This window comes from Glycine soja, chromosome 18 (genome assembly GCF_004193775.1).
Source record: "Glycine soja cultivar W05 chromosome 18, ASM419377v2, whole genome shotgun sequence".
In the NCBI taxonomy this organism is placed as follows: domain Eukaryota; kingdom Viridiplantae; phylum Streptophyta; class Magnoliopsida; order Fabales; family Fabaceae; genus Glycine; species Glycine soja.
This window is the reverse complement of record NC_041019.1, coordinates 4,597,313-4,721,013: the sequence shown is the minus strand read 5'-3', so window position 1 is coordinate 4,721,013 and position 123,701 is coordinate 4,597,313. Positions and strand designations below refer to the sequence as shown.

General features: G+C 34.2%; 8 protein-coding genes and 2 pseudogenes across 12 annotated transcripts; 4 read left to right on the top strand and 6 right to left on the bottom strand.

The window, feature by feature from the left end:
• Nucleotides 1-32,911: 32,911 nt before the first annotated feature.
• LOC114394876 (agamous-like MADS-box protein AGL80) lies at nt 32,912-33,803 on the bottom strand. The gene has a single exon (XM_028356551.1). It carries the CDS (start codon nt 33,766-33,768, stop codon nt 33,079-33,081), a length of 690 nt encoding a protein of 229 aa, XP_028212352.1. The 5' UTR covers nt 33,769-33,803; the 3' UTR covers nt 32,912-33,078.
• A 7,636-nt stretch (nt 33,804-41,439) lies between these two features.
• On the bottom strand, nt 41,440-42,213 carry LOC114396265 (agamous-like MADS-box protein AGL80). Its single transcript, XM_028358165.1, has one exon. The coding sequence runs from the start codon at nt 42,211-42,213 to the stop codon at nt 41,440-41,442; it is 774 nt and encodes a 257-aa protein (XP_028213966.1).
• A 6,362-nt stretch (nt 42,214-48,575) lies between these two features.
• LOC114396264 (leucine-rich repeat receptor-like serine/threonine-protein kinase BAM1) lies at nt 48,576-52,742 on the top strand. Its single transcript, XM_028358164.1, has 3 exons — nt 48,576-48,642; nt 51,786-51,849; nt 52,355-52,742. Exons 1-3 carry the CDS (start codon nt 48,576-48,578, stop codon nt 52,740-52,742), a joined length of 519 nt encoding a protein of 172 aa, XP_028213965.1.
• A 2,350-nt stretch (nt 52,743-55,092) lies between these two features.
• Nucleotides 55,093-55,527, top strand: LOC114396263 (agamous-like MADS-box protein AGL80). Its single transcript, XM_028358163.1, has one exon. It carries the CDS (start codon nt 55,093-55,095, stop codon nt 55,525-55,527), a length of 435 nt encoding a protein of 144 aa, XP_028213964.1.
• On the bottom strand, nt 55,340-63,774 carry LOC114395757 (annotated as a pseudogene).
• A 4,877-nt stretch (nt 63,775-68,651) lies between these two features.
• Nucleotides 68,652-69,447, bottom strand: LOC114396262 (annotated as a pseudogene).
• Nucleotides 69,448-82,838: 13,391 nt separating this feature from the next.
• On the bottom strand, nt 82,839-83,980 carry LOC114394936 (agamous-like MADS-box protein AGL80). Its single transcript, XM_028356615.1, has one exon. The coding sequence runs from the start codon at nt 83,959-83,961 to the stop codon at nt 83,158-83,160; it is 804 nt and encodes a 267-aa protein (XP_028212416.1). The 5' UTR covers nt 83,962-83,980; the 3' UTR covers nt 82,839-83,157.
• A 5,425-nt stretch (nt 83,981-89,405) lies between these two features.
• LOC114396834 lies at nt 89,406-95,073 on the top strand. 5 transcript variants are annotated; one of them, XM_028359022.1, is made up of 8 exons: nt 89,411-90,249; nt 91,158-91,612; nt 92,077-92,180; nt 92,333-92,399; nt 92,512-92,587; nt 93,635-93,788; nt 94,455-94,506; nt 94,764-95,073. In XM_028359022.1, the coding sequence occupies exons 1-5, from the start codon at nt 89,508-89,510 to the stop codon at nt 92,548-92,550; spliced, it is 1,407 nt and encodes a 468-aa protein (XP_028214823.1). In that variant the 5' UTR covers nt 89,411-89,507; the 3' UTR covers nt 92,551-92,587; nt 93,635-93,788; nt 94,455-94,506; nt 94,764-95,073. The 5 variants fall into 5 exon arrangements, with proteins under 5 accessions (XP_028214824.1, XP_028214825.1, XP_028214823.1 ...); XM_028359021.1 differs by lacking the exon at nt 94,764-95,073 and having other exon boundaries at nt 92,512-92,582; nt 94,455-94,672; XM_028359020.1 differs by lacking the exon at nt 94,764-95,073 and having other exon boundaries at nt 94,455-94,672.
• Nucleotides 95,074-102,420: 7,347 nt separating this feature from the next.
• LOC114395507 (non-specific lipid-transfer protein 1-like) lies at nt 102,421-103,495 on the top strand. The gene is made up of 2 exons (XM_028357301.1): nt 102,421-102,833; nt 103,171-103,495. The coding sequence occupies exons 1-2, from the start codon at nt 102,490-102,492 to the stop codon at nt 103,178-103,180; spliced, it is 354 nt and encodes a 117-aa protein (XP_028213102.1). The 5' UTR covers nt 102,421-102,489; the 3' UTR covers nt 103,181-103,495.
• A 4,653-nt stretch (nt 103,496-108,148) lies between these two features.
• Nucleotides 108,149-111,479, bottom strand: LOC114394996 (transcription factor RF2b-like). The gene is made up of 4 exons (XM_028356678.1): nt 110,821-111,479; nt 109,630-109,762; nt 109,164-109,248; nt 108,149-109,031 (listed from the first exon to the last, which is right to left on the bottom strand). The coding sequence occupies exons 1-4, from the start codon at nt 111,375-111,377 to the stop codon at nt 108,664-108,666; spliced, it is 1,143 nt and encodes a 380-aa protein (XP_028212479.1). The 5' UTR covers nt 111,378-111,479; the 3' UTR covers nt 108,149-108,663.
• Between the last annotated feature and the right edge of the window lie 12,222 nt (nt 111,480-123,701).

Genomic DNA, 123,701 nt, shown 5'->3' with positions numbered 1-123,701 from the left:
TGGGGTGGAGAGGTATATGGACTTCCAATTAATCACTTACCTGTGGATGTGGATGATGTTATGGGGTATGGATCCATAGATGTCGTGGGAGTGTTTACACTGGAATTTGGTAAACAACCGCTAGTCTAAGTTAATTGCTTGCGAGATCAACTAGGGAATCTCAGGAGCATGTCATTTGTGTATTTTGCGTTTAAATGTAAAGCTTTTGAATGTTCATCATTGCAACAAACACTCACTGGTTTGAAATTTGCAGAAAAGAAAATTGTTTAACAGAAATCGAAATGCTGGAAGTAACTTGGCAAGGAAAGGAAAATTGCAGAATGTAAAGGAGCAGTGAGTTCATTCGATCGAATGAACCATTTAAAAGACAGAAATTATAAAATGAAACGTAAATTGCATTGCATTCGAAATGTAAAGTTTACAGAAAACTTAAAATGGTTCACAAACATACATTCTCCTTGAGTACTCGTTTCTCTCTGCGCTGGGTACTTTGAGTATATAAGGATTTGTATAAATGATTTGCGACCTTGAAATCTGACTAAAAAACTGCTATATATAGATATTCGAAAATAAACTGCCCTAACGGTCGAACACTATCCTAATGCCAAGTGTCCTGCCACGTACACCTTGCATGCACATAACTGCTCCTTAGAACGGTTATCCACATTGCTTGAAGTCGAATTGATTTTGTGAAGTTTTGTCAGAAATTGCGCTAAGTCCAGAAATCTGGCTGCCTCGACTTCGACTCGAGTATACACCAGTTCGAATCGCCCAATGATTCGAAGCCCTCTTTCTTGTCCTAGCCTTGTACTTCGCAAATACTTCCTTGAACCTGGGAATCCCTTTCAAATGACTCTTCTCTCTTTTCGATTCGAACAGGTCCTGACCAAACTCGAACTTAGAGCATATTTTTAGCTCATCAAAAATATGGGCTAACAAATTGCCCCCAAAAAATGTCTGCTTCGATTCGAGATCGAAGGAAGATGAGAAGTTGACATTTTTTCCTTCTTCTAACAGTTTCCCTGGAATGGCAACACGATGGCACGTTTTAATGGTAACCATCGCCTCGATCTCCCACTACCCATCATTGATTCCACCTTTCTAGGCAGAGTGGGACACGTGTCACGCTGGGGAGTTAAAAGGGAAATCTGATGTAATTGATTTCTGACCCTTGATTCTTATTATATTGTTTTTTCCCCTTTTTAAAAGCGTAACTCCATAAATAGCGCCAAAAAACCTCAGAGAAACCCCTTCAGCTTCTTTGCTTTCCGAAACCCCGAAACCTTTCTTCTTATTTGCTTCTGAAACCCTTCTTCTTCTTTGCTTCGTATCCATTATCTCCGGCGAAGCTTCCTTACTTTCAGATAACAACTTGATACTCCTTTCATCATCAAACTTCACCGAATCTCTGAGCTTTGCTATTGTTCTCCGTGAGTCCAAGCTTTTACTCACTGATTCCATTAGTTATCAAACCTTTCACGAGAAAATCGCCCCTTTTCAGATTTCTTATAATGTCGCAAGAATCAGTTCCGTTTGCTGGGAAATGGCACCGTTTTACAGTCAGGCCTGATGGAGAAAAGGTGGTCCCAGAACCACATGGTGACGCCGACCAAACAGAGACCTGGGAATCAGAGGTGATGATCCCTTTTGCAGTGGAAAGGATAGTTTACGCTTTCGGTGGACCTCTGCCAGACCAAGAGTCACTCTCGAGTTCAATGAACAAGGTATTTCCCTGCTACCCAACTTGCGAACCTAGGATTTTTGATAGTGAGCCTTACAACTTCAATTGTTTAAGCAAACCCCACAAACTCTTTCGATCCGCCCCGTCAATCGCCCATAGGGATTACATACCTTGGCTTGATCGAGTCGAACAAGCGTATGAGGATTTCTGGAAAACATATGGCATATTTGACTTGATACAATTCTCTCGATTTGGTCCTGAATACCGACCAGAAATGCTGATAGCAACTATGCACTTTTTCGAGTCTTCTACCAACACCTTTCAATTTAAATGTGGTATGATGACCCCCACTCTCTTAGACGTAGCCGCCCTCACAGGCCTTAGGCCTAGCGGAGAAACTTATGATCCCACTAAATCTAGTGATAATATCAAGCTAGTATATAAGGAGAACACCTTTTCCAAATATATAGCTGAACACAAAGGATCGGTCGAAGAGGAAGTTTCTGATGAAGAGCACGTAGCCTTCTTAACCCTGTGGCTATCTCACTATGTCTTTTGCACAAAATCCTTGCAAGTAGCCAAAAGGTTTATCCCAATGGCATTACAAATTCATGAAGGTCAAAACTTTGGATTTGGACGCCTCTTGTTAGCAGTACTATACGAATCGCTTGGTGAGGCATGCGATGACCTGAAGAAATCGAAGGATGGGTCTTCCTTCTTAGTATCTGGGCCTATGTGGCTTCTCCAGTTGTGGCTTAATGCCACTTTCGAACAAGAAATGGGATTAATAATCCCACAAGATTATGCTGAAGAAGTTGCAAATCGCTCGATCGAAGGCCAGAGAGCACTTCGATTAACACCCAAGACCTTCGATCAAAACCCACAAAAGCTGTTCCTAAAGTACATGAGGATTTTTCTGAGCTTTGACAAGTTTCTTCCCCAACATGCTCCATTCATTAGTCGAGAGGTCGGCCCGGCCTGGTTCACTGACTATTTTCCTGCTGTCGATCCGGACAATGAAGAAGAAGTGAACGAAATATGGTCATTTTACCTGAATCCACAGATCCTGTCTTGTCGTACAGGTGTTCAATCGAACTATTTAGGCTTGGTTGGATACCAGCCTAATTTGGTTTCAAGACAATTTGGCCTCTCGCAAATCCGTCCTAAAAGCTTGTTCGAAGATCCTCGAGATGTTATAAGAGGAGCCAATCTTTCAGAAAAAACTTTCAAGAAGTTTTTGAAGATTTCTCTAGATGAAAACTATAACCTGCATCCTTTTGAGTTCAACCATTCCCACTTCTGCACCATAGGGTTTGTTACCTGGTGGGAGAAATATTATTCGGGCCGTTCAGTTGGAGACCCTACTATCATGATCTCCAGACTTGAGAGTGGTTTTACACAACCAACGGTCGAGAATATCCGCTCAAACCTTCAAGCTCGAGGTACCAACTTACTTTTGATTTTTCTAAATTGATATGTATTTTTGCCTTTTCTAATATTCTTACTTTCAGGCAAAACAATCATGACAAAGAAAATTGCTGAAACGTCTCGAGCTGATGTGAGACCCAAGAAACCCACTGGGGTGAAGATCCAAGAATGGAAACAAGAAGAGAAGGTAACTCTTCTGAACTTATCTTTTACTCTTAACGTCTTTGCCTCATATTTCTTTATTTTTCAGAGTCAAAAGAAAGATGATAGCACTGAGACTACCACGACCTCAAAACGCTCGAAGCGTGTGGTCATCGAATTAGACGAAGAGAAAGATGCAAGTTTTATTTCTAATGTCAATATTATAACTCTCTTTCAAGTCTATATTCTGACATTTCTTTACCATCATAACACAGGAAGAAGAGGAAAGACCTCTTATAAGAAAAAGAAAATCACCTGCGACTTCGACCAAATCTGCTGATCAAACAAAGGCAGGCAATTCCCAGGCTCAAATGCCTAAGAAGAAAAAGAAAGTGAAGCAGGTCGAGCCTGAACCTTCTGTGACTGTCGAGGGTGGTGAGCCAGCCAGGAAGAAAAAGAAAAAGACCAAGTCTTCAAAAGAACAAGGTGACAATCAATCTGTTGACGTCCAACCACCTTCGACTGATGTTGACGGCACTGAAGCAGAGGCTACTCCCTCTATTGCTGAGAAGGGCAACCCTGTCGAGCAACCGGACTTACCACAAGAACAACCTACCGTCGAGGTATCATTCTTAATGTGATTTTAATCATAGCTTATACGAAATTATTTGTTAACCTTTTCCATGACAATTCGAATCAGGTACAACAAAATGTTTCTGTAGAAGAAATACCCTCATGTGCTCGAACATCTCCTGCTCCTGAGACGGATGCAGTGAATGCTGAGGAACAGGGTGAAGGTCAAGGTATTGAATCCAGCAGTCCTCATGGATCGAGTCAGAAAAGTTCATCTGAAGAACACTTTTCCGATGAAGAGGCCATACAAGAAGCTGAAGCTGGAGGTTCGCACATCTACCCAGCGTCTTCAACATCCAAGCTTTCCGCTAGCATAGGGATCGCAGAAGATACATTCATTAAAATGCAAGACGAAGACCCTGCTGCAGCCCTTCGACTCCTGCTGAACACCAGTCAAACCAACACCTCAAGTGAAAAGATTCCTGGTGCTTCGTCCTCCTCTGATGCTGACATAACCTCTTCAGTACGCCAAGATTGCCTGCTCTTAAAGTTATCAATGGAATACGCACGGGAAGACGTACTTAAATCCATTGAAGAGAACCCCTCTGCCGCTTTTGGACACCTGAATTTTTTGAAGAAATTGCATAACCCCCTTACCTCTGATGAGATTCTAGGCAAAGTTATCCAAATCGAGGCCATCATCGACCAGTTTGCAAGTACCGTGCAGAAAAAACGCGAAAATAGCGCCAGACTGGATGCCCAGAAACAGGCACATATTCTTCTGCTCGAGAAAGCCCAAGCTGCTCAACGTGAAGTCGAACGTCTTACCAAAGAGGCGAAAAAAGGATCTTCTGAGGTTAAAGCCTGTGATGATAACATCTCCTCCTGGGAAGCAACTATTACGAACTTGCTGTCTCAGGTCGATGATCTAAGGCAGAAAATTATAACAGAGCAGGCCAAACGCAAAGAACTCCAGGAGCAAGCCGCTAACTCGATTCAGAAACTCGTTGCTGAAAAAGGGAGGGAAGGCCTGAAGGCCTTTAGTGCATCTCAAGCGGTAGCAGATAAGGCGAGAGCTATGGAGAGTGCTGACCAGGTCTTGAGCAAAGAGATGGCCACCCTGAAGAAACTATATGAGGACTTAGTCATGCATTAGTAGAACTTATAATTTCTTTATTTCGAATTCTGTATTTCGATTCTACTCTTGATGTAATATTGACACATGCCCTTTCGTGGCAATTTTACTGTTATCGCCATTTTTATGTTTCAATTATTTCTGTCTATTCTATGCTTATTTTAACTTCGAGCAATGTTGGTTTATATTTTTTCAAATATTTACCATTTATACTCAAAGTACGTTTCTGAGGGGTTAATTCCTCTAATTCATAAGCACCATTCGAATAAATCTGAATTATTTTAAACGGTCCTTCCCAATTTGGGGACCATTTGCCCAAGGCTCGATCCTTACTATCTATGGGAAGGATAACCTTCCAAACTAAATCTCCAACATTAAAAGTTTTTGACTTCACTTTCTTATTATAAGCTTTAGCAATTCTTTCTTTTTGTTTAGTCAAAACCTCTAATGCTCTTAATCTCTCCTCATCTAAATCAACCAACTCATCTGACATCATTTTCCAATAATGGTCGATTGGAATGTCCATTTGTTTTTGTACCCTGGCTGATTGCAAATGTATTTCGACCGGAAGTACAGCATCATGCCCATAAGTCAGTCGAAATGGGGTAGTATTAGTTGATTCCTTAGGAGAATTTCTACATGCCCATAGAACTTGATCTAACGTTTTATTCCAATTTCTTGGTTTTTGGGCAATGTGTTTTTTAATCAAGTTAATTACAATCTTATTGGCTGCTTCGACCTGACCATTTGCTTGCGCATAATATGGTGTTGAGGTTAATAATCGAAAGCCAGTTTTTTGGGCAAATTCTTTCATTTTTCGTCCAGTAAAAACTGAACCTTGATCAGTGGTAATTGTTTCGGGAATACCAAACCTATAAATAATATAATTTTGAATGAAACTAATTACTGCTTATTGATCAACATTTGGCAAAGGGACTGCTTCGATCCATTTTGTAAAGTAATCGATACCAACTATAATATAACGCTGGTTCTTAGAAGAAGCAGGCTTGATTTCACCAATTAAATCCAAAGCCCATCCTCTGAAAGGCCAAGGTTTGATTATGGAGTGTAACTCACTAGCAGGTACATGCTGTATCCCTGCATGCTTTTGGCATTCCTGACAGCCTTTAGCGAATTCTATGCAGTCTTTTAACATCGAAGGCCAATACAAACCTTGTCGAAATAAAAGCCATTTCATTTTATGGCCTGCTTGATGTGATCCACAAGCCCCACTGTGAACATGGGAAACTGCCAAGTATGCTTCTGATTCACTTAGACATTTTAGCAACACTCCTTCTGCAGTCTTTTTAAACAAATCATTTCCCACAATCACGTAATTTAAAGCCCTATATTTAATCTTTCGAGCCACATTGCCTATTGGATTTTCCAAATATTCAATAATGGACTTTCTCCAATCATTATCTAACATATTGTCAATGGCCAAAATTTGAATTTTTTCCTGAAGATCATTCATACTTTCATCTTCATTATTTTGTGGTATACTTGCCCCCACAAGTTTTGGCATTGGCAATTTAGTGCTTAATGGCTCTGGTAACACCAGTTTATCTTTTATTTCGATCAACTGAGTTAACTTTTCCTTCGACATTTTGTACCCTGAAGCTATTTGGGCTAAATCATTTGCTTCTCGGTTTTCTTGTCGAGGTACATGCTCAATGTTAATATAATCGAAATGATTCAAAAGAGAACTTGCTATAACAAAATAGTTTGCTAAGTGTTCATTAACACATTTGTATTCTTGTGTTAATTGCCTCAACACTAATTCTGAATCACCTCTTATATTAACATTTCTTGCCCCCAGGCTAATTAAAATTTCAAGGCCTGTAATTAGAGCTTCATACTCAGCCTCATTATTAGAACAAAGCCCTTTGATTTTATATTTGAACTTAGTTGGAACTTTATTGGGGGATATTATTAAAACTCCAATTCCAGTTCCATGTTTGTGTTTCGATCCATCGAAATACAAAATCCAAGGCTCTGTATCGACATAATCTTGCGGCATCTCGATCAATGAATGATCTACAATAAAATCAGCCACAATCTGACCCTTAACAGATTTCAAAGGCTTGTACGTTAAAGAATATTCTGTTAATGCTAAAGCCCATTTTCCAATTCTACTGTGTAAAATCGGTTTTGACAACATGTGCTTAATAATATCATAATGAGAATACACATAAACATCAACAGGCTTTATATATTGCTTCAGTTTTGCACAAGAGAAATACAGACAAAGACAAAGTTTTTCTATGGCAGTATATCTAGTTTCTGCATCATTTAGTACACGACTAAGATAGTAAATTGCATGTTCTATGCCATCATCATCTTCCTGAGCCAACATGCTACCAATGGTCTTGTCAGACGCAGCAATATACAACTTCATAGACTTGTTTCGACTAGGAGGCATTAACACGGGAGGCTTGATCAGATATTCTTTAATTTCATCGAAAGCCTTTTGATGCTCTTCATTCCATTTGAATGGTTCATCTTTCTTGAGTCGAAGTAATGGCGAAAAAATCTGAGCTTTGCCACTTAGATTCGAAATGAATCGCCTCAAGAAGTTGATTTTTCCTAGCAAAGACTGAAGCTGTTTTTTGGTCGAAGGAGGCTTCGTCTCAAGAATAGCCTTTGTCTTATTTTGATTTATCTCAATGCCTTTTTTATGCACCACAAAACCAAGGAAATCTCCTGCACGCACACAAAAAGCACACTTTAATGGATTCATTTTTAATCCATGTTTCCTCATTCGTTCGAAAGATTGCCTAAGATAATCCAAATGGCTATCTTCTGAGGAGGATTTGATGATTATATCATCAATATAAATTTGCATAAATGTGTCAATAAAATCATGAAACATGGAATTCATGGCCTTTTGATAAGTGGCCCCAGCATTTTTCAACCCAAAGGGCATAACCACCCATTCATAAGTGCCTAAAGCACCAGGGCATCGAAATGCTGTTTTCGACATATCATTTTCAGCAATAAATATTTGGTTATAACCAGAATAACCATCTAACATGCTTAAAAATTCGAAACCAGCTGCCGAATCTACCAACATTTCCGCTACTGGCATAGCATATTCATCTTTAGGTGTAGCATTATTTAAATCCCTAAAATCTATGCATACTCTAAGAGTTCCATTCTTTTTAATGACAGGGACTATATTTGCTAACCATTCGACATACCTGGCAGCCCTGATGAATTTACACCTTAGCAGCCTTTCGATCTCTTCCTTAATCTTGGACATGATTTCTGGTGCGAATCTTCTTGGTAGTTGTTTTACTGGTCTTTTTCCCTCCTTAATAGGTAACTTCATTTCGACCATTTCTCTGCTTAACCCAGGCATTTCGTGGTAATCCCAAGCAAAACAGTCTTTAAACTCTCTAAGAAGAGGCACCAGCTTTTCTTTTAAACTTGAGGTGATATTGGCACTGATATAAGTTGGCCTTTTAATCGAGCCATCTCCAATATCGACCTCTTCCAAAGGATCTTGAGCCTGCATCTTTGGCGCCTCACTTATGGGATTTTTCTCAAAACCCAGCGGCTCATCATCATAAATACAATCCAGTCTTCGATCCTTTGTTTCTTTGTTTTTATGATCTTCGATCTTGGCTTCAACTGCCATATTTTGTTGAGATTCAGCCTCAAAGGCCGTATTTAGTCTATTTTCGGCCATATAAGCCGTAATTCTGGCCCATGCAGTGGCCTCAGTCATATTAATCTTCATATATATTCCACCCAGTTGGTGGAATGACTCCATCTTTAGAGGGAACAACATCAATTTCCTCCCTCTCCCATATAAACCCATAGGTAGGATGGAGTTTGACAGAGTGGACAACATTGTCACTCGATTCGACAACAGCCTCCTTGTCACCACAAGGTGCTATGTTAGCCAACTTTTTGTCAAAGGTTTGTGCAGTAACATTATCGACCTCTGACTTATAGAAGCTTTGATCCGCCTCTATATTTTCAACAATCCCATCCTCCCTCCAGATAATGAGCTTCTGGTGAAGGGTAGATGGCACAGCTCCAACTCCATGAATCCACTCCCTTCCTAATAGCAAGTTAAAATTAGCCTTAGACTGTATCACCAGGAAAAGAGTTGGTCGAACTATACTGCCTACAGCAACATCTACTTGAATGGCTCCCAAAGAATAGCCAGTTTTACCCTCATAATTCGAAAGCACAATGTTGTGGGCAGATAGATCAGTGTCATGTTTCCCGATCTTGTAGAGCATAGATCGAGGCATTAAGTTGACAGCCGCTCCTCCATCAATGAGCACTTTGTTAATTCCAACATTCTCAACTTTTGCTCTGATGAAAAGAGGTTTGAGATGACTTTTCATCTGAAAATCTGGCTTTTCGAAATAAGCTAATTGCTCTTCCACACAGCCATTATTCATAACATAGTAACATACTGGCTTTGGGTCAGCCATATCAAAATGATCGAACTCACTTTCGATCTCAGTAACTTCAGATTGGACATCATACTCAGATGGCAAGATAGATACCACACAGATGACATCGAAATCTGGCTCAGAATCCAGTAGATCCTCATCCTCCATCTTGTCTTCATCCACTGGAGGCAGGAGTCTCTCCTTTACCGGCCTCCTAGATACTTCTTGATACTGGCCCGTCTGTAGATTCTGTTGGGCCAATTTCTTCTGACGCTGGAACCTGCGCCATTGGGTCCTCGTCATAGGATTCTTTCCTTTGTAATTGTTCCTATAAGAGTACCTATTGGCCTCCTGTGGGCCAATTTGCTTCGTTCCACTCGAACCACCTACTTCCATAATCCCTTTGTTGAACCTTATAAGTCCCTGGTGCATCCATTTTTCGACCGGAACTGAACCAGGAGGAGCGAAAGTATTCCTTCGACCAGATTTTTGATTAGTATTCGACTGCACCATAACTCTTTTACCTTTATCAAAACGTTGGTTCTGCTTTGCCCCCTTGTTAACAACTTGGTATTTCTTGAGGCCCTCAGTAGCCTCCTTATCACATACTGCACTGCAGCGAGGGCAGAGCATCACAATTTTGTTTTCGAGTTTGCATCTGTTCAAGAAATCAATTAACTCCTCCTCAGCCTGAGGATACACAACCTTCATTTGTTCGTTGTAATTTTCTTCAGATATGTCCTGAACTTGCACATGAGATACCTCCATTGTTTCGACCATCATTATTTCTTGGGGCTCCGCATAGAGAGTTTCAGCAGCTTTGGACGTTTCAGCATTTGCCTGAACAACCTTTGGTTTCTCACCAAATTTGAGCCTCCCTTCGTCGAGAGCCTTTTGAACCAAATCCCTGAAAAGAACACAACGTGAGGTTTTATGGCCAAGGAAATTATGAAATTTACAATAACCCCTTTTCTTCTGTTGTTCGATTGGGGGTACTTTCAAGCCCTTAGGAACAACAATCTGGCCATCTGTGACTAATAAATCAAATATTTCATCACATTTAGTTATGTCAAATGTATAAGTTTTAGACACAAATTTATCATTTTTAGGTTAAACAGGGTTTTTCCCATTGGAAGGTCTAAGGAGTTTACAAACATAAGGAGGTCCAGGTTTTAATTCTGCTAAATCAACCTCATTGTCTTCGATATCTTCATAAATAATATCGAACTCCTGGTCACTGTCATTGGTTTCGACATATGCAACCTTTTCCTTCTTGTGGAATTTAGAATTTCTAGCCTTTTCAGCCTTCAATCGTTCGAGTTGCCGAACCCTATCAGCCAATTGAGCCATATCCCTTAAATACTGGGTATCTAATTTCTTTTTGATCGAATAGTCTAGGCCACCAGCAGCCATTTCGACTAATTCATGTTCAGGGACTTGGGTGAAACACCTTGCCTTTAAGAGTCTGAATCTGTTCAAATAATCATCAATTGATTCAGGTGCCTTGCGTCGAACGCTGGCTAACTCTTTAAGGCTGATCTTAGATTGTCCCATATAAAATTGCTCATGGAAAATCCTTTCCAATTGGTTCCAATTATGTATGGAATGAGGAGGAAGAGTTGTAAACCATGTAAAAGCATTTTTAGTCAAGGAATTAGGGAAAAATTTCATTCTTAAATTTTCATTATTAGCCAAATCCCCTGCCTCGACCAAATATCTAGCAATGTGTTCGACAGTGGACTCATTTGTCTCCCCTGCAAACTTAGTAAACTTAGGGATTTTCACACCCCTTGGTAATTCTGTCTGTAACACATACTCAGACAATGGAGACACAAAATTAGGCCTATGTAAGCCTAAGTTCAAACCATTCTGCACCAAAATCGTTTCGACCATTTGGGCCAGGTTATTCTGCCTATCGAAACGGTTTTGTTGAATATTCCCTATTACTTTATCAGCATTTTGGTTCCTATTTACCAATACTATACCAGGGTTTGGTTCGACCTGTTGGACTGGTGGCTCTATGCGTGCCGCTGGTTGTGGTGCTTGAGCCATTTGCATCCCTGGGTTATTAGGCATCTGTATCTCTTGGACAGGCGCCTGTATTTGGATCTGTCGAATTGGTAGTTGCTGTATGTGTGGTGCCCCAAAAAAATCAGCAATTCGACTTATTTGATTTGTTAACATTTGGTAACTGTCATTTGTATTTTGAATTAAGGGGTTAATAACATTTCCTATTTGTTGTGTTAACATGTTAACCATATCATGGTTACTTTCATCCATTTGTTGTCTAAGTGACAAAACGGATGTATTGGTTAAATGTTGAGGAATTACCCTACCTTGATTGCCCGCTACAGATCCTGATGGAGAGGACATATTAAGATTCTCTATATTTGGTTGAGAGTTTTGCAACCCTGCCATCAAAGATGTAGGCATGCCATATAGAGGGTTTTGAGGCGGTCGAAAGGGACTCCCACTGGGATTCCCTAAACTAGGGTTATTCCATGGGGCAAAAGCAGACGCTGACGTGGTCGAACTTGCCAACATCATGTTGGTCATAGGAGAAGTTACCCCCGTCTGATTCATAACCGTCGAAGCGGTCGAACTTATCGTGCCAACAGTTTGGTCAGGAATTGCTCCTATGCCAGAATTTATATTGGCATTACTGGCAGATGTCTGCGTTGGTTGTCCCTCCATATTTGGAAGGTCATTGTTTCGATTACTTGGGGGTGGTCTAGTCATCCTTGTACGAGTTTTGAATTCTGTTAAGTGTGGAACAGATTTCCCACTTCTTAAATGCATACAAGATCAAAACAATTAAGAATGCAATAAACCAACTGTTGTAAACAAAACTTTTTAAAAATAATTTTAAGCAAAACACAATTGACCGGTCCCACTGGGCGTGCCAATTTGTTTACACTGGAATTTGGTAAACAACCGCTAGTCTAAGTTAATTGCTTGCGAGATCAACTAGGGAATCTCAGGAGCATGTCATTTGTGTATTTTGCGTTTAAATGTAAAGCTTTTGAATGTTCATCATTGCAACAAACACTCACTGGTTCGAAATTTGCAGAAAAGAAAATTGTTTAACAGAAATCGAAATGTTGGAAGTAACTTGGCAAGGAAAGGAAAATTGCAGAATGTAAAGGAGCAGTGAGTTCATTCGATCGAATGAACCATTTAAAAGACAAAAATTATAAAATGAAACGTAAATTGCATTGCATTCGAAATGTAAAGTTTACAGAAAACTTAAAATGGTTCACAAACATACATTCTCCTTGAGTACTCGTTTCTCTCTGCGCTGGGTACTTTGAGTATATAAGGATTTGTATAAATGATTTGCGACCTTGAAATCTGACTAAAAAACTGCTATATATAGATATTCGAAAATAAATTGCCCTAACGGTCGAACACTATCCTAATGCCAAGTGTCCTGCCACGTACACCTTGCATGCACATAACTGCTCCTTAGAACGGTTATCCACATTGCTTGAAGTCGAACTGATTTTGTGAAGTTTTGTCAGAAATTGCGCTAAGTCCAGAAATCTGGCTGCCTCGACTTCGACTCGAGTATACACCAGTTCGAATCGCCCAATGATTCGAAGCCCTCTTTCTTGTCCTAGCCTTGTACTTCGCAAATACTTCCTTGAACCTGGGAATCCCTTTCAAATGACTCTTCTCTCTTTTCGATTCGAACAGGTCCTGACCAAACTCGAACTTAGAGCATATTTTTAGCTCATCAAAAATATGGGCTAACAGGGAGCAATTGGATAAACTTTGACAAAATATAGAACTTGACTTAAGTCGGCATATTTCATTTTTACTTATTCCTATTAATCTTTTGTGAATATGTAATTTGAGAATAAATCACCTCACTCCTCTTCTTTTATATATTGTATGTATGCGTATGTGATTTTATACGAGAAGATGGTGGAGATACGTACCAGTCCTGCTGCACATGTACGTGCAATTTAGCCAGTTTGGAGCTTCAAGTTAGGATATTGTGTCCCTGTTGCTTGACTTTTGATTAATATATGTATTGTTTAACTATGTGGTGCATGTATCTCGACAATTGTACTTTTGTCTTTGTGATGGATTATATGAGCCTTGGTGCTTGAGATGATATGCATGTATGGATATTCATTACTTTTCTAGTGTTATAACGTTGACGCTTAGTACCTATATATACAAAATTGAAAGTTTCTTATATGTTTATGTACTCAAATATCAAACCTGAAAAATCTACCTGCATTTTCCCACATGATGAATGATATATAATGATTAAATAAGCCCGTTAATATTTTATAAATAAACCAATGTGATTGCTGGACGCCAATGCATTATGTGTATAATTGTTTTTAATGTAAACTCCTGTTCATTTTGAAATTGAAATTGTTTCAAATTTTGAGTTGTAAGCGATTCATTCTTATTCTTGTTTTTTTTTTCTTGCAATGTGTTTCTTTCAATTTGCAGAATTGTAACAGAGCAGGTATGTATCAAGCCACATTGATTCTATTTTTCAATTTGCAAAAGTTCTTTTAATGCATGCATTGATGAAACGATGCATTCTTAACTAATAGAAAGAGGGCAGCTATTCTTTTTATCCCAGTGTTTTATCCTCGACTAATAGTTGGGTAAGGTAAGGATAATCTTTTTTTTTTTTTTTTGGCAAATAAATTTCATTAAAAAGGAACAAGAAGTATAACAGTACATAAAGGAAACCCCAGCTAAAGATCCATGAAAAACCCTCTCTAAATATGTATATCCCCACCAAAGAAAAGAAATAGAAAAAGTCATGGATCTTGATGTATATATATATATACACCTAATCAATGCATACATAAGGATACAAGACATACTGTAAATCTTCTACGCCATCATGAAAGTCTAAAAGCCTCAGGCAACCATTACAGTTATGCAATATATGCCCTTCCACCAAAAAATGTACAATTTAACCTGATAGCTAAAGGATTTGTCACCACGAAATGTACAAAATTGAAAAAGATGCTTCGCCCAACCCCAACATGGTGGTAGAAAAAATGTAGACTTCACATGCAGTTAATGTTGGAAGAAGAAAAAGATTTTATTTCATTTGTCACACAAAATATAAGAATATGATCCCCTATTTATATTAAAATAGAGTGACCACTCACATAATTTACTTATTCAAGAATACTAAATGCTCACATAATTGTTTATTCAAGGCTTTGTAACTTACAACTTTCATCTTCCACAATTTAAGGCTCATAAAACTTGTTATTATTATTTTTCTAATTAATATGTAACATCCTCCCTTAATTGGAAAATTCTTCTGTACACCAAGTCTTGCTCGCAATCTTCGAAAATCTTCAAATTTGAGAGGTTTGGTGAAAATATCCGCAACTTGATCTTGAGTTTTCACATGAGTCAATTCTATTTCTTTCTTTGTAATACACTCTAATGAAATGATACCTTGTATCTATATGCTTACTTCGTTCATGGAACACCGGATTCTTGGCAAGCTCTTGTGCAGATCTATTATCAACATAGATCTTTGTGCTTTCCTTTTGCAACAACTGAAGTTCCTCCAACAATCTTCTTAGCCAAATGGCATGACATGTGCAAGAAGTTGCAGCTACATACTCGGCTTCACAAGTAGAAAGTGTCACAATGCCTTGCTTCTTAGAACTCCATGTAAAAACACAATCACCCATAAAAAATACAAATCCGGTAGTACTTTTTCTATCATCAACATCTCCGGCAAAATCACTATCACAAAATCCCACAAGCTTATAGTTATTGGAGGGAGAATAAAACAATCCAAAATCAATTGTACCTTTCAAGTAACGAAGAATTCTTTTTGTGGCTTTTAGATGAGGAGAGGTAGGAGCCTCCGTAAAGCGACACACAACTCCTACCGCATATAGAATATCGGGCCTTGTATTGGTTAGATACCTTAAACTCCCCACAAGACTCTTGAAGACCGTGGAGTCTACCTTCTCTCCTTCATCAAACATTGATAACTTCAAGCCACCTTCCATAGGTGTGTTCACGGGATTGCAATCAAGCATATTAAATTTCTTCAACACTTCTTTTGTGTAGCTTTCTTGTGAGACAAAGATACCATTCTCTGTTTGCTTCACTTCCATTCCCAAGTAATATGACATGAGTCCCATATCTGTCATATCAAATTCACGAGACATGGACTCCTTGAAGTCTTCAAACAAATTTGGGTTATTGCCGGTAAAGATAAGGTCATCAACATAAAGACAAATAAATAAGACATCACCATTATTAAAAGTTTTAACATAAATAGCATACTCATTTTGACAACGAACAAATCCATTGTCTTGGAAGTACTTGTCAATGCGAGTATTCCATGTCCTCGGTGCTTGCTTTAGACCATACAACGCCTTGTTCAATTTCAAGACTTTTCCTTCTTGACCTTCGATGGCAAAACCCATTGGTTGTTCAACATAGACATCTTCTTCAAGATAGCCATTTAGAAATGCCGATTTTACATCAAGCTGAAAAATTCTCCACTTCATTTGAGCTGCCAAGGAAATAAGAAGACGAATGGTTTCCATGCGGGCAACTGGTGCAAACACTTCATCATAATCAACTCCATATTGTTGCTTGTAGCCTTTAGCTACAAGTCTTGCTTTGTGTCTCTCAACCTCTTCTTTTGCATTCTTCTTGATTTTGAACACCCATTTGACTCCAATTGCTTCATGACCTTTGGGAAGGCTTGATAACTCCCAAGTGTTGTTCTTCTCAATGGCTTTGATTTCTTCTTCCATGGCTTGTCTCCACCTTTTGTCTTTCATTGCTTCATCAAAGTTTAAGGGTTCACTGTCAACAAAAAGACAAAACAAATCATTTATAACTTCAGTTTCATCATATAATTCTTGAATATTTCTCATTCTTCTGGGCCTTTCACTTGAACTCCCTTCGGAAGATGATAAGGCTTCATTGGTTGAAGGAGTTGGTGAAAGTGCTGGAGTTGAATCATTTGGAGTCAAGGCTTCTTCATCTATTTCTTCAAAGTACGGGAAAAAATCACAAGTGTCTTCTTTCTCCTCCCAATTCCATGTGTCTTCTTCATAGAACTCGACATCTCGGCTCACAATTGTCTTTCCATTGTTTGGATTGTACAATTTGTAGCCTTTTGAGCTTGCATCATAGCCAATGAACACATGTTTCTCACTCCGATCATCAAGCTTGAATCTTCCTTGGTCGGGTACATGAGCATATGCAATGCTCCCAAATACTCTCAAGTGATCAACTCTTGGCTTCACTCCACTCCATGCTTCTTGTGGTGTTTGATCTTTGACATTCTTTGTTGGGGAGCGATTGGACAAATAAACGGCACATGCAACAGCTTCGGCCCAAAATTCCTTTGGCATATTTTTAGCCTTCAACATACATCTAGTCATATTAAGAATAGTTCTATTTTTTCTCTCCGCTACCCCATTTTGTTGTGGAGATCTAGGAACCGTTAGAGGGCGACGAATCCCATATTTTTCACAAAATTCATTAAATTCTTTTGATGTGAATTCGCCACCTCTATCGGATCTTAGAGCTTTGATTACATAACCACTCTCCTTTTCCACAAGAGCTTTAAAATTTTTAAAAGCTACAAATGCCTCAAATTTTTGCTTTAGAAAATAAACCCAAGTCTTTCTACTATAATCATCAATAAAAAGCAAGAAATATTTATTGTTACCACATGAAGGAGGATTGATTGGGCCACACACATCGGTGTAAACAAGTTGGAGAGGCTCCTTTGCTCTTGAATTAGCTTCTTTTGGAAAACTCCTTCTTGCGTGCTTTCCAAGGAGACATGCTTCACACAATTGATTAGGATGGTTGATGTGAGACATCCCTTTCATCATCTTCTCCTCTCCTAAGGATTTTAGTGCTCCAAAATTCAAGTGCCCAAATCTCATATGCCAACACCATGATTCATCTTTTATGCTAGCCTTCAAACATTTTGCTTCATTGGTTTTAATGTTCAAAGTTAACATTCTATTTCTTGACATAAACACCTTGGCAATCAAATTAGAATTTTGATCTCGAAGCCATAAACAACAATCTTTCATATGAATTTCATACCCCTTTTCAACAAGTTGTCCCAAACTCAAAATATTGCTTTTTAGTTTAGGAACATAGTAAACATCCGTGATTAATTTGTGAGCACCATCTTTTAAAGAAATTAAAATGGTACCTTTTCCTTGGATTTGCACCTTGGAAGAATCTTCAAAAGAAACATTTCCTTTCACCTTCTCATCAAGTTCCATAAATTTCTCTTTGCATCCACACATGTGATTGCTTGCTCCATTGTCAAGATACCATAAGCATTTGTCTTCCTTCTCACCATTATTAAGTGATAGTAGTAGTGTTGACTCTTCAACTTCTTTATCTTCTTTATCATCAACAAGATTGACCTTCTCTTCAACATTTGTTCTACACTCCCAAGAGTAATGGCCATATTTATGACAATTAAAACATTCAACATTAGATTTATCATACCTCCTTTCATATGCTTTTTCATCATTGTTTCTACCTCTTCCTCTTCCTCTTCCACGACTTCTAGTGGATTGATGGCTCCTCCATTCATTATTGTCAAAATTATCACGATCTCCTCTTCCTCCTCTTCCTTGGCCATGACCATGTCCACGACCACGTCCTCTTCCACGTCCACGTGCTTTTTGACTACTTTCTCCTCCATTTTCTTTCAAAGAAGCTTTGGCTTTGAGGACTTGCTCCAATGGCTCATCATGTCTTCTATTGAACCTTTCTTCATAGGCTTGAAGAGAACCCATCAATTGATCTATGTTCATTGAGTCTAAATCCTTAGACTCTTTAATAGCACAAACCACATAATTAAATTTAGCGATTAAGGAGCGAAGAATCTTTTCCACCACACGAACATCTTCCATATTTTCTCCATAACGCTTCATTTGGTTCACAATAGCCAACACCTTGTTGCCAAAATCTGAGATAGATTCGGATTCCTTCATATGCAATGATTCAAACTCTCTACGTAGAGTTTGTAGCCGCACCTTTTTTACCTTATCAACACCTTCAAGGGAGGTTTTCAAAATCTCCCATGCTTCTTTGGATGTGGTTGCATTTGACACCAACTCGAACATAGCTTCATCCAAACCTTGATGAATGAAAGTAAGTGCTTGTTGATCCTTCTTCTTCGACTTCAACAAAGTCTCCTTCTCATTTGGTGACAAAATAGCCTCATTTTGAGGTTGGGTATAACCTTTCTCTACAATCTCCCATGCATCTTGAGAACCTAACAAGGCTTTCATGCGACGACACCAATTATCATAATTCTCTTTGGTAAGACGAGGGAATTGAAACATACTCAAGCCATTGCTTGTCATCTCTCAACTCACAAAGTGTTTCTCTCTTAACTCACAAAGTGTTTCTCTCTCAACACTCTAGAACTCAAGCTCTGATGCCACTTTGTTAGAAGAAGAAAAAGATTTTATTTCATTTGGCACACAAAATACAAGAGTATGATCCCCTATTTATACTAAAATAGAGTGACCACTCACATAATTTGCTTATTCAAGAATACTAAATGCTCACATAATTGCTTATTCAAGACTTTGTAACTTACAACCTTACAACTTTCATCTTCCACAATTTAAGACTCATAAAACTTGTTATTATTATTTTTCTAATTAATATCTAATAGTTAAAACCAACCAGACATCAACCATGTAAGGTTAATCATTTGATGTGTGCGGCCAATGGATGGACATGTGCATAACATTCCAAATACCATAAGATTAACAATAAGACAATCTCAAAATTTCCTAATAGCAGTATTTAGATCTAGAGCAAGTGTAGCCCGCATGATGAGTATGGAATAGATATTTAAAACAATTTAAACAATAGACATAAAATAACTAGTACAATTCAAATTGTTTTGAACAAAAAATGCGTCTTAAACCACCTAATTTATGTAGGGAGAACTTTCTTACTGGAATAACTAATTAAATATATCAATGTCTTCTTTCCAAATATTTAGATACACATACGTTAATTCTTTCAAAGTATGATAATGTATACTACGTATTAAGATTTTGCGTAATTAGAATTGTGAGCAATCAAGGTTCTACATAATTGATCCATAGATAGTTGAATCCATGAAATATACCGACAAAGTTTCTATTTTATTTGGTATTATTCCTGTGTCTAAGCATGGACACAGTAATTTAAAGACAAAAAACATGACAGCAAAACATTGAACAGCTCAAACAAACGAGACCTTTGAAACCTTGCCAAGAAGAGCATCATTTTTTCAAGGGATGTATTTGTTCAGACAACTACTTTTAGCATTAACATCTTTCAATGTTACATCCCATCCCCACCACCATCGGTGTTGTCCATAGACCAATTCTAATTTGGCATGGCATCCCCATTGGTCTTAGGTCCTTGGACTTGATACTTCACAAGTGCTTGCTCTCCTTGACTCATGGTTTCTCCTCCATTCTCAGTAGCTGGTGTCATCTCTTGGGCTTGGCGCATCTCGAATTTCATTCTCATTTTCTCCAATTTTTTTATCAGTCAAGAATGTGTTATCATTTAGATCAATGGTGTTGGCATTCTCAAGGTTTTTCCCAACTACGAAGTATTGACACATGAGAAGGGACATCTCTTTTTTTCTATTTTCATTTTTCAGTTTCTTGGGCTGCTCCTGGGCTTTGCTTAAATTATTCCTCAACAATAAGTTCTCTTGGCACAACGTTTTCTTGCTTTGTTCCAGTTCAGAGACTTCCCTAAAGCTGAAAATCACACTTCGGACTCCCTGGTCAGATGGCCATACCTCAGGCTTTGCAGGTTCATCTGGAGAATAAATGATAGCATATGCTTCAATTGCACAAAGGGTGCAGATTTCAGAAACCTTTTTGAGCAAACCTGCAGAAAAACATAGCAGTCCATAAGGAGAAATGAGAAAGTGAGAAATGGTTAGAATTTGAAATTTTATGAAAAGATAAATATGTATGCTACAAGGCTAATAAAGCATAGTTAAAATGAATTAAAGAGAAAGAATCCTTGAACCATTTTTCCTTTTCTTAAACGTTGCCTTCCTCTTGGCGGGATTGCTTATGTATCTAATGTTGACCTTCTTTCTAGCCATGACAGTAAACAGAAAACAACAAGAAAGGAGCAAGAAAGAATCTCTGAGAATGATAGATTGATGTACCTTTTTCAATCTTGATGATGTGTTGTTTAAATATATAAAAAAATGTAACTAGATTGAATATGGGAAAGTGTTGCTAACTTGCTAAATACATTTGTCAGATAATCTCATTACCAAATTGGGTCCATTGTCTGAGTCATTGTACCTTAACAAATTGGTAATCAAATTCATAAACATTGAATAATTTGAGGGATTTTATAATAAAATATTTTTTAAATGATTTGTAATATGTGGAAGATAAAAGAAGTGTGGCATTTTTGAATCATCATAATATTTGTGTGGAGTATTTACTAGATGATTAATATCTTTCGTATAACTTGAGTGATCCTGAACCTCTCATCTTAATCATGTTTTTTTATTTACAAAAGTTAAATCTAATATCTTACTTAAAATATCCGAGTCTAGTTTCATTTGAATCAACTACATGTTAGTGAATATAAGATTTTCAACTTGATATTCAAATTAATATTATCATTATTTTCTTTTATCTATCCATTTAAGAGGATAAAATACAAATTAATTGTTATTTCTTTCTCATTAATGATAGGTAACAATTAATATTATATTGAATTAGTATAAGTACATAAGTGAATGTATAATAATTAATAATGGTATTAATATTAATTAAATAGTACCTATACTTTTTGAAATACACAATTTTTTATTCCTTCCAAAAAAAACTAATAGTTTTCAAAAGTACTTGGATATTTTCAAAAGTACTTATATAAAAACTAATAGTTTTAAAACTTAGAGACAAAAACTAAAATTTGAAAATCTTTCAGAAATAAAAACACCATTAACCCCTATTGAATATTATGTCACTAAATTGCTATAGTTGGTAAGGATCAAAATTGTATCTCACAAGCATTCAAATTTGAATTTTACAATGGGTGAGAATACCTGAGTTTACTCAACAACACACCATTTATAAATGCTTTTGTATCTTAAAAGCATGTTTATTTGACATAACTAAGATTTATTGAAGGGATTAACATTTCCCAACAAATAATATTTCATACATACATACATGGAGATCAAACTCTTAATCACATACATTTGGAAACATAATTATTTGTCAATTATACCACATTATATTGGTCAATTATTTTTTTAGCACATTCGATTACTGATATAATCTGTTATATTTTGCATATGATTTTTTAATTTGGTTTATTATAATGATTAAATGTTGAATCACTTACTTTTTAGGGGGTGTATTAAAACTTTGTAGTTGTTTATAAATTGTATTTAAACAATTAATAAATATATAATTGATAGATTACTATTTCAGTATAAATTGAATTTTCTCCAAAGATTTAATTAATTATTTAATATAAATTAATAATTATTCAATAATTAATTTAATACATAGAATTTGTGTTAATTACATGAATGTCATGAAGATGAGGTTTAGGACTCAGGAATATGCTCTGTAATACATTCTTTCTGACTCATTACTATTAATTAGTTTTTTTTATAACCAAAACTTTTCTTAACAAATAGCTAGAGTACATTCTAAGCTGAGTACAAAAGTCTTACAAAAACATATCAAAAGTATATAAAATAGACAAGCTATAGGATCAATACACCAATATAAAAAGAGAGAATTGAACTACCTATTTTGATCGTAAAACCATGTCCATGATTTGATCCTTACCAAGTCAAAAGAACTATTGAAGGAAGAAGAAGCATCTTGAAATGCAATTTCGTGCCACATAATCCAAGTAGATCATATTACAACATGCTAAACAAAGCGACAAAAATTTTTCAATAAAAATTTATTAAAAATTATGAAATTAAATAAGTGGAACTCACCAAGTTTTGTGATTATTTCTAATTAAGTTTAACAAATACTACCTCCATCTCCAAATATAAAATTCTTTTAACTGATTCACATATATTAAAATAGTTAGTTGATTTTGTTAGTTACGTTAAATTTGTTAATAATTAAAATAACCATACACAATTTAAATTGTTGATTGTAATTAATCTAAAATATATTTTATATGTTCATATATGTTTATTATTTATTATGAATTTTAATTATAATAAATTTTATAAATTAGAAATATGATTTAAATATATTTTTGGTCCCTGAAAAATTTATGAATTTTGTATTTAATCATTAATAGATTTTTTTTTTTTTTTACTTTTGCTACCTATTTTTGTATTCTTGGTCCACAATGCCATATTGGCTCGGTTAAAACATGTCTGGTTGTTGTGATAAAAAAATTTTAAGGACCAAAAGAAAAAATCATTAATATTTTAGGAACCACTTAATAGAGCCAATGTAATAACTTCGACAAAATACAAGATAAAAGAAATTCAAAAAGGACTAAATGCAAAATCCGTAAATATTTTAGGGACCAAAAGTATACTTAAGCCTAATAATATTTATTTATTTAAGAATTTTCATTATATTAATATAAGAATGTATGTTGTGTAATGATTCATGGTCGTTACATGAAACTAGTAATAATTTCAATAGAAAAATTTATTTTAATTCATTTAGAACTCTTTAATTAATTTAATTATGAAAATACTTGTAACTTTTCATGTTTCAAAGACCAAAGACTAAAACACGCACACACACCAACAAATATAACACCGTAGTAATCCAAATCTTCTCAAAACGTACATATAAACATAAATCATACTATAAGGATAAATTAAATAAACTCCGAGTCAGTCAACATTATACATAAACCTATCGAAGAACAACGCATGAAGGACTACATCTTCACGTCCAAGCATGCCCATCCATGGTGCCTCCAAAGAAAGGATCCACCTCCTAATCATCTGCTTCGATGAACATGAAATTTGAGATCATCACAGTCACAACCACGTATCTCATGCAAGGATAAACTTACCAAAAACAAACATACTTAAAAACTGGATAAACTTAAATCGTTTAAGCATGACCTACTATTATCACATATAAAACATAACATGAAGGAATCATACATAAAACATAAGGTTTAGAATCCACATAACAAAGAATATCATAACAATCATCAGTTCATCATATCAAGATTCAATCATCATACACCGTGACTTATCCATCAAACATCATCATCACCAGTCCATCAATCATCGACACCAAAGACAAACTTAACTCTATGGAGATTTCACTTTTTGAGCGATTAACCCAAATACACATCCCTTAACATAGTCACATGTTAATTGCTATTCATGAGTACTAAATGCATTAAAAATAGGATAAAAGGTAGCAATGTACCTCTAATTTATGGTTTCTTTTGTGAGATTTGTAAATAATTTATTCTTGTGTGAATTTATATAGTGGAAACTCCATTTGGATGACTAATATTGAACTTATTTGGATTTTTAGGCTAAAGAAGAAAAGATTTTGAAATGCTGCTGAAGGGCTCGCTCAACGAGCTAGATTGGCTAAGCGAGACTTATCTGCTTAGCGAGGGAGTCAGCTCGCTAAGCGAGTATGAAACCCTAGAGAATGTTAAGTCAGAGAGCAGCATGCTTAGCACACAACCAACCCGTCTAGCGAAGATTTTATCTCTTCTCGCGCTTAACACGTCTAAGCCCGCTTAGCGCCCAACCACTAACGCTCACTGAGCGCGCCTTCGTAAGCTGAAAAACCTAAAAGTCTTTAAAAACTGAGAGATGAGGGGAAATGAAGCGTGAAGCAGCATGGAAAGAAAGGGACAAGGCACCAAGGCTGAAAGGAGACATTTTTCTTTACATTTTTACTTCATCATTCCATTCCTACATCATTCTCATCCTTGTATTGAGCCCTCCTTGCTAATGGAGGGCTAAACACTGCATTGTTGGGGAGTTTTTTTTACTGAGCACTCTTGATGTAAAAACTCTAACTATCTATTTAATATTATTGCTAGTGTTCTCTGCTTCTATCTGTGTTTATTTTTCATATTTGTGGCTTGATCACTCATTTATATGTTTTGTTAGGCTTTGAGTATTGGAAAATCCTTTTAGTCCTTAGAACTTGGTAGAGTAGCTAGAGGCCTGCATTTCTAGGAATGGTGTGTAGTAATCTAGTAAATATTGCATCTTTTGCGCAATGCAGCTCGTTTAGAATGAGTTTGTTGAGGAATCAAGAACGAAACTAGGAGGACTAGACTCTTTCATGTGAGGAATTACGATTAGAGTAATTCAACGGTGTAAAAAACATTAGAGCAATATTAAATAGAGAAAAACTTATTTAGTTACATTAAGAGAAATTTAGTAGAATACTCCCCGACATTTTCATCTTGGTATTTGTTCAGTTGTACAATTCTGCATTTGTCTTGTCATATGTTTTTAATTTTAGAAAACTTAATTCAAGAATTTGAAACATGAATGAGTTCTTTCATTTTATTTCACTGCAACTAAAATTGTTTACAAACTGAATATGCATCATCTAAGTATAACAAATTTCTTGTGGACACGATACATGGACTTACCGTTTTAATTACTACTTGAGCAAATTGGTACACTTGTCAATCGTTACTAACATCATACTCTATGGTTTGACCATTTTAGGAGACTCGAATTAACCTTATGGAGGAAGTTTGATTTTATAAAAAATGGATGAGCGTGGGTAGTGGTTTACCTTGAAAAGTCTTGAAAAGACCTTAACCTATATAGGAGTTCACCCACCCATTCATTTTATAGGCCTTTTCATCGTTAACCACCACCGACAACCTCTAACACTAGGTTAAGGGCCTTCTTAGCCCCCCCAACTTACGTACCTACTCACAACAACAACAACTAAACATGGATTCCTTAAGGCTTAAGATATGCACCTCCGTACCCGTCATGTCACTCATGGTCTGTCTCAAGGATTTAAGTTTCACCATTAACAACAATTCATCCTATATGTACTAAAAGAGTCACTAATCCTCTTGAGAAGTAGTTCTCAATACCTCGACATGTCATTCGAAGTCAAAACATAAGGAGGGTAATTAGGAAGATACCCCACTAGGCGAGACCTCCAGGTCGCTTTAGTGAGGCAGAGTTCTAGCATGAAACTTACCTTTCCAAGTATACCATTTTCTAACAACAATAAAAGATCTTCCTAAAGGATATAATTAACTCCTTTTTCATACATATGAATGGTTCTCAAAACAAAATTATCATCTACAACAATCATATGTTATCACAAATTCATTTACCAATCTCAACACCATAAGAGGTTATAACATCATAGATTCATCATTCATATGCTCATCACAATCATGAACCTACCTATAGTTTAATAGACCAAGCAAGACATTCTAACACCTTGAATTCTTGCAACAACTCACCAAAAACTCATGAATGTGAATCTCATGATTTCAACGTAAAGTCAACTTTAATCATAAAACAACATCATCTCAACCACATCTCATATCATCGTAAATTTATTAAAATCTCAAAAAAAAAATTTACACAAGGAAAACAAACATAAATCATATCCACATCAAGAACTAATTTTTTGGACTAAAAAATGATCATTGAACTCAAAACTGGTCATTGGACACCTAACTAGTCATTGAACGCAAAACTAATCATTGAATGCCAAATTGGTCATTGGACAAGAGACTGATCATTGGTTGCGAGACTAATCAGTGGACTCCAAACTGGTATCGGCTGCAAATTCTGCTACATTTCAAAATTCTGTAGAAATGCCTCTCATGGCTTCCAAATCATCCCAAAACAAACCCAAACCATTTTGTATCAATTCTAATACATAAACTACAACAAAACTCTTCACAAATAGGAACTTTTCACCAATATTCATCAAGTAATAAAAAATCCAAATTTCAAAACTCAAAACCTCAAATGCTCAAACTTCCATTTTCAAGCAACATGATTCATTTTCCAGCAATATTGAAACCAATCCATAACAACCTAAGCATAAAAAATGGATGAAGCTTCCCTTACCTATTCAAACACAAAAGATGACTTTGTAAAGAAGAAGAAGGAAAGAAAGAAACTTTGAGTCCAAGATGGAAGCTTTCTCCTACTCTCACAACAGCTCCACACCATCCATACCACCTAAACTCAGAAAAACAACAGAAACCACATCAAAACCATGAAAATGAAATCTTTTTATGAACTTCCAAAAGTACTCATGGAGGAAAAATGAAAAACGAAAATGAAAGGGGAATAAGGAGAGTTCCTTACCATTGAACTAGCCTCAAAACTCGAAAAGAACATCATTACAAGGTTCATTGAGTCAAGGAAATTCAAGGTCTCACACTCTCTAATGGTGGGTTGTCTTGGAGAGGAAAAAGAGAGTGAAATGAGAGGATTTGTATTTTGGTTCAAAATTTACAAATGGTCTCTTAGTAGTTTATGGCTCTCTCACTTTCTTCTATGTACACCCCACACTTCACTAAATTCATCCACCCTTTTCTCATGACTAAAGGTCCATCCACTTAGGTCTAAAGATTTTTAAACTCATCAAAACATATATAGAACATGACATATACATAACATAGACATAAATATAACAACCCATCATATCATAATTAATTAATTAATTACAGACACTTAAATTAAATTTAATTACTCTTACAATCTAATTAAAACACTTAATCAAATATTATAGAAATTACAATGTTACTTATTGTGTAATGCATGAGTTAAAGTTCTAGGTATTGAATTATCTTGAATACACAACATATATAATTCAAAGTGTTTTGGAGTTGATCCATTTTTAACTTGGGAATCGAAATCTGATTTAATCCAATGAAAAAAAAAAGTTTTTTCAATTTCAATTTTTGATTTGTTTTTTGTTTTGTTCCTTATATATTTTCTGCATCAACTATTTCATTTTACATTATATTAGATCAATTGATGAGTATCCTTACTTCAACATATTAATGTAATTAATTAATAAAATGTCTTTTACATAAGGGAAAATTAAAAAAAAATCCATAAATTTCCATGTATTGTAAATGCAATTTTTTTTATATTCTCAATCAATTAGAAATAATCTCAAATATGATTTTAAAGTAGTTATTTTAAAATTTAATAAACTTATCAAACTCGACAATTTGTAATATTGGCTGGATGATAGTGTAAAATACCTTTATACCGTGAGTGCATTCAAATTAAATTCTTCTTTAATACAATTCATCATTTTTTTGTTATTTGTTTTTTTATTAATTAATTTTTACCCATTTAACAATAATTACACACCAATAAGCAAATAAAAGAATTGTTTTCCAAATTGAATCAAACATTGGATGAAAAGAAATCTAAATTCATGATTTAACTTGAATTCAGTTATTATTATAATGTAATGAAATCAATAATTATAGTATATATATATATATATATATATATATATACATTTAAATTTTGAAATCAATGATTATATATTTTAAATTTTAAATTCAATCAATCTGATTTCTTCTTTTTCAATAATATAGAGCATGCAAAGAGGATTTTTAAGAGTTATGGGATCAACCTAGTTTGGAACATAAAACTTATTTTGATGTGGATGCATGACTCATTTGCATAAAGAAATTGAATTGTAAGTCACATAATTAGGAGTGGAAAGCAAAAACTATCATATTGGAACTCTTTCTCTTCCTAAATTTTCCCACATCTTGTGCTCAGTTGGGATACAATTTACCAATAAAACTTGCTTATAAATAAATCATTATATTACATAACATAACATTATTGATAATATAGTTCCTAATTATAATAAATTAATGGTATGTAAGTTTTATTTGTTTTCTGGTAGGTGCACTGACCCAAGAGAATGTATAGTTCAATTATGGTAGATGTTATGTCCTTTTTTAAGGAGCTTGGTTTTATATGGGTTAGAGTACCCCATGTACTTTGTATAATATATTTGCATCTAAAAAAAATAAAAATTAATGGTATGTAAGTTGATGTAGAAAGTTAATTAAAAATTACATTTGTAAAAAACACATAATAGAATCTCTTTTTATTCCATTGATCACTATAACCTTTTAAAAGTAAATATTATTAAGATTAAGGACTAACTATTTGTTTTGCAAACTGATAATAAAACTTAACATATAGAAGATTAAAATGGGAAAGGCACTTGAAACATTACATAAAAAGATCATATATATATATTCAAGGGACATATGGGCTTGGCCAAAGGTCATTTTGGGCATTGACATCTCCGAATGGTAGCATCTCATCCCCGGCACTACCATAATAAATTCCATGGACCAATGTTTTTGCATGGCGTTCATGTTGCTCCCTTGCCCTGGAACATGATTTGTATATGCTTTCTCTCCTCCATTTTCAATCACTGGTGTCACTTCTTGGGTTAGGATCCTATTAATCTTCTTTTCTATTTCGTTTAAGTTTTGATCAATCAACCATGAGAGATAATTCAAATCAATCAAGTTAGGATTGTTAAAAATCTTCCCGATAGTCAGGTAGTGAAACATAAGATGTGTCATCTCATGCTTCCTGTTTTCATTCTTTTGTTTCTTCGGATGCTCTTGGGCTTTGATGATACTTTGCCTCAAAAAGCTTTCCTGATCAAACATCTTTTTGCTCTTTTGCAGTTCAGGGATTCTCCTAAACCTAGAAAGCAAACTTTGGATTCCAAGGTCAGATGGCCAAACCTCCGACTGAGGATCATTTGGAGTATAGATTATAGCACATGCTTCAATCCCACAAAGGGTGCTAATTTCATCAAGTTTCTTGATCAAACCTGTAAATAAATCATAAAGAAAATTGGAAGAAAGGAGAAATAGAAATTTTATTAAACGGTAAATATGCATGCTACAAGACTAACAATATGGTTTATATAAAATAAAAACATAATAATCTCTAACCATTTTTCCTTTTCTTTGATGTTGCCTTCCTCTTCGAGTCATTGGTTATATACACCAGTTTCACCTTCTTCATGGTAGTGATTAGAAAAGAAAAAAAAGGGCAAGGATGAAATTGTGAAAATTGGATGTGTCTTTCTCACTATCATAGTTATATATATATATATATATATATATATATATATATATATATATATATATATATATATATAAACAAATTCAAGACGTAACAGAATTAGTTTAGGAAAAGTTTGCTAGAAGCTTGGAGATTTTCCATTACCATATTTCATCATTGCGCATTGTCTTAGCACACAGATTCATAATAATTAAATCCATGTACAACGAATTATTAGTGGGATTTTACAACAAAATATTGTTTAAATGATATAAGATTTGCGGAGGATCACATTTTAATTTTGGAATAAAATCTTTAATATTAAAAAATTATATTCAATTATTATAATCGATTCGAGTTGAGTCATGTGAACCTATTTAAAAAATATAAAACTATTTTAATTCTTATTTTCTCTTAAACATGTGATTATAGATTTAATTTATGATTCGTGTATTTGAAATAATATCTGTTGGGAAGAATAAATCTCTTAATACTTGGAGGGACCAAAAATACTCACTCTAACCCTTTGTATAAAAAAAAACTAATTTATCAACACCAATAAAAACAGTAAAATTGATTAATTTTAATCAATAATGTCATAAATTTAATTTTTATTTTAGAAATATATCCACATAGTTAATGAATGTCTTGTTAATAAATTTTACGATAAATTAAAAGTATAAAATGAAATTAGCAATTAATTAACATATTTAAACGTAGATCTACATTTCTCATAATTAGATATAGAATTGCACTAATTGATTTCTTATATAAAAAGGACGAAAGACAGAATTCAATACTTGAAACTTTAAAAGAAAACTCAATTCCCTATCATTATTAAACGTTTATAATAGAGCACATGTTTTAGTTTTGTTTTAGTTTTTTTCTTTCTCTAGACAAATGCTAGCATGGGTAGGTAGAGAAAGTCTCCCACAGTGAGAAATCTATTTTTTTTTGTTAGATATCTTAAGTTTTTAATATAAGGTTGAGATTTTTTTCTGCTTTTCTTTTTCTCTTTCCCAATTTACCATTTTCTTTGCCCTCGATCTCCTTCTTCCTACACATTAGAATTGAATAAACATAAGCCTCATCATAAAGCCAAAGCTACTAGCCCCAAAATTCATATCTAGCCAAAATCAAACCCGCATTAATAGCACCAGCGAACCTGTTAGCAACATCATCCTAGCGAAACCCAGTTCACGATTCATGAATTAGAGTCACTGAACCCACCATAGGTCACATGCATCATTACCATAGGTCACATGCATGCGGGGTCATGTCCTTTGTAACCCACATCGACATCGATTTGACGGGGTGGATTTTTTTCCCTCTCTTCCAATCTCTCTATAATTTGGGGGGTTGGAGGAGATGAAGAAACCCTATCTCTGCAAAGCTATTTATCGAAGTGACGAGAAAAAGGTCTGAAAAATATAAGGCTTTGTGAGTGAGGAGTAGTTGGGTCGCAAGTAGAAAAGTTGGAGAGGATCATTTTGGTTTTGAATTTTGAAAAAAAAGATTTTTTTTTGTTTTCTTTTTAGAAGGATTTAGTTATAATGTGTGTGTTATGTTGTTGAAAGTGATTCTCCTTCTGTTCATGGCATGGCTTACGATGGTGATGTGCTTGCTTGTGTTGTGTCTGACTTCATTTGCAAAACAAAAATAGATAGATAAATAAATAGATAGAGAGAAAAAAAAAATTAAGACACTCTAAAATCTATTATAAATAAATATTCACTTTTCCTTTAAACTAAACTCATTATTAATATAATCGTTTTCATTGATCCACACTTGTTGAAATAGTTTACCTTAAAAAAATGTGAGTAATTTTCCTCCTCTTTTTGGTCCTTTATGCATACAACTAGTGACAAAAATATAAATGGTTCAGCACAAACAAAAGTGTTTTGATTGTAAACCATATATTTTTTTATGAAGTGAAAGAGAAGTGTTATAAACTTAAGTTGTTGAAATATATAATGAAGAGCAATTTATTACAATAAGTACTAAGTTTGAACCGATAATTCATCAGGGTATGCATATGTCCCAAAATACATATGATAAAAAACTTATGACCGCAAGTATACATACAAAATATTTAGAACCTAAGTTTATCCATACATATGCAAAAGAAAAAGAAAGAAACACACTCAAATCCCACAAGAGTCACTACTAATCTAATCTTAAGGGAGAAACTGTACACAAAAAAGATGAATCAAGAGTCAACAGCAGGACTCCTTAGAAGAAACATCCCACCTATTCTCATTAGGATCCTCCTACATAAGCCACCTTGCTCCTCCCTGAGAAGCTCCCCACTGCCCGCTAGACAATCCTCCATGATAATGAATCAAATCAATTCGAACATAGTTCAAGACTTGATTTGACGTAATTGATTAATTAAATTTGGTTCGTAAAATAAATGAGTAAAATTTGAGTTCAAAGTAAAATTCGCTGAATAAACGAGTTAAATTTAAATTACATATAATTTGATTCGATTGGTTTATATAAATCAGCTTGATATATAAGTATATTTATTTATATTTAGATCTATAACTATTTAACAATTTATGTATATATTAAATATTTTATATTATTGAATTCCTATAAAAAAATTGATATGCTTGAATTCCTACAATTATTTTTAGTTAATTTAATATTCTTTTGTATAAAATGAATAAATAAAAGCATGTACAATAATTATAAATTTAATATATACATGTATATATAGTAATATATTTTTATATTATTAAAATGATTAATTAAATTTTTGATTAATTTCATATTGATTTAATTTCTGGATAAAATAATTATAATTTTAAACCAAGTTGATCTGACAAGCTGAATCGAGTTGTTGCTATGTTTAAATAAAATCGAATTTTACCTAAAAAAAATTCACATCAAATTTTAACCGAGTGGAGTTAAAGGGAGTTCAGCTCATCTGGACTTATTTTCAATCCTACTGGCAGCAATTGTTTAAAGGATTTATTTCTCCCCTTTTCCAAGAGCATGGGGGTGCGGCGGTGAGAGTCTGGTTGGCTGTGGGAATGGGACTGGAGGCATAGATACGACAACAAATGACTTTAGTGTTGTCCGAGGTTTATTTGGACCAAGATATGCCAGACTCGTGAAAATAGGGGGTCTGGTGCACCCTTCTTTCTCATCTGCGTCTGTTTATAAGATGTTGATCTCTAGTATATGGATATTGGTAACGTGTCTGGTGAGTTGCATGTAATTTAAAATGTCCATCAAAGATTTTGGTACCAACTAAGGCATGCGTAGGAGAGTGAATATTCTGTATACAGGTTGTGTACGTATTCAGAATAGCCTAATACGCAATGAAACAAAGACGAACTTTCAATATTAATGGTATCACAACATGAGGTAAACAACAAACCGAAAGACATAGTTTATTAACAAACCAATATATTTTGAAAAGCGAAACTAATAAGCAGAATAATAAAATGAGAAGACTAGACAGTAAAATAAATTAACCCCAAACCATAAACTATTGAACTTAAACAAGCATTCATAAACCCCAGACCATAGATCCCCAAAGGACTTCTAACAAGGACATGCTTCAAGGTAACAGGTTAGGCCAAAAGCCAGTTTAGAGTGGGAGATTAACATCTCCAAATGGAGTCATTGGTGTCTCATCCCCATTACCATTAAGCAAGTCCATAAACCACTGGCTTTCCAAGGGGTCAGCATTCACATCCGACTCATCATGGCCATAATTCAGCGGTGTCGTCGTTGTCTCTTCAGGCGCTACGGGAAGCGCTGGTGTTTGCATCTCGGGTTGCTGTGGTGTTGTCTCGTTAACATTCAGCGTTTCCATCCTTCTACTAATGTCCCTCAGCTTCTGTTCAATCACAGATGAAAGAACATTCAAATCAGCTATGGCCATGTTGTTATCAGGCTGAACAGTACCTGTGTTGAAGCACTGATACATGAACATGGTCATCTCCTTTTCTTTGTTGTCCTTCCCTATTTTCTTCACCTTGTCTCTGCCCTTCTGGATGCTTTCTGCAATGAAACTCTCTTGGTTCGCCATTTTCTTTCCCTGCTCCCATTCTGGTATGGTAGAGAACTTTCCCAGCACATTTTTGACACCCGCTTCGGATGGCCAAGTCTCTGGCTGAGGATCATCGGGGCCATAAACTATGGCACATGCTTCAATGCCACAAAGAGTGCTAAGTTCCTCCGTCTTCTTCAGCAGTGACTTCTTCCTTTTCTTGTATGAAGTCTTCCTCTCAGTATCATTGGCTATGAATGTGAGTTTCGTCTTTCTCCGGGTCATGATTGTGACCAAAAGAAGGGAGAAACAAAAGGAGAAGTGAGAAAGAAGAGATGCTTGTGGTTTCTACTGCCACCAACAATCTCTTTATATAGAATAATTTGATACAATCCGTGATTCATTTTCACTATGCATTTGTTGCTGCTATTCTGTTTTGTGTTAAAGTATTAATTGAATATTATCACATTGAATTAATGTCATTCCATTATGAAGGATATAGAGAATCCGCACTTTAATTAATGATATTTTAATTAATTTGTAAAATTTACATTATGTAGAGTTAGTACAAGAATGGTGGTATTTTTTTTTATCATTACAAGAATGTTAGTATATGTCACTGAAATAATGGACTTCATGCATACATAGATAGATTATATTTTTTAATATCATTTTAACGGTTGTCATTTTAAATTGACAGCTGGTTTTACATATTTAAATGCCACTTTAAAATGTCATTCCATATATTGATTAATCTAATCTGGATCTATATAAATATATGTATACTCAGTTTGTGTGTGTATTGTATTCTCATCATTTAGTTTCCTTTATAAATATATAGATTCCAACTTTTAATTGCTTTTTAACAGTTGTCAGTAGGGCAATATTCTTTGTATCTTATATTAATAGTAGATATTTATATATAGTAGATTACTAAATGAAATATTAATTGGGTGACCTTTATAAGAAACATATCTTTAGAAGTTTTTTTTTCTTTCTAATATATATAATGAATGCATAAATGCCTGAACTTATCATCACTTACGCAAAAATAAAAAATAAATAAAAATACTTATCCTATGACGTTTATAAATTACAAAAGACCAAACAAACATTGATTGGGAATTTTTCTTTTACAATGATTCTTGTTCCGCCATCTCAATTTACCCTGCTAACCCTTCTTTTAATACAAAAGCATCCCAACCACTAACATTGATCCCCTCCACAAAATCACCAAATCCACTTTGTTGAAACCAATAATCCAAGACTTTAAGATTGTGTTTGATTTAGAAAAAAGAAATAGAATATATGAAAATAGAAAAGAGATGATTTGAAAAAAAATTAAATAAAAATAAAATAATATGTTGTGTTGTTTGTTTTGAATAAAATAGGTAAAAAAATAAAATAGAAATAATATTATAAAATTATTTGGTATGTATGAAATAAGGAAGAAACAATTAATTAAATTCAGACACAAAAGTACCATTATGACTCGCAAATGATAAAAGAGAATATAAGGGTATAGAGGTCATTTTTGTGAAAGGACAGACTTGGACTTCTTTCTTCGCCCAATTCTTTCCATTGCTCATAACAAACACAACCAAAAGGTCTCAATCAATGTTTGTGTCTTCCACAATGGAGTAATGATTGGATATATTTCTATCAAAAATATATTCTGTATTATCCGACCAAATTGCCAAATTAGAAAATTCAAGAGATAAAATTGAACAATAATTTATAAATAAAGTTTAAATATATTTTAGGTCGTTAATAAATTAGTAAATTTTATTTTTTAATTTTTTTAAATCTTTAATAAAATAATTTTTTTCTTGTTATTTTGTTTTAGTCCTTTTATTATGTCATTTTTTCTTTAAAATATATAGATAATTTTTTATTAATCTCTATTAAATATAGGACTAATAAAATTGAATGTTTTTATTTTTTGTTTCACATGGTCTAAAAGTTTTACTTGAATCACCGCCTGATACTTGGATAGAAATTTATAGAAATTCTAATTAATTAATTTTATATTTTAAATAATTTTTCACTTGTAAATTGTGTCTATAAAGTCAATGAGATATTAGTAGAAACATAGGTGTTACGGTCCTCCACAATAAGAAAATGTCTTCGAAAATTTTCTTACCTAGCTAAGATCGGAAAGATTTAGGTACTTCTCATTTTGCTTTGTTCTCTAGCTCCCACATTATATCTCTCAGAGCTTAGCTCCATATGACTTTGAGCTAATCAATAACCTTACCTTAAGTTTTTCTACTCTTCTTTCGTCACCTCCAATGGTGAAACTTCCTCAAACTTCTTATATGGTACAACACACAAACTCATAGTAGAGCTTCCAAAGTTTGAATAATTCTTTTTAATCGACCATCCACAATTGTGGGAAATTAATATACAAAACGCAAATGTAGTTTTATTCCCGAGGATTCATGTAGACTCTGTAAATACCTTGACATGCATTAAGTTTATTTCGAAGGCACTTCATGAGTTGATGAATTTATGTACATGATTTCATTGGTAACAGAAGATGTTGGAACAATAGTTTATGGCAAACCGAAAAAATTACTGGCTAAGTCGCAGACAATGTCGCTTTCTTTAAGACGTTTCGTGGCATTGCCAAAAATTGTGCAAGCAGACTATCAACCACGACGTCCTCAGGATACAACAGCTCAGATCACTGTATAAGATTCCTATTGCTCTGAGGGAACCTTTTCTAGAATTACACCCTCTTGTATGGCCTGAAAAGTCACTCTAAAGCCACCCGAAAATATGACTTGAAAAGTCACTCTAACAGCCAACCGAAAATATGACTTGAAAAATCACTCTAATAGCCAACCGAAAAATATGACTTGAAAAGTCACTATTATAGCCAACTGAAAATATGACTTAAAACGTCACTCTAATAGTCATCCGAAAAGTATGACTTGAAAAGTCAATATTATAGCCAACCGAAAATATGACTTGAAAAGTCACTCTTATAGCCAACCGAAATTATGACTTAAAAAGTCACTCTTATAACCAACCGAAATTTTTAGAGCGACAGAAAGAAAGAGGGAGAAGTTTGCCGGAAATGCATCGGCTAAAATATGAGAGGGAGAAAGAAAAGTTGAGGAAATGCTTCTCATCTGGGGCAAAGAAAAATGAAGAAAGGAGCTCTCTATATATAGGGAGTGAAACACTATTGAAGTGTTTATCCTGAGCGATGTGGGACTTGAAGCCTTTTTTTCTTCTTTTTTTTCCTTTCTTTTTTTTTTTCAAACTTTCATCCACATTCTCCTTGGTTCTAACAATCCCCCACTTGAAATTTGAAAAGAAGATTTTCGAGGATTTCATAAAATTGTGCATAAACAAAGGTGTCATACAACTTGAACCTTTGCATAGTGAGTAAGATTCAGATTTTACTAGAGTGACTCGAAGTCTTGAACTCTATCTCCGACATCAAACCACACACAACCTTTTCATAGGTGTATTCTATAAAGCCCGTGCGTTAAAGGTCATGCACGTCTATCCCGGTATAGTGAACGCTCTAGAAATTTTTGCCCAAAATTTCATATGAAGCGGCCCCCACTTCAACATTCACATAGGTGAGTCTATCAAGAGTACTCCTGTAGCCTAGGTACTCCACTCAACATAGAGTATAGATCTCATTAAGAATTACGAATTTTTTTTCCATAACTCATCCTCTTGTTACTTCAGGAATCATGCTGCTTTCACTTATAACAGCATGTTCATCTTATATCACTTCATAACTTGTTATTACCCATTGAACCTAGTTCTTGGGATCTCCAGTCATTTAGGTCGGGTTACCATTATGAATGATCATCGCAGTAAGGGCAATAGTCCCATTCTTTTAGAAGTGTAATGGACTTTCTCTATAGCTAATCCTTTCGTCAAAGGATCTGCTAAATTATCATCAGTGTGTACGTGATCCACTCTAACAGCTCCTGTTGAGAGTAATTCTCTAACAGTGTTGTGCTTACGACGTATCTGTCATTTCTTACCATTGTAATAACAGTTCTCAATTTTTTTTCAATAGCCGCGGTACTATCGCAATGGATCAACACAGCTGATATCGGTCTTTCCCATAACGGAATCTCTGCAAGTAAGCTTCTCAGCCAACTTGTTTCCTCACTAGCAGTTGCTAGTGCTATCATCTCAAATTCCATAGTGGACTGAGCTAAGATAGTCTGTTTCTTTGACTTCCAAGAAACAGCCCCACCAACTATGCTAAATATATAGCTGCTGGTTGCTTTGGAATCATCTGAAAGAGTGTTCCAATCTGCATCGTTGTATCCTTCAAGTACAGCGAGAAACCTTTTATAATGAAATCCAAGGTTTATGGTTCTTTTAAGGTACCTCATTACCCTTTCAATAGCATGCCAGTGCTCCATACTAGATCTACTGGTAAACCTGCATAATAATCCCACAACATAGGCTATGTTGGATCTAGTACAATCAGTTGCATACCTATGGCTGCCAATGATACTTGTGTACTCAGTTTGTCGTATACCTTCACCAGTGTTCTTAAACAATTTTACACTTGGATCATATGGTGTACTAGCAGGTTTACAGTCAAAGTAATCATATTTCTTTAAGATCTTCTCAATGTGGTGAGATTGATCCAGAGAAATTTCCTCTTTTGACCTAGTAATCTTAATACCAAGGATTACACTTGCTTCTCCGAGGTCTTTCATATCAAAGTTGTTACACAACAATGATTTCACATCTAATTGGTTTGCATCCAGGAGGCAAGTCTACTAAATGCCAGGTCTTGTTAGATTCTAAAGAATCGATCTCATTATTAATGGCTTCTTGCCACAAGTCAGCATCCAAAGAAGACAAAGCTTCTTGGAGGTTTGATGGATCCTCCTCTAATGTATAGGTCATATAATCGGGCCCATACTCTTTAGCAATTTTTGCTCTCTTACCTCTCCGAGGCTCTATATCTGATTCTGGTTGTGCAAGATTTTCACTACTAATAACAAGAAGATAACTGGATGAAGTACCCCCACTATTCCTTAATTTTAAAGAAAATCAGAAACCAGATTCTTTCTCATCTCTGGAGTATGCATCACATCTTTGAGAATCAAAGTCTTTCCAGAGGTAAACTTCAGTTCAACTTCTCCAGTTCTAGTAACCGTAGAGGTGTGGGAATCACCCAGCAACACTTTCTTATTCATGTATGTTTTAAACATAGCACGATCATAGCAGACATAGCGAGAGGCGCCAGTGTCTACCCACCATCCATCTGATCCTCCAATCATATTGATCTCAGTTATCACAGCTATGTATGATTCTTGAGCAATTTTCTGTATCTCATGGGATTGAGACTCTACTGATTTATCATCATTCATTTGATACTTGAGGTAGCGGCTAACAACATGCTTTTTAGTCCCAGTTTCCTCAGTATCATACTTCTCTTCCAGAGCCAGCCAAACTAATTTGGCAGACTTATATGGGCTATAATCATAGAGATCATCAGCTAACCCATTCAGAATGAAATTCTTGCATAGGTAATCATTTTCATTCCAAAGAGCTAAGTCCATAGTCATTTTATCCTTCACTTTCTTCTCAGCATTTTTAGGCATCACTGGAATATCAGTGTTCAAAACATAGGCAACTTTTCTCATAGTTAAAGAAAACATCATCTTTTGTTGCCAACGTTTGAAATGATACCCTTCAAACCTAAAAGGTTTGTTGAGGTCATTGTTGTTCGAGCAAGTAATATCTACGATAGCCATAGCAGAGCCGAAATCGTCTTAAAATTGTTGGAACAATAGTTTATGGCAAACCGAAAAAATTATTGGCTGAGTCACAGACAATGTTGATTTCTTTAAGACGTTTTGTGGCACTGCAAAAAATTGTACAAGCAGACTATCAACCACGACGTCCCTAGGATAAAACAGCCCAGATCATTGTATAAGATTCTCATTGTACTGAGGGAACCTTTTCTAGAAGTACACCCTCTTGTATGGCTTGAAAAGTCACTCTAAAGCCACCCGAAAATATGACTTGAAAAGTCACTCTAACAGCCAACCGAAAATATGACTTGAAAAATCACTCTAATAGACAACCGAAAAATATGACTTGAAAAGTCACTATTATAGCCAACTGAAAATATGACTTAAAACGTCACTCTAATAGCCAACCGAAAAGTATGACTTGAAAAGTCACTATTATAGCCAACCGAAAATATGACTTAAAAAGTCACTCTTATAGCCAACTGAAATTATGACTTAAAAAGTCACTCTTATAGCCAACCAAAATTTTTAGAGCGACAGAAAGAAAGAGGGAGAAGTTTGCCGGAAATGCATCAGCTAAAATATGAGAAGGAGAAAGAAAAGTTGAGGAAATGCTTCTCAATTGGGGAAAAGAAAAATGAAGAAAGGAGCTCTCTATATATAGTGAGTGAAATACTATTCAAGTGTTTATCCTGAGTGATGTGGGACTTGAAGCCTTTTTTTCTTCTTTTTTTTCCTTTTTTTTTTTTCAAACTTTCATCCACATTCTCCTTTGTTCTAACAATACAATATTTTATCTAAGTATAAAATTGAAAATATCAATATTAATAATATAATAAATGTGTCTGTTGAATAGAGGACATTAATTGATTAAATAGTTTAAACATTTTATAACACCACTGGGTCCGAACACCTAATTTTTGAGATTCTGAAAGGTGGTTCGTGGTTTGCTTTGGCCACTATCACGTTTAGAGCTCAAGTTATTTTGAAATCAAGCTTAAAAAAATTGTTTAAAGGAAATTGGGTCATTATTTTTAGATTTAGATTATTTTTTTTCTCTAAACTTATTTTGAAATTCACTTTTTAATCCTTAAAAAAATTGACTGACCTAAACAATGGTTATCATTTTCACACAGTAAAAGGACAAGAAAATAAATTAAGATGAGAACTTTTCATCAACTCATAAATATATGAATGTGTACACATAACACATCCATCCATGGCACTTTTAAGAGCAAAATTCACCAAGACAATATTTTTAAAATGGCCAACAGCCTTAATTACAACACTTTAAATTGTAGAATATTCGGTAGAAAATGTAAAAAAAAAAAAGGGTAAGCTTCCCTCACTCTTAAAGCTCCCGAAGAAAGTGATAAAAAAAACACTTGAAAAAGGATGAAGAATTTGAGCTCTAAAAGCATCCCTTTGGGCCATAATCACCCAAAAGAACTTGAAGCCAATATTTTGTGAAAGAAAAATAAGAAAACATGGTGAGAATAAGAGAGGGGCAGCGTAGATTTTGGAGGAGAGAAGAGAATGAATAAAGCAAAGTAAATTGAATGAAATAATTATTGGCACAAAGTATTGTGTGTCTTTAGGGTTTTCTATTCACAAAAACCAAAAGTGGCACCTCACACATATATTAAATTTCTAATGTATTAGTCAAGTTCCAAACTGTGGCCCCCAATTAAAATCTCATCACACTATCATAATATCATATTTGTAACTGCATTAGCTCCATTTCTTGTAAATTTAATTTTGATAACTGCAAACAGAACAGCGACTTTGATTTAACATAAAGCCTTATTGTCTTAATAAGTTTAAAAACGTATGAACTATTTAGAAATTGAATAATATACACAATATGTCGCAATGGAACAAAAAAGAACTTTTGATATGGGTACCAAACCATGAGGTAACCACACACCAGCAGACTTTATTTATTCAACTAACCAATACATTTTGAAAAGTGAAACACTCATAAACCATATTTGATCAATCAACATCTGGAAGTACGAAATAAACATGGGAAGCCAAGACAAGAATGACTTCACATTGACACAAGGACAGTAAAAAAGCAAAACAAAGCAAAAGACAATTGAACTAAAACATGATCCCAAAATGACTACTACCGAGCACATGATCCCCAAAGCCAGCTTAGAGATGGAGGTTAGCACTTCCAAATGCAGGCATTATTGTCTCATTAGTCATCCCCATTACCATTAAGCCAGTCCATAAATCCCTGGCTTTGCATGGGATTAGCATTCATATCGGACCCATAGCCATTATTCAGCAGTGTCATTTCTTCAGGTGTTAGTGTTGGCATCTGGGGTTGGTATGCTACCAATGCTGGTGCTTGCATCAGGGTTTGGAATGCTGGTGTTTGCATCTGGGGTTGGTATGATGGATTTTGCATCTGGGGTTCGAATGATGAGGTTGGTATATCGGGTTGGAACGCTGGGGTTTGCATCTGGGGTTGGTTTGGTATCACCTCATTAACATTCAGCATTTCCATCTTTTTAGCAATGTCCTTTAGATTTTGATCAATCATCGATGAAAGAACATTGAAATCAGCCATGGTCATGTTATGTTCAGGCTGAACTTTCCCTGTTTTAAGCCACTGAACCATGAACAAGGACATTTCCTTCTCCTTGTTCTCATCCGCAAGCTTCTTCAATTTCTCTTTACCCTTCACGATGCTATCTGCAATGAAACGCTCTTGGTTCGCCATCTTCTTGGTCTGCTCCCATTGAGGCATACTTTTGAACTTTCCCAGCACATTTATGACACCCGATTCAGATGGCCAAATCTCTGGCCGAGGATCATTGGGGCCATAAACTATAGCACATGCTTCAATGCCACAAAGGGTGCTGAGTTCCTCCGTTTTCTTCAGCAGTGACTGCTTCCTTTTGTTGTATGTTGTCTTCCTTTTAGAATTGTTGGCTATGAATGCTAGTTTCACCTTTTTCCGGGCCATGATGGAGACCAGAAGAAAGTGAGAAACAAGATGAGAAGTGAAAAGAGTTGCTTGTGGTTTCTACGACCACCAAGAATCTCTTTATATAGACTAATTTGATACATACATTGTTTGTTTTTCTGTCTGAATGTTCCAACTGATTTTGCACATTCAAATGTCACATTAAACGTCATTCCATACGTGAGGGATATAGAGAATCTGGCTTTCGGCACTTTAATGATATCCAAGTTTGTAAAATTTATACTAGGTATGACTTAGTAAATTACTTTATTGAGTTGGTACGAGAATGGTAGTTTATAAACAAAAATCGTATTTTCATCTTTGAATTTCATGCATACATGTATAGATTGTATTTTTTAATGGTAGCATTTTAATAGTTGCCATTTAAAAGTGACAACTGGTTTTAAACGTTGAAATATCACCTAAATGACATTCCATATATGAATAATATAGAGAATCCGACAATATATAATGATATTTAAGTTGTAAAATTTCATTATGAACTTCATTGTTGACTCTCATACATAAAAATAGATAGATTCTAATTTTTAATCTCATTTTAAGCATTGTTATTAGTGTAAGATTCTTCATATTATATATTTATAGTAGATTACTAAATGATATATTATTTGTGTGACAATTCCACCAAATATATTTTTAGAAGTTATTTTTCTTTCTTTTTATATATGTGTGAATTTATCATAACACTTAAAAATAAAATGTGATTTTTTGACGTTTTTATAAATTAGAAAGGCCCAATGAACATAATAAGTGTGTTTTTAGGCCAGTATGAAAAATATTGATTTTGATCCTGGTAAATTTTAAAGAGACCCATATTATTCAATGATGGCATAGCATGCATCTAGATATTCACTGGCGAAAAAGAAAAAAAAACATTTGTTGTTTTAATATTTTTATAATTGTTTTAGAAATGATCTAGAAAACCACTTCCTACATCTATTATAGCAATAATCTATATAGAAATTAAGTTTGACGCCCTAAGTTGTGAATAGAACTTAACTAATCTTTGGTTCAAAAGAAAAAAAAGTGAACTCATTATTATTAATTAATGAAAAATACAGGTAAATTTTAGCGATTTAAGTAAACCTGGTTTTTAGTTTAGAAAATATGGAACCAATTGATGGAAAATAGTGTAGATGCATGCCTTTACTTATCGGAAATCTTAAAAGATTGGTTATTTGTAGTTTAGGAAGTCTTTCTTCGTGACTCTCTCCATAGGTCCAGACAACCTCTATTGTTTTCTTCTAGAAAGTAATTTTCCAAAAAGCATTATAATACTTCTGGAAAATAGTTTTTAGAAGTGTTAAAATTTAAATACTTTATGGAATTCAATTTTCAGAAAAGCATAATTTTGAAGAGAGGAAAAAAAAATTACATAAGGGAGTTGCATTTAACAATTACCTAACTTGAGCTTCAAGTGACCACACGTTGGCCCAAAGCTAAAAAAAAAGAGGAAATAATGTTGGGCTAAGAAGCCCAATGAAGATTCTAAAAAGAAAATTAAAATAAAATAAGATACTAAAGTTAGAATAGAATTTATATTTATTAAAAAAATAAAGATAGAATAAAAAAAGAGAGAAAAGTAAATATAAATAGAGAACAAATTTGATTGTTCATGTTAATTTACCACAAAATTAGTTTATTCTTATCATTAAATTAATTTTAGATGTGAAATTATTATTTTGTCTATTCTCATATAATTGTGAATTTATTTTCGAAATCTATGCTAGATTAAGCTCTTAAGATGACAATCTTTTTTTAATTCTCTTAATCATTAATTAAATATTTTAGAAATTAAATCTAAGATAAAATGATGCATTGCATTTCATGGTATATTTTACATAGATTTCATTAGTGGTTTCCATGCATTTGCTAGTGAATTAGGTTTAGTTTCTGGCATATTTCTTAGGTTTTTCTTATCTAAGACTTTGTTACGCTTTCCACGTGCTTTTGGTTGTAGGAAAGTTTCAAAGATGTTGGTTTTGCCAACAAAATGAGGGGTTGAAGACAAGCTCAATCTTGAGATTTTATGGCCCAAGGGAAAAATATAATAAATACAATCCTCTTATATTTATATTTGAAAATATAGATATATATTGTATAACATAAATAAACACATAATTATATTAACAATTACACATTTTGTTATATTAAAAGAATAAAATAGTTTTAACAAATCTCAAAAAAATAAATAAATTTTTTTATCCAAATTAGTCTAGTGTTATATATTGTCTACGATTCAATTTATGCCTCCCAGCAAAAATACACATAAATATCTAGGTAAACATAACATCAAGACAAATTGAAGCAGGTTCAACTTTCTTTATCCCCATTCCAAAGAAGCTGAGAAGAGTTTGTGTACAGATTTAATAGAGGAAAGTTTATTTTTAAACACACCCCCCTCCGGTTTTATTGAATTAGAGTAAAGCTTGTGGGAGAGTGCACCACATAATCTTTTACAATTTATTTTACTTATATTTTCAAAATATTAATTTAATGTAATTATAAATTAATTTTATTTAGTTTTTTATATTTTTGGTTCAAAGAAAAGTTCTAACTTGATTTCTATCGTCTTTCTTTAACAAAATTTCATTTTATATTAAATCTTAAATATATTTTTATTCTTTATTGATATATTAAATTTTAGTTTTATGTCCATTATATATATATATATATATATATATATATTTCTTATCATGTCAAAAAACAAACACTTTAAATCTATTATCATAAATCAATTACAAGAGGATATGATATAGTGAGCTTAAAATTTAATAAATATGAATTTATGAATATAACACATCATGAAAAACTAACAACCAATAGAGTGATATGCCACACTTTAATTTGAATAAAAATACATATGAAATAAATAGTTTCAATCAATTCATAAAAATAATTATTCAAAAAAAATAAAATTGAGGCCCCTTTAAACCATGAGCCATTTGTTGTGGCAATTTCGAACAAGACCAAGACCGATTCTGCCTGAAGATTTAAAAGCTTATGGAAAGAGTTAATAATATAACCTTGGAAGTTCGAAAATCTACCTTGGAGGAAGCATAAGCCATAGAAGCTTAATCACTGTGGAAAAAGCTTGAAGAGGAGCTCACACCACCACAAGGTGGCACTCACTACCCGGTGGTGGCGCCTCTCGTCGGGCATCCATCATCACATGGTAGCACTCACCTCACTATGATTTGTTTTTCTTTTCCGGCAACTCCACTATATCACTTTTCTGCGAATCCACTACCAAATAATAAAAAAGACATTTTAAGGAAGAAAATATATAATTATTCTTAGGAGTTTAACATATTATTGATTAAATAATTACTAACTTTTTTATTTTTTTCAAAAATAGTATTAATAAATATAAAAGCCTAAATAAAACGATCAATTATTATGTCACTGGTAGGCCAAAATGCTATAATCTCTAATATATGCCCAATGCTCTATCATTATTTTATGTTTGTTTTTAAATTTCTATGTCCTACTATAATATTAGTAAAATCATGTGTGCGTGGTTGAAGTGTTAAATAAAAAGTTTACAATTTGATCAGAAATTCCCAACTAAAACCGTAAAAGTAGCCTTATTATTGAATGAAAAAAGACTACACGTGTTGGTTGTTTTTTACGAATGCCATTAATCCCTACCAAAAAAAAAAGTAACCAATAGTGGTTAAAATTGCAGTTTGTGGAAGCTAAAAAAACCCCATAAAATGTAATTTTTGCATGTTAAAATAATTGTCAAGACCATGTGAATACACATGTGATTCAAAATCTGACCGTGAACGTAATTGGTAAACCAATTCAATTTGATGCAATCGTAAAAGTTGAATGCAAAAAATGACAAACATAGAGAGAAGAAAGGTAAACTATGAACCCTAATTACTACAAAAACTGATTTCTACTATGTTGGATCGATCCACGCCGGTTTTTGAAAAACTTATTTTATATAAAAACAGTAATATTTTTGAAAATAATTGTAACTTTTCGACATCAATTTTTACATATTATTGCATAAAAAGCTCATGAAGGTTTGATCTTTAGATGTCATGCCCTAGGGTTTTGAGTAATAGCAAGTTCTTTTATTTTTAAACTTATTAATATATTGTTAATTATTAATTTGTTAATTTTTATTAGAGGGGGGATTCAAACCTACAATCTATAACTCCCTCCTTTTGTCCTTTATCATTAAGTCAATTTTATATCTCAAATGCATTTCTAAGGTGACACGACACATGAGTAGGTAAAAAAATAATAAAAATTATATAAAACTTGTGACAACTTCAAACAACAGATGGAAAATGGCAAATAATCAAGAATAACATCTGATAGTGATGACTAGACTGAAAATGAGTCAAGTTAAACCGAGTTCGGTTAAGCTCAACTTGACTCATTAATATTTAACTAAGCTCAAAGCTTAACTTGAACTTAACATAAACCTTTTTCAATTCGAACTCGATTTAGTTCAAGCTTACAAATAATTCAATTCAATTCGTTAGCTCAAACACATGAACCAAAAGTCATTTTTTTTAAATTCTATATATTTCAAAATTTTAATTTATTAGTAGATTTTAGATAAAATAATTTTTTTTAAAAAAAGGATAAACCTAAATTTATTCAATTAGTGTATAGGGTTACAAGATATGAAAAAAAAATGACATAATTATAACCTATACCAATTATTGGGGATGGTTAACATTCTGTCACCTCTTTATGTTAGCAATCTATATCAAAAAAGTTGGGGAAAAAACAGTATTATTTAGTTAGTTAATTTATGATAGAGTCATTGTAGTAAATTAGTGTTTAACTTCAATTTTTTTTATCTCTTCTGCCACTCATTCTCTCTCATTACCATCTCTCACGTAACAATGCAGCAATTTCCAGAATCTCCTTTCTTCTTGGGCATTCATCTTCAATCCATTGTCAAAAGTGTCCAACATCAACAAATATATCTAATTTCAACTCCTAATCTTTGTATCTCAAGAGAGGTTTTTTAATTACATATAAATTTACAAAATAAAAAGAGAAACTACAGTTTTCTGTATATGAAAAGTTAACTCAAGGAAAACCCAAAAAGTTAATCGAAAGGGTTAAAAAATAGGAAATAAATTTGAAACCTTGGTGTTTCCTTCACCAACGACAACTTGTTAGGAAGAAGATGCAATAGGAAGAAAATCCAGCAGTGGGACGCCATTGGAAGAAGATGCATGCACTACCATACACTGCCATAGAATCAGTTAGTTAGTTACAACCATATTAGGGTTGTTAGAAGCTGTTGTGAAGTTAGTTACTGATTTGTTAAAAGTTGTTATAAAGGTAGTGTATATATAGGATATTGAAGGCATGAATAAAAGCAAAGAAACATTTCTAGTAAAAGCTTAGTTTTGGTTCAGGAGGGACCTTGACCTCGAACCAAGATAATTATCTTTCTCTCGCTCATAACAATTGGTCCGACCTGTCATCCATGGCTGCCTCTACCTGCCGGAACCATTACCTTCCACCATACTCACTCACTACAGCCACCTACCGCCCATGGCTGCCTCCCATGGCTGCCTTTACCCTTACTCTGGCCATGCCATAACACACCACCCGTAATCACCCCTGCAGGAGTCATCCCTTCCGTCTCAGCACCCACCTTCTCCTTATATACATCTAGCTTAATCCCTTGGGATTGATTTTGAGAGTACCCATATCCACTTGCTAGCCTTGTGCGGTTCCCGGATCCCATGGTTTCCTTCTTCGGTGCAGCCACCATCGCCGTCGTCACTACCGCCAGTTATTGACTTTACGAGTACCCGACACCGTCTGTTAAGCTTGTTTAGTACCACAGCTCTGCAAACTGTGCCGCCTTCCATGGATCCTACAATGCCAACGGCAATGCTGGAACATCGAAACATAAGAACCTCCTCCTCCGCACAACCACCACCAACAACAAAACCCACGTCAGCTTTGTCCTCCTCCGCACAACCACCACCTACAACAACACCTAGGTCAGCTCCGTCCTCCTCCGCACAACCACCACCAACAGCAGAACCCACGTCAACTATGCCTCCCTTGGCTGTTTCCCAGCATCCCAAACTCAAAACAGTCACACCCATGGCTCCGCTGTCGCTTCCCCGCTTTCATACGACCAACCGCCACTTCCAATTCAGTCGTCTGTTCCCCCTATCACTCCACACTGCCCACTGTCATTACAGCCACAACCATTGCCGCAAAATCCCTTATGGCAATGACACCATCTTGCTCGGCAACGATGCCATCAAGCATCATATTCATCCATGCTTGGTTTGGATTCTTTTCACCGTCAAGACTTGGCTTTGCTCCATCTGTCATCGGCGATGATGTTCGACGCCACCACATCCACCACCACCATCGAAGCCACCGCCTTAACCACAACCATGGCTGGCACAGGCTGAGTTTCTGTTTTACTCATGTTTTGTTTTATGCACCCAACACCTTGAGGACAAGGTGTTTTTGATGGGTTAGGGAATGTTAGGAAGAAGATGCAGTAGGAAGAAGGTCCAACAGTGGGGCGCCATTGGAAGAAGATGCATGCACTACCATACACTGACTTAGAATTAGTTAGTTAGTTACAACCATATTAGAGTTGTTAGAAGCTGTTGTAAAGTTAGTTACTGATTTGTTAAAAGCTGTTATAAAGGTAGTGTATATATAGGATATTGAAGGCATGAATAAAAGCAGAGAAACATTTCGAGTAAAAGCTTAGTTTTAGTTCAGGATGGACCTTGACCTCGAACCAAGACAATTATCTTCCTCTCGCTCATAACAATTGGTCCGACCTGGAGGATATTGAAGCTGTTATAAAGTTAGAAGCTGTTGTAAAATTAGTTATTTATTTGTTAAAAGTTGTTATAAAGGTAGTGTATATATAGGATACTGAAGGCATGAATAAAAGCAGAGAAACATTTCGAGTAAAAGCTTAGTTTTAGTTCAAGAGGGACCTTGACTTTGAACCAAGGCAATTATCTTCCTCTCGCTCATAACACAACTTCTGGATTTTTGAGACTGAGGATGCTCCGAACCACATGTACCTCGATCCCGCGGAGTTGGTCTCTCTGATGGAGTTGCTCCAGGAACACAGATCGTCATCCACCTCCTGGGTTAATCGCGTGAAAATGTTAAGAGAGACAAAAGAGATGGGAGGAGAGAGAATAAGTGCCAAAAGAGAGAGAAAAATCTATTTTTTAATGTTAAACCCTAATTTATTACCATGATCCTATCATAAAATTAACTGATTAGACAGTATGATTATATATATATATATATATATAACGAGTTTAAATTCACAAATTAAGTTTAATAAACTGATTATCAAATTAAATTTTAAATTATTTTTGAGTTGATTTGATTAGTTCTCATAACTAATGATAACTAACTATTCTATCAAAAATTAAAAATATTTTGACGGTTTATAATAAAAAAAATACTAAAGTAAAGCTTCATTTTTTTTGGTAGTGAATCTGTTTTTAGTGTTCGGATATTGCACCTCTTGGAGAGACTAGAGAATGATTTTAACTTGACAAAGCCCTATTATTGTGAACTTAGCGTCCAGATTGGTTACATAAACATCTCACCTCACACATATATTAAATCTCTTATGTATCATGAAGATTCTTTTTTATTTTTTAAAGACAAATGGATATATTTATTATTATAAGAGATAGCTAGTAAGGATTTACAAAAAAACCTGTACAAGGTGTACAGTTTATCCAATAGTATAAATATGCTATCCAAAAAAGCCTAACAAGAAGAAACTCCAGCAAGAGACCAAAAAGTGAATATAACTCAGCTCCCAATGCACCCTAGTGATTGCTGCACCACGAGGAGAAAAACACACCAGGCCTATGTCTTGATTTATACAGTACCCACTGCCATGAAATAGCCTTAATTTGAGCAAGCAAATCGGAACCATCAGCTGCACCATTCCTAAAAATAATCTTGTTCCGTAGATTCCAAATACACCATATGAATTGGAGAAACAGTATTGCGTTTAGAAATCAACATTTTGATGAAGGGGGCATTCTGAATTTGATTAAGATCATCTCTTGGCAATGGTTTTTATACAAGAGGAAGCATAAATCTGTTACTTTCTTCTCGTCCTTGAACACTTTAATAGTTAACTCAGATGATATCACACTTTTTGTTCCCATCTACTTTTTTGTTAGTAGAGTATGGGAATCTTTTGGATGTAACTATCTTAACTGTAGGCCTTGTACAGGTTCTTATATATATATATATATATATATATTCACTTTGCCTTTCAAAAAAAAGAGTCTAGCATCATGAGGGAGAGTTGTAGAGACTCCAAGCCAGCGAAACACAGCATACCACAATTGAGAAGAAAAGTTGCAACTAAGGAAAAGATGGTGCGATCTTCACTGGACTCATTAGTCATTACAAAAGATAGTTAATGGTCGAGATACATTTTTGAAAGAGAAACACTAACCGATACCTAGAGTTTAGTTTGTAGACAAGGCCATAAAGTCGCTTGCTTCTTATATAAGGCGTCTAGATCTTTCATTTGTCCTCAATTAATTTGAAAATATACCAACCTGTATCAATTCTTATTATTACTGAAATGTGTTAAGCGCTTTACAGTAAGAGAAAGAGACTCAAACCATATCTATAAAACTTACACAATGGAAGATAGTTTTTACTATTGCAAGAGCAACATTTTTTGATTTACCCCTTTAATTTATTTTTTATTTAATTTTTTAAATACTTTTTACTATTGCAAACAACATACACGCATCGCATGACCATTCATTTGGCCGAATGGCATACACAACTTCCCATGTAAAATTAAATCTCTTGAAATCATGGAACCTTAATTGGAAATCCTACTTTAACTCTTATTTATTTAGTTTTTACATTACAATGCTTCCCTATCCATCTTTTTCAAATTCCCTTCCTTTTATAAGCCTTAAGATAGAATTAATTGAAATAATGAAACTTAATGGAAGTTTTTATAAAACAAAAATACTACACATACATATTTTGACAAAAAGACCCAAAACAAAGTTTTCTTTCTTAAAGCAAAATGTATTTTTAAAAATTTATTTTATGTCTCACTTTATTACTATTTGACTGAACTTGCCAACATGAATCCAAACTTGACATTTTGTATCTATGAGTATGTAATTTTAACTACCTGCAATTGAATACTTCAGAATATGCATCATTATATATATATATATATATATATATATATATATATATATATATATATAGCTAAGTTCATCTCCATCAGCATATATTTTACACGATTTTCATGAAAGGTGACCTCAAATTGGGAAAAGGAAGATAGCATAAAATTTATCTTAAGTTTAAGCAAAATTTTGTTTTCCTTAGATCCCCTTCCAAAGGTGCAATTTACTAAAAGTAAGTTGGTACGTAGCACCATTGAAAAGTCTTTTTAAGAAAGAAACATTTGATAGAGGAAATGAACTTATACTGAGCAAATTTTGTTTTGTCATGGACATGTTAACGAGAGAACCACGAGTATAGACATATAAATTCTCTATTAGGTACCTATGAGCGCGACCTCTGCGAGTGGTCAAACTTTTATGTTTTCCAATACTTTGAAGACATGTATGTAGACTATTTTCCTTCAATTGGTTCAATATTTTCTAAACTAAAATTAAGGTTTACGTAAATCACTAAAATTTACTTGTATTTTTCATCAATTAATAATAATAATAATAATAATAATAATAATATAGTTCACATTATTTTCTTTTGAACCAAAGACGAGTTAAGTTGTATTCCCAACTTAAGATGTTAAACTTATGTTATAATTGACAAAATATTTAGAGTGTGTTTGGATAGGATAATTTAACTAGATAATGTATTTTTTTTTATAGAGAATTAAATTCTTTTTTATTAAAAGTAATTGTTTGGATATTTTAGTAAAAGGAATTCAAAATTTTAGAATTTTAAAAGGAATTTTAGTTAGTTGAAAGAATAGAATTTCAAATTCTATCTTCAAGAGAGTGAATTTGGAAATTCCTTTCTTTGTCGCCTCCATGCCCCTCCTCCGCCACCTTCACCTCGGTGGCAACTTCTTCTCCGACTAGATCCCTCCTGAGTGTGGCAGCTGGCATCACCTCCAGTACCTCGCCCTCTTCGGCAACAAGCTCGTCGACAACATCGCACTCGAGCTCGGAAATCTCTCCACCCTCTACGAGCTCTACATCGCCTACTACAACACCTACTTCGACGGCATCCCGCCCGAGATTGAAAACCTGTCCAACCTCGTTTGGTTAGACGTCGCCTACTGTGGCCTCTCCGACGAGATTCCGACAAAGCTAGGAAAGCTCCAGAATCTGAACACGCTGTTTCTTCAGGTGAGTGCGCTCTCCGGCTCACTCACCCCCGAGCTGGGGAGCCTTAAGAGCCTCAAGTCCATGGACCTCTCCAACAACATGCTCTCCGGCGAGGTTCCAGCGAGTTTTGCGAAGCTGAAGAATCTAACTCTCTGTTGAACCTGTTTCAAAACAAGCTCTACAACGCGATTCCTGAGTTTGTTGGAGAGTTATCAGCTTTGAAGGTGTTGTAGCTTTGGGAGAACAACTAAAGAGAGGAGAATTAGGGGATAGAGGAGAATTTGGATTTGACTTGTTGGTTTTGGTTTGAAATCTGGGACTGTCATTTGGTGGTAAATTTGTGATTGTTGAGGAGAGAGATTGTATCCAAACACATAATTTTAAAAATAAAGAAATTTAAATTGAAGCATTTGAAATTTTTAGAATTTAGAATTTTAAATTCCCTTATCCAAACACACTATTAAGTTAATTTATAAATTTTTTTATTAGTTGAATTTTTTTTTAATTGTTCGATAAACAAATTTTTTAGAGTATTTTTTAAAACAATAGCTTTTATCTCCTAACTTTTTATATTTTCTTTCATTTTTTCTCTCAATATATTTATGTAATTTCTTAATTATCCTTTTTTAATAAATCATAATTTTATTATTTTTTCTGTCATTTTATACTTTTGAACTACTTCAATAATTAATTTTATCAAATATTTATAATTTAATAAATTAGTTTTTCAATTTTTAATTACCAACTTTTAGCTAACGTTTCAGTTAGTTTTATCAAACATAATTTTAATGTGTCAATTCTCGCTATAATTGATGTAGGAAGTGATTTCGTAAATTGTGTTCAAAACAAATCTAAAAATTCAAAAACAATAAATGTAACAATGTTTTTTTGCACCAATGCATATCTAGATGCATGCCTTGCCAATTGTCATCACTTAATAATACGTACGGGTCACTTTTAAAAATTTTAAGGATCAAAATTAATATTTTTTTAAGAACTAAAACCATAATTCACCATGTTTATTGGGCCAAAATTACACTTAAAGACTTTTTCTAATGTAATTCTGCTTCATGTACATTTATTATGTTGATTAGATATTAAAAAATTTATAATAATTCACATCTGGCAAGACAAATAGAACTGGTCCTTTGGTGAAACATTAGTGGATTATGCATTCCTTATAAAAACTAAGAAAAAAATTGCTGTAAAAGTATGTTTCATGAAATTATCAAACAAATATTATATTTATATGGAGAATCTTACTCTAAAATGTGATTAAAAATTAGATCTATTTATGCATAAAAGTCAAAGATGAATTTCAAAACGAAATTTTATAACTTCAATATCAATTTTATAAGCTATATAGCTTATAAAAAAAAACTATTTGATTTCATGATGCTTTATAAATTAGACAAGACCCAATGAATAGCGTAGTGAATCCAACACTAAATGGAATGATGAATAGTATTTTGTTGGTCATGGGTCTAAAACTAAATCTTACTCTAATAACATCGGTCAAAATGTGGTTAAAAATTAAAATTTATTTATGCATGAAAGTCAACTATGAAAATTAAAATGAAATTTTATAACTTCAATAACAATTTTATTAGCTATATAGCTTATAAAAAAAACTATTTGATTTTATGATGCTTTATAAACTAGACAAGATCCAATGAATAACATAGTAAATACATCCAAACTAAATTGATATTGAACTTATAAAATTTCATTATTGACTCTCATGCACAAATAGATGTAGATATTATAATTTTTAATCATATTTTGACCATTGTTTTTTAGTCAAGTTCTTTATATTATATCTTTATACTAAATTATTAAATGATATGTTGTGTGTGACCATATGTTTATGAAATGATTACATAAATAACATATCATTTAATAATCAACTATAAATATATAATATGAAGAATCTTACATTAATGATAAGGATAAAATGTGATAAAAAATTAGAATCTATGTATATATGCATCAGAGTCAATGATGAAATTCATAATAATATTTTACAACTTAAATACCACTATAGTGTGTGATTCTCTATATTATTCATGAAGAATCTCATTTAGGTGTCATTTCAACGATCAAAATTAGTTGTCATTTTTTTTAAATAACAACAGTTAAAATGCTACAATTAAAAATTACAATCTATTCATGTATGCATGAAAGTCAAAGATTAATATATGATTTTTGTTTATATACTACCATTCTCGTACCAAATCAATCAAGTAATTTACTAACTCCTACCTAATGTAAATTTTGCAAACTTGGATATCATTAAAGTGCCGAATTCTCTGTATCCGTCACGTATGGAATGATGTTTAATGTGACATTTGAATGTGCAAAACCAGTTGGAACGTTCAGACAGAAAATCAAACCGCGTATTATTCATCAAATTAATCTGATCTATATAAAGAGATTCTTGGTGGTAGTAGAAACCACAAGCAATTTTTTCACTTCTCATTTTGTTTCTCCCTTTATTCTGGTCACCATCATGGCCACAGGAAAGCTGAAACTCACATTCATAGCCAACGATTCTCAAAGAAAAACAGTATGCAAGAAAAGGAAGCAGTCACTGCTGAAGAAAACGGAGGAACTCAGCACCCTTTGTGGCATTGAAGCATGTGCTATAGTTTATGGCCCCAATGATCATCGGCCAGAGATCTGGCCATCTGAATCGGGTGTCAAAAATGTACTGGGAAAGTTCATGAACAAGCCACAATGGGAGCAAAGCAAAAAGATGATGAACCAAGAGAGTTTCATTGCACAAAGTATCATGAAGAGTAAAGACAAGTTACAGAAAGTTGTGAAGGAAAACAAGGAGATTGAAATGTCCTTGTTCATGGCTCAGTGCTTTCAGACAGGTATGTTTCAGCCTGATATCAATATGACCGCAGCTGATATGAATGTTCTTTCATCGGAGATTTAACAGAACCTGAAGGACATTGATAAAAGGATGGAAATGCTGAAAGCCAACCAGGTGACACCAAACCAACCCGATATTGAATCGTCAACATTTCAACCCCAGATAATGCAAACATCAGCATTCCAACCCCAGATTCAAATACCAGCATTCGAAACCCAGATCCAAACACAAACATACCAATACCAGATGGAAACACCAACATTTCAACCCCAGATGCAATCACCAGCATTGTTCCAACCCCAGATACAAACTGCATCATACCAACCCCATATGCAAACACAGTCATACCATCCCCATATGCAAGCAACATCATTCCCAACCCAGATGCAAGCACCATCATACCAACCCCAGATGCAAACACCAGCATACCAACCCGATATCCAAACCCTAGCTTTCGAACCCCAGATGCAAACACCTGCACCTGAAGAGATGACACTGATGAATTATGGCTATGGGTCGGGTATGAATGCAAATCACATGCATAGGCAGAAGTTTAATGGTAATGGGTATGAGACAATAATGCCTGCATTTGGAGGTGCCAAACTCCCTCTCTAAGCTTATTGTTGGCCTTAACAGTTACCTTGAAATTAAAAAAAAAAAAAAAAAAACATGTACTCGGTAGCAGTCCTTTGGGGATGATGTTTGAGTTTAATTGTATTTTCTTTTGCTTGATTTGTTTCTTTTACTATATATCCTTAATTGTGTGTCAATGTGAAGTCATTCTTGACTAGTGATCTTCCCATGTTTATTTCCTATAGTGCCAGCTGTTGATTGATCAATATGGTTTATGAGTGTTAATTTCACTTTTCAAATTGCATTGGTTGGTTGCATAAATAAAGTGTTTTGGTGTGTGGATACCTCATTTTGTGGTACCATGCATATCAAAAGTTCTTATTTGTTGAGTATTATTCAATTCTCTTTATTGTATGCGTTGTCAACTTATTAGATAATTAGGTTTTATTTTAAATCAAAGTCGCAGTTCTGATTGCACTTATCTAAACTAAATTACATGAAATGCAGTTAATTGAGTTATAATATATGTGTGAAGGACGACATTTATGTAACCAATACGCTCCAAGAGTTGCAACATCCTTGCACTAGGAATAGATTAGTTAAATGACTTCTAAAAAAACAAACAACACATGTCTTACTTCATTCAATAAGATCAATAATTTCTGTTTTAGAATTAGGTTGTGCACTTGTGTTATATAATCCTCATTGGGGGCTTGCTTACTTTGGGATCTCTTTCAGGTTCTAATTTTTTTCAACACTTCAACCAGGAAATAGAAATAAATAAAAAAAGCAAAAGAAATATAATTACTTGTAGGCACAAACAAATATAAACCTTAAATATAATGCATAAATTTAATTTTAATTTTTATAAAAATCTTATGCCCGATTTAGAAAAGTCCTTCTTTCTACCATGACTGAATCTACATTAATCGTTCCATAACTGATGTAGGAATGTCTTTACAACCAATTTAAAAAGGGTCTTTAATTTGTAGTAGTGGCCTATATGTGTAACTTTACTCATGATAAGTCTGGAGTTAAGTTTTAATAAGAGTAAGTAAAGAATTAATATTAAGCCTACTACCTACATGGTGTATAGCTCCAACTCCAAGTAATTGTTTTAAGGTTTGAATGGGGAAAGATATGTAAATGTGTATACATCTGAACATATGCATTGTCATTAGCTAACTTTAGTCTTATACTTAAAAAATGATAAATGAGGTTTGGATAGTTGAAATATAATTACTTGCCTATGTTAATCCTAAGGCTAAAGCTCTACTAGTTGAGTTTGGTTAATCATTTATATATATCATAGAAATATGTGAGGTAAAGATAATAAGCTCTAGGTTAGTAAGTGGTGAAAACTTAATTAAAGATAACTATCCTAGATAATAAGCCTTATAAAAAGAAGGGAATTTGGAAAATATGGATTGGTAAACATATTGTAACGTAAAAACTAAATAAATAAGGATTAAAGTAGGACTAAAAGAAAATAGTATTTTATTTGTGGGTCTAAAACTTGAGGGAATTTGTTAAATGCACCTCCCCTATTTGCTGAGTACACCTTTTTGTTGTTATCAAAATCTATGCCAGATTAAGCTCTTTTCATGATAATCTCTTGGTATGCATCAGATTGGATGTCTCCTTCATAGTTGGCATTCTTAGTAGATACTAGTAAAACTCTCAAAATGATAACTAGAAAGTTGTTAAGAACGTGCAAAGGTACTTGTGGAGGACTAAAGATTATATATATTTTTTATATAAGAGAGTTGATAATTTGGAGATCATTGGGTATATAAAATAATATTTTTTAACATAAGTAGTTCTATAGATAAGTCTCTTAACTAATATATGATATTTACATACTTAGGAATGAAATCGTGACTAAAGATATTAGTTTATCCTAAAATGAATTCATTCTGTAGGAAGGAAATAGTTTAATAGCAAATAGAATCTCCAAATATGTCTTGATTAAAAAAACATTTGACAAAGGCCTATCCTATATAGTGAACATAACCTGCAGATTAGTCGCATAAACGGCACCACATGCATACATATATTAAATCGTTGTGTATTATGAAGGTTCTAAACTATATATGGTCCGCAATTAAAATCTCACCACTATATCATAGTTCTGGAAATATTTGTAACTACATTAGCTCCATATATTATTTCTTTTTTGACAAAGACTCCATATATTATTTCTTGTAGCTTTTTTTTGTTTTAATTTTGATATAACTGCAACATATATTATTTCTTGCAGTGTTTTTTGTTTTAATTTTGATATAATTGTAACGTAATCACAACTGTGACTTCGAGTTAAATAAAACCTTGTTATTATCTATGTAGTTGATGACTGGTAAACTATTTATAATAAATACTATTATAAAAAAGGTTTTTTACATCAGTGAAAATCTGTATTTTATGTCTGTTATTAATTATTGGTGTAGGAAATGTCCTAGAAAGTTTTCACTTTCTATAAAAATTGTCTTAAAAAAAGATATATTTTTAAGACGATTCTTAACTCTAAAAAACCATTTTAAAAAAAGATATTATTCTAAGATGGTTCTAAAAATATCTTAAAAGGATATTTTTCTAAGATGATTTTTAGTTAAAAATTATTTTAAAAATATATTATTTTAAGACGATTTTTTAGAAAATCATATTTTTTTTAAAATAAAAATATATAAAAGATTTTAAGACGATTTTTTTAGAAGAGAAAACTATCTTAGAATGTCGATATTTTAAGACGGTTTTTCAGAAAACCATCTTAAAATGTATTTTTTTAAAAAAAAATTAAAAATATTTTGAATAATAAGAATTGACTTGCATACTCAACAAAAAAAAAAAAAAAAGCAAACAGTTGACTTGCATAAACCAAGAGTCAATTGACTTGCATTCTCAACAAAAAAAGAAAAAGAAAACCACATAGGAACAATACCTGAGATAAGTTCTTTTTTGGAACCATCAGATGATACACAATACCACTGAATTGAACATTTTGAAACTTCAAGGGCATTATCAGAGCAAGGTTGAATTTGCAAATAAGAACCTAACATTTCATTCCCTTCAAGTTCATATAAATGTGGAACATTTTCCCCACCTTTCTTCGTCCTTGTTAACTGAACAGTAGCATCAAGGATAATCAACGAAAGAAGATTACAATGGTCAATGGAAGACAATCACGAAAGTCCTCCATTTAAGGAAAGAAACTTAACATTCACTTAAGACAACAATATAGTTTAACATCAAATCCCAAATTCTAATTCTTATTCATATAATTAAAAACCATCATGGAATTTACCATCACACCATGTAAGACATTAGAAGATTCCCCCAAGTCTATCTAAAGATCGTATACAGCAGCAAAGGATTATGAAAATTCACATGTTTGATGTTTTTCATATTGTATTTAGTTTCTTTTTTTTACATCACTAATAGAAAAATAAAAGAAATATGAAAGAATTATAGGACAAGATTTTCAGTATAGCCAGAGAACATCATGAAAGTATTCGCTGCATGACCTGAAGCATAGATGACATAAAATGCCCCAATAGTTGTTATACACACAACAATGGAAAAAACATATTATCCACATAATCCGTGCATGATGTCAAACCATGTTATGAACACGGATTTTCAACCGCCAAACCAAAAACCAAACTATAAAACCAAATTGAAGTTACCAAACGTGATTCATCATAACATGTTACTCAAAAAACTAACAGCTTTAAGTCTTCCAGATAATGCTGAGAAAATATCAAATAATTGACCATGGATGCATTTCACATAATAATCTTTTCAACATGGCATAAGATGACAGGCATACCTCCTTCTAAAGTCGAAGATACTGTCTAGTCTTCTTTGCAAGTTGAACCCTCAATGCTCGAAGCTCATGTTCCATATCCATGACCTATATATCAATCAACAATCAATGTATTCATCACTTTGAAATAACTTGATAAAATATTAACGACAAAGAAAAATGAAGTCTAAGAAATAAAGGGAAGAAAGCCAATTCTACACAGGAAAACAATTAAGAGACTAACACACCCAAGACAAATGGAACCTAGAAAAAGATCGAGAAGGCATTTGAAATGGCAGTTAGATGAGAGACAAAATTGGGGCATGCGTTCAATATATATATACCTTCCTTGGCTGATGCAGCATTTTAATTCTTCGAGCCTCTTGGACCTCCCTCATTAATTGCTCCAGGTCCTAACCATAAAGCCAAATGTTATTCAAATGGTTATTACTAACAATTTATAGAAAGGGGAAGCAGTAGCTCAAGGGTATCACATAAAAACAATTGCCAAAAGAGTAAGATGTTTAGTCCAGGGCTCCAGGCTTTCAAGCAGAATGGAAAACTAGAAGGGAGGGAAAACATAAGTATATATATAATATCACTACTGTCACAAATTAAAATATATATTGAGAGTATTATTAGACTATAAGATTATTAGTTTTATAATAATTAAATATTTTAAAATAGTTAATCTTTATTCAAGCACGGTACAAAGATATGCTATATCTAGCAGGTTAAAGATTAATCTCAATGTAAATTCACATATTTTCTTTTTTTAACTTTACTTCTTTTTAGAAGTTGATAAACTTCAATTAATTAATTTTTTTAAACGATCTGTTTTAACTCTATCGTTAAAAACTATTTTAAATTCTAAAATTTAGTTTATTTAGGATAATATTTGGCAAAGATGAAACAAATATAGTACTTCAAGTTGACAGAAAATGGCATGTTAGTTAATTTAGTAATATTTATTAATATGATGGGAAACCAGCCGTATTGGGTTGGAAACAAAAATCAATATCCCGTTTTAGATAGGTATGTGTATCAGTCCAACACCTTATGTTTTCCTCTCTACATGTCAATTATTTAAATATGATCGGTAAAAAATTAAATACTTTTCACAACCTTTTAAAGTATTGAACCATGTGTGCAAATATAATGGAATTAATGTCAAGAAAGGCAGAATTAATATATACCAAATTAAATTCAATTTATTGCTATTATGACCTTGGTTAAAATGGATTACACTATAATCAGAGCAAGAAGATGACAACTAGATCTTGATATCACACTTGCTCCACCACACTAAGATAACCAAAGACATAGGTCATATTATATATATATATATATATAGTATCGGTTAGTGTTATTTATTTATATATTAATTTGTGACAGTAGTGATATCATATATGAATGTTACCCGTAGCTAGAAGGGATGGAAGAATAATTTTACAAAAAAATCTTAAGAATATGATATTTAAGTCGGATGCATTTATCATTATGGCATCATGAATTACTAAATTCCCCATGATAAAACATTACAAATGACAAGTAAATATCACAAACTTGTTTCCCGGAAGCTTGAGACATTCTCTCGTGTTCTTGAAGTGCCACTTCCACTCTTTGAACTGCTGCTCTGGCATCCTTACTTTCAGCATGAGCAAAAGCTCTTTCCTCATCAACAATCTTAGCATCTTCAGAAGCCTATAAATAAATCTAAACTCTCAGCATTGGTAAAGGAAATTTTTTTATGCAGGCATATAAAGAAGATATAAACTAACAACATATTTCTTTACTCCTTTCTTCTTTTTTCCTATCTCTAATAAAACTTCTTCCATCACCACATAAAATAAGTTAATTCACCTGCTTAAAAAAATTTGCAAGCTTCTTCACCTCTGCCTTCTCTTGTATTAGTTCCCCTTCCCTCTAAGTCAACTGAACTGCAAGAGGTTCAACCTGAAGAATGCACAAAATAATTTATAGTTGCATCTCTTAAAAAGATTGCAAATGCACAAATAAACTGGCACCAGGATGAATATTTCATTAAAATAAAATAAAATTCTTTTTCTGTGATTGGAGCAATGAAGGTATTTAGTATTATCTACATAGAAAATTTTCTTCTACAAGCTTATGCAAAATTTAGTAAAAAGTATTCCCAAGTTTAGTCTCAAAGCCTTTCCATTCACCACATACACACTCCCAATTTGACTTTTAAAGAGAATAACAAGACTATATTTATACTGTCAGCTTCATACAGAATAAATATGAACATATATCTGTTAGATAGAAATAAATGTGAAATATATATCTTTTTTTTAAAAAAGAATTAACCATCGCAATAGTGTCTTCTGCATCATCCTTGTTTCTGCCTGCCAGACGCCTTTTTAAGGATTCAAGTGCATCTCTAAGCTTCTTCAAAAGAACATGTTTTTCCAATGATGCTGCCTCTCTAAGTCTAGCCTAAACTTAACCAGCATACAAAAAGCTAGTTAAAACAGGGACATCAATCTATTAGTAAACTATGAACATAATCATTGGTTATTTCAGTTGCAAACATTTTACAATAAGAATCTTAGGTTGCAAAACCCTCCAAAAGGAAAAACTATATTCCTAGAGGGAAAAATGAGTTTCGACCAGAAGGAAGGGTAACCTCTTCAGAAAACTTAGTTGGCGCCGCCAAACCCTTCTCGAATTTACTAGCAAGGTCACGAACGGAGAGATGATTATGCTGTTCCAACAACTGTGCAGTCTCACGTGCAACAACCTCCTTCATTGATAGCACTTTTGGGTCATCCTTTGTCTCTATTATCTTATTGTTAGCTCCAATTCTATAATTAGGAAATCAACTAGAAGCAAACACAACATCAGAAGAAACTGCAGGCACAACATCTCTTTGCATTGTATCACCAAAATCACGAGTCAACCTCGTCATTTTTCACAGCCAATTACCTATGCCAATCACAAATACACGCCCTTTAGCAAAGGTAATTCAACAAATTATAGCTTAGAATAATTAAAGGGGAAAAAAAGGGAACATACACATACTCAGATATATACATGAAGAAGAGAACAAAAACAAAAAGTACTAAACAAAACAAAGCATAACAAAAATGACAAACTAATAAATAGAGATACCATAACACCACAACCCAATAGGCCTACTGAAGTCAAAACATATTTTGAGAGTTTTCCACAAGGAAACTAAACCCCCAAATTCCTTTTTTTTTTTTTTCAGTTGAAGCAGTGAGGAAAAGGGTAACAAGAAAAAGACAAAAAGAAGAAAGCTTTTACTTACAGGTCATGAGAAGGTAGAAAATGGGTAGCTAGGCTTGTGATTCTAGGATTAGATGCAAAAGGGGTTGCTCCAATTTGGTTATAGTACACAAGCAGGAATCAGATCAATGGTGAGAGAGAGAATAAGCATATACATAGCATATGGATAGAGAGAAAGATGAAAGCTTTGCTTTTAGAAAAGAGGAAGGGAAGGGGAAAAACCAAATGCCCCAACTTGCGATGTATAAACCCCAAGAGGCAAAACCGCGGATGACCCGACCCTCTCATACTACTCAAAGAACTCACACCCCAGCGTGGCCACCACCCGAACCCACGACTCGGTCAACTTTTGGCATCGGCATCCACAGAGTCACAATTCTCAGCGGCGAGAACCCACAGGTTAACGCATAGATTCTTCCTAGACGAGAGGTTGAAGGCGAGGATCTTGGTAGCAAGGCCAAGGTGGCGGAGCTAGTAATCATGGAGAAGACGAAGCTCGACGAGCGTCTTCTCCATCTCGTGGGCGGTGTGGGTGCATAGATGAGGTTGAGCGGGGAAGGTAACTATGAAATTAACAGTGAGTTCGTGAAAATTTTTAAAAGGTTATTCAAAGACAGTTAATATGAAAAAATCATCTTTGTATAATTGCACTGACTACGACGGTTTTTATCAACCGTCATTGTACTCCTAAAACTCATTATTGGAGGTGGTTATTAAATAATCGTCGTTGTATGCTTTCGCAAAAATTACCACAATGTCACCGTGTATCCTAAAACAATATTTCTTTGTTAACTGTTGTAGTTAATGTGTCCTAAAAAAGTTTTTTTATAATAGTGAGGGTAATACACAATGAAAGAAAGGAATTGGGATATGACTACAACATGAGATAACCACATACAAAAAGAGACTATTTTATTCAACTAACAAATACATTTTGAGAAGCGAAACATTCTTAAACCATAATGATTAAATGATCAGGATTAACATGTCAAGCAAAATCAACATGTATTTGCACGCATGAAAATAAAATGTGAAGACTAGACAGTATAATGATTTACTGTTGTGTCTTCACATTGACACAAAAGCTAGGACAGTAAAATTAAAAAACAAATCATAGGACAATTGAACTGAAACATGATTCCAAAAGGAGACTAACAAGCACATGCTTAATTTTTTCAAGGTAAAGATTAGACAAAAAGCCAATTTGGAGTTGGAAATTAACATCTGATCCAAATGGAGGCACTGTTGTCTTATCCTCATTACCATTAAGCAAATCCTTAAACTTCTTCTGCCTTTAAATGGGGTTTGCACTCATCCAACGCTGGTGATTGGATCTGTGGTTGGTGTGGTGTCTTCTCCTTAACATCCATGGCTTCAAACCTTCCACTAATGTCCTTCATTTTCTGTTCAACGATCGACACAAGATTGTTCATATCATCCAGGGTCATGTTGTCGCTACCAGGCAGAAGCCTCCCTGCATGAACGCACCGATATATGAACATGGTCATCTCCTTCTTCCTGATTTCCTTTTGTAGTTTCTTTATCTTCTCTTGGTGCTTCTCGATCCTTTGCCCTAGGAAGTTGAGTTCCTCCATCTTCTTCAGAATTCCCATCCTCCTTTTCCTGGATGCTGCCCTCCTTGCAGCATCATTGGAGAACGCGATTCTTACATTTGTCCCGGTCGGCATGATGGTGACCAGAAAAGAAAAATTGAGAGAAGAGTTGCTTGTTGTGGTTTCTATTGCCACCAGCAATCTCTTTATATAGACCAATTTGATATGAGTGGTTTGATTTTCCGGTAAGCCTTTTGTTGATGATATTATATTTTTGTGTGTAAGTGACAGCTGGTTTTAATTGAAATGCATTTAATTTTTAAATGTCATTCCTTAAATGAAGATACAGAGAATCCGGCACTGTGATTATATTTAAGGTATAAAATTTATATTATGCATGTATGAGTTACAAAATTACTTGATTGAGTTTGTGCGAGAATGGTAGGTTTCATGTAAGTTACTTAATTATATATTAATTGCCCGACTTTGTCAGGTTTTATAAATTAGAAAATATTAAATGAATTGACTAAATCCATGTGAAATGTAACTATACGTTACAAAAGGTTTAAATTAAGTTTTTAATTCATTCAATTGTAGTGAATTTTGGTTTTCACCTTCAACAAAAAAATGGTAGGTTTTAGTCCTAGCAAATCTGATGAATTAGTCAAATTATAGTATATCATATTTCTTACTATATATATATATAATACTTACTCCATTTATTTTTATAAAACTTGTTGATTAATTTATACTTATTAAAAAAATTGATTAATTTAAAAATTAACATTAAATTTATCCATAATTATATTATTTTTTCCAAATTTACTCTTAAATAATTAATACATGAAGAGACATCAAATAATTAGAAAATTCCCCCAAACTCACCAAACTTCGTTACTTTTACATCATCCACACTAATATTATTTTTCATAAATGTTAATTGTTAATTCATTATTTTTTTGTAATTAGTGAGAGAGATTGGTACCTATAATTTCTTTTTTTTTCTTTTCATCCATCAAGTCAATCTCATAATTCTATCATCAACACCAATATTTCTATCTAGATTTTCAATTTATCTTCATAAAAAGTAATATATAAAGGGGAATTTTTTGCTTGCCCTTGTTGTCGACTGCTAGACCCTTGGTAAAATTTGTTTCTCTTCTCTTTCTTTTGTTAATCTCTATATTTTAGATTTTTTTAGTGAGTTGGGCACATGAAGTTTTCTCAATGGTTCAAGGTCTTCTTTTTTATCCCCACCCATAAATAATAACTTTTATTGTAATATTCCTATTTTAATTTTGGGGTCAAATGGAGAAAAATGAAGGGTGTGATTAAGAGGATAGTTTGGGAAAAAAATAAGAACAAGGGGTAAATGGTGTATAAGTAAAAAAAAGTGTGCATAGCAACTACGTTTTTTTAAAAGAAAAAGTATTGAGTTTGGCCCACTATATTTTTTCTTTATTTCTATTTTATTTTAATTTGTTTTGGCTCAACCCAACAATATTGTCTTTCCATTTCTTTTCTTTCGAATGCATTGCACTGGTCTTATTGTGTTTTTTTTAGTTCTTTTGTGCTCAATCAACAGACATTAATTTCTCTTTCTCTTTTTTTTAGTACTTCTTATAATTTCTTTTTTTTAATTCAAGTTTAGAATTTAAAAATAAATATGACCGAATTACATTTTTAGTCCTTTATACTATTGTTTAGATTCAATTTAATTCTTTATCTATTGAAAAAATTAATTTAATTATTATTTTAAATTTGGTTTAATTTGATCTTTTTATTAGTTAAGAATTAACTCTGTTAATAATTTCAATATAATACTCGTTAAATACTGTCACAAAACTTGCTGACTTGGACCTGTTGTCACACACACAATCAACATAGTAGTGGTTTTAAACACCATGATGATATTTAAATATTATATAAAAATTTATAATTCCTTTGCGAAAAACTTTAAAATTTTTGTGCTTGGCTTGTCTAATATGGTTCTATAAATCTTAAAATTTATTGAAGGTTTTGTTACCCTGTGTCTGAGGAAATGAGGATTTTCTCAAGGAAAAAATTAATATTTCATTGTTTTTAAAATTAATATTATTTATAAAGTAATTACAATCTGTTTTAATTTTTCTAAAAAAATATTAATAATAGAAAAGGCTAAAACGACAAAGTTATAACTTGTCTTACTGTTGAACTAATACTGAATACCCTAAAAAAATATAATTTCTAGCAGTGGAAGAGCATCATTGGGGCTGAGGGTGGCGGTGGTCCCCACCCAAACTTTTGACCTTGTGTGTATATTATGGGCATGTTTTTTTCTCTATCTTTTATCTGTTGTAATTTTCTTTTTCTGGATTAGGAAACTGTTCTAAACTTTGAAGCAGTTTCAACTTTAGCATGCTTCAATTCTGAGTCTCTAGAGTCCACACAACGTATAACTTAGGCACAAGATATATATACCTCACAGCAAGCCGCGTCTAATAGAAGAATGTTTATTTTTTCTTATTCATTAGAATGTTTATATATATTAAAATTATTTCTATTTTTAGTTTTTTCTAATATATAATTAAATTTTGTTTAAAAAGATCTTTGCATTTTGACACATTAATTCTGTTTCGTGCAATTCATGCTCTCTTTTTTCTTTTGATGATAGTTCTTTGTTAATATTATTTTTATAGACAATTTTATAATTAGTTAAGTTGTCTTTTTATAATATAAATTAAAATTATTCTTTTGCATTCTTTAAACTCATTTTTTGTTCATAGTTATATTTAATAAAAAAAAACTAAATATGTCTTTTAATTTGTTTTACAAAAATAATTTACGGATAAGTTCTTTATTTTTTTATGCAGTTATTGATGATGGTATATAAAAGTCATAAAAAGGTAAAAAAAATATTATTAATAAAGTCGGGGAAAAGATATTTTAATATAATAAAAGATAATTAATTTAAAAATAATTAATATTTGCATGATATAATTAAATACTTAAAATTGCCAACGAAAAATAATATTATTAAAATTATTACATTTGATTTAGGTATTATAATTTTAATTATTTTTGTTCCTCCAACAACAAAAAAATTGTCAAGCTCCACAACTTATTTCTAGAATATATACCCAACGCTTCAATATTTTTTATTTCTATTTCCAACTAGTATTAGTAAATCACGCGTTATTGTGCAACAACTTATAGCATTGATCAGAATTTGATCAGCTACAAAAGTGATAAATAAAATATTTAGAATTTGATCTAAAATCCCAACTTACACGTACAAATACACAACTAAACTAAGGAGTCTTGTTTCCATGGGGAGCTGAGTAGTTTTTCTTTTTATTCCTTTTTCTTCTCTCATTTGTAACAAAAAAGAAAAAATAACTAAAACTAGTCGTGGAAAAAAAATATTATTTAATTTTTATGAAAACTACTTAATTAGAGTTGTCAAAATTTATCTGACCCAATTGGATTAGAATCTTTGATTCCAAACTTAAAAAGAATTTTGTCAATTTTGCTTGGTCCAATGAGGCTAAGCCAGACATGTGAAATGCGTGCAAGCCCAAAAATTTCGGGCATATATTCAGCTTTCATTAATTTTTCTTTCTTTAAAATACATATAAACTTATACAACCAAAAAGATCAATTTAACGTGGTCCAGTCCGGACCAGACAAGTGACTGAATTTGTGACCTATAAAAACTAGGTCAAACCAACTCGCTTTTCAGGCCTTGCCCCCCACATTGAATCATACAACCTATTTTGATCTATTTTTCTTAAACTGATTGCACCTCTTGGAGATGTAATGACAATTTGACAAAGAGCTATTACATATTACACAATAAAAAAATTCTTAGGTGGACATAAACTTAATTCTTACACACAACCAACAAAAATTTACAGCTTATAAAATACAAAACAAATACACCTAACCTGTAAAATAAATTAAACTGTTGTGTCTTCACGTACAGTAATGATTATACTGTTGTGTCTTCACATTGACACACATGGACAGTAAAAATAACCAAACCAAACAAATGAAAATTCAACTGAAACATGATCCCCCAAAGGACTGGTAACAAGCACATCCCTTTTTTTCAAGGCAACAGGTTTGACCAAAAGCCAGTTTGGAGTTGGATTATTAGCATCACCAAATGCAGGCATTATTAATCTCTCATCCCCATCACCATTATTAAGAAAGTCCATAAACCACTGGGTTTGCATGGGCTCAGCAGTATTCATATCCGACCCTAGGGCATAATTCAATGCTGGAGTTTGCATCTGGGGTTGAATATTTTGTGTCATCTCATTAACTTTCAGAGTTTCCATCCTTTTATCAATGTTCTTCAGGTTCTGATCAACCATCCATGAAAGAAAATTCAAATTAGCAGTAGTCATGTTATTATCAGGACGAGCCCTACCTTCATTAAGGCACTGAAACATGAACAAGGTTAACTCCTTCTCCTGTTGTCCTTCATGAGCTTCATCATTTGCTTGTTACCCTTCATGATCCTTTGTGCAGTGAAACTCTCTTGGTTCACCATCTTCTTGCTTTGCTCCAATTCAGGCATACTCATGAACTTTTCCAGCACCCTCTGCACGCCCCAATGGGATGGCCAAACCTCTGGCTCAGGATCCTTGGGCTATAAACTATGGCGCATGCCTCAATGCCGCAAAGGGTGCTGGGTTCATCAATCTTCTTTAGCATTCCCTTCTTCATTTTCTTGTATGTTAACTTCCTTGCAGAATCATACGAAATGAATGCGGGTTGCACCTTTTTTCTGGTCATGATGGTGACCAGAAAAAAGGGGAAAACGAAAGCAAAATTTAAAATAGTTGCTTGTGCTGGTTCTATTGCTACCAACAACCTCTTTATATAGACCAATTTGATACATACATTGTTTGATTTTCTTCCATTAAGCATTTGTTGCTGGTATTATGTTTTGTGTGAAAGTGCAAACATGAACCATATAGAGAATTCGGCACTTTAATGATATATATATTTAAGTTGTAAAATTTACAACAATATGTACGAGTAAATTACTTGATTGAGTTGGTAGCAGAAGGGTATGTATATGTCAAAAATCTTATTTTCATCACTGAATTATATTTAATGCATAGATAGATTCTAAATTTTATCAGTTGGTATTAATATGTAAGATTCTTCATATCATATATTTATAGCATATTACTAAAGGATAAACTAATTGTGTGATCATTCCATTTTACAAAACATAAAAAAAATTGCGAGACCACATATATCATTCACGCTAAAATAAAAAAGTAGACTCACATGATAAAGTAGAAGTAGCGAATCTGAGTTAATGTCAAAAAATCTTATAGGTTATCATTTCTAATTTTGAGAGTCCTGCAGGAATGTCATATTTCCACGATAATATCTTTTCATTCATGTAGAATAAAATACAATGAATTTATTTTAAAACTAATAATCAAACATACTAATAAAATTAAGATAAAGGAAAAATAGAGAAACTGAATAAATATCAATCATACTTTAATTTTATAATATACAATTCTATTAACATATGCACACATACATATACATATATTTTTTTTTCAAAAGAATGAGTCGAACTCTAATAGCAGGGTATTTACAATTATTGAGACACTGTTAAGAGCAGAGGTTAAGGGAGAAAGGAAAGAGGGGGGGGGGGAACAAGCTTTGCTTCGAGGGAAGGCAACCTCCTGAGAGAGAGAGAATTTTACGTAAGCTTTTGCATGCCCATTTACTATATGCAGTTACTTATTTATACATTGCAGGGTTATTACACAGGAGCCTTCCTAACCGTATTAACGGTGCTAACTACCTTTGTAACTGCCATAACAAACCGAATACCTAACTAAGGTACAACAATGGCGCTACCCTCAAGTCACGATTCGTAGTCTCTCAAATAACTGGGCCTTAAAGTTATTCGTTTGGGCCTTGCTTCATCGGGTCCTGGTTCCATGCTTTCGGTACCTTTATCAGCTTCAGTAGCTTCGAGGTCCTGTAGGTTATTGCTAACAATACCCTCGCCCGCAAACACCACCTTGTCCTCAAGGTGATGAAGATCCTAAATCTCTGGCCACTTTTCCCAGGTGGTGTCTTCTGGTGGTTGACCCTCTCATTGGATGAGCACGAGTCTTGTTGGTGGGGATGAGGAGGTATCGAGTTTAGAATCCAAGATGCATAGAGGGCGAACTATTGGTTTCTGACCATGGTGTTCTCGCAGAAGCGAGCAATGGAACACGAGGTGAATCCTCGCTTCCTCAGGCAACTTGAGTCGATAGGAGACTTGGCCTACGCGTTCTATCACCTGGAACAGCCCAAAATATCTTTTGGACAATTTGGGATGTATCAGGCCTGCGACTGTCCGTTGACGGAATGGCCGTAACTTAACGTAGACCCATTGTCCTATGGTGAAGTTAACATCACGACGCTTATCATCTGCTAGTCTTTTCATGGTCTCCTACGCCTTGTGTAGTCGTCGTTGTAGCTTCTGGTGAATCTCTTGGCGGGAGGACATCAGAGAGTCCACGACCTCATTTAAGGATACACCCTGAAGGTAGTGTGGCAACGCTGGCGGTGGCTTACCATAAATGACTTCAAACGGGGTCAACCCTGAACTGGAATGAAGAGATATGATATAACACCATTATGCTAATGTGAGATAACGATACCAAGTAGTTGGTTGCTCGTGGACGAATGATCTGAGATATTGCTCTAAAACCTGATTCATGACTTTGGTTTGCCCATCGGATTGTGGGTGATAAGTCGTGCTCATGCGCAGGCGTGTCCCACATAACCGGAAAAGCTCATGCCAGAAGGAACTCAGGAAGAGTGGGTCTCTATCGGAGACTATGCTCTTTGGAAATCCATGATGCTTGCATACGATGTCCATGAATAAAGAAGCAACCTTGAAAGCTGAGTGATTAGTGGGTAAGGCTCCAAGATGGATACCCTTGGAATATCTATCCACCACAACCAAAATGACAGTGTAACCGTGAGATTACAGCAACTGAGTGATGAAATCCATTGATATGTCCTCCCAGACCCCAGTTGGTGGTGAAAGTGGTTGAAGAAAGCCAACGGGGCGTTGTGTACTCGTCTTGGTTTGTTGACAAACACTGCATTCCCTGATGAAGCGCTTAATATCTCTTCGCAGGGATGACCAAAAGAAATTGGATTCTAATCTGTTTGTGGTTTTAGCTACCCCGAGATGCCCCCCTAACGGAGTTGCATGGAATTCTAGCATGAGGTTAGGTATAGACGGGTTGTCGTCATTTAACCATATGCGATTTTTAAACAGCAATAACCCATTGTGAATTCGATAGTCAGGGTGATCCTGAGGATGTTCACGCACCTTGGATAGCAGTGTCTGAAAGTCCATGCTGGAATGAAGGGTGTGTCGCAGGTCGTTCATAAAATCGAGGTTAGGTACTGATAGTAAAAAGAGCTCGTCGGAGGACCTGGGTGTTGTTCGGGATAATGCATCTGCTACGGTGTTGGATGATCCCACCTTGTACTGGATCGTATAATCGAAGCCCAAAAGCTTAGAGAGGTAGTAGTGTTGTTCTGAAGTTTGGACGACCTGTGACATGAGTTCGCGGAGGCTTTTATGATTTATCAATATGGTGAAAGAATGCCCCAAAAGGTATTGGCGCCATTTACGTATTTCCGTGATGATTGCATGAAGTTCTCTAACGTAGGTTGATGCGTGGATCATGCGTGGCCCAAACTGTTTGCTGAAAAATGCAAGGGGGTGACCCTTCTGCATTAAAACCGTGCCCATGTCGGCGCCGGAGGCATCTGTCTCTATCACGAATGGTTCGTCAAAATCAGGTAGGGCAAGCACAGGGGCACTTGTCATGGCTGCTTTCAGTTGCTCATATGCGGATTGAGCGTTTAATGACCATTCGAACGCGTCTTTGGCTAAGAGTGATGTGAGGGGAGCTGCGATCATCGCATAGTTCTTGATGAATTTCCTATAAAACCCAGTAAGGCTGAGGAAAGCTCTGAGTTCCTTGGGCGATAGTGGTGTGGGCCATTGCACCATGGCATGAATCTTGGAGGGCTCGGGTTCGACTCCTCTACCAGACACTATGTGCCCCAAATATTCAACTTTATTTTGAGCAAAGAGGCATTTGGTTCGTTTGAGATTATACTGGCCTTGAACTAAAGTCTGAAAGATGATCTCGAGGTGTTCGAGGTGCGAGGATAACGTCTTACTATATACCAGAATATCATCGAAGAACACGATAACGAATCTCCTGAGATACGACATTAGCAAGCTGTTCATGGCCGCCTGAAAAGTGGATGGCTCGTTACACAATCCAAAAGGCATCACGCGATATTCGTAGTGCCCTTGGTGTGTTCTGAAGGCTGTCTTCTCAACGTCTGGACCATGCATTAGGATCTGATGAAACCCTTGCCTGAGATCCAATTTAGAAAACCAAGCAGCGTTTCCTAGCTCATCAAGTAGTTCGTCGATCATCGGGATCGGAAAACGGTCACGGATGGTGACTGAGTTCAATGCGCGGTAGTCTACACACATCCTCCAGGTTCCATCCTTCTTCTTCACTAAGAGCACCAACGATGAGTATGGACTCATACTAGGCTGGATTAAACTAGAAGAGAGGAGCTCCAACACTTGTTTCTTTATCTCTGACTTCTGAAATTGTGGGTAGCGGTAAGGCCTTACATTGATTGGTGTTGTGTTGGGTAGGAGGTTAATATGGTGAACGATGTTCCGTGGAGGGGGAAGGGAAGAGGGGTTTTGGAACAGGTGATGGAAGTGGGTGAGTAGAGATTCAACTGCAGGTATCGGGTGAGGAAGAAGATGGGGTGGGTCGGGTTGTGGGTTTGGAATGAGGTTTAAGTGAAATAAGGCTGACGCGGATCCGGTTTGAAGTAAACATTTTACTTGTAGCGCTGAGATTGGCTTAGGTCCAGTAGTGACATCCGCGTGTAGCTTGATGGGCTGGCCCATATAGGTGAACTTCATGGAAAAAGCGGTGTAATCAATGGTTATAGGCTCAAACTGTCTTAACCATTCTATGCCCAGAACTGCGTCTGCGCCACTGATTGGAAGCAAGTGAAATGTCACCGTGAATTGGTGGCCTTGGAGGGATAGCGTGGTGTCGGGGCAAACTTGGTTGCAGTCGAGGACTGAACCATTACCCACCAAGACATGGAGAGGGCTCGTGTTTTGGGCTTTCACTATCTATGAGGATGGTGAGAGTGGTGTGATTGATAACACTGATAAGGCGGAAGGTCTCGGATGAGGGAAGGCCGGAAAAAGCGTGAAGGCTAACGTGAGGAGGGTTTAAGTTTGAGGAGGGGTCAAAGTCCAGAGAAGTTGTTGGTTCTTGTTCTAGTGATGATGGTGAGGGAAGGTCGAGGATAGGTTCGTCTGGTATAGGGGAAGGATTGTTGGCGATAAACAAGAGCACACGTCCCTTGCAGTGATGGGTGGAACTCCATTTCTCGTCGCAATTGTAACATAACCCCTTCTCCCGTCGGAGGGCCATCTCATCCGGTGTCCTTTGGACATATGTGGATTGTAACTTTCGGTTAGGGGGGTGATACGAAGGTGAGGGAGCGTTGTGGGGTCGTAGTGACGGTTTTCGGCGGTCTCGCAACTTATCCTCTTGCAACTTCGCAAGAGCCATAGCTTGTGGAAGAGAGATAGGTTGAAGTGCTAACACTTCACGGCGTATGTCTGGCGTTAGACCTGAAACAAAGCAACTTAACAAAAAAGGTGGTGGCAAGCCGATAACGCGATTAGCTAACCGTTCGAACACGGTTAGGTACTCGTTTACCCTGCCACATTGTGTCAGCTTGAAGAGAGCCCCTTTAGGGTGATCGTAATATGAAGGCGCGAACCTGGATTCTAAGGCCTGCAAGATGCCTAACCAAGAAGTGATGAACCCATTCCTAAACATCCACCGGTACCAGCTTAAAGTAGCTCCATCAAGGTAGAAAGAGGCCACTGTGATCCTTTCTTCTTCCGGCGTATTTTGGTATTCAAACAGTTGCAAAATCTTGAAGATCCAGACCATGGGGTCGCGGCCATCAAACCTCGAAATGTCCAGTTTGACCGAATTGTGTTGGTGGAACTGGTTGCCGGGATCGGAATGCTCACGTGCAGGAGATCGCAGGTGAAGGTGATCGAGGATCGAATCAACCTTCCTGGAAAGCTCTGAATATTTGTCAACAAGATCAACGTGTTTGTCAAGATGAGTAGATTGGCTGTTGGATAGACGGGTGATGGCATTTTCAAGTCTGTCGGTGGTGGTCTTTCTTGTCACATGGTCTGCCATAGTAGACATGGCGGCGACAGGTCGGACCAGTGTTAAGAGCAGAGGTTAAGGGAGAAAGGAAAGAGGGGGGAACAAGCCTTGCTTCGAGGGAAAGCAACCTCCTGAGAGAGAGAAATTTTACGTAAACTTTTGCATGCCCATTTACTATATGCAGTTACTTATTTATACATTGCAGGGTTATTACACAAGAGCCTTCCTAACCGTATTAACGGTGCTAACTACCTTTGTAACTGCCATAACGAACCGAATACCTAACTAAGGTACAACAATGGCGCTACCCTCAAGTCACAATTCGTAGTCTCTCAAATAACTGGGCCTTAAAGTTGTTCGTTTGGGCCTTGCTTCATCGGGTCCTGGTTCCATGCTTTCAGTACCTTTATCAACTTCAGTAGCTTCGAGGTCCTGTAGGTTATTGCTAACAGACACACATACAAGTGTGTGTATGTCCAAGTAATTTTATAATATATTCATGTTTTAAACTGTACTATCCTATATGAATATTATAATTAAGACATCAACACCTGCAATATTAAACACTACAAGTATAAATCTCTCAGCATTTAAGATTTGAATTAAAGTAATTTAATAAATAAGAAAATTAAAAACAAACTTATTTATAGAATTTCAAATTTTACCCATACAATTTTTGGCCATATATACAAACTTTTTCTGGCTAACAAAAACTTTTTAAAAAAATATCAAGGTGCATATTTGATTAGCCTTTTGGCTTAATTGAATATGTCCTTGCAGCAAAATGAATTTGACACTTTTTAAACTGTTTCGAAACAAGCCTCTCACATTATCGAATAATTAAGAAAATGGTGTCCTCTCTTCCATGAGTTCCACCAGATAAGGAAGGGTAATTTTAAAAACATGGTGTGGTCATGAGATTCATGTACACTTTCACCCCTCTTTCTTCTCATTTTTGAGATGAAACTAAAATGTGTGGGCCTGATAGAGGACTAGGAAGATAAAGAGAGAAGAAGGAGATTAAGACTAAAGCTATGAGTTAAGAATCCAAATTTCTGTTATTCCCTTCTAGTCACTTATTCAGCTTTTTATACAAAATGACTTCACTAATCCTTTACTATAACAGGTAAGCCTTTACAAGATGATATGCCTAGACTTATGATTACTACTGCTCAGAGGAGACTTCCGGGACTTGGAATTGCTTCCTACTCTAAGCATAATCGCGCAAGTAAGTAGGCCTTGTCCTGACTCTCTTTGGTCTGCTATTTTCTGCATTATCTTCTATCTGTGTGTTGCTCTGCTGCGTGTTGCTATCAACATTCCCGTCCCCGAAAACGACCTTGTCCTCAAGGTTGTGGACGCAACGCAGCTCCTCCCAGCATTCCCAAGTGGAATCTTCAGGGGCATGTCCCTCCCATTGGACCAGGACCTGCTGAACAGGGGGAGAAACAGCATGATCTAGGCGCCAATCGAGAATGGCCAGGGGTGCCACCAGAGGGTGGTTGTCGGTGGACGTCGCAGGGAGGGTCATCGGAGTAGACGGCAAGGATCCCTTGTGAAGCTTAAGAAGGGATACATGAAACACGGGATGAATGCGCAAAGACGCCGGCAATGACAACCTATAAGCCACGGGTCCGATGCGTTCCACCACTTCGAAAGGCCCGTAAAACCTCTTAGCTAATTTGCTATACGAGGGGGCTACAGAAGTCTGGCGAAATGGATGCAAGCATACATACACCCAATCCCCGACCTGGAACGCAAGATCCCGGCGATGCTTATCTGCTGCCACCTTCATAGCTTCCTGAACCTTGCGAAGACGGCGTTGAAGGGAAGCGTGAATAGACTCACGAGAACAGAGCAAATTGTCCACGGCAGCGACGGTGGAGCCCTGCAAGTACTATACGACGGTCGGCGGAGGCTTGCCGTAAACCACCTCGAAGGGCGACATTCCCGTGCCCACGTGTTGGGCCGTGTTGTAGGACCATTCTGCAAGCGAGAGGAATCGAAACCACTGCGAAGGGTGCTGATGAACTTACGCCCGCAAATACTGTTCGAGGGTCCGATTAACAACCTCGGTTTGGCCGTCCGTCTGCGGGTGGTACGCCGTGCTCATACGGAGCTTCGTACAACAGAGCTTGAACAGCTCACGTCAAAAATGGCTGACAAACACCGGGTCTCGGTCCGACACGATACTACGGGGAAACCCGTGAAGCTTGCAGACGCAATCTAAGAACAAAACTACGACTTTATAAGCCGTATAGTGGGTCAGAATAGCACCAAAGTAGACCCCCTTTGAGAACCGGTCCACCACGACCAAGATAACAGTGAACCCGTGGGAGCACGGGAGACCCGTGATGAAGTCGATGGAAACATCCTCCTCCCACACGGCTGCTGGAATAGGTAGGGGGTGAAGTAACCCCGCAGGCTGCTTGGTTTCATATTTAGTCTGTTGGCAGACTGAACATTGTGCGACGAAATGGTGCACATCAGCGCGGACGGAGGGCCAATCGAAATTTTGGCGCAGACGGTGGAGCGTCTTTGCAACGCCGGAATGGCCTCCCAACGGCGAGGAATGGAATTCCTCCATTAAAGTTGTCGTGAATGGACAAGGGAATGGGATCCAAATATGAACATTGTTGATAATGAGGTCCTGGTGGAGAGAGAAGCCCGAATGCGCCTCTGGCCAAGCCCGAATATCTGCCACGAGGTCAACATAACGCGTGTCTTGCCGCAAGGACCTGCGCAATTGGTCCAAGAAGGTGAAATGGGGCATGATCAAGGCCAGAAAAGTTGCGCCCGCCGGAACGACTCTGGAAAGCACATCTGCCACAACATTGGCGGCGCTTGGCTTGTATTTGATAATATAATCAAAGCCAAGGAGCTTCGAGAGATACGTTTGCTACTCCGGAGTCTGAATTACTTGGGACATGAGGTCCTTCAGACTCCGGTGGTCCGTCAGGATCGTGAACGACGTACCGAGGAGGTAGTGACGCCACTTCCTAACAGAGGAGGTGATGGCGTGGAGTTCTCGGATATACGCAGAGGCTCGCTGCAAACGTGGACAAAGCACTTTGCTAAAATAGGCGATAGGGTGCTCGAGTTGAAGAAGAACAGCACCCATGGCTGAGCCGGACGCATCAGTTTCAATGGTGAACGGCAAAGAGAAATTGGGATTGGCGAGCACAGGGGCCTGGACCATGGCTTGTTGAAGAGTAAGGAAGGCTTGGTGGGCCTCCGGGGACCAACGGAATTGATCTTTGCGCAATAGCGATGTAAGTGGAGAAGCAATGGCGGCATAGTTCTTTATAAATTTTCGATAAAAGCCAGTAAGGCTTAAGAACCCGCGGAGAGCCGTTGGGGACTTTGGGATGGGCCATGCCAACATGGCTGAAATCTTATCGGGGTCAGGCGCGACGCCGTTACGGGAAATAATATGGCCCAAATAGTTGAGCTGATTCTGAGCAAAAAGACACTTGGTTCGCCGGAGAAGGAATTGGCGGTCGGAGAGGGTAGCTAGAACGGATTCCAGGTGTGTGACGTGCGTGTCCAAATCGGAGCTAAACACCAAAATATCATCGAAGAAAACGGCCACGTATTTTCTCAAGAAAGGCTTGAGGGTATCGTTCATGGCCGCCTGGAACGTCGACGACGCGTTGTAGAGGCCGAACGGCATCACTCTGAATTCGTAGTGTCCCTGGTGCATGCAGAAAGCCGTCTTATGAACATCGTCCTCCGCCATGCGTATTTGGTGAAAGCCTTGACGCAAATCCAGCTTCGAAAACCACGAAGCTTGTCCCAGATCATCCAACAATTCATCAATTGTCGGCATGGGGAATCTATCTTTAACCGTTACAGCGTTTAATGCCCTGTAATCCACGCAACACCTCCAAGAACCATCCTTCTTTTTGACCAGGAGGATAGGGGATGAGAAGGGTGAGTGACTGGGTTGGATGAGGTTAGCGACGAGCATGGCTGATATCTGCCTTTCAATTTCGGCCTTCTGAAAATGGGGGTATCGGTACGGTCTAACATTGATCGGAGTCGTTTGGGGAAGAAGGTGTATATGATGCTGGATGTTGCGGTTGGGGGGAAGTTGCGTGGGTTCTGCAAATATGTGAGGAAATTTGTCAAGCACTAATGCAATCTGTGAAGGTATTGGTGAGGTCGAGGGGGGTGGTGAAGATAGGACAGGCGTGGTGGTGGTGGTGATATGGAACAGAGCAGATATGCTCTGAGTCTGGGCCAAGCATTTTAATTGATGAGCAGAGGCATGAGAAGGGGTGGGGGGTGCATCTGCATGAAGTGTGATGGGTAGGCCCATGTGAAGGAATGTCATGGTAAGGTTAAGGTAGTCTGTGGTTATTGGCCCCAAAAGCTTTAACCATTGGACCCCTAGGACAATATCCACCCCGCAAATGGGTAAGTGATACAAATCCAGTCTGAATTCGTGACCTTGGATGAAGAGGGAGACCTGAGAGGACATCGTGTCATAGTCCAAGGTGTGGCCATTGCCCACCATGACCCTCAAGGCGGCCGTCGGAGCTGTCGGCAAGGCGAGGAACTTAGCCACACGAGTCTGAATAAAATTGTGTGTGCTTCCTCCGTCGACTAAGATAACCACTTGGTGGTGGTGCAAGGAGCCGAGAAGCCGGAAGGTCTGCGGTGCCGGAGTACCCTCCATGGCATTGAGACTGATTTGTGGCGCTTGGATGGGGTCAGGTGCGATGTGGGACAGGGAATCGGAAGTAGACGAACTCGAGGAAGGTTCGAGATCTTCGTCCGCTATGAGGAGATGCAGACGGGGCTTGCATCTGTGACCTTGCGACCACTTGTCGTCGCAATGGTAGCAGAGGCCTTGGTCTCTGCGTACCGCCATCTCCTCCGACGTGAGGTGCTTCAGAGGAACCTTCGGCGACGCTGGGGTTGGTAGCGTAAGAGATTTGTGGTGGGAATTAGGGTTGGGGTGTGGAGGGGCTCGAGTACCGCGGCGGCGGTCGAGCAACTTATCCTTTTGGAGCCTCGCAAGCTCGGTCGCCTGCGGCAGAGAAAGAGGACGGAGGGCCTGAACTTCACGGTGGAGCTCCGGGCTCAATCCTGATATAAAGCAACTGAGTAGGCACGAGGGAGGGAGGCCTATCGTCCGGTTGGCTAAGCGCTCGAAATCGGTGAGATAATCACTCACGGTACCGGTTTGCTGGAGCTTGAACAACGCTCCTTGGGGATCCTCGTAGAATGAGGGCGCGAACCGCGACTCCAATGCCTGAAGCATCACCGGCCACGAAGGGAAGAATCCGTTCCTGGACATCCACTGGTACCAGGACAAAGCCGGACCGTCCATGTAGAACGCCGCAACGGTGAGGCGCTCGTGATCGGGGATCCCTTGATAATAAAAAAATTGGGATATTTTGAATATCCATCCGAGGGGATCCGTGCCATCGAAGCGTGGAACCTCAAGCTTCATGTGGTGGCGATGGATTGGCGGTGGTGGCGGGACAGGAGAGGACGACGGTGAATGTGGAGGAACAGTGAGGGACGCAAAGCGTTCGAGGAGAGAATCAATTTTCGCAGTGAGCGAAGTATGAATAGATTCAACCTTCGTGTTGAGGTTGGTATGGCCGACGCTAAGACGGCTGATAGCCTCCTCTAGTTTGTCCATCGTGACTTGGGGGGTATAGTGCTCCAGCATGGCGGAAGCGGCGGCAGGTCGGACCAGTTGATAGAGGACTGGAAAGATAAAGAGAGAAGAAGGAGATTAAGACTAAAGCTATGAGTTAAGAATCCAAATTTCTGTTATTCCCTTCTAGTCACTTATTCAGCTTTTTATACAAAATGAATTCACTAATCCTTTACTATAACAGGTAAGCCTTTACAAGATGATATGCCTAGACTTATGATTACTACTGCTTAGAGGAGACTTCCGGGACTTGGAATTGCTTCATACTCTAAGCATAATCGCGCAAGTAAGTAGGCCTTGTCCTGACTCTCTTTGGTCTGCTATTTTCTGCATTATCTTCTGTCTGTGTGTTGCTCTGCTGCGTGTTGCTATCAGGGCCCCACCAGTTTTTTATAACTTTCATTGCTAGTTTCAGTTCTACCGAACAGGTAAAATTCTCACTTTCAACTTAATTCATTGAATAGCTTACTTTCAGCTATACCGAATGCACTCTTAGTTGTTTCTCAACTAATCTGGGAATTGAACAACTTTTTGTGCTAACTTGAATGTTGTAATGGAAGCTATAGAAATCGCCAACAGAAAAGGATGGGATTGACTGTGGGTTGAATGTTCCTTCTGTCCTTGCAATTCTGAGACAATCAATCATCTATTTATTGATTGTCCTCTTACATATCAGGTGTTGTCAAGGATGTTTCTGTGGCTAGGCATTTCTTTTGTTCAACACAATTTTATATACAACACCATTTTATGAAGCACGATTTGCTTGTTAGGGGTAAAAGGCGCGACAATTTCGTCATTTAATTTGGCACTTCACTTGTTGGTGTTTATGGCTTTGTCGAAATAAAGTTATTTTTCAAGGTTCTGAGCCGGATGCTTTTGGGGTTTTTAGTCATATTCAAGTTGTTTCTTGGTCTTGGGTTGTATATAAGGGATCTTTAAACAATGGTTTTTCTTATGGCTCATGGTGTAATTGACCATTACAGGGTCTTGAACTTTATTTTTAGACTTTGCATAACAGTTGATCTATTTTTTGTAATTGTTCTTCTTTGAAGGGTCACACACGGTGCCTTCTTTAATAATACTCGAATTTTTGCCTTAAAAAAATCCAATTATTACTTACATGTTGGACTGGTCGAATACCGAAAATGCAATTTCTCTAATATATACATATATAGCAAAAATAGCGTGCAGACTTGTTCCAAACAGCACCACACGCATTTGTTGCAAATGGCACCACAAATACTTATTTTAAATGATTTATGTATAATCAAGAAGTCTAGTTTAATTGATAAGTAGAACGTGTGATCAAGGTTATCAAACTCGAGAGTTTATGCAGACTCGTGAGAGTTCCATAAACTCGACTCGTAGACTCAACTCGCAGACTTGTAAGAGTTTACTTATAAAAATAATATCAAAATATCTATAAATAACATACTAATTAAACATTTCAACAATATAATAAAGCAAAGCAGTATCACAAAGTTCATAATATTTAAATAACCAAGTCTAGTAATAATACATCACTAGTAGACAATAACTTGTAGAAGTTATAGTAGTGGTAGATTATTCTCATCGAGGGTTTGATGTTATTAAGTTTGGTATTATTAAAGTTAAGAATTTTCTATTTGAGAATAGCACGCTAAATGAATATATGTTGAATGTTAAACACATAGAAAATAATAAAAAATGACTTACATTTTGGTCTAATTTTTTTAACTTGCTAACTCGTTGACTCGATGGTAAATTCGAGAGTCTACAGAGTTTATTCAAAGTTTACTCAGAGTCTACTAAAAAAAGAGTTTACTCAAGAATTAACTCGCAGAGTACAAGTGGACTCATAAACTCGTAAGAGTTAGCGAGTTAACTCGAGAGTTTGATAACCCTGCGTGTGATCGTTGTTAAACCTCTTTGTACCTATATATCGTCGATTCCTACCAATCAATATCATAATATCCAAAATATTTGCAACTGCATTGGAACTCATTTGCTCTATTTCATGTAATAATTTAATTTTGATAAGACAACCGCAACGCAATCAGAAGTGCGACTTAGTTTTAAATTAAACCTTGTAATTCTCTAATTAGATAACAATAAGGCGACTACTTAAATTATGAACGGTTTAGAAATTAGAATAGAATAATACACAATGAAACAAAGAAGAACTTTTGATATGGGTTCCGCAACATGCATGAGGTAACAACACACCAAAAAAGACTTTATTCATTCATTCAACTAGCCTGTACACATTTTGAAAAGCGAAACACTCATAATAAACCATAATGATTAACCAAGTTGTGGAAGTAGGAAATAAACATGGGAAAGCCAAAGCCACATGATGGCTCATTTGCACGTAACAAAATAAAAATTCGTGTGAAGACTACTGGTACCTAGATAGTGATGACTTACCGTTGTGTCTTCACATTAACACACAAGGACAATAAAAAAAATTAAAAAAATCAAACCAAGCCAAAGATAATTGAACTGAAACATCATCCCCAAAGGGCTGACAACAAGCCTGCACATCCTTTCTTTTCAAGGTAATAGGCCTAGGTCAGGCCAAAAGTCATTTTGGAGTTGGAGATTGGCATCACCAAATGGAGGCATTATCGTCTCATCCCCATTACTATTAAGCAAGTCCATAAACAACAGCCTTTGCATGGAGTTATCACTCATATCCAACCCATGGCCATAATTCAGCAGTGCCATTTCTTCATTCTTGGGTACTGCCAATGCTGGAGTTTGCGTCTGGGGTTGGTACGCTGGTGTTTGCAAATGGGATTGGTTGTATGATGGTGCTTCCACCAAGGGTTGGTATGCTGGTGTTTGCATCAAGGGTTGGTTTGGTGTCATCTCGTTAACACTCAGCGTTTCCAACCTTTTACTAATGTCCTTCAGGTTCTGATCAATCAAAGATGAAAGAACATTCAAATCAGCAGTGGTCATGTTATTATCAGGCTGAATCCTACCTGCATTAAGGCATTGAAACAAGAACATGGTTATCTCCTTCTCCCTATTGTCCTTCATAAGCTTCATCACCTTCTCGTTACCCTTCAGGATCTTTTGTCCAATGAAACCCTCCTGGTTCACCATTTTCTTTCGTTGTTCCAATTCAGGCATAGTTCTGAGCTTTTCCACCACCCTTTGGACTCCCCAATGGGATGGCCAAACCTCTGGCTCAGGATCATTGTGGCCATAAACTATAGCACACGCTTCAATGCCACAGAGGGTGCTGAGTTCCTCAACCTTCTTCAGCATCCCCTTCTTCCTTTTCTTGTATGTTGCCCTCCTTGCAGCATCATTCCCTATGAATGCGAGTTTCACCTTTTTTCTAGTCATGATGGTGACCAGAAAAAATGGAGAGAAACTAAAAGAAAATTGAAAAGAGTGATAATTGTGGTGGTTTTCTATTGCCACCAACAATCTCTTTATATGGAACAATTTGATATGCGTTTGACTTTTCTGTAAGCCTTTGGTGATAGTCTTCTGTTTTGTGTGAAAGGTGTGCCAACTGGTTTTGCAGATTGAAATGTCACTTTAATTCTCATTCCATATACATGAATGATATAAAGAATCCGCAACTTTAATGATATTTATGTTCTAAAATTACAGTATCCGTTGAATTTAATGCATACACAGATAAATTCTAATTGGTACTATTATTATATATGTATAAAATTCTTAATATATATAAGATTCTTTATATATATTTATATAAAAAAAATCTTCATGTATATCATATATTTAATTATAGTAGATTACTGAAGGATAAATTAATTGTGATCATTTCACGTTAAATATTTTTAGAAACATTTTTTCTCAATACATATAATTGCGTGAAATATTTTTAACATTTTATGAATTTTTTAGATCTCTCACTATTATCCAATCCTAATGACTGAACAAAGTTTTAAAAATGGATAAAGTTTTTAACAACAGAGAAAAATGATTTGACCAAAAGCGTGCCAAATAATTTTTTTACAGAATCATTTCGAAAATTGAAAATTATAAATTGAATCTCTAGTATTCACTTTGTTTGGTGAATTGTACGCACTTATGTAAAAATACTTTACTAAATTCAAATGTTAAAAATCTAAATCCAAATATAAATAAATTAGTATAAGAAAAACAGTGCTTTAATAGAATAAGTAATTTATATAACGTCATATGATTCAACCTATATTGTTATTATCAAATGCTAACTTAAAATTAAATATTCGAGTTTTTAGTGAATTCTATCTGGCAACATTTTTATAATTTAAAAATTAATTAGAATTATAAATATACACATATAAAAAATATAGTAGTCGATATATTGTCATATATAAAAATATAAAATTAACCATAAAAAATTACAGTAATTAATCCAACTCTAAATTTACAGTAATCCAACTCAGTCTTCGTTTTTAATATTTACTCAGACAAACATGATGATAAAGTAGAAGTAGCGAATCTGAATCAATGCTATATAATCTTACGGATTATCATTTCTAATTATGAGAGTCCTAGAATCTCGCGTATTTCACCTTTCAAAAAAAAATCTCATATTTCAATGTTAATATCATCTTTTCATTTATTCAGAACAAAGTACAATGAATTTATTTTTAAAAATAAACATATTAATGGAAGATAAAGGAAAAATAGTGAATCTGAATAAATATTTTTTAAATGCAAAAACAATTTCATTAAAAGGAATTAAAACTAACACTTAAGAGCATCTATAATAGGAGTTATTTAAATTTTAATGGATTTCTTAACAAAAAATATTGTATTGGTGTGACATATGTAATTTTAAGTTGCTTGAAATTAAAAAGAATTGCTTATATAAATAATTATTATTTATATGTTATTTAATTTTGTATTAAATATAGGAAAGAAAAATATAATATTTATGATTTAAGTAAATTATTAATGGAAATATCTATTGAAGAAAAATTAATTGAATTACTTTTGGTGAAAAATATTAATTTATTTATATAAATACCATTTGAGATGGTCTAAGGCATGTCCCGGGAGATGAAGAGTAGAAGATACAACAATAATCAAAGCACAAGGAATTTCCGAGTAATTAATTATATCAATAATCAATTATTAACCAATACATATCATATGCAATGAAAACAATTAATTAAACATTAAGTATTCAATGTATATAATAAATTTGAGTTTAAAAGTTATTAATAAAATAATATAGCTATATATAAATAGAACAAAAATAATTTATATTTTTATATCATAGAAAAAATAATTTAGCATGTACAAAATTATAATAATTCTAATAAAATTTGTATTTACGCACTAAATTATGTATACTTATATTAGAAGTTTGCCAATATCAAATATGAGAAAATAAAAATGATTTTTTTAAAAGATGAAAAAAGCATCAACATAATTAAAAATTTCAAATGAAGAAATTAGATCGATGTGGCTAAGGGACGGGGACAAGTATGTGGTTTCTGTCCCCATTCTTGCTTCCTTAAAACCATCTGTGTACCTGTTCCATCCCCGATGGATATGGAATTTTTTTTATTCCCCGTTGGGTATCGAATATACATGTACTAGTCCTATAATTAAAATGAATATTTTTTGCAAAAATAATACATAAAAAATTAAATTTTAAAAAATTAACCAAAACTAAATATATTATTTATTTAAGGAGTCAAGTTTAAAAAAATAATTTTAAAAAAATGAATAAAGCTAAAATTATTTTTTTTTAAAATTGAATAAAATAAAAGTATTTTAATAATTATATGTGTTGGATATGAAAATGGGTATAAATACGGGACATGTAAGTACATATTCATATCTATATTCATTTCCGTTTTAAAAAGTTATGTATTACTCAGAAAGAGGATAACCCGTCAAAGTCGGGACAAGAGTGGAGTGGTACCCGCCATTATGAATTGTTTGCCATGTCTAGAAGAAATTAGTGGAAGCAATTTCATTTCTTTTAAAAGGAAATAATTTTTGCAAAATTTTTGTTTTAGATTTTTTGTTAAGATTTTACAAAGGAGACTTATTTTTTGCAACATTTTTTAAAAAAAAAAGCATTTTTTTATATCATTTTAAAATGAGAATCTACAATGCTATAACTATAGTAAGTCTTTACAACTTTGGATTCAAAGTTGTAGGTTATTACATGAGATTCAAAGTTTTTTTACTTTCAAATTTATTTATTTATCTAGGTAACAGGTTTATTTAAAAATTCAGTAATTAAAAACTAATTTTAAAAAAAATCACATTTTATAGAATTTAAGATAAAACAATTATACTTTATGTTATAGAGATAGTATTCATTTTTATCTCTTAAGTCAATATTGCTTAATGAAATAATACTGACTTGGAAGTAACGTTATAAAGATAATATTCACTTTTATATTTTAAGTTAGCATTGCTTAATTAAGCAATATTAACTTGGGGCAAGTGTTATATATCACAATTGTATTGGCTTTTATCTATTAAGTCAGTATTGTTTAATACTTTAATGAAGAAATATAGACTTGGGAAAACTAATATGGAAGTCATAAGAACACCTGCACATAACTCGGATATACCATAATATAAGTGATAAACAAACTTGTAGCATGTTTGGATAAAATTTTGACGTGACGTGAATTTTGTGAAGTAGTTAGTATTAACTTTTGCATCAAAACAAGAATTGGACGTGGAAATCAAATAATACGTGTTTTTAACACCATTAATATTCCACACATGCATTTAAGCAATCAATCACCCCAACTAACACTTGTAATCACCTGGCTTCTCATGTGGCATTAAGCCTAATGACTTTTCCTATCAGTTCACATAATCATTTTCTTATATATCTTTTCTAGTTTTTGTATTATTGTTGAATGATTAAGTATTAGAAGAGATTTATTATAAGTTAACAAAATTAAACATAAAATATAATTTATTTGTTATATTCTTAATAAAAAAAGGTAATTATCATTTGTCATGTTGGATTATATATTATATATAATTTACAAAATTGAATATAAAAATATAATTCACTCATTATATTAACCACCTTAGACCATACAAAATATATTTTATATTTTTTCATACAAAATATAATTCATACAAAATATAAAGATAATATAATAAAAGGTGAAAAAACAAAAATATCTAATTTTGTTTTAAATTCTGGTTGAATAAAATTGTTTATTTTATATTTTTTTGTTTTTTAATTTCTTCATAATTAAATAAATATATTAACTTTTAAAAATAAATTATTTGTTAGTATCTATATATTTATATAATACATATTTTTAATTTGATTCTTATGAAAAGGTAATTTAATTTTCATATATTTATTTATTTTTAATTTAGTTATATTGTTGTTTGTTACTGTTATAATAGTATTAACTTAATAAAATATAATAAATAAATTAATAGTGATTTCAAATATAAAATATAAAACAAATTACTCTCATTTCCCCTAAGATTGACATTTATTACATTCAATCCCACTTCTTATTTTGATCCTACACAAATTCCCTAATTGTTTCATATTGCTATAGTAACCACCCTTGCCTATGTAATGTTGTTTTATCTGCAATAGAATTTGGCACATGATTGACATGTGATAGTTTTATGTTTTTTCCTTCCAATATTATTTCATCCCCTTCCTTAATCAATTCCCAATCCAAAACACGAAAAGAAAAATCATAAAATTTGCAAAAACTAAACACACAACCATCTCTGAGAATTCTACATCAAAAATACAATTCATTTCCCTAAACAAATTTTTTTAGCAAGCATTATTCATGTAAATTAAGTGATGCAAACTTCAATTTTTTTTCCCACAAATCACACAATTCAAGCTTTAATTCACGAAATCAAAATCTCAATTTTTTCTTCTTCCAGAAATTGCACAACAGCCAGCATAGCTTTCTTTTCAAGATCCAACGCCTATCATTCACAATAAAATTTAGGCTAATTAGAAAAGGCTAATGTTTTTGTGAAATTGAGGCAAAATGGTGAAATTGATCAACCTCAAAAATTCCATTTGAGTAAGTGTTGAAAGATCTACGATTTTAGGGTTGGAAGGAAGGAAGATCTATGATTTTGAGATTGATATATCTACGATTTTGGGGTTAGAAAGAAGATCGTTGATTTTGGGCTTGTGAATCTCTCCCTTCTTCTACAACTTGAACAAGGAGAAAAAGGAGGCGATCACGATTGTTGCTTGAAGAGTGGCGTTGTTTGTTTGACTAGAAGAGTGACGGGCACTGGAGCAAGTTGATGATGTCGTTGTCGATTCACAAAAGTCGATGATGGGAGGCTTCTCGTGCCTGTCCTTGTTGGCGACAAGTTTGTGAGGAATACATCGAAGGTGGGGTGGTGCGTCCGAGGTGAAGGAATGGGATTAGGGATTCAAATTGGGATAAGAAGTATGAAGGAAGAAAAAGTTTACTTTTGACATTCCACCTAAAGTTAATATTATCACTTAATGGTGTTAGTTTATGGGTGAGTTTAATAAATCCTAAACTCAAGAGATGCAACTATAATTTGTTCTAAAATATAATATTTCTGATTTTATCCTTGATAATTATTCTTCATTCAATTTTTATTACCATAAATAATTATTATCTCTTTAACAAATGTCATTTATTATCACTATGTTAACAATTTATATGTAGTGTAATATTTAATTAAAAAATAAAAAGTATTTTAAGAGACCAAATTAAACGCAAAAGAGTGAGGATTTACCGTACGTTTTATTTACATCATTACTCAACAAATTTTATTGATTTTATTCGATTTTTTTTTACCATCCCTGAAATCCACACTTCTCAACATTTAAAAAACAATTTTTTATCCCCTGTTCCTCCCCAAATCCCTAATCAATGAGCGCAATTTCCCAACTTTGAAATCGGAGAAGAATGAACAGCGACATTTCCCGGTGGGTCATGGAGTTCCTCCTCCGCAGTTCCGTCCCCGATTCCCTCATCCAGAAAACCCTAACCGCCCTCCCTCTATCCCCCGCCGAACCCCGCCTCAAGAAAAACCTCCTCCTCCGCACCCTCCAAACCCTCCTCCGTAGAGCCACACTATCGGAAACCGCGCTCGACATCCTCGAAGACCTCGCCCCTGTCTCTGACGCGCAACGCCGCGCGTACTGCGCAGTCGCCGTGGAGTGCACCGTCAAGTACCTCGCTGCGTGCCCCGACGTTATCGATGGTGAGTACGCCGGCGCTGTACGGCGGATCTGGCGCGGACGCGTGGCGGCGCTGCAGGCGCGCCGGAGCGGGCTGGTCTCTGGGGAGTTGGTGCGGTGGCGCGATGAGATAGAGAACGCGCTTGGGGAGGATTCCAGGGCGGCTCGCGAGAGGCTGGCGGGGTTGAATAGTCGGAGGGACGCGATGAATGAGGTGAGGGTGTATTTGAAGGAAGCGTGGGAAATGATGGGGCCTTCGTTTTTGGAAACGGTTGCGGCAACGGAGAAGAAGAACGATGAAGGTGCCTGTGATAATGGTAGTGGTAATGGTAATGATGATGATCATGATGATGGTGCATGCATGGAGGATGTGGCAATGCATTATGAGAATCAGGAACCATTGGAAGAGAGTGTTGATGCGAATCAGGAAGTGGGTGGGTCTGACTTAACTCCTCAGAGGGATAAAGGTGGCTTTTTTATTCTTTTTATATATAATTGTGAGGGTTGATTTGTGAATTTTGGTTTTGAAATTGTTCCTTGCGAGTTATGTTTGTTTTTAGGTACTACACAGTGTAGTTGTGAGTATGTGTTTTAAGTTGTGAAGTTGTGTGATAATAATTGTGGAAGTAGTGTTGCATAATTTGCTTCCACTGTGTGTTTTTATCATGGTTTCTTTGTTTTTGCTTGCCAACATTTTTTAAATGTGTGTTGTTTATTTGAACTGTTTCCCAAATATGCGAGTATTTTCTCTAGTACCGTACAAATTATACTTTGAGGAGTGCTAGCAAGATCATACTCCCTAAGACGCTCTTTTGAATCTACTCTCTACAATTGACTGAAACTGATTGGAAATCACATTTTTTTTGTAGATCTCACTTTTTATTTAATGATTCTCTACTAATTTTGTAGCTTTGAATAATTTTAACAAATAGTAAAATGTGTGTTGCTAGTACACCCCTTATATATTAGTTAGTCTCTACGGCAAGTGCGCAAGTGTTGGTGTGTAAGGAATTAAAACAATTTCTTGTTTGATCATTTGTCTTATTAAGTATCTACTGTGATATGAATGGGCACAAGAAGTGTTTTTGTTATGTTGTTTGTTACCTTTACGGTTTTACGAGTGTTGTTATCGTCAAGTGGTACCAAGTAGTAATTTGTTTTTGCTTACTTCCGAGTCCCCACTCACTGCAGGATTTTGTCAATTAAAATTAGCTTAAACTTTAGAAAATTGTTCTGCTCTTGTTAAAATAGATCATTCATTATTTGAAATTAACTTAAATGATGAACTCCGAACACTGTTGAATAATTGCTATGCTTACAACTGTTTCACTGTTATTTACTTTTTTTTTTTAAATTATATGTGTGTCCCCAATAGCAATTCTGAAGCGGAATCCTCAGCTTAAACACAAACACTCTGCATTTCGTGCATCTCATAAGGGAAGGGGAATTAAAATATCTAGTCCGGAGGAAGTGGAGTCAACCAAACCATGGAGAAAACATGATCCTGTGCCTAGTGCTGAAGTTAAAAAAATTCGGGAATCCCTAAAATCAAGTTCTTCGGAGTTACAGGCATTGGTTAATGATCCTCTTCCCGATGCATTGCATATATCTGATGTTGTAAGATCCAAATTGGCAACTAGTGATACAAAAATTGAGCCACCGATTGAAAACCAGCATGAAGATGTAGAAGTACAGGATCCAGATGTTTGCCTGAGTATTGTACCTTTTCAGCCCAATGATGTCAATCTTGGGAAGAAGTCTTCTGTTCATTGTAGTAACATTCACCAGCCCAGCTTGATGGAACGGAACAGAAGTGCTCGTACCTTTGAGGTAATTGTGTTTATCTAGTAGCAGATTCCTTTTAATATTTAACTGTTAGCATGGGTCTGGGTTTTGATCTAAAGGATGGAAACTTGGTAAAGATAATTTTTTTCACGCGGAAAAATGCTTGTTCTCCTGGGGGAAGTTCTCCCAAAAGGATTACCATCGCCCATGGGTTTTTTATTGCAGTTGTGGTTAGAGAAGTTGTAAACATTTGCAATACAATGTGACTGGTATAGCAGCAATTGTGATTATGATGTGGAAACCACAATGGTGCAAACCACAATTTGAAACCTTGCTTCCACTTGATACAGTGGCCTATGGATTCCACACGTGGATCGACAAATGTTGATCAATCTGATGGTTAAGAGTATCTTTTTTATGGATTCTTTTTCTTGCTGTTGATACTTTGTACTTGTATATCATTTTGATTTTTGCATTGGCATATTAGTTGTTTTCCTTTTTTTTTTCAGTGGGAGGATTCAATAGACAACTCACAACAAGCAAGACAGCCAAGGAGGAGGAAAAGGAAATGGAGTTCGTTGGAAGAAGAGACACTAAGGGCTGGTGTAAAAATGTAAGCACTTGTTCTAAACTTGTTAAACCATAACTTTCCTGGAGAACTGTCATAGCTATAAGTTATAATTGCAATTGAAAGCTAATCAATTTAGTAACAGTTTTGTACATTATGATTACATGTTTTCATTCACCATACTTGTTCTTACACAGGTTTGGAGAAGGAAACTGGGCAACAATCCGAAGTTTTTACAGTAACATATTTGAAAATAGAAGTGGAGTATGCAATCTATGCCCCAAAATTCTTTGTTGTGTTGTCATGTTTATTTCTGGACTTGTACCTTTAATATAACTGATATATTTTTTTTTTTGGTATAAATTTTATCTTTAAGGTTGATCTGAAGGACAAGTGGAGAAACATGATACGGTGACACTAACGCGCTACTTTCATGTGTATATCTTGGTGAGGTATTTTTTCTTGCATTTTCCCTTTAAAATTATTTCTATTAACTTGGGTTGATATTAATATGTGCAGTTTCTATTCTTGCTTGATTCTTTCTGTATTGAGATTTATGGTTGTATTCATCAATACTGAATTGGGTCAATGTAGCATTATAATGATTGTGTTCTTTTTTTTCATATTGGATTTTCTTGTATATTGTTTCCATGAAAGACATGCTTGTATTTGTTTTGCCTAGACACTTGGTTTATAAAGGCTTGATTAACAGTGTTCTGTAATTTGGGTCTTGTGGTTTATGGTGGATTCAGTGTGTTGTATAGTTGAAGAGAATCAACTGTTTGGGACTGCTTCTTGGTGTTGGATAATGGGTGGATGGGTTTGTGTGAGAGAACAGAGAGGTGGTGAGAAGTGAGATGTGAAAGCCTAATAGGATGAGGTTTGGAGTTTCCACAGAGGAATGAGTTGTCAGATGATGCAGAATTGCTAGTGTAGACAGCACACCAGAGATGGAGACAGTGAAGAGATGCACCAGAGATGGAGACAAAAAGGGATCGCTTCTCTGTTTGACTGCAATATGCACTAACCAAATCAGGACTTGGTTTAGTTTTTTGAAAACATTTTCTTAGACAAACTCCAAAATACCTCCCCTCCCTCAAAAAGCTAACCATCCATCATCTTCAAAGCATGGTGCTTCCATCATGTCATACTTCCATGACACCACTTTCACTAAGCAGCAATGCCATGAAACTCTGACAGTGTTCTGCTCAAATTCCAATATTCCTGCCTCCATTGTTCCGGAAAATTATAAATTGGAACATATAAAGCTTGCTAAATTTGATGAAAATTATAATATTGGGAGTTGGTAAAATGCATTCTAAATTGATATCTTGTAGTTTTGTGATCATGGATGACTTAGTGTATTGAGACTTAAGAGTTTTTTGCTCTTTGCCTCTCTGATCCCTGCTTCATACTTCATAGTCAGTTGGAGGGTCAAGTTGGCCTATGCGATAAACAACATTACAGTTTTCTTATTTGCAAGATTTCTATACTTTCAGGTAATGACAATTTTGACAGCAGCTTCTCTCTATGCAATCAAGCTTTGTTAAAACACCATCCAAATCGTACAGTTAGTGAGGACCAACTGGTATCCAAGGCCCTTTCAAACACATCATTCATCCCCGTGTTTTGGTTTCAATGGCTCAGCTGAAGGTTAGATTTGACATTGCAGGTTTTGATGATGCATTTAACATAAATATATCTGAAAGTTGTGATTGTTACCTGTTTTATGTTTTAAAGTAGCTTGTAATCATTCAGTAGAGTAAGGTTTCTTGTCGTGGTGTACAACTTATAATTTTTTTTTGAAAAGGCAAAAGGTGTAAATATATCTGAAAGTTTTGTGGTTGTTACCTGTTTCATATTTTAAAATTAGCTTGCAATCATTCAGTAGAGTAAGGTTTCCTGTCATGGTGTACAGCTTATAATGAACTCCTCCATCTTAAAAGCTCAAGGTGATTTTAATTTTCTTGCTACTAATTTTGAATAAAGAAATGGAAGGACAGAAACTTCAATATTGTGGTACCATATTTATTTTTTATCTTGGTGAAAAATCAACTGTGTTTGACTTGCCACTTTACCCTATTGTAGTGCATGCAATTATCATGGCAAGCTTAGTTCTGCTTCGGCCTGCATTGATTTTCGCAGTTACTCTCTGGAGTTTTCCCATAAAAATTGCTGCATTATAATATAGATGAACAAACTGAACTTGGTAACGTTGTTCAAAATGTGATGAACAAATTGAACAAGCATTTTGACTAATTGTAGAGAAGTGTTACTAACGTGAAAATTTATACTATTAACTTGCGGTTTATATTTCAGGTTCCCCCATTATGGTATGCTCGGTACGAAAAGAAATCATGGCAATTTCGAGGTCTTAATTGTATTAGTTAACATTGAATTTCGTATGATGGTGTTTTTTGTTTCATCTGTATATTCAATTATTCCTTGATACGGCTACGAGTATGATAGCTATGTAAATTTTTAATCCAACGTATGCTTTTGTCTAGTAATTAAAGTCATAGAATTTTTCATGTTTTTGTCGTATTATCTTTTCCATGATTTGCAACTATGTATGGGTGCTTGGGCCATGAAAGTAGTCCGGTTTTCATTAACTCATTTTTTGTATAGGAGCGGTACTACATCCCATGGAAAGCGGATAAGGAAGCCTAATCCTCCCTATGTGCAGTAGCCAAATCAGTCTCTTGTGTTAGGATTAGATAAGATAGTTGTTTTATCTTTATTAGATAGGATAGTTATTTGATCTTTTATTAGATATGATAGTTATTTGTTCTTTATTAGGTAGGGTCTATATTTTTATCTTTACTAGTTATCTTTAAGTTTGTTGCTTACCAGTTTATCGTTCTAGAAATAGTATTTATTGAATGAGGCTGTAGTTCCAAGATATGCAGAAATAAAAACTCATTCCAGTTACTTATTACCAAGTGTGTATCATTTGGTATTGAGAGCTTTTTTTATCCAGATGGGGACACAAAAAGAAAAAGATAGAGCGATTAGAGAAACGTATGAGCTCATTTGAGGAAAACATGCATATCAACAAGTCTCCTTGGCATCCTTTCACATGGAAGGAGAAGCCAATCAATGGTTCTAATGGTTACAACAAAAATATACGAAGGAGAATAGTTAATCCGTAAGTATTTTTCTTTTAAAATATGATTTACAAATTAATGGCCAAAGCCGTAAGTATTTTTTTTATATTTTAAAATATGATTTATAAATTAATGATCCAAGTAATAGTCAAACCTGTGACTTTCAGGTTATTAGTACATTGCTCTAACTAATTAAGTTAATATGTCAATTATGTTATAAAATAAATAATGTTATATATAATATTAAATTTTTTAATTAATGTGCATGTAGATTTAAATAATAAATTTTGTAACAATTAATTTTAATATAATTCATATGATTTGTTAATTCGTATGTTTTTTTTAATTTATTAATAAATTAATTTTTTTAATAGTAATTGTTTTTTTTATTTATAAAAAAAACATACGAATTAGTTAATTTGTTATATCAAAATTAATTGTTACAAAATTTATTATTTAAATTTACATGTGTATTAAATATACATTAAAAAATTTATGCAAGAAAGGAGAGACAAGGGGTTGTGTTTCAATTGTGATGAATGCTATATTGTGGGGGATAAATGTAAGAAATCACATTTTTATGATTGACTTGAATGAGGAGGAAGAGAACAATGGGATAAAAGAGGAAGAAGAAAGGGTTGAAGTGTCTATCCATGCATTGAGTGGGTGGACAAATTCTCAAACCTTGAAGTTGGTTGAATGTTAGGGAAACCTGCCACTATTTTGATAGATAATGGCTCTACACATAACTTTATCAACCAAAAGAAGGCAGCCAACATCTCATTGCCTATCACCCACTCAATTCCTTTTGTTGTGCAACTGGCCAATGGAGCAAATATCAAGTGCCCAAGAATATGCGATGATGTACCCATACATATACAAGGATTTTGTTTCACCAGTACTTTGTATATGTTATTGTTGGTAGGGATAGACCTTGTTCTGGCTATCCAATGGCTAGAGTCATTGGGTCTTGTTTGTGATTGGCGGCCACTTACCATGAACTTTAACAAGGATGGATGTGACTTTGATATAATAGGGCAAAAAGATGAGATTTCGCAATTGCAATCTCTATAGACTCTTGAAGCAAAAATGCCAAAAAGCTGAGTTGCTTGTAATTAAAGTCTTAGAAAAGGGGGAAGAAGTGGAACCACCCACTAGTGGCAAAATTAAGTGCTTGTTGTAGTAATATTCTAATGTGTTTGAAGAGCCAATTGGTCTTCCACCTAGAAGACCTTTTGATCATTCTATAATAGCCAAGGAAGGAGCAACTTCGACTAATGTTCGACCTTATCGCTATGCCTTCCACCAAAAGAATGAAATAAAGCGGCAAGTCTCAGAAATGCTTAATTTGGGCATCATAACACATAACACTAGCTCATACTTGTCTCTTGTGTTGTTGGTTAGAAATAAAGACGAAAGTTGACATTTTTATACAAATTATAGAGCCTCGAATGAGGTAACAATCAAGGATTGATTCCCTATCCCAACTGTTGATAATATGCTAGATGAATTACAATCTCAGTTTTTCTTCAAGCTGGATTTGAGATTAGGCTATTGTCAGATATGAATGCAACTTGAAGATGTCCACAAGACAGCATTCCAGACTCATAATGGCCATTACGAGTATCTTGTCATGCCTTATGCAATGCACCATCTACGTTTCAAGTGGCCATGAATGCAATATTTGCACCGTATCTTAGGAAATTCATCTTAGTGTTTTTTTGATGATATATTGGTTTATAGCAATTCTTGGAAATACCATCTTCAACACCTTGAAAAGGCATTGCAACTATTAGCAAAAAATCAGTTTTATGGCAAGTGTTCAAAATGCTATTTTTGACAAATGGAGTTAGAATACCTTGGCCATTTTATAAGCCGTGAAGGGGTAAAGGTGGACCCTACCAAAGCAACAACTATAACCACATGGCCCAAGCCTAAAACAACTATTGTGTTATGTTGATTCTTGGGGTTAACATGATATTATCAGAGGTTTGTCAAGCATTATGGGACCATAGCAACACCCTTGACATCAATGTTCAAGAAGTGTAACTTTACTTGGATAGAGTCATCTTCCAAGGCTTTTGAAGAGTTAAAGACAACTATGATGTCTACACCAACATTTGTCATGTCAAATTTTCTTGACCATTCACTGTAAAAACATATGCAAGTGATATTGTGATAGGTGCGGTGCTCTCCCAAGATAAACATTCAATTGCCTTCCTAAGTAAATAAATATGAAACCCAGAAGCCAGTTGGTTTGATACAACCTCTTGCAATTCCAAATCAAGGGTGGGAGGATGTTACCATTGACTTTAGTGAGGGGTTGCCAACATCACAAGGGAAAAATGCTATCATGGTGGTGGTTGATTGGCTAAGCAAATATGACCATTTTCTCATGTTGACACTTCCTTATACAACCAATAAAGTTACAACAATGTATGTTGAAGGGATTGTTAAACTACATGGGATGTCATCATCCATTGTAAGTGATTGGGATACCATCTTCATGTCATTGTTTTGGAAAGAATACTTTAAGTTGCAAGGAACCCAATTAAGGACCGATACAACGTATCACCCTCAAACCAATGGACAAATGAAAGTAGTGAATTAATGTCTATAGTCATACCTTCGATGCTTCATCAATCAACACCTAAGATTGTGGGCAAAGTTTTTGCCATGGGATGAGTTTTGGTATAATACCAACTACCATGAATCCACAAAGTACACTCCATTCGAGATAGTATATGGGTGATTACCTCCTAAGCTCATTTGATACAACTTTGGAAAGGCGGAGGTGAATGAAGTTGAGTGAACTGATGGAACATGATCAGGTTCTGTACAAACTCAATGAACGGCTAGAGTTAGCCAAGTCTCCCATGAAGCAATGAGTTGATGCTTATTATTGTGATGTGGAGTTTTAGGTTAGACAATGGGTTTATTTGAAACTTCATCAATTTTGACAATCAACCATGTTCAAGCGTGCATGTCAAAAACTGGCCAACCGATATTTTGGCCACTATAAGATCCTAGAGATGGTGGGGAAGGTAGCCTATTGCCTAGCCTTGTCGGAAGGAACCCATGTGCACCTTGTGTTTCATTGTTGAAGGCAATGGTTGGTTCAGCTGATAATCCTATGTAAGGGTGTTTGCGACTTAGTTTAGTTTGATTTTTCATTGAAAAGTTATATGAACCAAACTTAAAAAAGCATATGCGGTTTGGTTTGGTTCGATTTTCATTTAAAATAAAATCCAAACCAATATTTTGCAATTTGGGTTAGTTCGGTTTTTGCAATTTTTACTAAAATATTATTTTTAAAATTTATATACTTTCTTTTTATATTTTAAATAGAATTACATTAAAAAATTGTTGATAACAATCTATGAAACTTATTAATATGATAAACCTTCTACATTAGAAATTTGCAAAATTTCATTTATTTTAAACTAAATATATCTTTAAAAAGTTATATGAAAAAAATAATATGCATTGTATAAGTTTGGCATACATAACATTATAAAATATTGTGAAACTCAAGTGGTATATATATAAAATGCATAACACTAAAGTAATATAAGTGTTAGTACAACACATACTGCAAACCGAACTGAATAAATCGATTTCAGAAAAAAAAATCATAAAAAAAAAATTGGCTTGATTCAGTTTTTGGATCGATTTGAATTTGAATACCTCTAATTACAAGGGTATTGACCCTTCTATAGATGACCAGGGACAAACGGAAGTGCAACCTGAGCAGATATTGAAGTTTAGATGGATGCAGAAAGGATTGTGGACAGTAGAAGAGGCCTTGGTTCGTTGGAAAGGGCCTGATAGTGAGGAAGCTATACTTGGGAAAGAGTAGAAGAGCTCCGAAACCAATTTCCAGCTTTGATCCTTGAGGACAAGGATCCTGTCCAACAGGGAAGCAATGATATTAGCCCAGGGAAAGCGGATAAGGAAACCTAATCCTCGCTATGTGCAGTAGCCAAATCAGTCTCTTGTGTTAGATTAGATAAGATAGTTGTTTTATCAATATTAGATAGGATAGTTATTTGTTCTTTATTAGATAGGGTCTTTACTTTACCTTTGCTAGTTATCTTTAAGTTTGTGGCTCTTATCAGTTTATCTTTCTAGCAATAGTATTAATACAATGAGGCTGTAATTCCAGGATATGCAGGAATAAAAACTCATTCCAGTTACTTATTTTCAAGTGTCTATCAAGCGGGTTGGACCAATTTATGCAACTGGACTGGTAAATTATATAGATAATTTTTCACTTGCAAATATTTGTGATTTATAATTATAATTAGCAAGTCATCGTGTTTCTAAATGTGAGAAATATAATTTTTAAAAGTGTTTTAAAAAATATTTATTGACAATAAAAAACAAGCAAATAAAAATGTAAACATTTAAAGTTTTCAAGTTTGAAGAATCTTAAAATTAATTTAATTAATAAAATATTGGTGTAATAGTGATTTATAAACATATTATATTTATTTTGATGAAAGAAATTTAAGTATTAATTAAAATGAGTTTATTTTCCATGAATTTTCGGTATAAAAGATTTTCATATTATTAATTAATTAAAATTTAATTCATGTATGATATTATTATAAAAGTCAATAAATAATATATGATAATTTTGGATTAGACTACGATTAGTACATATAATTTTTTTTAAAATAAATAGACAAGGAAATAAAAAAATTATTCGAATCAATAACTAATTAAAGAAAAATATTAATATGAATTTTTTTTATAATACTCATGAACCATGATTCGATTTTAATATAGTCTTGAATCTTTTTCTTGATGTCTTTAGAATTAATGAAAAAACACTTTAAATCATTCATGAGGAAATGTGCATCCACCCTTGTGCAGCTATTCTGCCAAGGTATCCACTTTTCTATTTGCAGGTAAAAGAAATGCATAAGGATTGAAGAGTTGCATTCTAGTGCACTAAGGATAATTAAGGAAAGCTTACATACTGGCAAATATGTTATTTAGTGATTCTTTATAATTTAGCCCAAAATTGCTCACTGAAAATATGTTACGTTACACATACACTTTCTCTTTTTGAGGAGTGTTAATACATTTTTTATTATTATAAGTAAACAGAAAGAACAAACTTTTCCCTAGGGAAGAAACACGTCCCTAGAGCATCAGCCAAAAGAAAAGAGCTAACAAAAGGAGGACAAAATTAAAGTCCCAAGCAATAAAAGTATGCATTGAAGCGTTGATGAAGTCCCAAGCACACATATTTCCTTCTCTGAACGTTATTTATACATTAATTTCTTTAACACACTCTAATATATTATATATACTAATAATTAAAATTTGTTAGAAACTAAAAAATCATGATCAAGTAGAAAGCATGATACTCATTAAATAAGAACCAACACAACTATTAATGTCAGCATATTATTTTTTTTCTCTTTATCAACTTTTATCCTCTGAATATGGAGTCCAGAACATATACAAATGTTGTAATATTGCAACCTACAATATCCCATTTCTAGTTGGTTGCTTCCACGGAAAACAAGAGTAAATGACAAAATAAGCTAGATCGGTATAACATCCTAAATCAGCTTGAGGTGAATTAAACGATCTTCAAACAAATTAGAAACTTTCATCATGAGCCAAAAAATCATCATATGTGAAAACCTTATACATCATAATAGTTAATCAATCCCTGCCTTATCTTTTATATATCAAAACTTCCCTCTAACCTCGTTTTCATCCTATAGATAGCTCAACCCATAGACTATATATCTTTTTCTTTTTGTAGCTAGGCACCCCTAGACTATCATGCAAGTGTATGATCATTCTGTTTTATCACGTGCAGTCCTTAACAATAGTTTCTTTCCAACGTTAAGATGATAGCAAAAGCACTAAAAATGCCAGATAAGAAAATTGATGCCATAATGGAGCTCAACCAGTCGTCAAAGAAACCTCATCTCCAACACATCAACATATCAAAATCAACCGATACTAACAATTGAATTTAAAGTTTTATAAAATTCCACACAATTAAAAAGAATAAAAAGATACATTAATTAACAATGTAAAGGTTTTTATTTTTCGTTATCATTCAATTATAAATTAAATAATTATGTAGGATAAATTTGATAACAATTATTTTAAAACTTATATTAAGGATGACGATAACTTTTTAATTGAAAATGTATGCATATAAAACTCATTAAAAATTTAATTAATAATTTATTATTTTATTTTATTTTTACATGCAAATTTTTTATTGGTTGGAATAAGTAAAATTTAAAATAAAAAATCATTTTATAGGTTTTTAACATTTAAAGTATACACAAGTCCAAATCAAATACATTATAATATTTAGGTTTAAGTTTTAGCAAATTAAATATAACAATGTATATTATTAGTAATAAAAAAGAAAATAATAAATTAATATAATTTGACTAAATTATATGTTTTATAGATAAAAATTAATAATAATTGGTAAAACAATTTATACCTATGTGTAATCCATATTAAATATATGATTTTATTTATTTAAAAAAGAAAAGAGAAAAGCATCGAAAAGAATCAGTTCAAATCAATTTTCTGCATTGGTTTTTAATTGATTCTTCATAGCTGGTTCACACCGATTTTCTGTGCTGATTTTTGATTGGCTTTTCACTAGTTCACACCAATTTTAAAAATTGCCACACTTTTTAGAATCAATGAATCAATCATCAAACTAGTTCTCAATCATACCAATCGAATCAACCTAGCACACTCCAATTAATTAAACTATGCTAACAACTATTAAGGTGAATGGCTCTCGATTATTTGAGGTTAACACAATATTAATATTAACAAGACGAGCATACGCGTACAACATACTTTGTCTCTTGGCCATGTAACATACATTAATTCTAATAATATAATTTGACACAAGTAATAATATGCTGAATTTAAAAAAACATATAGTAACCCTATCCCTAGCTATGCTCGATCTAATACTTTTCAAAACTCTTCAACATACGCAACTTCAACTTCTTTGAAGTTTCATGAGATATTTTCTTTTTTTAATTTCTTCACAATGAAATCATCACACTCAAACAACAAATCTTTGGCTTTATCCCAAAATTTCTCGCAGCCTTTAGTCGCTGCCAAAATTCTCCACTCTATATAATACAAACCCTCATCATAACCATTCCCACAAAGCCATACACAGTAAAACAAAGCTATTAATTACTTACCAAAAGAGACCCTCTTTTAAGAAAACAATGGCAGTGAATAAGGTAACATTGGTTGCTTCAGTGATGGCTTGCATGCTCATAACATGCTCTTATGCTGAATCAACCTTGTCATGTGACCAAATCACTATATGGCTCACTCCATGCATACCTTATGGAGTGTTAGGAGGGAACGTGTCATCCTTGTGCTGCCAAGGTGTTTACTCTCTCAATGCTGCATATAAGAGTGCTGAGGATCGAAGAGGTGCATGCCAATGCATTAAGGATAGGGCGGCATGCATTCCTGGCATTGACTACACGCGTGTCAATCAAGTTGGTCCAAGATGTGGCTCTAAGTGTCCCTTCAAAGTGTACCCTTCCACTAACTGCTCAGCGTAAGTACCCTTAACCATTTTTTTTTTCATTTGGTGGGTTTTTTTTATTTTAATTTGTCATAAGAGGAATGTTAATAACACTTTATTTTTATACTTTTTTTAGGATTGATTAAAATTTATTGAAAATAACTTTTTTAATAGGTGTCAATTATATATCTCTTTTAATTTAGAAGTGAGATAAAAAAAAAAGATATTTTCAAATAAATTTCAATTGATCACTATGAATAAAAAAAGTGTTAAAAAGTATGATTATCATTCCTCTTAGCCTAAAATTGATCACTGGAAATATTTGCCATTATTTACACTAGTTTTTATGGATTTTGATGTGATTGTGCAGGGTGCCGTAAGCATTCAGCAAAGGGGGTGCAATATCAAGTCTATGGGTCACTAGTACTAGTAGTGGTGTGGAAAGATTAATTATACTATGAGAAGTGAAGAAATATTATACTTAATTAGAAGGAAATAAAGTGTATGGATTGTGTGTTACGATCCAACGATCGAAAGCCTTGAAGTATATCAACAATAAAAGATATCCCTTCAATTAATTTATCATTTTCTCTGCAAGGCTGTAGTGATATATGAAAGTGAAGTATGAACATCTAATGAGTATAAATGCAAAAAATATATAATTAAGCGTATGTATACACAATTTTTTTAATTGACTTTCGTCTTAAAGTTTCATTTTTTCAATTAATTATTTTTTTATCTAGTTTTCTGCTCCTGCGGCACAGCATTAAGCACGTGACAACATAATATAGACTCCCAAAGTTGGATATGATCATCACGATGCTATAATTCACTATAGTCAGTTCTGATAGCTGAATGTTCACCATATTAATTAAGAGGCCAACAGAGAGGAACAAATCAAGAAACTAAAATAATATTGGTAACACTAGATATTGACAGTGGAAAGTCATTTGTTTTCTCCTTACTACAGAGAATAGATGGATCACTTGAAAGTGAAAGTCCGTAGTTTAACATATAGCTAGCATTGATCTCCTTGTGAATTAATATATATATATATATATATATATATATATATATATATATATATATATATATATATATATATATATGTATGTATATGTATATATAAACAACAATGTTTGACATCTTAACTTGTTAATTATGTTCAATGTCTTGTGTGTGTGTTTTTTAAATAGCGACAACAAGATTTAATTTTAAGACCTTGTGTAAACTATCTAAATTTTTTACTATTAGGCAGATTCTAATATATCTCCGATGTCTTGTGTTAAAGTATATACTTTTATAACGACTTCGGATAGGAATAACGTGGGTTCAGAACCTAAAAGTATAATAATTAATAAATATGAAGACTATATGCGATTTTCAATGTTTGCTCATGTTGAGTTAAGCTGCATTTTGAACTATTAATTTATTTTACAAAAATTATTAAAAACTGCAAAAAGAATTAGTGGATTATAATTCAACAAAACAAATTAATCCAAATTTTAATTTTATGTGCTTGTCCAATATTGAATTAATTTAGAAGTGACTATTTATATTTATTTAATTTCTTTTGCTGAGAATGTATATAAATTTTAGGGTTTAGGTTTCTGCATTCCAAAATGAAAATTGATCGATCTGGTTCCTTGGAGATCTCTAAATAGGTGAAAAATTACATAGAACTAGACACATAACCTTTTTGTAGGTTACATATATAGTAAAGGCAATACTTATGCAAATAAACTCATTTCTCGTGAAACTAATTTATAGGGATTTTTTTGGTGGAACCACTTCCCCAATTTCATTAGCTAGTGAGGAATTTAATTGAAAGAAGCTTGGTCTCCCTAGCATTAATTCAGATTGCTATATATTTTTCTCATCATTGATTTCAGCCATATATATCCCCCATGCTTTTGTATCTTCTTGTTGTTAATGTATTTGTGGTGTGTCACAGATGATTGGTAAAACGCTCTGTTGCCAACCTAGTTGAAAATTAGTGTTATCATCATATGTAGGTAATAATTTTTTATCCTTTTAAGTTCAAAATAGTAATATATATATATATATATATATATATATATATATATATATATATATATATATATATATTAATTCAAAATCATTTTTTATCTCATTTATATAAATTAAAATTAACATAATATAAATATTTTAAAATATATTATTTGATTACTTTTTATTATTATTCAATTTTAACAAAATTTAATACAAACGATCTTAATAATATATAAATATAATTAAACAATTAGATTAATAAAAAAAATATTTTATATCAAATTATAAAAATAATATAATAATTATTAAAATTACATCGATATAATTTAATTTTTATATATATACTAACACACTTACTCACCTAATAATTTTCAGTTGGAGTATGTTAGTTATTTACACTAAAATATTTGAATTAAAACCTCAATCATTTCTTCTTTTATAATTAATTCATCATGATAAGGATACAATAGTAATTCAGTGTTTAACTTTTTAAAAATTCATAATAGTGCTCATGAGTCATTCCTCTCTCCTCTCTTTTCTCTTCTCTCTTCTCTCATGGTAAATCATTGTTCATAAACAAGGAACCACTGTGCACCACCATGGTTGACTGAAACCAGCCCCACTCACAACTAAAAAACCACCGTGCATCACCATCGACAACACCTCCATGCCCTTTGTGAACCATGATCCACTATCGTCTATCACTCAATCCCTACATACGTCTAACAAATAACTACTTCACCAATACAATCCGTAGCTATAAAAATGTTACACAACAGACCCATACAAGCTTATTCCTGCACCATAAGGCTAATTCTACACAAGTGCATAAAATTTTGTAGAAAAAACTACTCCTCTAACTTATCAGTTTAGGGAGGTCTGGATTCCCCCACCTGCAGACCAAAATCATCTAGCAAACACATACAACCACTTTGTAACAGCTTTTCAATTTCGCACGGATCTTGTAATTTGTTAGGTTAACTTTTTTGTTAGTTTTAATTCATTTGAAACCTATAAAAATAATAAACCAAAATTTGAATTATGAGCAAAGATCTACCAACGTGAAAAAAGAGAGGGGAGAGGAGAGGGAAACAAGTAATTATGAGTTGAGCAGGGAGCATTACTGCATTACTATGAATTTTTTAATTTCTTTTAAAAAGTTGAACGCTAAATTATTATAATATCCCTGTAATGAATTAATTAATTATATATATATATATATATATATATATATATATATATATATATATAAGGAATGAGTGGGTTTTTATTCCAAATATTTTGGTGCAGATGTTAATACTCCAACTCAAAATTCGGTTAGTATGTTTGCTAAAAAAATATCATACTTTATCCTATGTAATTGATAAGACATGCTAAAAAATATCAACAAAATAAAATATCACATGCAATGACATCGACAATTTTTGGAAGTTGTGGGGGGGATATTTATGTTAAATTGGAGGTGTCGTTGCTAAAAAAATCAGATGCAATTGATAAGATGATTAATGTTTTGTTTCCACCAGACGTGCATCAGGACTCTACACGACTGTAATCAATCAGTATAAAAAAGTCTGTACCAAACTCCAAAGATGGAAAAACATCAGAAAAAGGCAGCAAAATTCAACAGTGACGTGTGGAAAAAATCATCAAATCATTTTTGTAGCGACTTGCTTCTGTTTTTGACTCGTGAAAAGGGATCACAACACTTAGCAGAGTCCACATTGTGCGTGGAAGACTTCTTCCAAACCCTAACTAAAAATAAAAATCTCACATTCTCGCGGGATTTGCGCATCAATTATATGATGACTTTTCTTTTTTATCAATTGAATTACCAGTAAGTATATAATTTCAAAATATCTTCTATAAAAAGTATTAAAATAATCTTATTAGAAGGATAGTAAGACGTAAATGTCGCTATTTAAATAATCTGATTAGGCTCTTGACTTTTCCTGTTAAATAATTGTGATTTTGCAGTTTGCGGTACAATAATTAAGGATGATAAAACATGTTGAACTAATTGGATCAACCTGTTTAATCTTTTATTTCTTCGGGATGAGTTGAGACTTTCAACCTACAAAATTATTTTGATCTGTCCTATCTAACCTTCAAAGGAAGCGGGTTAGGAATGGCTCAGGCCGGATTAACACACTAATTCACTTTTTTAGATTTATTGTGTTGATTGTGGCGAATCTAGAAATTGAAGTCGGTAGGGACAATTTATTTATAATAATAATAATAATAATTTTAAATTATGTTTGCAGACACAATTCAGGTTTTGTTGTGATTCTTGACATTGTGAGAAATAACGAAAAAAAATGGTTGATATTGTTATGGGATTGTAGCAAGTCGAAAAACGTTTTTGTTGTGACCGTATTTGCATATCACAATTTAAAATCATGATTATCATGCATATGAAAATAATACATGAAATGGAATAGAATAAAACTTGCAGTTGAATAAACCGTAAAAATACCAAATGAGCGTAACATGAGATGGAATGAAATGTCTCCCTCTCAAATCCAACATAGGTCCTCCTACGTATGCTAATACTATTTTATGATTTCTTATCGTATTTAAATTTTATCAAAAATGTTTTAGATAATAGATAATACTTGTATAATATGTTAAGATTCTTTTATTTTTTTTAAATTATTTTAAATGAATTTACCCATCTACTCCGCAATTCTTTTTCTTGACAAGATAAACCATCTCAAAACGATATTATTAGTTAAAAAATATACACCCATTTCACTAAGATGGGTCATTCCCCCTCTCAGTCCTTTTTTATGGGCCAATTAATAAAAAGCCCATCACCTAAGATTTTTATTTTGTCAAGACCCTCAATTTTTCAGTTGAGGGTAGAAAAGGACTCCAACATTCTAGGTAAATTTCACTCCAGCTCGCAGTTCACTTCCACTACAATTAATACAGTAGTGTCTTGGTCACCCAAGATAAGACAGCTGCTAAAAACACAAATATGCCTTTATCTTTTCAGAGTTTTGGGACCGACCAAGCAGAGATTTGAATATTAATGTTATAAGACAAAAAGTAGAGTAGAAAAGAGTAAAAAGGTTGGGGGAGAGACAGAGAGCACGACGAGGACGGGCTATTGTCGTTCTTATATCCCCAAAACTTACGACAAAGGACATAGCAGCTGTTAGCAAAGCCAAAATCATAATTGTGTGGTGGAGAACATTTCGAACCTTATCTCCAAATTCATGATTGATGCAGTCCCCCACTAGAGTTATAAAAATGCTAGCTATTCATAAATACCTAATCCGAGAAGCGTAATAATACAAGTCTAGTCCCTATAACTCTTTTATTGTACACAACTATTATGATGAATAAATCTAAAATTACAATAAGACATTTTATGTAAGGAACTGAACCGAGTTCATCTTACACATCTTTTCCTTGTTTTTGATAATCTTACAAATCCTTGAAATGGAACACAACAACAAATCACGGTTTACAAGTTACCACGTAAAATGATGCTACAAATGACTGGAGAGGGAATGATGAAGATTCCCCCACATAAGATACCATGAGAATGACCTTTCATTCTTGGTGATCTAAAACCCACAAACACCAAAATGCCACACTTCACAAGATGACTGCGTGCGTGCGTCAACTTTTGTGACAAAACCCCCAAGGGCGATGCTTCCCCTTTTTGGGGAGCATCCCTAAGAATAAACAATTAATGATAATTAATCCTTAATCTGGAAGGAATAATTTAATTAAACAGAGCACCTTCATTAGATGACTACATGTCAACACTATATAGACAATTTGAAGAGAAGGGAAGGATGCCACGGACAAGTCAGCAGGTCAAGCAAATTTAGGTCAAATTTCAAAATGTTGTGCTACTCTCATTTGCAGATATTGAGGGGCCTTCAGACTTCACCACGGGTGTTCCTTTGCTGCTAATGTCAAGTCCCTGCAGACGACCAAGCTGGTCGTTTTGCAATATATCTGACATTTGGTGAGAATTTGTTTGTTGCAGCTGATGAGTCGGCACAGTGGAATGGGAGTGGCCAAATGGTGGCAATTGCATGTTCTGGTGCCCAGAAGGACCTGAATGTGGTGGGATTGAAAAGAAATTTGACCCTGCATATGGCATCTGGTGCATTCCCAGGTTAAAAGACTCAGATTGGTTCAATGCCTCTCCGGTAGCAATCTTAAGCCTCTCAACCTCCTTCATCAATGCATCATTAAGAACTACAACAGATCATAGGTAAATTTCGATATAATTAATCAACCTTAACAAATAATTTTAAAAAGTATAAAACAATGTAATTATGCATGCATGCTAATGTATCAAAAGAAAGTGATTGACTTAATAACAGTTACCATCACGGAGCTGTGCCTGTTGCTCCATGGCTTGTAGACGGAGCTTAAGCTCGGTATTTTCAGAACTCAGACCAGTTGTATCCCTCTATAAAATATCAAGAAATGGTATATTATAAGTCATATTCCTATTCAGCCACAAGTTTATGCATAACAACTTGAGTCAACTAAAGGTGAAGTTCAATGAAAAACCAGCAAGTGTACAAGGAATTACCAAGCTAATTTGTAAAATTAAATCACAAACCTATAAGATAAAGATTTCTGTACAATAAAACAGAGGAATTTGTGAAGAAAAATAAAAAAGAAGACTGCATCTAATTACCTAAATGTGATATTTTTGTCACTAAAATAATACCAAGAAAGATATATCTCATGCTATAATTTAAGTGCATCGTTTCAGCAGCTGGTGAGAAGATATGCTTACACAAGGTCAAAGAAATATCGCTTTTAGATACAAGTCAACACAAACCTGGTACAGTGTAAGTTGGGCAGAAAGTGTTGTTGCTTCAGTCTGAAGGGTCTGGACTTTGCGCTCAAGTTCTTGTATATAGCGTGCCTTTCTTTCTTTTGAACGTGCGGCAGATTGCCGATTAGCCAGTATTCTATACAAAACAACAATACTTGTTGAGAATAACAATTAAAAAAAAAATCCATCCCAACTACTAAATTACAGGTACTGCAAATTAGTAAATAAAACTAGATAGCATTGTCTCTGGCTGTCTGGCATAACCCTCACTCTCACATTTGCAAACTTTCATTGCCATTTTAAAAGCTCAAACATTCAACTAGCATACATAGCTATTTTATTACCATCCCACAGCAGTTCTAGATATAGATCGAAAGATCTATATCAAAACAATATACACTTTAAAGGAAAGAAGATTCTTCACGGTGTCTCTACATATTCAGAAATTACGATGAATCACGTTAATGACAGTAGATTTAAAATAATTTACAGAAAAAAAAGAAAGTTCTTAATGATGGATGATTTTAAAAAACAACCAGCAATTGCAACAATATTGCAGTTTTGAAATTCTCCAGACTGATCATGCAACCTCTAATGGCACCACATCAATCATATTTTCCTACAATAGTCCCCAATTTCGTAGTTCAATGCAACTGAAGTGTCAAACTCTTTGTCTATTCAGAAATCAATCATTTTCCACCTCTCAGTCATTTAAATCATATCCCATTACAAAATACCAAGGCAGGATTTTTCCGCAGCAACCAACTTTATACAATTGAATGATCATGTAGTGTGTGTGTGTGAATCTAAACGTGCGCTAAGTTATGGAAACAAGCTACTATCAAAATATCAACGTCAAACATAAGATTCCCAAATCAATGTCAACTGAGTCCAAATCAGTCTTACATCAACTAATTACATTGACAAGCCAACCTTCAATTTTCATTGTTTTAATAGGAAATTAAATAATCAAAGAATATATATATAAATAAATACCAATTTTTAACTTCCATGGAGCAATGCGAAATTCTAAGAACTCAGACAGAAAAAAATTAATTAATTAATTATGAAAACACTGTAGAGAGAAATTTACGTGACATCAACTTTAAACCATCGCATTCGGATTCTGAAACCAAAATCAAAGAACGAAAACAAATTCAGAAAGAAATTGAAGTGAAGGATGATAGAAGAGACCTTTTGGCACGCTTTGGATCAATGTTCCAAAGCTCTGCGAGCTTATCAGGAGGCATGGCTTTCTTCGCATCCATGATCTCTCCGAACATGCTCGTCGACGTGGAACCGTCGACGGAGCTACTGTGCCGGTGTCTCGGCCGCGCAGCGGCGGTGCTCGGACTCTTCTCGCCGTCGTTGTAGCAGCTGCTGCCGGCGCCATTTCCATAACCGCTCTGATCCGATCCGTTTCCGCCGCGGCCAGCCCCGAGCTTCTCGACGTCAATGTAGGTGGAGAACAGGTCGTCCTCGGATCCGATCTCCTCGAAGCTCGCCGTCGAGGATCCGCCGTTGAACGGATCCGACGGCGACAAGTCAATCATGTCATCCGGCAGCCGGAAGCTGACCTCCGAGTGCGCCCTCCGGTGGTGCGAGTGCGACTCGCCGGAGCCGGCGACGGGAGCGGCGGAGGGACCGTTGCCGCCGGCGGCGGGGATGAAGAAGGAGGAAGATGGCGTTGCCGACATTGCATTGGGATTAGGGTTAGGGTTTGAACGTGGATCTTGCGTCTGTGTGGCCATTGTCTTCTGTGTGTTCTTTCCGATCGATGCTCTGTTTGTAAAACAAAAACGCGCAATCTTTCTATCCCTCTCTCTCTCGTCTTTCTTCTTCCTCACGTTGCAAGCAAGTAAAATATTAAGAATTCTTTAAAAAAAAGTATTATTTAATACTATTGTTTATAAAAAAAATAACAACAATTTCTTTTTTTTTTCTTTTATCATGTACTACTATTTTGCAGATTTTTTTTTCTTCCAAAATTTCTTCAAGAAAGTCCTAATGTGCTTATGGCATTGTTAATTAGTCAAGAAATTAAAAATGAAGAATATTGACTAAAAAGTAAATTATTTAAGATATCAAGAATTTAACAAACATTTATTATTTACTTTTTAATATTATTAATCAGTATTTTGTATATACCAATGTTTTTTATTTATATAATATTTAAAATGGTTTGATTTTCTTACATTGTTAATGCTTAACTAATTAAAAAATATTATAGAATAATTTATTAAGTGGTTATTACAAAATTAATGAATTTATCAACTATACGATTGTGCCATAGTATAAAATTCATTTACACTTTAAGTATATTTTAATTAAATTATTTTCAAAATAAAATAAAATACATTTAAAATCAAAAGAAATATGTATAATTAGACATAAGAAATTATCAAAAAAATAAATAATATCAATTTACAAAGATAAAAGTAAATTTAAAAAATAATTAAGTTAATACTATAATTGTGGATATTTCAGATGGGAATGGAAGTATTAATAGAAAAATATAAAAATGTAAATCTGATTGGTAAAAGGAAAAATCTTGGAAAGGGATTTTTTAAAAAAATAATTAATAATTTTAACTGTTTTAAAATACAAAAATGTTAAATAATAATAACAATAATAATAAAGTATGAATTATAAAAAATACTATAAATATTGTCTTTATCCTAAAAAAAAAAAGAAAATGACAAATTATACCAAAGTGTTTTTTTCTTACAAGATTTGACTTTTTTTTCTTATTACTATGCTATTTTTATGGCGTGTTTCTTAATTTATCCTCACATGTCTTATCTTAATAGTTTTTCTTTCAACTTTTATTTTCTTGTCTTTTCCTTTTTTTTTATTACCAAGCTTTTTCATGGCTTTAAATATGTCTTTTTTCCGGTAAACAGGTGTTTTTTTTAGTTCATATAAGTTTTTTTTTTAATTTTAATCATTGTAAATTTATGTATTTTTAATTTTGATTCAAGATATTTTATTTATTTTTAGTTTCAATATATTTATGTTTTTTCAACTTTAGTTGCGGTAAACAAGAACTTACGGGACTATAAATAAAAAAATTAAAATCTTCTAAAAATTATAATTAAAAAAACATAAACCTACAAAGATTAAAAATAAATAAAATATCTAACAGAAACTAAATTTAAAAAAATATCAAACTTATGGAGACTAATAAACTTATAAGAAACAAAATATAAAAACACTAACGTATTGGAGAAAAAAGCATATTTAAGACGTTGGCTTAAATATGTTTGATGAAGTGTTTCATCCTTACACGCCGTCCCATGCTAAATTTGTTACATGTTTTTTTAACAGGTTCTATTCTTTCTTTTTTTTCCACCAATTTATTGTCTAACATTTTCTATATATCATGAAGCGCAGTTGATTTTAACTCTATTTGATAAGATTTTTCTTTCAATTTAAAAGTAATTTGCAATCACTAAAAACGTTTGAAGCATAATAGTTTTTTATTTAATTAATCTAATTTTAATTATCTGATACATTTACCCTCTCTCTCTCTTCTTGGTAAAGACCACCAAATCTCTCTAATTTATGCAACCAAATGATAATTTACATTTTCTTTACCAGGTAAACTTCATTTTTTTTCCTGTGGTTCTTGTGAACCTCATTGAAAATGAATCAATATGAATGAAGAAAATTACTATTGTATTTGTACTTCCTTATGTGATTCAAATATTTAATTCGTTTCTTAAAGTATTAATAAATCTTTCAATCGTGTGCACGCCATTGCCAAAAAGCATGTAGCTTCACATGCAAAATAATATGATTCAATTGACAAAGAATTGATATTTTACCATTCAACAAAGAAGTATGAAAGCTAGGGGCTCATATTTGTACTCAATTGCTTCATATTTAAATAGTTTATTTCAATTAAAACTTATCTTACATTATTTTGCATATTCGTACACTGGGTTACTTAACCATTAATTATGTGTTTCCAAGCAACCTGCAATAAACATTTTTCTTGTCCAGTTGGCCTTTTGACTTTCGGAAATCTTAAAGTTATATGGTAGTGTAGATGTGAATGATTGAATTTAAAATAGAAAAGTTGGGAAGAGTGCCATAAAGTTAATCTGGTTAAAAATTGAAACTTTAATGTCGTGAATATGTATGCGTGAAAGACAATCATGGCAAGGGTCATAAATTATTTTTATAATTTTATTTAGTGCAAATAGATTGCTCAAATTAGTATAATTATATTTGGATAACTTTTCATAAATATTTATAAAAATAGAAAATAAAAAAATAATAAAAAACAAAATTTTCTTATAAGCTAAAAATAATTTATGCACAAGTTAAAATAAGATTTTCATAAAATTTAAACGATTTTAACATCTCTAAAAAACTTATTTAACTTATACATAAATTAATTTTAGATTACGAGATAAGTTTTTTTTTGTTCTTCTATAATTACATATAAAAAGATTTATCCAAATAAGGTCTATGATTTAAATTTGGGTTTGCTTTAATTGATGTATATAAAAAGGTTTGTCCAAAAAAGTCTATGATTTAGACTCGGGTTTGCTTTAATTCAGATCTAATAAGCAATACAAATTTTGTACTAAAAATATGAATTATAAATCAATATTTTATATCGATTTAGTATATGAAGTGATAACATTTATAAAATTAATTAAAACCTACATTTTAGATCAATTGCTAAAAAATTAATCTAAGAAAATATTCTCTATATTAGTTTATGTTGATGTTTTATTCTTCTTAATTTTTTAAACACTTTATCTTGTATTCAATAATTGCTTTCGATCATCTTGGTGATTTCATGAAGATCACTGCCAACAAGAGCCAAGTCATCAATATGTATAAGTTTGGTCGTGAAATTAGAAGCATTAACAAATAAAGAGTAATTTGCCTTGGATTGGGTATAACTAGAAACTATAGAAGGATTTCTAGAGTTTGCAGACCAAGTCAAAGTCTTATAGAACTAGGCCTTGGGGAAGTTTCATATATACTTCTTCATGAAAGTCATCGTTAAGAAATATTAATTGTGTTGACACTTAATTGGTGTAGGTGCCAACGGTATGCGTATGCAAGAGAAAACTAGAATTGTTGTCATTTTGGCAACAAGACTAAAGGTTTTCAACAAGTCAATCCCACAAGTTTGACTAAATTCCTTGGCAACCAATTGTGCTTTATGCATGCTTTTCAACTATACTAATAGATTTGTGCTTCAACTTGAAAATCCACTTGCAATCAATTTCCTTCTTTTCAAAAGGAAGAAGGGATGGGAAGCTAAGTTTGATTCTTCCCCAAGCCATTTAGTAACATCATTCCAATGTTTGTGTATTGCAACTTTTTTGCATAGGTGGTGGTTTTGGACTAGAATAAATTGATAAAGAAAAATGTTGTTGTGAATGTGCGAGATTATCATAGAGAAGAAAGTAAGAAAAAGGATAACTAACCTGTCTAACCTTAGACTGTGAAGATGGTGGAGGTAGTGTCTTTCGAACTTTGGTTGACTAGCTTAGTGTTGAGTTGTTGTCCAATTAATTTCTTTCTTTTAGAATGTAGAGTTCCAGCAAAGCATAAACAACCAAAATATTTCAATTGAGATATCTAGGACACGCTTGTGTAATGCTTTATATTGTGAATGGTTGAAAAGATATTGTTGTCTATTTATTAAGTGGACAACATAAGTTATTGTAAAGTTTCAAATAATTTTAAGCAATTATGCTTGAAACATAGGTGCAACTCCGGTGGAGAAGTTTTTTTCCATGTGTATAATGCACAAAGAAAATTTACCTGTTGTCGTAAGTTTTTCTGGTATTAATAATTATTTAATATGCTGAGTATTTTAATAATTTAATAGAAAATGATTGTTGTCATTAACTAATTAAAAAAATATTATCGTCCTTCATTTTACTTAATGACTATTTTGTTCACTTTGAAATAGAATCATTCTGACATTACAACAAAAATCATTATTATTGACAGAATATTTCTCATGAAATGTATTCTGTCGAAAATGTCTGAATTACCAACGAAATTTAGCGACGAAGTATAATCTATGAGAAAATGTTTGAATTTTCAACGAAATTTACCCACAGATAATTTTTTCGTCAAAAAGTATAAATTATCGATAAAATGTTGCAACAAATTATGTTTTCGTCGAAAATTTAAATATTACCGATAAATTTTTCCGACGAATTATGTTTTAGTTGGAAATTTAGATATTACTGACAGATTTTTCTGACGGATTGTGTTTCCGTCAGAAATTAAAATTATACACAATAAAAGAACCCAACCCTAATGAGGGACTTAATCAGTGACTTCCCTTTTGGTGATTTTTGAAAGCCTTCACACCCACCATCATGTCGTCATTACACAATCTCTACCACAGTTACATTGTCGTTGCACGAGCTTCACCACCATCACGTTGCCCTCACACGAGGTTCCCAGGCCTCCATCACACATCGTTGGGTCATCCGCTCACCCACATTGTCGTGGCGCCGCTATTGAGCCCTCACCGTCGTCGAACACGCCATCGCACCCACGCCTGCTGGTTAGTGCTCTTATTTTTAATAGTGTATTGTGAAAGTAAGCAAGTGTTGTTGTGTGTGTGATCATGAGAGAGGCGAGATGCGTGAGGGAGTAAGTAAACAAAGAGTGTGTTGTTGCATTTCAATCTTTCCATTGCAATCTTTTGCAATAACTTGAGGCACTCCTATTGATGAAATCATCTCTCGAGCAATGTTGTTTTCAGCAATAGGAAGTGCAGCTAGCAACTGGTTGGTCACTTTGAGGCCACTCGGTCTTTCCTTTACCTTAGCCTCAAATGCACTTTGTTTTCCATTTACTTTCTTATGGTTTTCATACTTATGATTTACCTTATGTTTCACTGCATCACATTCAAATTTATTGGAAATCATAAAAGTATTACGTGTGTTATAGGGTCCATATAATTATCCTTGCAGGAATTTTCTAGTTTATGCTCTAAAGCATTTTTCATAAAACCATTTCGTGTATTTTGCATCTAAAATGTTGGGCTACTCCAATTATTCCTGCTTCAAAGTCCCATGATCTCTTAGCCAATATACTCTTGATCAAACTTCTTATGTTGATCAACACCATCCCATACAGCTAACAACATCCTTTTATGTATGTATACACACAAACATTACAGTAAGTACTACCATTTTTTTGAATAAATGATAACAAGTGTCATACCTTTCAGTCTTTCACTGCCACAACATGTGCCCATAGTTATGCTTAACCCACTGCCAAGATATAAGCTCTGTTCTCCTTGTTTAATAAACATTCATTTAAGCATAGTGGTGTGGTGGGTTAGCCCATCGTCTTAGGCCCCCCTATTTTTTTCTTCTTCAACTATTACAATGGAATTTATATAATTTATGGTTAGCTATTATGTTTTGTTGTAGCTAAGCCCTAGGGTCGTTTGATTGGACAATGCCACATTAATAAAAATTAATAGCAATTATGATTGCCTGCTACTATAGTAATTTCCAATTCTTTTTTTTTTCTCCTCGTTGTCATATTCTTTTAAAGACTTAAAGTATTTTTTAAAGAGTATAATTGACGCTAAATTATTTGAGTAGATAATATCAACGACAATGTACAATTATTTTATTCTTATGCTTTGTAATGAAAAGTTAGCAAATGACATTGGCATTGTCTTCCACCGATTGTAATTTGCTTCTTTGTTATTTTCATCAATGATAACAAATAAAAATAAAAATAAGAACATACGAAAAACTAGCCATTGAAATGAAAACCAAACCTACATTCTTATGTTATATTAAGTCCTTATCATTTTTTGTCTAAGGCCCCAAAATTTATAGACACGACCACAAAGACAACTATGTACAACAACGCTCCTTTCAAATCAAGATCAACGCAAAATATGAAAAAGATGTGTCCATCTCAAAGTGTCAGTATCCTCCTAGAGTAACATTTTACCCATGACAATGAATAGAAACTCGTTCATACTATAGATGTTGCTTTTTAAATTATTTAACTAGGGGGAGAGTGCCTCTATAAATATTGTAAATAAAAAATAGAAAAAAGATTTAGAAATAAAAAAATAAAAAATAATACTAATAAAAAAATAACTAACAACGTAAAAGTAGTGAATAATTATTAAAACAATTATTTAGACATTATTTAGAGTAACTACTTCAAACAATTAAACTTTTATCAAAAGGTGTAACTCAATTGATTTTTTGTCTTTTATTGGTGATCAAATAAGTGATTATAATAAAAAAATTCAAAATTCCAATTAAACATCCCAACCATTTGTTTTTTATTGGCCAATGTGTGTTCCATGGCTGAAGTAGTACTTTATAAACCGCATGCTGACTAATTGCAAAACATATTTAATGCATTTTTCCATGATAAACATTTTTAGATACAATTTTTTTAAACCATTTTTATATATTTTTTCTTTCTCTCTTACTCTCAGGTTCACAAGTGAGATTATGTTACATGATTGCTCCATTACTTACTGTTAACTCGTTGGCAAGTGTACCAATTGGTTTTAAGTAATAAAAGACTCGAAAGTCCGAGCGTCGAATCCACATGGATTTTGATTATACTTGAAGTGATGTAAACACAATTATTAAGCAATTAGAAGAAGTAGAAGATATAGGGAATTGTATGTGAAAATTGGGGTAAAAGAAAAAGATAACAAGAAAAATAAACAGTAATTGAAATGCAAGATGAACTCAGAATGTGATAATGTTGGGGCCTAACATTCAAAATTACTTGTAATGCAATGCTAATGATTTTCTTTATCTAATGAAATCCATGTTTCCATCCACATCTACTAAGGCACTCTATCTTTGGTTTCCCACACAACAAGTCTAATTTATTTATTCTTTTCTCCCAAATTTCTTTGCAAAAATAAAATAATAATCCTCATTAAGATTATAGATGCATAAATCAGACTTGGGATTTATTCACTAGAGAGCTCTAAGATTCGATATGTCTTTCCCTTGCTTCTTACTCATTTTATAGGTCTAAGATAGCTTACTTTTCACGCTGACTTCACGCTGAGCGCGCACTCCTGGGCTTAGTGAGAATGACAGTTTATTTAATTACGTGCTTAGCGCGGTGTTCGCGCTAAACACGACCTTGGACTTTCTCGTGGGCCTTCTTCGCGCTAAGCGTTGTTAAACGAGAGCGGGCGCTAGGTCCGTATCGCGCGCTAAGCAAGCTGTCCAACTCTTCCAACTTTTCTTCAAAATTTTTTCTTTTAGGTTTTGCCTCAATTTTTCTCTAAAGCGCTGAAAATCTTCTTTTTTTTTAATTCTGCTAATAAAAGACTGCAAATATATTAATTTTATTATTATTTCATTAAAAACAATAGTAAAGAAATTGTAATCATTCTTAGTCAAAATTGATTGTCAAATTAACTTAGATTTCACAGTTATCACTCACACGTGCATTTCACTGTTCAGGTTAGTTGTGGTTTTTTTTTTATTCTAGTTGTTCGAAATTTTATATTTTAAATATGTTAAGTATATTTCTAGTTGTGGTTATGTTATTTATATTTCATATTTTGTTCATTTAGAAAGTTATATTCTCTATTTTGTATTTCTTTACATCTTCAAAATACCAACTGAGTGTTGTTGTAACTTTTCTGGTATTAAATAAAGAATCTTTTTGAAATAAAAAACAATTACTAACGATTTTTTCGTCGATAATTTTTGTCGAAAAAGTCATCAGAAATTATATCAACGGATAACAAAATTTTGTTGATTAACATTTCCTACGAGTATTTTACGGATAGATTTTAGTCCGTTGAGTCCGTTAGAAATATTGAATTACCAATGGATTTGTGCCATCGGAAATATTTTTTTTTGTAGTGTGAATTAATGGCAGCCAAGATCGACAGATAATGAATGTGAAAGGGTGAATTTGGTGTTGGTTGGTTGTAGTGTCACCGTCAGAAATCATCTTTAGCGACGACTCACAATGGAGAACAGTGACGAAGGAAGAGAAGATGACTCGATGAACAGATGAATGAGATAATATGATAAAGAACAAATATACAAACACACATATACATAAATACATTTTAATCTGGTAAACAAACAACTGTCTATTGTAAAACTATTTAACTGTTTCAATAGCTTTCCATGTCATGAATCCAGCTGTCTAATAATATATTAATAAATCTAAAGGTCAGGAAAAATTTGTCCTTCAAACACAAATTTCATTTCTTGACCATCGTAGACTGCAACATAACTTCTAGAGTTACTAGTAGAATGCATTATTTAACCACTCCATTTTGTTAGAAAGTGTTCATACATGATTTTTAATGCTCAATTCCCTTTGAGTTGTAGAAATTGTTTAGCTAAAAAATTTCCCACGATTAAATCTTATGCATTTTTAACTTGCTGCCAAATTGAGTTTCAAGACAAAAGAATGCATGAAAAAGCATGACTTAAGTGATTGAAATACCAACTATGTTGACACCATAATCATTAGCAATCATCTGCAGCATGTCCAAATTATAGTATTGGAAAGAGGAAAAAAGAACAAGGTCATTAAGGGCATAGACCAAATTCAAGGCAGAGAAACAACAATGCAAATATGAAAATAGGAATACCCAATATTTTCCTAAAGAATTCATCTCTAAGGTTAGGAAAAAATCTCACCAAAAACAGCCTTGTATACAGGTTTTATGAGAGACTTAACTTATCTGCACACGTATTTTTGTAAATGTGACTAACCAAAAAATTCATATTCCTAATTAACTTCACACAGTTTATCCAACGCTTGTGTAATATCCCACCAAGTTAAACGAAGTAAAAACTTTAATGACTAGCAGTGAATCACATTCAAGCCAAAGATGATTTCATCATTTCTTGTATGCTAAATTAGTGGCCTTCATAGCCCACACAAGTTCAACGGGGAGTGTATGCTTGACGCCCAAATTAGTAGCAAAATAGCCAATAACATGGCCCCACTGTGGTCTCTAAAAATACTCCCACAACCAGCCAATCCAAGTTCTCCTTTTTGAGTCTCGTCAGAGTTACACTTTAATCAATTGAAGAAAGGAAGGTGACAATCAACTTGCTTGATGAAAGGAGCACATCTTGGGTGACAAGAGATGGAAAAAGATCTTAGGATCATAAGATCATTCACCAAGGTAGAATTTCACCAACAATTGTATGTAACTATGTATGTTTTTTGTTATCAGAATATTGATGTAGAGTATCTAATATATTTATTGATGATTAATCTCTCAATAAAAAACTTATGTAATCATGTATTTTTAGTGAGATTTTTTCTCTTAATTATATTTTTTTTCACTAACAAAGACTCAAGCTCAAGACTTTGTTTAAAAGAATTAAACCTAGAGGTATAAGCAAATAAGACCAAATCTATGAATCCACCTAATCCAATTCAATCCAATTAGATTTTTGTGGATTGGATTTGACCATTAGATTTGATTGGTTTATGTTTAATGAACCAAATAAATTTGGATTGGACAGTAGATTAGGAGTTTCGATTCCAACCAGAACCAAACTCACCCCGCATACAATTAAATTACTACGGTAGAAATCCTAAACCAAGCACGTCTTACTCTAAAGGTAATATGCATTTTATCTTAAGGTAACACATTATTTTGAAATTTATATTTTTCTGTTTATTTTAAGGTAATACATTATTTTATTAATGATATTGTAAGTATACATTTATGATTTCTTTCTATTTATAATATGAATAATGCAATGTTTTATGAATATTGATTTTTAAAAATATCCTTACTATTCTATCAAGAAAAAATATCCTTACAATTTTTTAGTTTGAGAATTTTTTTTAATTTTTTTCCCAAAACTTGAAGATTTGACCCTTTTTAATAGTTCAACCCGATGACCAATTCAATTCAAGTTAGATTAGGTTGGTAAAATAAAAAAGATAATCCTAATCCAAACCAACCTAATTAAGTTTAATTATATTGAATTAAAAAATAGATAAAACTCAATTCAATCAGGATCACTTATATCTTAATTAAATTCAATATCACTCAAACCACTAACGTATTATTTAACCCATGTATAAACTATATTTATTGTCTTAAAAATAACTTTTATTCCAAATAATTGGTAGACAAGGTTGTAGGTAACTCCTCTCGAGTTTACCTCTATATCTTTTCTCCTTTTTCAAAGCTCCTAAAGTGGTTATTAAGGAACTAACACAAATTCAAAGAGATTTTTTGTGGGGATCACATGAGGAGGAAATGAAGATTTGTTGGGTGTCATGGGAAGACATTTGCAAACCGAAGAAAGAGGGAGGGTTGGGTGTGAAGAATTTAGAGGTTTTCAACATATCTTTGCTTACTAAATGGAAGTGGAGGTGTATTCATGATCATAATGCACTTTGGAGGGATTTGCTAGCTTTTAGATATGGTAATTTAATAGCAAAGCAAACTTGTAGTCTTGATCGATCATGGGGCACAAAAGATTCAATATGGTGGAGGGATTTGATGTTGTTGGAGAAAGATTTGTCACAAAACCAGAATTTTTTTCAAAGAGCAGTGAGTTGTGATGTAGGAGATGGACAATCAATTCTATTTTGGTATAATAAATGGTTAGGGTCCGAGCCGTTGAAGGATGCTTTTCCGGAGCTGTTTGCAATTTCATCTCAGCAGTTGGTGTCTGTAGGAAACGCAGGTTCATGGAGGAGAGACCAATGGACGTGGGACTTGACTTGGAAGAGACAGTTAAATTCGAATGAAGAAGAGTCACTTCACTCTTTGGAGACCATTCTGGTTGATGTGCATCTAGTGGCAGAATCTCATGACAGGTGGAAGTGGTCCTTACACAACTCCAAATTATTCACTGTAAGTTCTTGCTATTCTTTTGCCATGTCTTTGGTAAATCAAACACAAATGAATAGTGATATACTGGATATACTATCTATAGTTTGGAAAGTTCCTGTGCCATCCAAAGTAGCTTTGTTTTGTTGGCGGTTACTATTGGATCGATTGCCAACCAAGGATAATTTAATTAGAAGGAATGTGATCATTAATAATAGTAGGTGCTCTCTATGTGATTCTTGTGATGAAAATGTTGTACACTTATTCTTTCACTGTGATTTTTCTAAATGTATTTGGAAAGAAGTTTTGAGCTGGATTGGGATTGTCGATGTTATAGCAGTGGGGGGAGTTCAACATTTTTGGGAATATGATAGGCTCCTCAAATACAACACTAGCAGCAACAAGGTGCCCTTTATGTTTTGGTTGGCTACTTTGTGGATCATTTGGCAGGTGCGCAATAATAGCATCTTCAAGGTGGAGGAAAAAGTCATTCCCAAGACTATCAATCAAATTAAGCACATATGTTGGGCCTGGTTCATGGGAAAGGTAGGAGGGGTAAGTGGATCGAATATTTCAGATTGGTGGAATTCACCTTTTCTATGTAGTAAAGTTTGAAACTATCTCATCTGAGACATTCTTGTAATGGGTTGGAGTACTCCTAGTGCTCCCATCATTATAATATAAATTCATATTTCTTATAAAAAAAAAATAGTGATCTTTGTAAATTGGTCACCATAAATAATCTAATTTGAATGGCATCTAATCTAATTAATTATTAACAGTGTGTTTAGCAGGCTTTAGCTTTCTGTTAAAAAAGTATTATACTAGTTACTCCAACGAAAGTAAAAGGTTCATTAGACTTTATTCCAACGAAAAAATAAAAATTGAAACCGGTGAGGATAAAAATTTAAAAAGTTTGCACAAGTGGGGGTAATTCATTAATTTAATAAAGCATGCTCTCGCGAAAAGTTGTTTAGTCCTGAGTTCGGATCACTTTAAAATTAATGGAAGCTATCAGTTATGATGATAATGTTGCCCTTTAAAAATAAATTTGATTGAAGCTCAGTTCGGATAATGATGATGTTGTCCTTTTACTCGTTCACTTCAGCATCATCATCTCAAAGTTACTTTGCATTCGAAAGGGAGAAAATGATCTCTTCCTTTTATTGCGTCTTGTTAATTATGATTTAAACCCACTGACTAAACATTAATAAATACTTTTTTTTTGTTGTTGAAA

Coding starts and splice junctions, on each gene's coding strand:
- LOC114396264 (XM_028358164.1), top strand. CDS start 48,576: ATGATGTTCGACGCCACCACATCCACCACCACCATCGAAGCCACCGCC. Junction 48,643..51,785: donor CTTAACCACAACCATGGCTG/GCACAGGCTGAG, acceptor ATTCTCTATTAG/GTACCTATGAGCGCGACCTC. Junction 51,850..52,354: donor TTCCAATACTTTGAAGACAT/GTATGTAGACTA, acceptor TGAGTGTGGCAG/CTGGCATCACCTCCAGTACC.
- LOC114394936 (XM_028356615.1), bottom strand. CDS start 83,961: ATGACTAGAAAAAAGGTGAAACTCGCATTCATAGGGAATGATGCTGCA.
- LOC114396834 (XM_028359022.1), top strand. CDS start 89,508: ATGAACAGCGACATTTCCCGGTGGGTCATGGAGTTCCTCCTCCGCAGT. Junction 90,250..91,157: donor AACTCCTCAGAGGGATAAAG/GTGGCTTTTTTA, acceptor TGTCCCCAATAG/CAATTCTGAAGCGGAATCCT. Junction 92,400..92,511: donor TATTTGAAAATAGAAGTGGA/GTATGCAATCTA, acceptor TTTATCTTTAAG/GTTGATCTGAAGGACAAGTG.
- LOC114395507 (XM_028357301.1), top strand. CDS start 102,490: ATGGCAGTGAATAAGGTAACATTGGTTGCTTCAGTGATGGCTTGCATG.
- LOC114396263 (XM_028358163.1), top strand. CDS start 55,093: ATGGCCACAGGAAAGCTGAAACTCACATTCATAGCCAACGATTCTCAA.
- LOC114396265 (XM_028358165.1), bottom strand. CDS start 42,213: ATGGCCCGGAAAAAGGTGAAACTAGCATTCATAGCCAACAATTCTAAA.
- LOC114394876 (XM_028356551.1), bottom strand. CDS start 33,768: ATGACCCGGAGAAAGACGAAACTCACATTCATAGCCAATGATACTGAG.
- LOC114394996 (XM_028356678.1), bottom strand. CDS start 111,377: ATGGCCACACAGACGCAAGATCCACGTTCAAACCCTAACCCTAATCCC. Junction 109,763..110,820: donor GATCCAAAGCGTGCCAAAAG/GTCTCTTCTATC, acceptor TGTTTTGTATAG/AATACTGGCTAATCGGCAAT. Junction 109,249..109,629: donor CCCAACTTACACTGTACCAG/GTTTGTGTTGAC, acceptor GATATTTTATAG/AGGGATACAACTGGTCTGAG.